This window comes from Pezoporus flaviventris, unplaced genomic scaffold, assembly GCF_033815535.1.
Source record: "Pezoporus flaviventris isolate CSIRO_AGI_PZ_B2104156 unplaced genomic scaffold, CSIRO_AGI_Pfla_v1 ptg000016l, whole genome shotgun sequence".
NCBI lineage: Eukaryota > Metazoa > Chordata > Aves > Psittaciformes > Psittacidae > Pezoporus > Pezoporus flaviventris.
Window position 1 is genome coordinate 5,873,921 of NW_026892564.1, and position 144,179 is coordinate 6,018,099.

Consider the following 144,179-nt stretch of genomic DNA (forward strand, 5'->3'; position numbering starts at 1 on the left):
CCCTATAGGCCCCCTTCAGCTACTGGAAGGCTGCTATGAGCTCTCCCTGCAGCCTCCAAGCTGAACAACCCCAGCTTTCTTAGCCTGTCTTCATATGGGAGGTACTTCAGGCCCCTTATTTTCCTTATGACCCTCTTCTGGACTTGATGTTAGATGGATAGATATTAAAGCAAAATGAATTTTGGCAAATATTTGATGTAATGTGTTGTCTACACCTTGAACAAAAGTGAATTGTGTCCAGAAAAAAAAAAAAAAAAAAAAATTAGAACAATGCTTTTCTGTACATTAGATAATAAAAGGTGCTTTAATGTATATTAATAAGAATTTGTGAGTGACCATATAAAAATTTAATGTTTTCCTAGGGTGTATAAATAACTCAATGATAAATTTTTTCTATTAGGTTAGCATTCTTTGAAATTTTTGACAAAATTCTTTAAGACAACACAGATATCGTGAATCATAATTACAATGGACATAAGTCATTAATTTCCAACAGTGAAAATACTATCGGAACACATTAAAAAACTGATAAAAGAGTTGTGAATATAGTACGTATTTAGTTATTTTAAGCAAATTTTTACCTTTAATTTTGCTGGGTTGTACTTTTAATAGGAGATCTATTTCCTCCCTTAGAAAATTTATATGAAAAGAAACCTCACTCTTCTCCATGCTTTGGTTTAGTTTATTTACGTTCATATGCTGAAATGAAACTTTAATTTGCAACATCTTATGGCTGAATCCAATCTTGTACAACTCTTGACTTTGGTGGAATTACACACAGAAAGGTTGAAGAAGTGAGATATAGTTGGTTTCTTTGACTTGCCTGTTACTACCTTTCTTATTGACAATATAGGACAGTTCCTTTGAACCTTACTGCATTTATCTTCCTATGGAAGGAATTGGAAGGCCCAAACCTCCAAAAAGGTGTGCTCACTCATGCTCATTCCACTAATGACCCACAGACAGGCAACTTTTTTTTCAGGTAACACTACTAAATAAAGCAGTCACAAGAAAAGTGGCACCTCCCAGGCTGTTATCAGTCAGAAACAGATGGAAAAAATGAGACTGTGATGCAAAACATACTAAACTGTAGAGTTTTGGTGTATGTTTTCTCCCAGGTTCATTCAGTTGATTTGATTGTTTCATCCAGCATTTATGGATTATCCTTCAGGCTAAAAGCTTTTAAGGACACAGACTTTCTCACCAATTATTTTCATACAGTGTCTAGCACAATGAGACCCAGACTTGTTTCTAGGTGGTAACAAAATGTAAACAAATGGTAAATACAGATAATAGTGATTTAGAAGTAGTAACTACAAGCTGTCCTAACATGCATGCATGTATAGGAGTGAAACGAGTAAGCACTGAATTAGACCTATATTCATCTTCTGATGTGTCTGCTGACATGTCTGGTGTTTATTTTTTAGTATATCTCTATGATCTTTTGCAAACCAACATGAATGGGCATTGCCTGACTCCAAGCAAGTCAGGTGCAAGCCTGCACTGACATGGAAGCCACGTAGCTGGGGATCTGGCTCACAACCTGCCTGTTTGGGCAGAGATTACTGTCATCTGCCTCCAAGAGAAGTGAGGGAAACTCTTGAACTGCTTTGAGGCAGAGCATTTGCTGCTCCTTCTTGGGTCTGCAAGGGCTTACTTGTACTTGACACGATAAGATCAGGTGGGCTGTCTGGAGGGAGCTTGTGTCTTTCCTATGGGAACTACAGAGGGGAAAAGGCAACGGTAAATGCTGATTACATACATAGAGACTAAAGAGACTGCAGTGGGCAGCAAGGAACAGACCTCAGCCCTGCCACAAAGTGCTTCCTAGGGACCAGAGCAGAGGTTGCGTTCCTCAGAAGCTTGCTGAGGGACTGAGAGCAAGGGCCGACCTTCAACAACCCAGCTGACAGAAAGAGAGGGGTGTACAACCCTTGCAGCTTTCATTTTTCAATTTTCTCTGTTTCAAAGATGGATGTCTAGCTTCAGAATGGAATTTCCATTCTCACTTTACCCAATAAACTTTCGATTTTAAAAGTTTTTAGGTCCGTGTGGGGAAATCTGAACATGTCTAAATCAAGCTTTGTTAGCCTACTAGAAAATATATTAAAAAATATAGATATAAATATTTATAAATAAAAATATAAAAAATATGACACTTTTACTAGGACTATACAAAAAGTATAAATAACAAGAGGTCAAATGTTGTAGGACAAATATCTTCTAGAGAAAGCCAGAGCCTTCAAAACCACATAGAACTGGTCAAATATGCAGTGTGTCTTGCACCTTAAATATTGTCAAGACTGTGGCTTGCGCTTGCTTGGATAAAGAAATACAAGCTTGCTCATGTGCACTTTTGCAGTGTGAAATGGTCTAAGAATGAACAGAAAAAACACTGTTTTTCCATTTACTTAGAACCTAAGTAATTAGTAATAAAAATATTTCAAAAGGACAAGAACCTGCAAGAGTGTTAATAAAATAACCCATCTTCTCTTTCTTTGCCTGAACACACATCTTAAAAGACTTTTCTTCGCAGAAAGTCCCATAAATTTGCACTGGTTTATGTAATATTCTGATGATCAATATTAATTTTATATGGATAGGGGTCAAAAAAACCTTTCGTTCTGTATAATCAAGATAAATATCTGCTGCCATTTTATAAAATGGCCTACAGTTTGTGCTCATGCTGTTTTGTGGGAAGAGCATGCTGCTTTACCACAGCCCTTTCACCACCATGTGTCTCTGAATTTCTATTTGCACTTTATGCACATGCCACCTGCAGCACGTTTGAGAGGAAGCTATGAATTGAAAAGCACTTTAGTAAAAAGATTTATTAAGCTAATGCATGGATTGCGTCATTTGCCCTTTGGACCAATGGCTATGAACAAAGAAGGGGAAATAGGACTTCACCTTCCTTGGATGCTGATATAAGTATTGGCCTGTAATTTGTAAGATTCAGTGCTTTTGACCCAGGTGATCATCAGGTGAAAACAGAGCCCAACGGAGTGGAAGTATATGGAAGAACAGACTGAGATAAGTAGTAAGGATGGATAAGTATGCACATGAGATAAACATAGCGATTCTCTTTTTTTACAATGCAACTTTAGAAATACAAGTTTCATTCTCTACCTTTTCTTTCTCAGACACAAAAGGTGAGAAATAAAGGTGTTATCAGAATTTCGTAATGAAGTTGGTATAGTTATCTGATAAAGGCACCAGATACAGTTTTCCTGTAGACAGGAAGGTGAAAAACTTAAGTGGACTGAAAAAGAATTTCCCTAGGCTGTCTGTGTGATACTGTGAACAGTATTTGCAAATTACTGTTAAAAACAGAGGGGCATTCAATATATCAGGAAACCCTGAACCGAGAATTAAAAATTATGTTGCTAGTGAGCTCCTATCAGATTTCTGTGGGCTAAAAGACCTAATTTTGGAGGGTCAGGCAGCAATATTCTTGCATAAGAAGTGCAGCACAAATCTATTTCATTTTGCTCTTGATGAGAAGCCAAGACCACCAGGTTGTCTATACAACCTGGAAAACCTTTGTGCCAGTGAAGCACCAAAACGAACTTAGCCCCTGCAGTTCTGACATGTCTGCTAAATGGAAAACGAAAGATTAACAGAAAAGTTTCCAGAGTCAGTATACCTCTCATATGTCTCTTTTTGCTCTAGCTTCTTCTTCATAAAGGTTTGTTTCTCAGTCATAGCTCAGCTCCTCTGCATAAATGCATTATAACCCATGCTTCAGTCAGATGACCAACAGAAATGTAAATGTAGCATTATTATTATCTGCTTTATTTTTAATTATTTTTCCCTGAGGTCTTTCAATTTAAATAATCAGAACTTGCAAATGATGGGGAGTCAGTGAAAAATGAGTATCTTCCTGAAGCCAATGCAGCAGGACAGCGTGTGGGTCAAGAGCTGAACCAGATCTTTTTAAACCTACTGCCCTCTTACAGGGAATCAGACTTTTTCAGGTATATTGTGAACTATTTATAAGAAAGTTTTTTTCATCCAAGTCTAGGGTCTTACACCCTGCTATTTATCAGCTATATGAGCACCATGAGCTTTTTTGTTTTTCTTCTCACTCTTCCTCATACTGCCTCCCCCTCCTCCCCCCACACCCCTCCTGCCATTGCTAATCAACACATAGCCCTGAAAAATTGATTTGCAGTAATGGGCAAAGTGGCAATTTTTCTGGGGCCTTTTAAAAATAAGGTATCTGTAAGGTTACTTACAGATTACTTCCATAAACTGCTTTGAGCATTAGAGAAATGAGGTTATTTTCTTAGGTACATGCATTTCTTCTAGCATTGGCACTTACAAATCAGCCAAAAAGAAATTTAGTGTGCTGCATAACAGTCAATTTTCAAAAATATGGCTGTGTTGCTACTCATTCCACAGATTCCATCAGTTTTAAGATTCTGTTATTTCTATTTAATAGAATCTCACAGCATTTTCTGCAAGATAATATGTAATAAAAATTAAAATTTATGTACGTTACCTATGGTTTCTTTTACATTCCTGTAACTTAAAAATGGCTTATAATTTCTTTACTTTACATCTTCCAGAAATAACCACATAGCAAGTGACTCATGGGAAATATTAGTAAATACGCCTGAACAAAAAGAAAGTAAACTTGATGAAATACTAGCAACATCACTGCAAAGAAATCTCAAAATTATGCTAAATCCAATCTGAGAAAAGACCTCCTGGGTGACAATCTTTATAGGTCTGATTCTCACCAGGACTTCCCAGATCTCCAAATAGGGATATTTCCTGTAGCTACAGCTGAGCTTAGTTAGTGTCACGTTCTGATAAAGGATCAAGCTGCTCCCACGTGGCAAATTTTCTGGCCCGGACTTAGGCACCTGAAGTGTCAAGATCCATAGTCAAATGAATTTATTTCCTCCTCAAGTGCAGCCTTTCTTCTGCTCCAAACACAACTGTTTTTTGCAGCCCTGTGATCCACTATCCAGATGGACCTGATAAGTAGCATCCTGAAGGAGAGAAAGGAGGTGTTCGGAGCTATTGGTGGTGGCTTCCCAGCCATCAACCATGGTTCCCTCACCAAATGAAACAGGATATAGCAGAGTGCATAGCGCCTCAAAATTTAGTTAAGAGGTAAGTCAAGGGGTATGGGCTATGATGAAGAAATCTGCATTTAAAAATGACAATTTATCACACGCTGATGTTTGCCTGGGATTTACAAGTTGACATAATCGTGTACTCATCAAAATGTACTATTCCGTGACTCAAAATGTGGCTTACTCTAGGCTTATTCTAATGTTCAGGTCAGAGCAAGTTTTGACAGTCACATAAGTCAGCTGAATGAGATGGGGAGGAATGAATGAAGAGGAAGAATACTGTAACTGTTAAACAGATAGCACCAGCACAATTATTGAACTTTACAGAGGAAAAAATATTAAATAGTGATAGCTGAATATCCAGATGAATTCAACTATAAAATAGTCTTAACAGTTAGAAAATTAGCCTTAAAGTCATATATACATATTGAAATAAGCCTCTTTAACCTGCAAGATTCTAAAATCTCTTATCTATCTGGCTGATCAGATAAAACTGCTTTTTTTGAGGGATTCCTCAGCCCCTATGAACTTGCCATTTTTTTCCAACTATTTATGTTGTTCCACAAGCTCTGGTCTAAATTGAAAAGTTATTTTAAGATAGCATGTTAATACCTTTCTCTTAAACAGGAAGCTGTAGCAAGCTGCTGTACTAAAATTTTCTTGGTAAGGGATGAAGCTAAATTCAAGAGCAACATACTGCAAGGACATGAAGTTAGTGGCAGTGTTTCTGACAAAATTGCTATCTCAGTCCTATGTATTTCAACATGAAAACAAAATTATATTGAAGTGGTAATACTGTTTATAAACATAAGTTTGGGTTGTGTTCATTCCTTTCTCTTATCAATTTTTACCTCTCAGAGCACAACTCCAAACATGGATTGATCTCAAACTAATATTTCCCACTGCCTTTCTTACTGTAGTTATTAGGGCATATGGTGTAAGTCTCAGCTACGGAAATGAAAAATAGATTCTTTGGAATGTGTCAGGCTATTCTCTGAAACCAGTGTTGACTTCTGCCTTTCTGCACCCTTTCAAGTAATGATTTAGTTTGGTTTTGTATTTTTTGGCATGCTCAATATCTGCTCATGTTTCTTTGTTTTAGTAATAGGATGCTACTGAGACATGAAACGTTCTAGAAATTACATGGCAAAGCCATCTGTAACACCTAGAATATAGAAACTATAGAGGCAGCTTGGGTTTCTAAGCATGTACAGTGAAATATTCCCTTATTTAGATTTTCAGCAGAGGTATGCAGAATAGATTATGCTTTAGACAATTAAATCTTTGGCTATGATTCTCATACCTAGACTGACTTGGTCTGTGATTGTTGGCAACTCATACTTGCTTTATGACAACAGTGAAATAAGAAGTTCTGAATATTGTTGTGACTCAAAAATATAAAACTATGTAGAAATGCTTAACAATATATATCATAATTATCTAAATTTTCTTTAAAATGCTTGAAAGGAATATATATATATACAGCATAAATGAGAATTATTCTGCTTAATATACAAGAATGTTTGTCCTTTATTACTTATTTACCTGCACATTGATCTTTCAGAGCCGTAAGTGCTTCTACCTTTGACTGATTACTTCATTTGTTTCTATCACATCTCTTGCACGGAAGCTTATAATGAATAATAGTACAAACTTTGTAATCCTACACTGAAAGATTGGAAATTATAGTGCTCGTATCAGAGATATATAAAGAGGTATATAAATGAATTTGAAGACAATACATTTCAGTGCAAAAGGGTGTTTTATTTGATGTGGAATTTTATTACTCTTAGTCAGGTATACGTTTAATACCCTAAACCTGCATCTTATATTAATTTAAACTATTAAATCTGGTGAATCTTTCTGGGCCAAGTCCTTAACCACTTTGCAACATCTTGCTAGTTTCAAGATCTCTCAAATGAGCATGAGTTATGTTTGGTCACTTTAGACTCCTCTAACACCAAATATGAATATAAAATATAATTTGACAGTTCACACGTATGTGAAACTCAAAATAAGATAATGAATGATTTTTTTAAACCAGTATGAAACTCATAATCCTTTCATAATCTGCTGATTATAGCTCTGTGCCTTCTTTTTTATCAGCAAGGGAAAGTTTATAGTATGAGAAAAAAAAAATAAATTCCACTCTACCAGGCTCAGGAACTGAAAGCAAAACTCAAAGTTGAATGGAGACTTGCAAAGAAAATATGTCAAGGAAAACTAAAGAAAATGCCTATGTTATTTCTTAGTTATCCTTTGAGGTTTCTCTTCAACTGCTTCCCTTCACTGCTAAGCAAAACTACTTGGAGTGAGTACTGGCATGTTGTAAATGTGCTATAAGTGGTGCACATAAGGTTGCATATTGATGTTTGGTTTTTGTATTTACTATCATCATCTTGGTAGGGAAATCTCTATGAGTAAGAAAAGGGATGCATGTGTGTATGAACATGTGTGTAAACAAAGAAAGAGACCACAACAGGAACCTCACTGCTGCAGGTGGCTGAGTCACAACAATTGCTCCACTCGCTTTTGGTAGGATTGCCTGCAGATATCATGCCATGGGTAACTGTGGGCTTGCTGGTGTTCACACAGATGGCTGCCTTGCCATGAATCATGGTGTAATATGCAAAACACAGTAAAGTCATAAGGAAGGTGTGATACTTACCCAATCAAAAGATGCATGCTTCGTACATGCAAAGGGTGTTTAGGTTATAAGCTTCAATTATATTTGTACATGACACATCCTTCTTCTTCCAGTGAAGACCTTTACAATTTATGAAATTCTGCTAAGTAGCAGCAATAATAACAAGGCGGACAGCATATTCATAACTTGCTATGATTGCTCTTCAGTGTTTGAAATAGTTTGAAGCATATGTCTAAAGAATATACTTCTTGATCATGAAAATCTGTTGCTAATGGAAAATTTTGTTGTTCCCTATACCTGAATGTATGTAGTAACTGTATAGCTGGGTAGTATCTTTAGTATCTTAATATGTTTCTATAAAAAGTTAAAAAGCAGCACTCCTATATTGTTAAACCACTGTCAAAACTTCAGAATGACATGGTATTTTTTCCCTAGACCTCAGATCTCACTCTCTTTAACCCCCCTAAACCTGCAAATTTAATTCTAAAATAATCTGTGGCATTGTTTCTCAACAAACACTTACTAAGCTGTCATTAGCAGAACATGCTGTATGTAACCATTTTGATTTGAACTTTCACTAAATTTCACAGATCAAGTTAGAGAAGAGGTTGAACATCAGGATAGGTCTTTGAAAAACAAACGGTATAATAAGCAGAGAAAAGAGAATGAAAGAGAAAAGAATGAGTTAGGATGAACGGGAGGAATAGGTATCCATCTGGCTTTCTGCCAGATGGAGCTGTATCAGAAACCAGTTTACTCTTGCTACCAAAATGCACAGCATTAGCCAAACTTAAACAAACCTTCAGTTATGGAAAGCAGAAGCAGCTGAACTGAATTAATTAGTTGGGAGGGAAAAAAATGTAAAGACAAAAAGCTCTTTCATCCAAGCTAAGACATGCAGAGCAACATGTGATGCTACACTGAACTTTGAACATAATGAAAAATTCCTATCAAGGTGTTAAAGGAGAAAACGAATCCAAAGCTAAATGAAATATTTAGATGCATTATGATATTTTTCATGAAAGCTTAAGATTGCTGGAGTTGATGTGAAGTATTTCACTAAATTATAGCTTTAATGAAATGCATGTTTTAGCTGACACATTTCAGTGAAAAAGTATTGAGTCCATATTACTGCTTTTATCATTGCTGATGTTTTTTCTTCTTCCTCTTTTCTCTCCTCCCTCTTTTCTTTTCTCCTCACTCTTTCTCTCCACGCTCATTAATATCTGAAAATATCTTTTATTTTGCCATCTCCATTACAGCAGGGATCATCTGGTAAAGGATTCAATTATCTCCACTTCTCGTTATCTGCATGCACAGCCATGACATGGTGGCTTTTCTCTGCCTCTGCATGGGTTTGAGTATCAGTGGGTTTTGGAGGGAAAAAATATACATACTCTGACTTAAATTTTAATATCTTTTGGCCAACAGAGACTTTCTAATTAATGCTTTTTTATTCTGTTTTCAGGCTTAATTAGGCCTGATACAAAACAACTTGTAATTGCTAATGAAGTGTAAGCTTCCCAGTTCTTACAATGGACCTTAGAACAGATGCATTTCACTTTTCTGCTTGAGGATAATTATTTAAAGAAACATTGTTTTGTGAAAATTTCTGAGTAGTTAGAATTTGCAAACTAATTTTTGCAAGCATATCTTTTGCCTGCAGATGTCCTTGTAATGAGGAAATACAGCTGTATGTTTGAAATTACCTAAGCCAAGAATCAGTTCCTTTCTCAAGTCTGCAGAAGAGAAATTCTTTTTCAGAAGTAACTTCAAAGGTTTCAAACTTCAGTTTTGTTCTATATTAGCACATCCCAAATTTTCTGAACTTTGGGTATTAAAAAAGTTCCAGCATTCAAATGTATTTCTCATATTTTACAATGCAAGAGCTATATTAAAGCTAGGTTATATTTTAAAAGGCATTGTGTCATCTTTAGATGACTTGTGAGCAAAGCATAGAATGTTTGTTGTGCTTCACATTGCATAAGCAAATAAGTGCTCTTCTCCCACATGATCTGAAAACCTGGGTGAGGTACGAGTGATTGAGTTTTAGGCTCAATACTTAAACATATTATAACATTCACACATACATTGGCTTATGATTTATAGCAACGCAAAGAACTGCATAATTTAAAAGTTTCTTAAATGGAAGGACTAACTTTTAGTATTTTTTTTTTTAGGTATCATTTTAATTCTTTCACTTCTGAGTTGGTTTATAGCCATGTCCAAGGAAGAAGGACCAGATTATTTCTGGAAAAGGAGGCAAAGTAAAGGAAGATCCTGAACAGCTGTCAATAACTTCAGGGTGCCAAAGATGTCAACTTTACAGAAACACAGGAATTGTTTACTTATCTAAGTCTATGGCCAAAGAATATAAGAACTGTTATGAGCCAGTGGTGGGCAGACTTAGGTGAGGAAGCTGACTATTTTCCTTGGAACAAGGAAGGGGACATTGTGTTTGTTATCTGCATTGCAGAATGGGTGTACCCTGGCAGAGCCCTTGTCCAGGATCTTGAACATCGCAGCTGAAAATTAAATTCTGGACCTACCTTCTGGTTATCTTGCATCTGAAGGACGATGTATCCAGTTTGTCAGTGCTTTTCTACTCCTCTAATATTTTTATTCAAAAGGTATAAGACTGGGCTTTGAGTAATATCTGGTTCATTGGTGAGTAAATGTGGGGTCATCAGGGAGATAACCTCCTTTGCCCACTGTCCATGCTTGCAAGGTCTGCCCATCCTGTTGTGGATTGCCTTACTCTGCCCAACAGGTTTGAAGCCTGAGACAGTCTGTCGTGGTCCAGGTTTTCAGCATAGATAACAGCGGCAGTAGGTTTTCCACTTCATAACTCGATGGTAAACTGACAAATAAGAGAGAAGAAAAAAATGACTGAATTATGTATTAGGAAAATATAGTATATTTGACATACAGAATGTGTCCTGCTCTCTACACTCTGAATACTGAGGTTTTTATTTAAATTAATCTTCATAAGGAAAGCAAGTTCAGAGGTTTCTGTGGTGAGATACCTGTACCCATTTTAAATACTAAATGCACCTGTTTTTAGCTTATTGGTCAATCCAGTAATTTGAACAAGTGATTGAATAATGTTTTCATTTTACGGTCATCATTGTTTCACCTGAGATGTCACAAATAGTATGTTTTCCCCTATGGGAGTACTCTCCATGCTATTATCCTAAAGTGATATATCAGCCAAAAAATTTCTTTCTCAGATAATAAAACAAAGAATGTGTAGTATCAAAAAAAGGATATGTTTTCTCAAATGTAGAAATGGTTAAAAGATAAAAAGTAATCTGTGCTCATATATTAGACAATCTGAGTAATTCTCCAGTGAGAGGAAAGCAATTTTAATGTATTTCTATAATTCAGAGGCACAGCTCTATTTCAAACTGATAAAATCATGCTTTGAAGTAACTTACGTGTTTTTGAAAATCATAGCCAAAAGCAAATACCTATTGTCAGGAGAACAGGATTATATCCCAAGAGAAATGATTGTAATCTATATACCAAAATATGCCAGAGGAATGTACAGCCTCACTGCTGGTTTCAGACAATTTTACTTCAAATTTCATCTGGCACCAATCCTCCTCCCCAGTTGCTTTCAAGAAGACTTTCTCCTGCTCCACAGAAAAAGAAATAAGTGAACAATAAAACAATAAGTGGTACAGTTTATACTTAGTCTAACAAGATGAAGAAAGTAAATAATTTCTGCATATTTGCAAGTTATGACAACATTTTAAATTTGACTTTTGTGTAGCCAGAGGTCAACATTTATGACACACAATTAGGAAGCTGGCAGGATATCATTCTCCTGATTATATATAACAGATATAATGTCATTCAATATATACCCTAGAAACTGGCATTAGCTGCTCAGTTAAGCCAGGCCAATAAAAGAAGCAAATATACAATTAAGTAGATTTTCCTCATGCTGTGTTACCATCGCTCTACTCTGTCCTGGTTTTAAGTTGCATGAGAGTACACTTGCACAGACACTGAAAGCGCATAGCATTTTACGAAGCAGGGTGAGCAAGGCACCACTTTATTCTGATGGCCTTTTTAGAAGGCACAGTCTCTCCATGACCCCGGTAGTTATGAGTAGAAATATGCTAGAGGAACACACAGAGTTCCAAATTCGATGCCACCCTGGAGTAGTTCTCTCCATTGATGATGCTACATGCCATGATTGATCTGACCATCGACTGTTACCACGTGATGCATACAGCAAATCAATATTTTGCGTAGCAACAGCACCTTGTCAGTCCTACTCTTCACAGACAAGAGTGAGTGTTGGTGGACCTGACAGATGGATATGCATATCTTTCCCTCTCTCTCCCTGTGATATATGATTTATCTGTGAGTGTGCATATATATACACACATAGATATCCATATGTGTATCTTCAAACATGGGCAGATGGAGCTCAACTAGCCTTGTATGGTCTTCCATCTAAGAGAAGGACACTCTTACAAAACCTATGACCTGAGGACTTTGCTGTCACCATCCTAGCTCGCTAGGCCGTGGCAGTTAAACCTCAGGTGTAAAGCATGGGGCCAGTTCTGCGCATGCTGCTCCTCACCTGAAAAATCCAGTGCACAGGCTGGAAGGGCTCACTCTCGTCTGTATGGACAGGTGAGGGTCGAGTAGGCAGGTGACAAGGTGCATGGGAAGCTGCAGATCCAATCTTGCATGCAGGTGGACTAGGGCATGGGTTGCTCGAGATTGCCCCAGGAGATGACAGTCCTGGTAGGACACTTCCTGATTGCCTAAGCTGCCTTTTTTCAATCAGATTTTCATATCCCGCATGCCCTTGGTCATCATGCTTGTAGTAAGCGTGGGTAAAATCCCAAATCTTTGCTCGCGAAGCCAAACCATCAATTTGCGTATGCTTTTTTAGATATAGAGAATATATACAAGCTCCAGTAAAAATATATATAATTTTATAGATGTTATCTGATAAGAACACCTACCAGCCAACAAGAGTTAACTTTTGAAGCTATTTTCATGTTAGTTCATTCTTTGTAGGATGATTGATCTGATCGCTGTAAGACTTGCAATTAAGAAGCAAGTGGTATGATGATGAATAATACAGTCCCTATCCCCTTAAGTATCCCAAATGTACAGTCATACTCTCTATTTTACCCATCATAAAACAAACAGTCTGTTTGCTAAATTAAAACACTACATACTAGATTACTGAATCATTTATTTTCAATAAACTTGAATTTGAGCCACAGGTGTTCCATTTTATATAGAAGCATTTCATAACCATATTTATTTATTTAAAGACTTAATTTCATCACATACAGTTCATAATTTTCAAAGTTGTTACATTTTAAACGCATTCGTAGAATGATAACCTTTCTTTTGCATGTACTCTCAGGATTTACCAGCCTCTCACGCTGTGAATTCAGATCTATTATGTTTCTTTTTATTTCTCCCTTTTTCTGCTAATCTGTGAAAAAACTAGCAAAATTGCTCATATCAGGCATTCTGCACATAATAGGCTGGTGTGAGGTAGCAAGAGGTCTCTTTTTCCCTCCTAGAACATAAGCTGTTTGAGTATGGGTTTCACAGTGGTGCATCCAAATTCATTTACACAATTTTTCCAAAGAACATAATAAAGTCTGCAGGAATTCTGTGATTTATAATCTTTGTATTTCTCACATCAAAAGAGATGGCACAGAAAAGTTTACATCAACTCAGATACAAGAGAGAAAATTCTAAAGAAATTAAACATAAAATCTGCTAAACCACTGTATAGAGAAAACAAGAACATCTGTTTGTGGTTGCGGTTTTGTGTTTGTTTTATTTTTTAATAAACTTTACAAATAAGCAAAGCTAAAATGGCTGAAATCACCTTTCTCTCCTCTAACCCCATTTTAGCTTTTAACTGAAAAGGCCAAGCCCTCAAGTATATACTGTACTGTAACTCTACCCAAATTTAAAGGAGCTCGTCTGGTGAATATATACAACAGATAATTTGTTCTTTAAAATACAAGGTTAAATTCTACTGGTGCAGAAAGTTATTAGGCTAAAATAGTAAGATTCAAATTATCTAAGGTTTTTAAGGCTTTGTCTTTAAACTTTTGTTTTCAACAGTTGTCTTTATGTATTAAATGTCTGTAATCTTGTTAATTAAAGTGCTTAGCAAAATATCTTGAGATAAAGAAAATAATTACAGAAATTCTGACTGAAAAATTCTCTCATTTGTGAAAATCCTCAAATGAGCACATAATTTCTATTGATGAATAAAGACTGAAACATGGCACATCACGCTTACATAATAGCGTGAACACATGTACGTGCATATTTGATTAACCGGATACCAGATTTACTAAACCAAATCACCTTCTTCAGTATAGTCCACCCTTAGCTCTTCCACTAAATGCTGAATTAAGCCCTTGCTGCTGCTTTTCCATGCCCATCATTTGTGCTGATCCTTCAGCGAGTGCTATACTCATGCATGTAGGAATCTAGCTGCCAAAATAACACAGCTCTCAAGCTGCCATTATGAAGTATGTAGCAAACCTCATCCTACAACCTTCTGGCATGTTAATGGTCTTACTTGTTTAGCAAGAAACTCTGTTATCTGTTCACTTTGTTCCAGCTTTTGACAAATTTATGAAGAGCTTTTGGAAATACATAATCCTCTGCAAAAGAGCTGGAAAAATGCTCAGTTTAATTTAGTAGCATTTATCAGTTCTACTGGTTAATATGGCTTTAACTCTGCCCTCAATCTGAATAAGCGCCACCCTAATTAAAGACTAAATTTTGATTATGCACAACCTCTTTATTTTTACAGGTAAAAGTATTTGCATAAAAATTATTTGCATGCTTTTTCAATGGGATCTCTTAGGAAATCAAGATTATTTTTTTTTTTTATAACAAACCCCATCCTTTTCATTGATTCAACAATGGCACCAGCAATACTATGTAGAAAAGGCTTGTTTTGCAGTGCCTTGTGGTCCCCATTTATCATGTCCACATAAGAACACTGCATTTTAAAGATAAGAGACCAGGAAAAACAGCTTTCTAAGTGGTGCTTTCATGTGAATCCAGCATTAATTGTCTCTTTGTATGTATTCACAATAGATTCATTACTTCGGACATACTATTTTTGTGAACAAAACATGCTTGCAAAGAAGCTGTCTGTCTAGTCATACACTTACCCTCAACAAAGATATCAAGCTTGCCAAACTTCCTCAGCCTCTAACTGCAGCTGACTTCCTCAGAGATTTTAGCTTAAAGCAAGCCTGATGCACAAAGCTCCATCCCTGGCAGTGCTCAAGGCTATGTTCGACAAAGCCTTGGGTGTCATGGTTTAGTGTGAGGTGTCCCTGCCCATGGCAGAGCGGGTGGAACTAGATGATCTTAAGGTCCTTTCCAACCCTAACTATTCTATGATTCTACAATTAAAGCGCAGCGCTCACAAATGCCTTGACTGTCTGCCTGAGGCACACATTGCTGCCATGCATGTTCCTGCTTACTTTTCTTTCTCTGGGGAGTTATTTCTTGCTAATTCATACCTGCAGCAAAAGAAAGCTTTTGTTCACACGTACTTACACATTGTCAAGGACAGGGAGACTCTGATTGTTAATTACCAGGGAAATTTTGCCACTGACTTCACTAAGCATAGTATCAATCCCTGCTGTTAGATCCCTGAACCATTTAAGACAGGCAATATCACAAGGAAAGCACATTTACAGAGAATTAAACTCACAGTCCACTCATTATTTAGTGATTTCAGCTCCAGAGCATAACATCCTATACTGCTCTCAGTAGCATCCAGGCTAAATCAACAGCTCTAGGAAAAAGAACGAGCCAGTCAAGACCACCACAAACCCCAAACCCTGGTCTTGCATGCCAGCACCTACAAATTGCACTTGCACCTCTACAAATTGCATTTAAGGCTTGCTTTTGAACCATGAGCCCTGTATAACTGAATGTCTCTCATTTTGAAACTTTTAAACTGCATCATTAGAATGACTCTTCAAAGTCCTTGGAAGAGTCACTATAATTTCAGAGAAAATGTCAATATAATTTCATAGAAAAGTCTCACCTAAGTAATATATGTTCATTAATATTATTTGTCTAACAGTAAAGAAAAAGCAAATTAGAACGCTTTATAAAGAAATCATCCTACAAGAATATTAAATATTTCATACTTTGATTTCTATATTTTACTAGTTGTGGTTTTACAACAGCCAGTGTAATTAACATTATGTGAAACACAGGGAAACTGAAAGACAAGTTAAAATGCTTGTTCAGAAGATACACAGAAAAGTGATTACACCAATAGTAATACAGAAGGTGTAAAATATTATTTTTTTTTATTAAGTAGCACCATTCAGGAGGTTAGAAGGACTAGGAATTTGCTAGAAACTGTGAAGTAGCTTTGCAAATCAGTGGTAGGAATGTAACCTCATTTCTGCCAAAATAAGAGAGGGCGGCATAGGCAGGAGGAGGAAAGCTTGTCTCAGTAGTAAAAATTAGGGAAGAGAGACAATCAATCAGGAACCAGATGAAAAGCAATGACAGAATGATACATAGGAAACATGAGAATGTCTACAAGGCAGGATGACCCTTAGACAGGAATAGAACAGATGAGAAAGAGTCTGATATTCACTACATCAAAAGAGTTGGGTCTTCGTGGTTAGAAAATAAAAATAGAGGCCTGCCCATTGAGCAGATTCAGACTCAATAAAGATTTAAGATACTGTCTGGACTGAAAAGGATTTAAATAGAGAAAAACCATTGACTGCTCTTCATGTCCGGCTAAACAGCTTCCTGATTTCCACTGAAAAACATAATAAATAGCAGACATGGGCAAAATTCATAAAAGTGGGAAGTCAGCAAACACAAGAGTGCTGCTAGTCCAGCAATTCTCTTGTCAGGAATCTGACCACAAGTGGAGTTTTAGGATTTTTGAGTGAGACAGCAAAGACTCACTTGATTATTTAAATTGGTATTTGGGGTTATAAACCCTTCAGAAGTAGAGCCTGCAGGCAGAGTGCTTTTTTTTTTTAAATCCAGATATAGATAACAAGGCTGATCAGAAGATTTAAGGGATGTCCAACTTCTGGGAGGTATTTGCAGGAAAAGGACTCTTCTGAACAGATGGAGTTGATTCTAAGCATGCAGTTAAGGCCAGGTATCTAGCATTAAAGCTGGGTCCTCAGTATTTTTATTTTTTTTTAATCTGAGACACTCAGATAATCAGTCTACTTGTATTTAGTAAAGAAAAGAAAAATTGATAAATGGAGTGGTAATGGATACAGAAAATAAAGAATAGTATTCTAGGAAAAAGAAGATACAAACTGACGAGAGTGACAAGAGCAGAAGCAGGAATGTAGGACAGAGAAATTCAGCTAGGAAACTGGATAAACTCATGAGGAAATAACTAAAGTATCTTTACACTAATGCAAAGACCTCAGAAAGTAAAATGGAAAATCTGCTGGCATAGGACACGGAAAAGAGACAATGTTAAAGATGATATGTATTATTAAAGATGTTGTTCAAAATTTTAATTAAATCACAATTGAGCATGAATAAAATACATTTTAGTTAGAAGAAATTTTGGGGTGCTGGTGGAAGGAATTATTTTTTTTTTTTTTTTGTAATAGCGGCATTGATCTACTATAAGCCTTCAGAACTAGGCACTAGCATGAAGAAAATAATACTACTCGGAAGATAAATACTGAAATCCGTGTCATACACATAGAAACTACAGACAGTTTGGAGAGGAAATACTACCATCTACAGAAAGTATTCCTGAGCAGGACATATGATAGATTTTTATTTTTTTTTAACAAATAATTAATGAAGCAAAAATAGGTCAATATTAACTTGTTTTGGGGAACACTGAAGTCATATAAGGAAAAAAGTGAGATAAAGGATGAGCTGAGTGATCACAAGATAGTTCAACAGAATAATTAGAATGGTTAAGTAATTCTGTGACTAGTGGTTTTAAAGGAGCCAGTAGTAAAAGTTAAGAAACATACTAGGGAAGTTTTTGGGCTTATACGATGAGGAAGTGAAGAATCTCCATAACTAAAATATGCAACAACTATGAAAGCTTGCTTGAGCCTTTAGCAAAATTGGTAGTGTAACTCTTGGTAGCAAAGAGAACTTCACTAATGAGAATGATTAAAACAGAGCAAACCTCAACAATAAAACTTCCATTTCTGTGTACCTGGAAAAGGTGGAGGAAGGAAAAAGCTACATTATTTCCATTCCAGAATACCAAAAGTATTATGCATGATATGTTTTAATACATTTGTAAAAATTTTCTTACCAATTTTCTAAAATTACTAACTTAAGGATTCTTTGCAAGGATTGTAATATGCCTGGAGATAAATATATTTCAGGACAAACTGTGAGACTGCTTGTTTGACTTCAATCTACCTGGACTTGTGTAAAGCTTTCGACAATGTCCCACACGACATCCTTGTCCCTAAATTGGAGCGACATCAATTTGATGGATGGACCACTCGGTGGATAAAGAACTGGCTGGATGGCCGCACACAAAGAGTTGTGGTCAATGGCTCAATGTCCGGCAGGAGACCAGTAACAAGTGGTGTCCCTCAGGGATCGGCGTTGGGACCGGTCTTATTCAACATCTTTGTCGCTGACATGGACTTGGGGATGTTGATTGATGAGAAAATGAACATGAGCAGGCAGTGTGTGCTTGCAGCCCAGAAAGCCAACCATATCCTGGGCTGCATCAAAAGGAGCGTGACCAGAAGGTCGAACGAGGTGATCCTGCCCCTCTACTCTGCTCTTGTGAGAACTCAACCTGGTGTATTGTGTGCAGTTCTGGTGTCCTCAACATAAAAAGGACATGGAACTGTTGGAACAAGTCCAGAGGAGGGCCACGAGGATGATCAGGGGACTGGAGCACCTCCTGTATGAAGACAGGCTGAGGAAGTTGGGGCTGTTCAGCCTGGAGAAGAGAAGGATGCATGGAGACCTCATAGCAGCCTTCCAGTAGCTGAAGGGGGCCTATAGGGATGCTGGGGATGGAATCTTCATTAGAGACTGTAGTGATAGGACAAGGGGTAACAGGTTAAATCTTAAACAGGGGAAGTTTAGATTGGATATAAGGAGGAAATTCTTTCCTGTTAGGGTGGTAAGCCACTGGAATAGGTTGCCCAGGGAGCCTGTGAATTCTCCATCCCTGGCAGTGTTCAAGACCAGGTTGGATGAGGCCTTGGGTGATATGATTTAGTGTGAGGTGTCCCTGCCCATGGCAGGGGGGTTGGAACTAGATGATCTTCAGGTCCTTTCCAACCCTAACTGTTCTATGATTCTATGGTTCTATGATTTTAAAATCTCCCATGGATGACTTGCAACTGAGCATCCTATGCTATTTATTCTTTGCTGTCAGAAAAATTAATTCATCATCAATTTAATCTGTAAAAGAGTCTTTTGGTGATTTCTGAAAATAAGCCTCCTTCTCTTGTCTGCATATTACATTCAGTTATTTACATAGTACTCTGATCTTCAGTAATCGAAATAATAGCCTTCACCTATTGAATTCTATCATGAAAGTATTGATTTATTTAAAAAATACAACTCCAACAACTTTCATGAAAATGTGTCATCTTGGATACAACACACCTTGAGAGGAAACTTTTTTACTCATGCACAGTTTAGAGCTTCTACAATCTTTTTCTGCTAGTATCAGTAAGTTTCAGAAATCTGAAATACTTCCCCTGGGTATGATTTTATTGATACAATTTTACAATTTTATGGTAAGCATGTCAGTCTTTTGGATTCAAATGGAGAATGCAATTTCTTAAATTCTCATAATGTCTCATATAGATGAACATAACACATGGAATCATTCCTTAGTAAGCAGTACTGTTTGTATTATTTTCAAAATCAAAATTCATACGTTTATGGCTACACTTACACTTTACATGATACTTTGAATCTATGTGGACAATATTTTCAATGCCATTTCTTCCATCCCTGAATAAAATACTTGTTTAATTTATTCTGCTGAAGAAATGGTCAAGGTACCATTCCATTAAGTATACCTAAATCTTCCAATTTAATGAGAATTGAACTTCAAATACACATTTCAAAACCTAACTAGCCAAAGCCTCATCTCAGCATTTCTGGAACTGCATTTTTTAATCTCTCCAGGTCTTGCAACGCACTTCGATTTGCCCCAGCCTGGGAAGAACAAGGTGCCTTCCTAATTATCTCCAGAAAAACAAAAACAGTATGTATGTTCAATGGAATGATTCGTGCCCCAAGGGATAAGGAAAAACCTTCTTCAGAATCCTGACCAGATACCATCTCCTAGAGAACTAAAAGCAGCCAGCATGTGCAGCAGTAACAAGCCATTGTGACTTGTCAGTGATTCTGTGCCATTCAGCTAGTGCTCCTCAACATGTTAATTATAAAAAAAAATAAAACAAAATCAGTGAAAATAAGCAACATAAGAGTACAAATGTTTTATGTAATCCTTCTATTAGTGTTGCAGACAAAGCACATCTGAATTCCATAAATAGATCATGAAAGTTTATCCAAACAACCTACATTTGAAATAATTTTTTCAGTTGGAAATGTTCATAAGTGATTTAGAATTACCAGACCATGAAGCTTTTTGGAAAATATGGAAAAAAATAGGCATGACAGCTTCTTGAAAACTGTAGTTAAGATTACAATGTATAATATGTTAAAGAGTTCGCAGTTTAGCTTTATCCAGGATCCCTTTCAGTGTTTTGTAGTTGTGGCTAATATTTGCATAGCCAATTTATTTTTTTACTTGCTGTGCATTTGCTGGGGGGGGGGGGTGGTGTCTTAGCTCCTTTATCCTTAGCCTCATTCTCAATCCACTACAAAATATTTTTTTTAAAAGTTTGTTGCCTTGAAATTTGACTTGTATACACATATATTTTTGTAGTTATTGTATCTGTTGTTTTATATTCAAGAAAAGATGTAGCTGGGTGGCTGCTAGCTTTTTACATTGCTGTCATCAACCTGATTTTGGTGATTTCTAAATTGTCAAAGATACAGAAAATAGCTCCATTATCAGAATTACATCTTCATTTTCCACATTTTCACAAGTAGCATAACAATCTTTATTAGAGATTAACTGCTAAAAAATGACTATTTATGATTGTTCTCTTTGGTTTGGATGCTAATTTAATGTATGTTTTACCTGTAATGAAATATGTGGTTCTCCGAGCATCTGTGATTTGCGTATTCTGCCAATTATCCATTTTATCATTCATTGTTTCACATTTGGAAAAATCTGTAATAGGTTTTTTTGTTCAATAGGTGAGAGAAGGGCACATTTATTCTGGCCAGATTTCTACAATAGCTCACCACTACCAGAATTTAATTTCTCATGTTCTTCTCTACTAGACTGAGGTATACTGACTTGCTAAATCAGCTGCCAGAGTTGCCTAAACATAAATATAAATATAAATATAAACAAACATATACATATACATAATGTGTATATTTAGGAGATAAAGCCTGAAGGCAAGATTTAACTTTTTGGACATTCCTCTCTCAGCATGATAAACACAGCAACGATGGGAGGAATCACATCAGCCACTGTCTTACCCTGCTGTATTCATGCAGCAAGGCCACACAAGACCATGGCTGAGAGATCATTAACATACTTTTATTATAAGCAACGGACAACTGCTACAACCACTTTTTCCTGCAATGCTTTTGCAAAGTTACAGAAATCCTATGCACTGAAATCTTCATGCAACTTCCATTAGAAAACAGAGAAAGGAGGAATATGAGATATCTTAGATACCCCTTGCCATGTGCCACTGGTATACTCATGTGATTTTTCAACTGATTTTTCATCTTATCTTGCCTAGATGTTAGTCATTTCTGTGTGCAGTTGTAGAAATGTTTTAGTCGTCTTCTCAACAGACTCCTTTACTTTACATATAACAATGAAGTTATACACAGAGTAACAGATGACCCACATTTTTGACATGGAAAAAGACGTATCTTTCGATAAAGACAGCAAAAAGTAGCAAATCTCTTACATCTATTAATATCTTAGAAAATATTTAGAGATGAAAATGTGAAAAACTGAAGAAGCATAGCCAGACTTCAAGGACTTCATCATTACTGTAAAATGTATAAGCAGCTAATGCGGCTTACAGGTTCTCACAGTACTAGACAATATGCCAGCAGATCACTTGCTATATAATCATTGCCTGATATTTCTTGAATCACAGTGGCTTCTCATCTGATCCAAGTAGCTCATCACTCATCAAAGAACAACACTGAAGTCTACAATATTTTTTGTAGATTTGGTAAGAACACTTGGGAATACAACTATTACACTTGCTTGTCCAAGGAAGTCTGCTTGTGCCATCAGGTTGTTCTACAGTGAGAAGCATTGTAGGGTCAGACTGACCTGCTGTCCTGCCTGAAATTTTCTCATTTTGAAGGATAAATTAAGTTAGATATAAACATCCAAGATTGTTCTCTCTCTTCTATGCAGCAGATCCCACTAATGCACTGAGAAATGTGATTGCAATTATTTGGACTTATTTTAATAAGCTGAAAAGCTATTCAACTGTCCAGAACTGGAGTTCCAAAGCTAGTTGAGAGTTTGGACTTGCTACTGACTACATACCTTACTTACTGAGGGTTTTTGTCTGTAGCATCTGCATGATTACTGTGCCTCAAATTGTATTTAAAATCTGTAGAAATAAAGAATTGGCGCAAAGCAGTCTTCCAGAGACTTAGGTCATAGTGGTACAGCTGTAGCAGAGTAGTTAAATAGCATAGTCGATTGTTACTGATGTAACTCAGCTTACCATCCACAATATTCTGAATCACAATACCTTAAACTAAAATTAAGTGCTGAGCTCATACAGAGACAAAGAGAGAAAATAAACAGTAGTGACAGATTCAAAAGGTGCAAGATGCAATACTATCTAATTCCACATTTAACTGGCATGTGAAAAAGTGCCATTTACATACACTGAGAATATTAACAAAATTTTAATACAAAAGGCCTATTTAACAAGAAACTGTAATTTTTTATTGAAGCACTATGCAACAGATTTGATGGAGAAGTCCAAAACACCGAAGGGTTCTGTCCTGAAAGTTCAAGCCCTGAACTATGAATCTGAGGTATGATTTTTAATCAGTAAAAAAGAAAATTCTTTATGATTGTTTCCATTCTAATTAACTGGTGTATACTGACTCATATTTACTCCTGTGTTGCTATGTGCTTCTCCACTTCATTATAATTACAAGAATGCTACTCCTAACTTTCACCTATTACTGAATGGCACACCATCAATCTAGGGAATACAAACAGTTCAGGTCAGAAGATGCTTTTAAGGAACTCAATACATTATTAAGGTTGCAGTTATTCAATAGTTAAAATAGGTATAAAAGTATTTTTATTAAGTGGCTTATTTTATATATGTTCACTTCCAGCAAAACTATGAAATAAAGTGCTCTATTTAAAATCTCTATGCAAGCGACAAAACAGTAAAACCTAGTAGAAAAGTAAAACTGGCATAACTTCTCTGTGCATTTTTTAATCTAAAGTTTTGACAAGGTAGAGGTTTTGTACCTCAGCATCTCAGCTTTGCTTTAGGATGTTTGTTGTCATGCTGGCATTTCCTGCTTTCCTTGTTTCTCTCTGTCCTCAAACCTTCTGGGTCACAAGCAGAGACACACTGAGAGTCTGATCAGCAAATGAAGCTTTCAGTGTGCATGTGTATAGGCCCATAACTCGATGTTAGAGAATGATAGCTCAATCTTGTAATAGCTAAATCACAACCCTTGAGTCCACCAGTGATTTCTTCTTTTTTTTTTTTTAAAGGCAAAAGTTACTTTTTCCATCACATTTTTGTCATTTGTACCCAGAAACAAAAGTGGAAATCCTTCTCTTTGGAAGTGGAATTGCTTTAACAGTTTTGAAGCTGAAATGTCTGCACTTTGAAGATTAAACCAATGTGAAATTTAAAGATGGTTATTTCAAATACCAATAAACCTAATTAGAAAAGATTAGAAAGGAACTGAAAGCACTGGAGTAAAAGACACAAGAGCTGCAGTAAAAATACCCCAGTCAATCTATTCTGAATGTAGATCGCTGGTTTGCAGAAAGTCTGAAGGGAAGATTGCTACTGGATGCTTATCAATGTGGTATTTTACATTGTACTTGAGGAACTGCAAATTCCTCAAGGAACTGCAAAAAGCTCTAAGTGACTGATGATATGTTTGATGGACATTAAAAGTTGCATGATACCTTTCCTTTGTTAAAATTAGAGGCAGCAAATAATCGAGAACACAATTACAGATATATGCTCATCAATAACTGCATACAGAATTCGGAGAGATCCAGGAATGACCTTTTGCTGTGTCAATTAACTATGCAGTCATGTGATAACATTAGTAGTTAATTTACTAAATAAAAGTATCACTCATAATCTGCCAATAGAAAGCATAAATTCTTCCTCTCATTAGTACTTACTAGAAAAGAAGTTTAGTTCACAATTGGAAACTTACACAAGATAAGCTCATTTTAACTGAGTTCCAAATCATATTCAGTCACTATGTGCAAAATCTGTCATTTACAGGACCATTTTTACATATAACTGAAATGCATTGTGGAAATTATTATTTAAGTCTACTATTGATGAGAAAATCACCATACTATGTTAAAATGCTTTCGATAATGTAGCAGAAATACAAAAATAAGTTTGCATCACAGCTTTCTCAGTGAAATATGAAAGAAATGTAGGCAGACTAACTTCGTAACTCTGAAGAAGAATTGCTCCATGATTCACGTGGTGTAAGAAAGTTATGTATTTTTATTTGGCATGTGTTGAGATTTAAGCTGCTGCGATAATTATTCACAGCATGATCATTAAAACCGTTCACTCAGTTCCATCGCTCCTACTTCCATCAAAGCTAACATGCCTTTCCTGCCTCCCTGACGCCCCTTTGAACAGCTGATTTCCTCTTCTACAAGCCGTTCCCTCTAGCCAGGATCCATCTGCCTTTTTCAGTTATAGAAAAATGCCAGTAAAAGAAAAAAGCCGGTAGAAGGGCACGGGACAGACTTCATGACAGGAAGTTTAGGGGAGCCGTTTACGCGAAACAGCATCTACACGAGGTTGCAGCAGCAGCCAAGGTATGGCTCACAAGACTTGTGCCCCATCACCACGGGTATTGGTCGGTGCTCTCCATCCTCCTCTCAGTTTCTCTCCACCCCTTCACTCTCCAGGATGGCCCCCACCACCACGCCGCCGGCAGCGCACAGCCCACGTGCGCTGCACACGGAGCCCGGGGACACGGTGACTGCCACGCGTCCCGGCGGCGGGAGGGGAGGGAAGGAGGAAAGGAGGGAGGGAAGGAGGTGGCTGGGTAGGGGGCACCCGCAGCGTCGTAGCGCGGCCGCCGGGCTTTTGGCGCGGCGACGGCCCTGCCATCACCCTCTTTCTATCGCTACCGCCTCTGCGTCTTCCCCGCCCGCAGGCGATGCTGCCACTGCTGCAGCCGGGGGGAGGGAGCGCTCCTCCCTGCGTCAGGAGGTGCGGCTCCCCGGGCCCGGCGCTGCCCTCCCCTTTCCTCCCTCTCTTGCCCCCCCCCCCCCCCCCCCCCCCCCCGCCGCCGCCGCTTTTTATGTCTGTCTTTAAACGCCGTCGCAGCGAGGGTTGGACACATGTCCCTGCTGCCGCCTGCCCGTCTCTGAGCCCTGTACCCTCACGGCCCCGCTCGCTGCTCCGTGCCCCGGGGGGTACCCGGGCCCCCCCTTCTTTCCTTCGTTCCCACAGCTGGCGCCCGGCGACCCCCGCGGGCAGAGGTAAGCGAGGAGAGCCTGGTGGCCGCCGCGACCCGCGCTTCCCCAGCACGGCTGTGCTGCGGGAACAGCACCGCCGGCCCTCCGCCTCCCGTGTGTCACCGGGGGGGAAGGGGCAGTATGGGCCGGGCGCGTGGGGTCCCTTTCTGTCCGGTGTCCGCTGCTTTCCTGAGGGGTGGCTTTCCCAGCTCCCCCACGGGAGGCTGCCTTCGCCCCGGCAAGGAGACAGCGGCCCGTGTTAGACAATAGCGAGTGCCCCGTGGTAGCTGCCCATGTGTTAACCAACTCGGCGGTAGGTTAAAAGGATGTACGGGGCTGCTTTTATAATAATTAGAATTACTGAGGGGAGGCAGGGAACTTGCATCCTGTTGGTACCGCGAGTGACATAAGATTCATTCATCTCCCGCGTGTTGGGTGAGGCACCTTGGATGTACGGGAAACTCGTGTTTCGGGGGAGCGCCGCTTTCATGCTCCTCCTAGCGCGGAGGGCTCGGGGCTTGCTGGGAGTAGGGCTCGGCAGGGCGCTCCTCTAGATGAGGGAGCGGGAGTACCGCCAGTCATGCCGGGAGGGGTCCGCGGGCTCCGTGTGCCAGGGAGGAGGGAGCCGCAGCTGGGCGAGGGCTGCGGTAACCGTGTCCGAGGGTTGGGCGGAGGAGCAGAAGGTGGGCGAGGGAGACCTGCGACCCCTCGGCACTACCTTGTTGCTCCGGGGACTGGGAGCCGCCCGGCGGTGACTGCCGGTGTCTCCCCTCTCGCCGCCGTCACCTCCCTTCCCGTCCCCTCCTTTCCCTCCGCCACTGCATCACTCAGCAGCCCCGTTGGGCTGTTAGTTGGTGCACCCTGGTGTCAGCCATGTTTGGGTGGGTATGGTAATGAGGACCTGCTCTGAACCTTTGTGCGTCTTGGATTTTTCTGGTCAGGATTTAAATGTTTCCAGAGCTCTGTGTACTACGGCTTATCCGCGGGGTTGATTGACACCTACAGTTTTCTCCCAGTGATTCTTATCCTCTTTCAGTTTTCTTACTAATTGTTCTTATTTGCCATGCCCATATTGGCAGGTATTGCACAGATTTTGCTAGTATTAAAGTGAACTAGAATTTCTTTGGAAGGCTCTGCTTTTGTTGTGAAAGTAAATGAGATGATTGAAATACGTCTGTATAGTCACACTGATCTGCCACATGAGAGGTTGCCACTGGAATACTTTCGTTTAAGTGAATTGCACTTCGTTTTATTTGTAAAAGATGTAGTCAAGACTTCATCCTCATCAGCCATTTTATTTTCTGTATGGTATTGCTACATAAAAAGCTCATTGCTGTAGTATTGATTTCTAAGAGAAGCCTAATAATTTTTAAGTAGCATGTCACCATCAGTGTGTCAGTGTGACATGCTATAGGACAGGGATCCAAATCTCGTTTTCCCCCTCCAAGGAAAAGTGTAAATGAATCTGATGTCACGTACATGTGCACTGGTTGTATCATGCAGACAGCTTACTCCATTTGATTAAAAAATCATGGCAACATACTTTTTTCCCTTCTGTTTAGTAGCGTGTTTCCTGTTATCATCAGCTCATTAAAAAGCAAACTTTAAAAAATACCTAGGAAAGATTGCCTAATTTTGTCTTAGTTAATCTACAAGATCTCGTGGTTTACACATAGACCATGTTAAGATAACAGTAGCATTACAGCCTGTGTTCAGTGCGTATCAGACACTTCCTTTGAGCTCAGCTCTGCACTTCAAGCACAAAAAATTTCATTGATGTTGATCTGTGCATGAAAATCCAAACCATTTCATAGCTGTTCAGATGTACCACCAGCAGTGAAACTGAGTAAGTGAAATTGCTAAGACATCTTGAAATGAGTTTTGCAGCATAAGCCGATTCCTTTTGACCTTTAGTATCTTGTCATTCTTACAGTTTTCTTTTTTCTTACAGGCAAGCAAGCAAAAAAGTAATGGTGCAGATGAGAACCATATAGATTGAACAACTCTCTTTGCTGTATATTGCAAAAGCCTGTACGCACATGACTTAAAATGCCGAAGTTCTCAGAAAAGAAAAAAGCCCTACAGGTTATTCAGAAACAGAGTCTACTAATAACAGCTATGCCTTTTGGCATAAATGCATTGTTAAGATATATTGGAGTAGCTGCTGCTCGTGTGGTATGGAATTACATCACTTGAGAAGTATTAGTGGTAGGAATCTTTTGTGGAAGGCAGATTTTTTTTGTTGTTTTTTTCTTTCTGAAATTCTCATGTATGCAACCCGAAGCGTTCACATCAAGGGCACGTTCACCTGTGTTCCCTGCTACTTTCCATTGTGCTGTTTCACTCATATCAAGGAATAATGCTCAAAAGAGAAAGTATCTGTTGATTTTTGAAAGAACATTTTTGCTCATGTAGTTTATAGATTGTCATGGCAATGGATTGTAGAAAATGGAAATGCCAGTAGCAGCTTTTCCATGTGACTTTAAAGATCTCTGAATTCTTGTTAACAGAATAACTTTGACAGGTGGCAGCTTAAAACTTAAGCAACTCCATTCTTTATTGAGATTTGATTCAAAATAACCTTGCTGTTACACAGGAAATGTTCTTGAATAATTTAGGAAAAAGGTTATCATTGGTAAATAATAACTGAGCACTATTCTACTGAAGATCTGATGCACAAAACCTGACATGCCCATACAAAGTAGTGTGAAAGAGTAGTGGTAACTCCCAGAACAGTTGCTTTAGGTAATGGCAGTAACTGGGCTGAGCTTCCCAGAAGCCTTCACTGAAATAGATATCTTCATTTTTATCCTTCACTCTTAAGACTAAGGGTTCTGTATTTTTTTGTATAGGAGAAATGCAAGAAAAGTTGCATAATACAGTGTAGAACAATGCCTTGAGTCATGGTGCCAGTAGCCTGTTTTCCACTGCAGGAAAATATTTTTCTGCTGCTGGCAAGTGATACTATTTTTCATATTTCAAGTGCAGAAATGGTGCTGCAGTGCTAATGAGTCAGCATGCTCTTCTTAAGCCGAAATGGAGAAGGGATGGGAAAATGTAATAGGACATTTACAGTGTTGGATTTTCTACAGCGGAATTGGTATTAATAATTTTCTTTTTAAAGATGTAGGATTTACTGTAACATAACTTGGAGGCATGATTTATATAATGAAATAATCATCTTTGAGGGGGATTTGTCTATGAACAGTTCAGCTTCTTTGCTTATGTATAAAAACCAGACAACAAAGTAATCACATAAATTCTTTGCAAGGACAAGTTGATTTACTTAGTGATCCAAAACACACAGGTCGGAGAATTGAAGTCTCAGGGCAACTATGTATCTGGTAATGTCTAATGTTCAGTACTTGATTTGCAGCTTAAATAACTTCACTATTTAATTAAATATTTAATATGGTTTTATAGTCTCTTATTTCTTAGAAGTGTGATAAGATTTTAAAATACATTTGTGGTGCTGTTGTATTTTGTGGTGAACTTACTTAGAAAATTGAGATTTTGTTTCAAGTTGCCAGCAGTTTGAACTTGACCAATCAAGTATTGTCAGTATTGCTGAGATTACTTCATCAGCTTCAGCTGAAGGTGTGGTACCTACTGAATTTATTCTTTCAATAAAGTACATGTAAGAAAAGACCAGAGAATAAGTCATGCCTTTTCTCCATCTGAATAAGAAATTACAGTTAGCACATCATGTAAGTCTGTGAAGTATTTCAGAGAGGTTGATTTATGAGAAGAAAATACTAAGAAACCTGTGAAAGCAGGTGAGAAACTACAGTAAGGCCAGTAAAGTCTTTAAAGATTACATGTAATGAAAAGAAAAAATTAAGACTGATGATCTCTAGGTTGTAACATTCCGTTGGGCCAGTGATATGGAAGAAGTCACACAAGTTGCTAAAATCAAATCTACCACCAATGAACAAGTCTGAGAAAGAAATTTTAACTATTTTTGACAAATAATTCTGTTTGTCTTACAACAGTAGGAAGTATTTTCCTGTAACTAAAATTTAAGGAGACTAATCTGGGAGAGAAACTGTCAGCATTTGAGACTGTGCAGGGCCTAGATGTAAGACAAAACCAGGAAAAACATTTTGTAGGAACTGAGAACAAATTTCCCAGGCATATGAAACAGGTGCAGTGTCACTGAAGTCTGTACAACTACTACCTCTGCTTGAAGGAGGTGTGAATTTAGTCTTGTCTCTCTTGTTTTGCTATAGTCTAAATGATTTAAATGTATAGTGACACCAGAATCAAAACCATTCATTTTTTCTAATGGTTTCAAGTCTCTTGTAGCTGTTACTGTTTTACAGTGTAGTGTAGTATGTGTAACATGCATTAGCATGTCTCTGATAACATCACTGAAGAATGCAGATAAATGTGAGTTGCATTGCATAGAATATAATTATCTTGCATTATGATTGAGTTAAGTACCTATTGAATAGATATCTGTTACTGACAGGCTCTATTAAACTAGCCAGGGCAAAATGCCAGATCATGTAGTCCATGCGGAAGAGCAGCATAATGGCTGCTTCAGTAGACAGGTAAAGGTGGGCTTGACTAGGCAAAAAAGCTATGGTACATATTCTTGTTTCTGCCAAAGAACACACTGGTGCATTGCAGCAGTAATTCAGTCTGTGCTATGAGTACTCTTACAAAGTGTAACTCTTGCTGAAATAGTCGTCTTACACAGGTTTCCCCCAATGGTAGCCATTCTTCACAATCACAGTACTCCCACGAAACCTAGTTTTCTCCTGCAGTCTTCTTTCTTTCTCATTTAGATATGATGGCCATTAGCATCCTGCCTGCACCAGTTGCCTGATTCCTTTATGCAGACTCTCAGTAGTCCTTTTGGTGTTCCTTTTTCTGTATTGGTTGTTTCCATTATGCTTTCTCTATGCCTACCTCATGGACTTGTATTTGAGATGCATTTCATAGGCTTCCTTCAAGGTGAAAAAGCTCATCTTCTTCACTTCTGCATATAATTCTCATCCAGTGATTTCATAGGGACTGAAACCTTTGTCATGAATATCAGTCAGGATCTTTTACAAACATATGCCATGGTGAGAATCCTGACTTTTAGTTCTGTGTCCTGTGCTGACTCATACTAGTTTCTTCACTGGAAGTCTTGGAGATTTTGTGAACTGGAGTGCAAGATGTAAGCTTGTGGGACCGGACTGGTAAGCTGTGCTATCACAGTCTACCCTCAAAGCGGAGATCATAGTACTGTGAACTGACTGTAGTTTCATACTGCATTTTGTTATCCCCACAGCAGCGTGCTGCTATGTTAACTGCTCCATCAGAGAAGAGCGCAGAGGTCTGAAGAACAGGATGTTAATCTTTTTCTCCCTTTAACGGCAGACATTGAATTTAAAAAGGTATCAATTCTCTGTTTGTTTTTTTTTTCTATTTTTTTTTTAATGATGTTACACTAGCCTTCTAGAAAGTTATTTTCTGCCTGGATATTTTTCCCCCTTCTTTCGTTTCTTTCCCTTCCAGTTCATGCTGAAGATTTAAATAATTTTTGATCAAAGATGTGAGGATTACTTGTAATGCATTACAATTTGAAGCTGCCGAATTGTTGCATTTTGATCAGATGTAAAAATGAGATAATGAAAGAAATAAGTACAGTCTTAGAAAAGAATGGAGGGTTTATAATGAAAGTTTTAAAAAGGAACACAATGTAAAAATAATTGTGGTTTAATTTATGTCAGAAAATCATTGCTGAAAGTTCTTTAATAGTTATATCAGTTGTTGCAATAGTATTATGGGATGTTTTAAACATGAAATTGCTTTACAAATGGCTTTTTATAGAGACTTGTGCTGTGATTGCAAGAACATGGGGTGGTTGTACTCATTATACTTACAAATTTGTAAGCGAGTTTTTTTTTTTTTTTTCACCTATTTTTTCATACATGTGAAATTCTCCAGCCTCGTAACTTTTAATTGTTTACTGGTGCTACACAGTTGGGAGAACGAGAAGTAGAATGTTCATCTAGTAAGTGTCTCTATATTGGCATGCAGATGTGTCTAGTAGAAATGCATTGAAGAGGATCCCGACATAAGATTACCAGTGTAATGGTGAAGAGGAGCAGGCAGTGTTGAGCAGCACTAGTACGACTCTCTTACTAGACATTACATATAAGAAAGACTGTGAGAAAATGGCATGCAGTAAATTTTTTCACTGTGTCTTTTGGTGCTCTGCCCGTTGAAGTCCCTTTGAGTCTTACTGCAAATGTTTGCAGTTTGGTCAGTGAGGGCTTTACAGGTCTTATCTCCCTGTGCCAGCATTTCTGAATGTGGGAATGATGCTGACGTAAAAGTTCTAGAGCAAGCCCAGATCTCCCAGGGAGCTAATTTGGGACTGAATTCCCTGTCACAAGGGATTATTACTTAATTTGCTAATAATGTGGTAGTCTAATGAGGTTATGTTGCTTGTGCATGCTAATGCAGTCTTGATTCTTCTTTTGTAGAAGAAAATAACAAAATTCCCACTGAATTCTGAGAAAGCTTGGGTCTGCAGTTTGCTCGATGTGTCAAAAAAAAGACTCACTGATTTATATTTCAGTATGAGAAATAGAGATTTAAACATATCCAGGACAGTGCTAGTAAGACATAAAAATGTAGCTGAGTTGTTTGGTTGTTTCCAGAAGTGTGTTCATGCTAACTTAGATTATTGATTACTGTTAGCTCAGCGACAGAATAATTTTCTAAATGTTCTTCTAAATGAACCATGTACCCATGTACTGTTCTGCGGTTTCCATTCTGTTAAATTCCATCAAACAATACAGACACTTGTCAGGTCACTTTAAGATTTTTTTTTTTTTTTTTTTTTAAGAGGATTTTATATAAGAAAAGGGATTCCATCATTCTTTGTTCATTTCACTTGTGGAAAATTCCAGAGAAATGTTATATTCTTAAGTAAATGTGATTATAAAAAGTTCCTTTCAGTGTTTTCACCTGACATGACATCATTTGAAGTTATGAAAAAGATGAGTGAAGCTGCCTGGAAACCAGATTAAATCAATTGATCAAATTCCACTATCTGATCTAAGATAGGAAAAAAAAGCAAACCTACCCAAAACCAAAACAATGCCCCAGCCTCTAAAGAGCTTTAATAAGGCTAAGTTATATTTGGACATGTTATTTTTAATCCAAGGTGGTGTAATAGAATATTACTATTTTAAAATACATGACAAAATTTAGTATTTGGAGTTTAAAATGATCTCAGGAATGACTGAGTCTGATAGTGACTTCATTAGTTCATCAGTAAATATGGTGGTTTGTTATGTAGATTTTTAATGGTATTTAGGAGGAATATCTCATAGTGCTGTACTGATGCACAAGGCTGTTTAGAAGGTAGCTAGTAGTGGAACTACCCGAAAGGTCTGTGTAGCAGAATTTGGCTTGTTACTGTCTAATTGCTATTCAGCGCTAATGAAGAGCTTCAGTTCTGTACTGGACCAGATCGAAATGATTTGGGGACCTAAACCAGCATTTTATGGGTTGAAGGGCTGAAGTTCAATACTGTGTTATTAAACAAACAAAAAAAAAAGAACTTGTTCAGCTAAGCTCGTATTTAGCTGAACTATGCTGGTGAATAACTTTACAACTTTACAAGGTATGTCCCTATACTGGTGAGATTACACCTTGAATACTGTGTTCAGTTGTGGGCCCTTCACTACAAAAAAGACACTAAGGTGCTGGAGCATGTCCAAAGAAGAGCAACAAAGCTGGTGAAGGGTCTAGAGCACAGGTCTTACGAGGAGTGGATGAGAGAACTGGGGTTGTTTAGTCCAGAGAAGTCTCAGGGGGGACCTTACCACTTTCTACAACTACCTGAAAGGAGGTTGTAGCAAGGTGGGGTATGGGCTCTTCTCCCCAGCAACAAGTGATAGGACAAGAGGTAACACTTTCAAGGGATTGTTTTAGATTGCATATTAGGAAAAATTTCTTCACTGAAAGGGTTTTCAAACTGCCCAGGGAAGTGGTCAAGTCGCCATCCCTGGAAGTATTTAAAAGACATGTAGACATGGCACTGAGGGACGTGGTTTAAAAGTGGACTTGGCAGTGTTAGTTTAGCAGTTGGACTTGATGATCTTAAGGGTCTTTTCCAACCGAAATGATTCTATGACTATTCAGTCTTCACTTGGGAGCATCCCTGCCTAGATGCTCAGGCGGAGTAGTTTGGCATCTGCCTTCAGTGAGGGTTTGATTTCGATCAAAGCAAGAGGCTTCTGTGGTGTCTTAGAATGTATTCTGGGAGTGCTTATCATGGAATGGCAGAGTCCTTGCACAAACTAGCTGGGACCATGCTTTGAGCATTTGAACCTGAGGTGTCCGGTGAGGTAGGACTCATTTGGTTTGGTACTGACTCCTTTAGTATAGAGAACAAGTTGTTAAATCTGTCAGTCAGAGACCACCTGTGGATTTGTGATGTATCATCTTGAAGGGCTGTCCTGCATCCTTGATGCAGTTTGTACAGTGACACATAGTTAGAAAACCGGTGCTGGAAGAGCCAAGCACCAATGTGCTGAGCATGGCTCCCACATTTTCTCAAGCCCTGCAAGTATTGCAATCTATACAGTAATAGTGCTATGGGTAACATCCTGCTTAATGGAAGATTAATGAAAGGGATGTTAATACTATTCTGTGCTAGGAATAAAAGTACCAAGCCCAGTCTATTCTGAAGTGTACTAATGCAATGTTTAATGCATGACAGGACAGAATGATGCAATTTCTGTTGGAATTGACTCATCTGTTAGAGCTCCAGATGCTGCCCTGCAAGCTACTGTGTCTAAGATAATTAATACAGATAAGACCTTTTAAACATTTTATTAAATACTGGTAGGTGCCTTGTGCCTTTTCTACTGAAAGTATATTTTGCCTATTACAGTTAGAGCAGGATTTCAGACCTGCAGACAAATACTTGTGTAGTTTCACTTATACAGCCGTTACATTATTACAGAGAGAAAACTGTTTCATTTTAACGTACTCCCTGAACTTATTAGTAATTACTGGAACTGAGAGCTGCTCTGATTTGCATCAGGGGAACAAAAGGAAAAGACAAGTTTCAAATGTGACTGAAAGTAGTAGCTGAAGCACCAGATGCTGCGGCTTATAGTCCCAAAGCTCTATTAGAACTGCTTAAATGCTTCAACTTAGTGTATTATTAGTGTTTGCATTCTGGTTCTACCTGCATATTTCAGTCACAGCTAAGAGCTACTGAACCATACATGAACTATAAGAGGGTGTAGTCCTCTGAAGAGTTTACAACCCAAAAGACAAAACAGAGGCCTAAATAGACACTGATTTAGCCTAGATATACAGGATATGGTTTTAGGATTTCTCCACTGTCTCAACAACTCTTTTTCTCCATTATACTGTTCTGTGTATAGCTCATACACTTAATTTTTTTTTAAAGAACTGGTATCAGTCAAAACAAAGCCTGGTACTAGTTCCTCAGGTGTCAGAAGGAAGGTTTATAGGACCATGAACCTTTCCAGTGACAGTGGTGAGCATGAAGCAGAGCAGAAACTGGTAGGCTCTACTGTGCGTAAAACATTTGGGCTGACTGCCAGAACTGGAGTTGCTGAGAAGAGGCAGTAACAGGAGGGAGTGAGACATGAGGAGGGAGTGAGACGTGAGAAGGCAGTGACGGGAGCCTAGGGAATGAAGGAAAGGAGGTTACAGTGGAGTTCAGTAGGCAACTGGACTGATGTTCAACTTCCAAATCCTTAGAAACTGTTGAAAAATTTAATGGTTGTGTCAGCCATGAGGCTAGTGATAGTACTTGCAGTGACAGAGGTTTTACTTCTGTGTTGTGCAGTCTCACCTTCATAAGGTGTGGGTTGGGTTCCAGTGACTTGAAGTCTTTCTTCTGGTCTGTGATTGAAGCAGCTGTAAGGTGCTTGATCTCTCAGTTATTTTACTAACAGTCCAGTAATACCTTGCAGTTCTCAGCTATGTGTGAGTTCATCAGAACATGATACAGCCTTAGTGCTAAGGACCAGATGTTGCAGCAAAAGCTGAAAGGTCTCCTGTATCCTGGAGTAATTTCCGATGTTCATCAGTTAGCAGTTCTTGATTAGACTCCTTGTGTATTCCCTCTTCAGGGTTTTCATGAAATTTAACACGTAATCTAAATCCCTTTTAAGACTCTTAGCTGTGCAGATGGCTTTGCACATACTAGTTTTATGCCATGTGATTAGTGAGGAATTTCTTGAAAAACATTCCTCCCCAAAATCTTAGGGTTACCTTCAGTGTGGCAGCTGCAAGCAAGTTTGTGTGTCTTTTTAAATTATTCATTGTGTTAAAGACAATACGTATTCAAATGCAGGCTTTTTTTGTGTCTGTACATACACAATTGAAACAGCAGGCTTTTAAAACTGGTTTGGTTACAGCTTTTCAGATGTTTCAGATATGTTTATTTCCTATTTCTAAGAAACTAACTAAAGCATCAAACTTCATACATGATGAACATCTCTCCTTTGAAAATATGTTGGTGATTATATTTTCCTTGAAGAATACAGGAAAACAAGTCACCCTTTGAAGCACTAGATGCATCCTATATATAAAAATTTTGATTGCTGCATGACTTTCTGAAGTGGTCTGAAAAACTTAATCTGTTTTGTTTAAAATACATTTTTAATAGATTGAAGTACAGCTGTTAAATCAGGAAGTAATGAAATTGGGCTACTAATTTTTCTATAAAATGCATACACAGTTACGCCTGATAAAAACAATCTTGTTATGTTGTCAAAATATGAAAAATTAGCTTATCAGTATTGAAGGTATAAAAAACAAAACCAAAACTCTCAGAAAGTGAATGAAATGTATTCTACATAAATATTTAAGTACAGTGAACTTAATTTCTACAATTTGGAAATGAGTTAACATCCCTTTCTTTTTTACCTCTTTCAGATAATTGGGATAAGCACCAAAGTGTATGATTTGTAAATAAGTTTCTTCTCATTAATCCTTCTTTATTTTTTATTTTTTTTCACAGGTACTTTCAGTAGAACAAACTTTCAGGAAGCGAAGTCCTTAACTCTTGATTCCCTGGTATCAAGGACTCATCAGGCACCGTCTTCAGCCTATTGCTTCAGTATTCTTGGCCAAGCAGAGGGAGAGCTTTCTTCAGCTCTTGTCCATCTGTCTCAGCTGAACCTGACTTCCTTGCTGATTTTCTCTTTATTACAAATGCCTAAGAACAGCAAGGTAGTGAAAAGAGAACTAGATGATGAGGTCATTGAGTCAGTTAAGGACCTTCTCTCTAATGAAGACTCTTCAGATGATCCCTTTAAGAAGAGTGAACTTATGGTTGATGATCAGGAAGAAAAAGATGTTGACGTTGAAGAAGGTTCAGATGTAGAAGATGAAAGACCTGCTTGGAACAGCAAACTCCAATATATTCTGGCACAAGTTGGATTTTCCGTGGGATTAGGGAATGTGTGGCGATTCCCATATCTGTGTCAGAAAAATGGTGGAGGTAAGTCTTGTGATAGCTGGCCATATCTAAATGATAAAGCTAACCTATCTGGTTTCATGATTAGCAGAGGTTTCAACAACAAAACCTGCTACATCATGTCAGGTTTTTCCTTTAATTTCTACCAGAAGCTATGAAGAGACACCCATATTCTCTTTACGTAGTGAGATACATCTGTTAAAGTAAGTAGCAGATTAAGATTCAATTTACACATTTTAGGGAATAAAGCTCTTGGTATGACTTTAGTGGTCAAACTAGTGTCTAAGCAAAACGCGTATTTACAGAGAGGTTGCATTATTTAGGACCTGGCTATTGTTCTGCTGAAGTGTTCTTCGTAGTACTTGGACAATAAATCAGGGCATTATATCTGCATCCACTTCAAAGACTAAAGCAGCATTCAGTCTTCAGTATTGAGCAGTACTAAGCTTCACACCTTTACTTTTTAATTGCTTTTAATTGTTTTTAGCTCCTAGGCCACTTGATCATGATTTATTTCCTGCAGGAACGACAAAATACTGTAGGAGTGAAAAGGTTTTATTTACTGATAATGAAGAATTTAAATCATTACCTTAAGAGAATGCAGGTGTTTTGTGTTGTTTTATAGCTAACTATTTTCCTAAACAGCAAGTTACCTTTCACTTAGAACATTAACATCAAGCTGTTTGGTTGTTAGCTGTCCACCTGTGGTCTTGAATGTAGTATGAAGTATGAGGCTGGAGACCTCCCTTCCTCTGAATACAGGATTAGTGTTTTATCCTATGCTGTACTGTACACTGCTATATTACATTAATGCACATCCTGTTGTAGCAATTTACTTGTCTGAATTCAAACCAAACTTGTCACTCTCTATGGTACAAAAAGTGAATCTGTACCACAGAATAGAAAATACCGAACAAGATTTTACTCATGCTGGATTTTAAAAATTGGATGACAAAACTGATGTGATTGAAGAATATAGAAATAAGCCTAGAATATGATCAGAGTACAATTCTTTTATTTTCTCTCAGAGAGTTCAAGCTGTAAAAATGAAGGTTATACTTTGAAATATTCCATCTCCAGGATATACTTTGAAATATTCCATCTCCAGGATGAAATTATTATAGAATTCTTTTATATCTCGTTATTGTAAGATTTTTTTTTTTTTTAATTCTCATTTAACTTCCTTTTTTTCAACTTTATTCTGGAGAGAAAGCAATTACATGGTTGATTTAATGATTCCTGTGGAATCTGAAATTTTCTTCATCTGTAACTGTAACATTAACTGAGAAAACTTGTTATATGTAGTTTCTCAAAACCCATAGCTTTTCAGTTGATGGCAATCTCATATATTCTACTAGACACAGTATAGAATTAATCAAGTATTACTGCTATTTGAAGAAAATAATACATATGCTAATAATTTTAAACCAAACTGGTTCATAGTTAAAGGTGTAGCTATTAAAATGTTATAATTTCATCCTAAGTATGGATGTCAGGATGTAATCTCAAGGATAATGCACTAAAGCAGTTTGTTCTGTGTAGTGGCGTCCGTTTTGAAAGTTTGTGTTTGATGTAGTTAGTTCCTAAATTTGCAAGACCACTGGATTGTCTTTCAAACCAACATTAAAGATCCATTGGTATATTCCTTAGGCTGTTGGATTCATGCCATCAGGAGCTTTTTAAAGTTACTCTGCCAGCAAGTGTTAATTTAATTCAGATAAAATTTAAATGCATTTAGTTAATAATTTCACATTTTGGGAAAAACAAAACCAAAAAAAACCCACCAACCTTCAGACATTATTGCACTTCATTAATCAAACTTGGAAAAAAAAAACCAAAACCTTCATTTCAGATTGGCATTAAACGTTTTCCCCTGTGTTGTGATTGCAGGAACTTGAATGTGGAGTCTGTGGAGAAATAATGTTTTCTACACATTGCTGAGCCAAGGATATATTTGGCTTTAACAGTATTTTTTCCCCATTTTAGTGAATTGCAACCTTCAGAACAGCAGAGAAAAGCAAGTGATCATTAGAGCTAAAGCTTTCTTGGTGTTCAAGTTAACCTTAATGCAAGATGGTGAGGGTGACACAAAATGTTGAAACATAAAGTACATTGGTGCCTGTATATGTGTCTGCAGATGGAGAGATAATTCTCACAAGTAAAAGAATAGGAGGAGAGAAAAAGGAAGGAGGGAAAAATTCAAATGCATGGTGAGAAAATCTGTATCTACATTTTATATGAGGTTCCAGTTTTTTGCTACATGTTTAATTCTAGGTAAAAGAGTGGTTTTATGCAACCCATTCTAAGTGTCAGTGTCAGAACTGCTCTGTAGTCTTCTGCTGAGAGTGCATTACTATAAATACCTGTTGGAGTCTCCATTATAAGGTAAACAGCCTTTCTGTGGATTTTCATCAGAGATGTTTCACTGAAACATGGCTAGGTTTTGTCCAAGCATTTTTCATTTTCTTCCCTACATTTAATGAAGTTATATCTGGCAAATACTGTCAGGCAAGGGGAGTATAATAAAAAGTGGTAAACCACTAAAAATACTTAAAATTTAAACCAAAAAAATCTAAACCCATAGTTACTCATTAGTTTCCTTCACAAGTTTCTTTGAACATTTAGTGTTCCAAAGCCACCAGTAAAGGAGGAGGCAAATCATAACCACATAGTAGTCTTCAGTTTTATCTTTTTAAGAAAAAAACCAAACCCAACCTTTTGTATGCAGAAGAACAAAACAAAAGAAGCACAGAAAGATACAGCCAAGTTAGCCCAATTAGATATATATTATAAGAGGATTTTGCGGGGAAAACACTGGGTGTTTACTGCCCTGTTTTCTAGAGAGATTAGGTTTGGTTTTGGCTGTGGCCTGTGGTATGCCAGCATTCCTGACTTCAGAGCTCTGTACTGCGTCAGTAAGTTATTTGTGATACCATATTTAAAAGTAACTTGTGTGTCGCTACACTCACTGATGCTTAGCCATCCATAGGTATTTTTCCAATCAGTGTTTCTGGGTCTGGTCTGCACCACCAAAATCAGTTTATTTCTTGTGATCGTTTAACAGTTTTCTCCTGTTGTTTTCATGCATATAAACTTGTAAATATTTAGAGTAATACCTGTTGGGGTTTTGTTAGTGCTCAACTAAGATACGACTAGAGTGGGTAGCTCTTTGCTGGCTTTCACACATGGCTGAAGGAGACTGAGCACTTCAGGGTGCTCATTTTCTAGACTTGTAATGAGACAGAGGGCCCAAAGGAGTTTGTAGCCTTTGTGAATGAGGGTCTGAAGGTGTTCAGTAAAATTTTGAGGAACTGATCATAGATCTTTGCCTACTTCACCTCTGTCCTCACCACGTCCTCCTTACCTCTGGTAAGCAATGCCGAGTTCTCATCTGTCACTTAAGGTACCTATTGTACTAATTTTCAGTGTGTTACAGCTGAAAAAAAGCTGTTTATTCCTTGATTACTCAAGAAGGTTATTTGCACTGGACCTGGGTATTCTCTAACTTAGCTTTAGAAGTTTTTATATTTATAATTTTTTATACTATACAGTTTATTTATAATTCCTTTACTATATGAAGACAAATATGTATGTTTGTTCAGATAGACACAGTTCCTATATAACAATTTCAGGACCCATGTTAGCATGCAGTAGGTTCAGAGCTGCCTCAGCTTCCTATGAAAATAAACCACTCAGGTGTACCCAGTCTTGCCATAAGGCTAATAAATAGTGACAGACTAGACCTATATTTGCCTGCTGCTTATAGCTATCACCTGGTGAGTAGCTTGCATACCTTGTGCTTTTTTTCAAAGAGCTATTTAAAGTTTATTCGATTTTGTTATCATTTCCCTTTAGGATTAGCAGAAAAAAAATGGTACTTTCACATATTAAAAGGAACAAAAGCAAACAACATTATCTGTTCTGCTAGATTAGGTGATATTTAAGTGTTATTATGAAGACAAGTGAACATAGTTACCCAAGAGGTGCTTCTAGTGTTGTGTATTATAAGAGGATTTACTTGGAGTGTACAAAGTACTGCACACCAAATTGTGTTGCATTTTGATGAGCGTTAGCTTAATTTTCCTGATTTTGGTAGTTTTTTTATTCATTTTGGGGTCAGTCTTTTTAATATCTCTGTGATGTAAAATCTGAAAAGAATAGTAAAAATGATAAACAGATAAAAGTTACGAGCAGCATAGTGAAATCTGTAGCAGAGTATCTTGCCAGTATGTTTTGGAGGTAGACATGTAGAGTCATGCCATGAGTCTTTACATTTAAGTATTCTGTATTTTATACCAAAATGTCAGCAGATTGAATTGTTAAGTTCTGTGGTCCAGCAGCTGTTGCTGGGAACTGCTGAGAAAATCATAGAATCATAGAATAGTTAGGGTTGGAAAGGACCTTAAGATCATCTAGTTCCAACCCCCCTGCCGTGGGCAGGGACACCTTACGCTAAATCATATCACCCAAGGCCTTGTCCAACCTGGCCTTGAACACTGCCAGGGATGGAGCATTCACAGGCTCCCTGGGCAACCTATTCCAGTGGCTTACCACCCTAACAGGAAAGAATTTCCTCCTTATATCCAATCTAAACTTCCCCTGTTTAAGTTTTAACCTGTTACCCCTTGTCCTATCACTACAGTCTCTAATGAAGAGTCCCTCCCCAGCATCCCTATAGGCCCCCTTCAGCTACTGGAAGGCTGCTATGAGGTCTGCCCGCAGCCTTCTCTTCTCCAGGCTGAACAGCCCTAACTTCCTCAGCCTATCTTCATACAGGAGGTGCTCCAGTCCCCTGATCATCCTTGTGGCCCTTCTCTGGACTTGTTCCAACAGTTCCATGTCCTTTTTATGTTGAGGACACCAGAACTGCACACAGTACTCCAGGTGAGGTCTCACAAGAGCAGAGTAGAGGGGCAGGATCACCTCGTTCGACCTTCTGGTCACGCTCCTTTTGATGCAGCCCAGGATATGGTTGGCTTTCTGGGCTGCAAGCACACACTGCCTGCTCATGTTCATTTTCTCATCAACCAACACCTCCAAGTCCTTCTCCGCAGGGCTGCTCTGAATCTCTTTTCTGCCCAACCTGTAGCTGTGCCTGGGATTGCTCCGACCCAGGTGTAGGACCTTGCACTTGGCATGGTTAAACCTCATGAGGTTGGCATCAGCCCACCTCACAAGCATGTCAAGGTCCCTCTGGATGGCATTCCTTCCCTCCAGCGTATCAACCGAACCACGCAGCTTGGTGTCATCGACAAATTTGCTGAGGGTGCACTCAATCCCACTGTCCATGTCAGCAACAAAGATGTTAAACAAGACCGGTCCCAACACTGATCCCTGAGGGACACCACTCATTACTGGTCTCCAGCTGGACATTGAGCCATTGACCACAACTCTCTGCGTGCGGCAATCCAGCCAGTTCTTTATCCATCGAGTGGTCCATCCATCAAATTGATGTCTCTCCAATGTAGAGACAAGGATGTTGTGTGGGACAGTGTCGAACGCTTTACACAAGTCCAGGTAGATGACATCAACTGCTCTACCCCGTCCATCAGTTCTGTAGCCCCATCATAGAAGGCCACCAAATTGGTCAGGCAGGATTTCCCCTTAGTGAAGCCATGCTGGCTGTCACCAAGCACCTTGTTGTTTGTCATGTGCCTTAGCATGCCTTCCAGGAGAATCTCCTCCAAGATTTTGCCAGGCACAGAGGTGAGACTGACTGGTCTGTAACTCCCTGGGTCATCCATTTTCCCCTTCTTGAAAATGGGGGTTCTATTTCCCTTTTTCCAGTCATCGGGAACTTCACCTGACTGCCATGATCTCTCAAATACAATGGCCAGCGGCTTCGCAACTTCATTCACCAGCTCCTTCAGGACCCACGGATGGATCTCATGGACTTGTGCACATTCAGATTTTTAAGATGGTCTCGAACCAGTTCCTCTCCTACAGTGGGCCTAAGGTCTTCATTCTCACAGTCCCTGCATCTGCCTTCCAAGACTTGGGTGGTTTGTTCAGAGCCTTTGCCAGTGAAGACCGAGGCAAAGAAGTCATTCAGAACCTCAGCCTTCTCCAAATCCTGTGTAGCCAGTTCTCCAGAGAGCTTCCTGAGGGGGCCTACATTCTCCCTAGCCTTTTATTTGCTATGTACCTGTAGAATCCCTTCCTGTTATCTTCAATACCTCTAGCTAAGTTTAATTCTAACAGGACCTTAGCTTTCTTAACCTGGTCCCTTGCTTCCTGGACAACATCCCCGTACTCTTCCCAGGCCACCTGTCCTTGCTTCCACTTATTATAAGCCTCTTTTTTTCCTTCAGATTTTCCTCAGGAGCTCCTTATCCATCCAAGGAGGTCTCCTGGCCCTCCTGCTGCACTTATATAAACTCTAAATACTGGGTAGTCATTACGAGCTGCAGTCTGATTGTCTAATACAAGCAAAATGGGAGCAAAGCAGATATTACCTAGTATTCCCAACACTGAGTATGAGTTCAGTGGCTTAATTATTTAGCTTTTGATCAGTAATTCATGATCAGTGTCTTGAATTCACTGATGACTTCAGTACTATTTTGTGAGCTCAGACTTAAACTGTATGATCAGACTCAAAATTCATTTGTACTTCAGTGTGCTGAAAATGTCTTTTTTTATTGTAATTCTTCATTAAAGCTTATTAGCTAAGGTCATTTTCATCCTTTAAGCACAGTTTTGTAAATAGGCATACCTGAACTTACTTATATCATGAAAGACTACTGACAGGAAGACTGTCCAATCAGTAAGATAAACTGCAAACCTACAGATAAAACATAAAACCTTTTATCAGATTTTCCTGATAAAAAACAATTTGTAATTTGTAATGGTAAATATTTTCACTTACAGGAGTTTAGTAGACTGTAAATATCAAAAATCAAAGCAGTGCTGTGTACAGTATTAACATTCACCAGTTCCTGCAATCTTTTTTATCTTTATTATTCATTCTAGTGAAGAAGGATGAGGATTTATTGGTGGTTTTTTTTTGTCCTTATGACGCTGAGATAAGTTTTCTAATATCAAAGCCGTTGTTTAAGGCAAAAATATGAAAAAAAGTGACTTTACAGTAGAGTAATTTTGAATATATAGAAGGGGAAATCTGGGGATCCTGAACTGCACAAAATTGTAATATTCAGAAGGCTGCATAGCGGGTAGATGTAGCAGATGATATAACTAATTGTAGGGTGCTGTTCAAGGCCACCATGTATAGTTTATTGTTCTTATTCAAATAAAAATTATCCAATATTCTAACTCCAAGGACACATGTTTTCATGCGCTAGCAACTTAGAGTCATACTGATCTGTTTCCATAGTGATTCTGGTCTGTGATGAGGTGAAGATGTCTTACAGTTCTTTGATGTCTAGCTTCAAGAGAAGGCTGAAAGAAAATACTTGTCTAGAGATGCAGTGGTTTCATGTTATTTATAGGGCGTAGAAGCCCTTTGCAGCTGCGATACACCACTGTATAATCCACCAGTGTCCAAAGTGTATTGCACTGAAACTCATAGGTACACTATTTTCCATTATGTCCCACTTTTGGGGAGGGGCACAAGAACAAAAGGGACTTCAGCAGGTTGGATTGATGAGAAGACCAGTGCTTCAGGTGCTCTGCACAAGGCCTGCAGTATACAGGTGAACTCTGCTGGCTATACACACTGAATATAGGATTGTGTCATATGTAATGTGACATGGATTTAACACCACATTTCTGTAAATCATTTAGTTAAATCTGACTGATTAATCTTGCAACTTACATTGATACTGCACTATAAAACACCCACGTCAGCCCAGTCTTTAAATACGTGTTTAACTTTGCAGCCTTGTGATCAAGGTTGTGGACTGGGACACTGAAGAGGTGGGTTCAGTTCCTGCTCTAGTACAGTCATCCAGTGGGATACAGGGTAAGTCATTTAGGGCGCAGTTATTTTCAGCTGTTTAGGCTTGTCTGTGCACAGCTGTGAACACCTGTCTAATTAAGACCTCAGGTATCATTCACAGTAGTGTTACATGATGAAGAAACTATATACTGTTGGCTTTCAGTTAATTGTATGACCAAATTTTTAAAGCTTGTAATGCCAAAGCTTCTCATTTGCAATGCGAGTAAACTGTACTTCTGTCTTGCAGGAATTTTGAGGGAATGTAGATGATAAATCAGGGGTGTTTAATGGTATTATTTGTCTTGTACATTCTTAGACAGGTGGTCACCCTCATTTTAGAATGTGGTTGTCACTCTATTCCTATTTCCTTACATTTGTTCCCTTCTGTCTCTTGTCACACTTTTCAGAGTAGACAGTAAGTCCTTTGCATTCTTTCTGTTTAGTGCACATAAGATGATACACAAAACACCAAAATACTGGACGGGAATGTATAGTTGCTACCTCAGTAGACATAGCAGTGAGTAGGTAGACCATGATGTTTGGCTCTATGAGGGGTGTACTGTAACCTCAAAACAGGTATATTGTTCAGAGCCTGGCACAGGTTTTGACCAAATGCTGCTCAATGTCAGTGATATCGTATTATCATGTCATGAAAATAAAGCACAAGGAGATATTCCATTCTTATAATAGCCTGTAGACTGTGAGGTAAATAAGATCAATATTATTTGTCTGGTCCAGCAGTGGGTTTCTTCAGGTTTTATTTACTCCGTCTTTTTTTTCCTACTATTCTTAGACTTGAGACTGTAGTTACTCCATGCTTAGGATCTTTGCAAGATCTTTATAGCAGAAGGTGATGTCCAGTTTTTCTGTAGCGAGTGGACCCACACAGGAGTGGAAAGTACCAGAAAATCTGCAGTCTCCTGCACAGCTTAGGAAAATTCAACTCTTCTAAAATAAACTATCCCATGAGATAAGTTACCTACTAAGGATATGCAAATGACAGTGTATTCTGACTCCAAAAAAAAAGGCCCTAGAAAGTTGACGCTGGATGAAGAAACTTGAAGTAAAACTTAGCTGGAGTTGAAGATGAATCCCAAGGTTTCTGAAATTTGCTCGGATTCTCTCTCATTGCAGAGATGAACAGATTGATTATACAACTTAATAGCTCTGAGTCTAAGCTCCTGAGGTCTTTAGGTCTTTGCTTTGTAGCTTGCTCTGACATGCTGCAGTATGCATCTCTCAGGTGCTTTTCTTTAACCTTACAATGGTTGCAATCAAAAGTCCTAAGCCTTTAGAGTTTGTTGGGCAGCACAGTACTCTTATGTTGCAGCATAAGAGCCAGGCTTTTGAAAATTAGATGCCACGTTGCTGATTGGTGATGGCTGAATGTTTTGTTAGCTCTAGTGTTAAATACTCTGCAACACTAAGGAGTAAGTCAGGCTCTGAACTTTTCAGTGTGCTTAGTGTATGGATATATTTGCTTCGTATTAGTTTCACTGAAATAAATGAAGATATGTGCTTAAGTTAGTATTGTATCACCACTTCCTAGGAATAAAATGTTGAAAAAAGGTGTTACAAATATGTACAAAGGTGAAATAACAGTTGTGTTTTGTTTTTTTTTTTTTGAGCATTTTTGAGTAATGTGAGATCTGGACCTACAATACTCCATTTAATTTCCACCTCATGTTCCTAATCTCTTTCTGGAGCCTGGTAGAAATGGGCTGATGTAGTGTTTTGCTTAGCTGGGTATAATCACTCTTTGTATATTGTGAAATCCTCTTTCTGAGCATCTGAAGTGCACATGGAGAAATCAACAGGTGATCTTTTAAAACTGTTTTAAGATTGGATGTAATTCAGAATGTTATGTGCACAGTATTTTCTGTATTTCTTTTATAAATTAAGTCTTGCTGCTGTGTTAGATGTCAAGGTGTTGAGTGTTTTAAGAGATGTCGATTCAGCTCCTGATTGCCTCACTGTGTATCTTAAAAGTTTGATTAATTGTCTAGAATTTCACACAAGTGAACAACTAGCTTAGATAATAATTAACTTTCAGTAGGGTTTGCCTCACAATGTTACAGTGCTTTGGAAATTTGCTGTCTCTGGGTTTTTCCTATCTTAGAAGATGTATGGCCAATTACATCAGTTAAAATTACTCTTTGCATGTGATCAGAAAAGCTTTGTGGACACTAATTCAAGCTTGAAGCTGTTAGGTTTCACATTTGTTGTGTCAAGTTCTGACTCTTCTTCAGTCACTCTGACTCTTTATTCCTTTCATAGGTGCCTATCTTGTGCCATACTTAATCTTGCTACTGATAATAGGGATTCCACTCTTTTTCTTGGAGCTTGCTGTTGGGCAGAGGATCCGCCGAGGGAGTATTGGTGTATGGAATTACATCAGCCCCAAACTTGGAGGAATTGGATTTGCAAGCTGTGTAGTAAGTTATTAACATTAATTGTGTGGTTTGTTAGACTTTGTTTTGCTGCAGGGAAAGGCTACTGATCTGTAGTTGAGCATCAAGGTCAGTTTACAATGTTTTGGGAGATCTTAAAATATTAAAAAGTGTTGATATAGATGTGTCTGTAAAACCACTTAACATGTATTTTGTGATTCTTTTGAAATAAGGAACTAGGAAACAAAGTAGTCTTCTGGAGAAAAAAAGCCTGTAAAAGTATAGGAGTTACGTGATAAATACAGAGAAGAGCGAAAATTTTGGCAAGTTCTTTAATTGGGAAAGACATTCAGTTCTTTTTCTGACTTAATTAAAATTAGGTTCAGTGGCTGATGTGCTGAAATATGCAGAAGTTCAGTTGGGATTTTTTTCTTATTTTTTTAATTTGCAAATGTAGTTGCACGTACTAACTTTTTTATCTGTCTTTTTTTATAGGTGTGTTTCTTTGTGGCTCTGTACTACAATGTCATTATTGGATGGAGTCTGTTTTACTTTTCCCAGTCTTTTCAGCATCCATTACCGTGGGACCAATGTCCTTTAGTTAAAAATACATCTCGTACCTGTAAGTCTATATTAATGTTCTTAAGAATTCAAACCAAATGGAGAAATTCCACCCCCCCCCCCCCCAACAATTCAAAAAGATACTTGTTGGAAAAGAGTGTTGCATGCAAAGCTGGTTTTGCATCTTAATGCAGTGTCACATTATTATACTTAGAAAAAATGCAACAAAACCCCGTAATTTAAGATAAATATTTTGAAAAGAACATCACCGTCAACGGCATTTTAAAGAGTAATGAAATAAGGAGAGTGCTGCTTAGTGTGTTACAGGGATAAAAAAAGTTCTGATTACTTTTTTCCTGATGTTCAGACTGCTTTTTATGCTTACTTGCTGAAAAACAAAGGTGGAAGGATATTTCTACACTTCAATTGGTAGGATACTTCCTGGTGTTTCATTACTAACAAAGCAGAAAATTGAAAACTGTAAACATTAATAAAACTCATGTGATAAAAGTATTGTTTGCTTTGTAAACCAGTAGAATTGAAATAATTGGTCATTGGTTTGTCACTATAATGTGATAGTCTTACATGGACGTATTATGCAATAGCATTAGAAGTTCTTTATCCCTTGGTTTTGGTTATCTCGTAACAAGTTACACACTTTGAACACTTTGCATTACCCTTGCTATTGAAATACAAAATGCTTATTTTAATTTCTTTTTATTTCAGGTTGCTGGTTTTTTTTTTTTTTCAATTACCTCTGATTTATTTGTTTGGGGCTTGTTTTACTGATTTAATAAAGTACATAATCAGGGACATTTAAAAAGTTCTATGACGTTTTTATAGTGTCTTTGCCTAAGTTCCTTGCTTCAGTTGCTTGAAATAATTCGTATTTCTGAATATTGGCACACAGGTAGCCAGAGTTCCACAAGCTGTTGTCTATTAGTTGAGCCACAGTGATTGTTCATGTATTCTTACCCTGTTTAAATAATAAGGTACAGTGTGTCAGACTAACTTCAGCAGAGGTCGTCTTAACTATGCTTACACCAAGAAAAGTATTACATAAGATAATTTCCTATAATTTTTGACAGTTTATTTCAGTGAGGATCTGAAATTTGTGTTAGGTTTTCTTCAAATGAGTGTATCTTTCCCTTCTTTTCATTAATTGCCTTGACTCAGGATAATTAAAAAAAACCCACTTCTGGAATGCACGTAGAAACTTTCATTTAACATTCCTGTGTAGAAGCCATTTTTTCTTTTTCTCATCACTTCGAGATGATCATAGAATCATAGAATAGTTAGGGTTGGAAAGGACCTTAAGATCATCTAGTTCCAACCCCCCCTGCCATGTGCAAGGACACCTCCCGCTAAACCATGCCACCCAAGGCTCTGTCCAACCTGGCCTTGAACACCGCCAGGGATGGAGCATTCACAGCTTCCCTGGGCAACCCATTCCAGTGCCTCACCACCCTAACAGGAAAGAATTTCCTTCTTATATCCAATCTAAACTTCCCCTGTTTAAGTTTTAACCCGTTACTCCTTGTCCTATCACTACAGTCTCTAATGAAGAGTCCATCCCCAGCATCCCTATAGGCCCCCTTCAGCTACTGGAAGGCTGCTATGAGGTCTGCCCGCAGCCTTCTCTTCTCCAGGCTGAACAGCCCTAACTTCCTCAGCCTATCTTCATACAGGAGGTGCTCCAGTCCCCTGATCATCCTCACAGCCCTTCTCTGGACTTGTTCCAACAGTTCCATGTCCTTTTTATGTCGAGGACACCAGAACTGCACACAGTACTCCAGGTGAGGTCTCACAAGAGCAGAGTAGAGGGGCAGGATCACCTCGTTTGACCTTCTGGTTACACTCCTTTTGATGCAGCCCAGGATATGGTTGGCTTTCTGGGCTGCGAGCACACACTGCCTGCTCATGTTCATTTTCTCATCGACCAACACCTCCAAGTCCTTCTCCGCAGGGCTGCTCTGAATCTCTTCTCTGCCCAACCTGTAGCTGTGCCTGGGATTGCTCTGACCCAGGTGTAGGACCTTGCACTTGGCATGGTTAAACTTCATGAGGTTGGCATTAGCCCACCTCACAAGCATGTCGAGGTCCCTCTGGATGGCATTCCTTCCCTCCAGCGTTATCAACCGAACCACACAGCTTGGTGTCATCGACAAACTTGCTGAGGGTGCACTCAATTCCACTGTCCATGTCAGTGACAAAGATGTTCCACAAGATTGTTCATAACTCCGATCCCTGAGAGACACCACTCGTTACTGGTCTCCAGCTGGACATTGAGCCATTGACCACAACTCTTTGTGTGCGGCCATCCAGCCAGTTCTTTATCCATCGAGTGGTCCACCTACCAAATTGATGTCTCTCCAATGTAGAGACAAGGATGTTGTGTGGGACAGTGTTGAACACTTTGCACGTGTCCAGGTAGATGACATCAACTGCTCTACCCCTGTCCAACAGTTCTGTAGCCCCATCATAGAAGGCCACCAAATTGGTCAGGCAGGATTTCCCCTTAGTGAAGCCATGCTGGCTGTCACCAAGCACCTTGTTGTTTGTCATGTGCCTTAGCATGCCTTCCAGGAGAATCTCCTCCAAGATTTTGCCAGGCACAGAGGTGAGACTGACTGGTCTGTAAGTCCCCAGGTCATCCATTTTCCCCTTCTTGAAAATGGGGGTTATATTTCCCTTTTTCCAGTCGTCAGGAACTTCACCTGACTGCCAAGATTTCTCAAATACTATGGCCAGCGGCTTCACAACTTCATTCCCCAGCTCCTTCAGGACCCACGGATGGATTTCATCAGGACCCATGGACTTGTGCACATTCAGATTTTTAAGATGGTCTCGAACCAGTTCCTCTCCTACAGTGGGCACAAGGTCTTCATTCTCACAGTCCCTGCATCTGCCTTCCAAGACTTGGGTGGTTTGTTCAGAGCCTTTGCCAGTGAAGACCGAAGTCATTCAGAACCTCAGCCTTGTCCAAATCCTGTGTAGCCAGTTCTCCTGAGAGCTTCCTGAGGGGGCCTGCATTCTCCCTAGTCTGTTTTTTATTTGCTATGTACCTGTAGAATCCCTTCCTGTTATCTTTAATACCTCTAGCTAAGTTTAATTCTAACTGAGCCTTAGCTTTTCTAACCTGGTCCCTAGCTTCTCGGACAACATCCCTGTACTCTTCCCAGGCCACCTGTCCTTGCTTCCACTTATTATAAGCCTTTTTTTTCATTTGAATCTTCCTCAGGAGCTCCTTATCCATCCAAGGAGGTCTCCTGGCCCTCCTGCTGCATTTCCTTCTAGTTGGGATGCAACACTCCTGAGCTTGTAGCAGGTGATCCTTGAATATCAACCAAGAAATGATGATGATTTCGTTGATTGATTTTTTATTTGATTTTATTTGTTTTTGATTTGATTCATTGATGATGATTTTATTGTTTCTAATAGTAGTTAATTGCTTGCTGATTTGAGTGTCATATCAAAGCAGACACAAGCAAGAATTTGTTTTCCATATATTTTCAAAATGGTGTTCAATTTTAGAGAGATGCATTTCATAGTTTACATCACAGTATCATATGTAGGTAATGTCATAAAGAGAATGCATGTCTTCATCTGGGCCTGCCTACTATTTAGTAATTAAGTGAAAAATAAATTCTGCCTCGCACTTGTCTTGACCATATGCAAATAAATAACTTATCCGAAAAGTGTGTTTTAGAAAGGTCTAACCAGAACCTTTCACCATCAGCAGTCACTTTCTCTTTTAGACAACATTTTAAGACACTTTTAGTTTAGTTTTTCGGAAATGATGGTGACACAATTGCAGATATTAAGAATTGGTATAACACTGTTATGAAATGTTGGGAAAATACTTTTGTCCTGAGTCCCATTATTTACTTGCTAACATTTCTTGACAGTTGTGGAGCCAGAGTGTGAAAAGAGTTCTGCAACCACTTATTACTGGTACAGAGAAGCACTGAATATTTCCAGCTCTCTGTCAGAAAGCGGGGGTTTAAACTGGAAGATGACTATCTGCTTGCTGGCTGCCTGGGTCATGGTATGCCTAGCCATGATCAAAGGAATTCAGTCCTCAGGAAAAGTGAGTATACTGTTTACCTAAATGATAGTGTTTTACTTTGAAACGTTTCATGACATTTTTGTTCACCATATGCTCTGTTTACTCTCTCCTGAAATCTGTAGGAGCAGGTTAGAAGCTGTGACTCACCCTAGTATAATCTCAGGTAGAAGAATGTTGGTAGTTGAGCATTAAAACTGTAGTAATTTTAGTGGGAATTATATTAATTTACTGGGAGTTGAGATCTCAAGAATAATTTTCTGTTCCCGTCAGCATAACTGTTATTCATAACATAATGTGCAGCATAAGTCTGTGTGCTTCTAAATGTCTACGAATTAGGTTCCCATGTATACTCACATTATGTTTGCATTGCACCCAGATCCTCAAAAGGCCTTGCCATTTTTGTTACTGTCATTGGTATACATGCTTCTGTCATTAGCACAGCTGCTTTTCAGGATTCTGGATTGTTTCTTTTGTCTAATGACTGCCATCCCTTTGTATCTGAGTACACCACCCTGTCTTTCCTTTCTATGCAGCCAGCTGGATTGGCTAGTGAGTGTTTTGCTAGCTCTGTTGATCTCTGTGGGATTCTAAATGAAAAGTAATCTATTTCAATAGCAAAACTTTTTGCTATTAAAAAGTTTGGTACTGAGGTGGAAAATTCTGTGACCTCTTTAGTGTATTTTAATTAAAGAACTAGCAAGTTTAACGAGAGAATTATTTTACTGTAAAGTACAGAATAGATTTGCTTTTCAGTGATGGAGAATGAAAGATTGTACTTGATTACTTTTATTTTTTTGCTGTTTTGGCATTGAGTGTTGCTTAGTGGTTCTAATCCATTGGTTATATACTTCCATTGACTTTTGTCTCCTGAAGACAAAAAGAATTTCTCTTTGTGCTCTACAGCTTTACTATACCATGTTCTTGAATCAAAGTGCATTTGTAAAGTGAAACATTTCTGAAACAATCTACTTCTGTCCTTGTCATCATCTTACTCAATTCGCACTGAATTTCCCTGAAAGCCCAGCTGTTTTCAGTTAGTCAACACAATGACAACTGTATTGTTTTAGTAGAGAATTTATTTTACAGTTGAGATTTTGCTTTCTTCTGCAGAGACAAAGGGAATAGGAAGTTCCCCTACATGTTCTGTAGCACCATATGATTATCAATTCAGTCGTATATCAAAGAGATACTGAATAGTGAATGAAGCTATTGAAAATAAAGTGCATGGCTGTCATGTTAAATTTCTTCTTAATGTCTTTCAGATCATGTATTTTAGTTCCCTTTTTCCTTATGTGGTACTTTTATGCTTTCTGATCAGAGGACTGCTCCTTAATGGGTCAGTGGATGGAATTCGTCACATGTTCACACCTAAGGTGCGTGCGTGCTTAATTTCTGTTTGCAATGTATGCAGTGGCAATTTGACCATTTATGAATGCTCTCATTTAAGCTTATTGTCTTCATAGAACATTTAGCCATATTTCTGTTAAATGAGATAACAAGCCCTGAGGTCCAAAGGCTCTGTCACAGACGCCTGTGTAGAGTTACCTTCTTTAGGTGAAAGGTTCCCAGAGTTAGATGCTTTTACAAAGCTAATGACTGAAAGTGCTGTTTACAGGATTCAGGATGTTCAGAGAGGTCCAAATACTGAAAAGAGAAGTGAATCTTAAATCTTGCCATTCGATAGGATTGAAATGCCTAGTTCTGGGATGTCACAGTGAAATGCCTTACCTTGAACGCTGTCATGGCTTTAGTAAATTAACTGACACCTTCTGAAAGAGGACAGGTTTGTTCCTTTTTAGAAATAAATTAATTCTGTTTGCATAGTAGCCCAAAGTACAGAGGAATTATCTTTAATACTAAAATAGTCTAACTACTCACCACTCAGCTTTCCTTATTGTGTTCTTTATGGTTGTCATGTCATGCTGAGATAGCAGCAGGTCTAAACATTTTTTTATTTTTAATTTTTTTTTTTTTTTTGACTGTCAACATTTTAACTGGGAGTGTGTATTACAGAGCTTTAGATTTTATAACTACGGAGGTTAGAAAGGCTTTTGCAAATCATTGTTTAGCCTGAAGATCTAAATTATGCTGGCCCACACCCATCTCAAGTGCTTGTAACCATATGCAGACTACGGGAACAGTGCATTTGAGTAGTCAGAGTCATACTCAGCAATGCATAATGCTGGGCTTCATACTGTATTATGAAATGAACTTCCCAACAAGTCCACTTCATAATACAGTTAAGCAGGACAGGAGTGATATTTTAAAAACAAAAGCCAAATAATAGGCTTATTAAAATCAATGCACATAGTGGCTAATGCCAGATGACAGGTTGTTGGCAGTTGTATCGATCCCAGGTGTTTTGAGTCTCTGGAGAACTGTCATAAAAATGACTTTTGTTAGCTATGACGCTGTTATTTCTTGCATTGTGATACATAGTCATAGTCATGGTAGATGGACCACTCACTGTCACGGCTTTAGAGTTGTGGTTCTTCAGGAGCTTGCAGGCTGCTTTGGCAAATCCTGGAAATCAGAGGAACAGATAAATGTAATGCTTACTGACAAAGTCTGTAGCAGAGATGGAGAGATGGAATACAGGCCTCTCGAAGTTATAATTCAGTTTCTTGACCACATTTTTAGTCCATTCTTTAACTAGAGAAGTGTCACTAAATACTGAAGGAAACACTGAAACACCCCTTGAATACCAACACCTCTTCACTGTTTCATCTTTCATAAGTCAGACCTAAAAGAAATTGCAGCTGATGCTTACTTTAAAAGTTATATTTTAACTTAGTTACACAGTTGTTCCAAGTTTTAGTTCCTTCTGCTGGTTTCCAGTTCTGTATCTCAAGTTGTGGTTTAAATTTGAGGTTAGGAGACCTGTATGTCACATACAGTATATGTGCATATAAACCTTCAAAAGTATTTTCATTATAATGTCTGATTGTTTCTGTACTTGGGCCCAGATTTGGGGCCCAGATTTGGGGCCCAGATTTGGGGCCCAGATTCATATGAAACTACCTAAGGGAATTTAGACTCCCATACTTGTTTCCATTCACTCCATAGTGCTAACAGTTTCTCTGGGGAGGAAGGCTGTAAAAAGGATTGCTAAACTTATCCAAATTGAAAATTACACAGTCAGATAGACATGAGAGGGGAGAGGAAAACATCTTCTTAGCCTTGATTAGTTCAGTTTTGCAACCACATTTAGACCACCAACAACCACAACATACTCCCACAGAAGAGTTGTGTTAGCACAGCAGAGGGCTAGCACACATTGGTGCAGGTGTGAGAGCACAGGGCTTATGAAGAGGGTGAGAATTTCTCTGTTTGGTGTGGTTGATGAATAAAGGATAAAATCTAAATAATAACCTTAATGAAAAACCTAAAGAAAGGTACATGTAAAGCCCACTGAAGTCAACTGCTGTAATGAAACTGCAGTAGGAGTGAATGAAATTTAAATACAAAGCCCCCAAAATTTCACTGAAAAAATCTTATATAGCAAATCAATTACAAATTTATTTTGAAATGCTAGACAATGTGTGTCTGAGAGCATACTGACTTTGATGGTGCTGAATTACCCATACCAGAAAGCGAAAAGTGTTTTGATACTTAATCCAGTTACAGATTTGGCAAAAAATAAAAGAATATTCCTTGAACTCCCTCTAGTGGAAAAGCTCCAGCATGACTGTGATACAGACAGCTATAACTATGTGCAATAGCTACTTGTGCATTGTAATTAAAATGAAAATTGTGAGTCTGGAACAAGTTTATTGTCATAAACACTGTCCCCCTCCCCGAATATACTGTATTTTAGCTATATATAAATAAATAAAGCAGGTACCTTCTGCCTATTTATAATAAATGATATATCTTTATGGGGAACTGGAAAATTTTTCAAAACGTTATAATAACAGAATTTTTTTTTTTTTTTCCTTCAAGTAAGGTAAGACAGACAGTCTAACAGTGCTGGCATCTATGCTCATGGTTTCTGGTTTTACTGTTTTCAGTAAGCCTAGGGTTTGAGTGTTTGTTTTTTTTTTAAATTACATGTGCAAACGTAAGGCCTTTCACTGTTAAAGGGAGGCCCTGAATCAACTTCAGAAAATTTAATGTATAAATTTCACATATAATTCTTTTTATGATTCAGTATCTAAGAGAATCTGAGATAGACAGACTTACAGCTTTGTTGTAAGATGACTTATAACTTTGTAACAAAGATATTTCTTGAAGTACAATCATCTGAATGAACAATACAGTTTTTTTGATAAACGCTTAAGTGTCCCTCAAATACCTGACCCATTTAATTTAGGGTAAGTTCAAGGCATCTGGCTTAAGGAAGACTTGACTCGTGAGCTATAGAGATTGTGGTGGACAATGTTTACTTCATCTGTTGCATTTTGCTTTACATATTTGCATGTGTAGAATCCCATATAAGCATGTGTATCTCATGTTCACCATTTTTTTTTCTTTTGACAAGTAACAATAAAGCAACTTTCAGCATACTTAATGCATTTATGAGGGTTGATCATCTCAAAATACACTGTAATTCTAACAACTCTCAATACATACACTGTTAAAAAAAGGACAATAAATACTGCAAAATTAAAATATAACTTCTATCTTATTTCTCAGTATAGCTGCTTTTTGGATTATCATATATCTCAAGCAGTGTCTCATTATTGGGAACACAGTATATAGCACGTTTCTCTTTAAGGATTGTATCATATAAAATTAAGAGAATTTCTAGCCCATAAGTTCACTGAACTTTAGGTGTCACATTCAGCTTTCATTCTATCATAATGAAAATACATTTGTAGTTCAGTATTAGTGTTTTATGATGTAGATTGTCTTCCTGTTGTTATTTTTTTTTGTTTTTCTGTTATCTATTTCTGTTGTAATAGAAATGCATTTTATAGCTGACATATATTATATCTAATTTCAAACAGCTTGAAATAATGCTGGAGCCCAAGGTCTGGAGAGAAGCTGCTACTCAGGTGTTCTTTGCCTTAGGGCTTGGATTTGGTGGAGTCATTGCCTTTTCAAGCTACAACAAGAGAGACAACAACTGCCATTTTGATGCTGTACTGGTGTCCTTCATCAATTTTTTCACTTCTGTGCTGGCAACTTTGGTGGTGTTTGCAGTTCTGGGCTTCAAAGCCAATATCATAAATGAAAAATGTGTTATCCAGTATGAATTTTTTTTTTTTATTTATATTTCATGTATGAATTAACATAGGTCATTGAGTTTGATTTCTCTGTTTTATTATGTTTTACAGAAATTCAGACAAGATTTTAAAACTTTTAAAAATGGGCAATCTGAGCCAGGATATGATCCCACATCATATCAATTTCTCAAGCATTACAGCAGAAGATTACAATTTAGTTTATGACATTATTCAGAAAGTTAAAGAAGAAGAGTTTGATTCTCTTGGTCTGAAATCTTGTCAAATTGAAGATGAACTTAACAAGGTGAGAGTAATAAGCGAGTCTTGAATACAGAGATGATGAGCAGATGAATATTTGTAAGTCTGTGTAAGTATACTTCACAGTTTGTTTCAGACTATCAGTACAGTGTACCTGTGAGAAGTACACCTATAGAGATCCATATGAAAACACGGTTTTGTGCAGAGTTACATTCTAGCTCACCTAAGGACTTTTGGGTCAGATGTCCTAATATAGCCTTCACTGATTTATAATGTATTTTGATCCTTATATTGCTCTCCTCAGGAAGTGATAAGTTTTTAAAGTTCTGTTCTTTAGAAGAGTAGAGCATGAGAATTTTTCCAAAGACTGAACAGAGGTGTACAGTGTCATACTTTGATGTCTTCCAATGTTAAGATACAATCATTAAACATAAATACGGTTTCATTAGAAAGTAAAAAAGTTATTATTTACTTATTAGATAATTGTTTAATGAATATCATCCTGGTTTAAAATCTTTACTGTAAGCCAGATCTGTAAATTTTCTAGCTTTTTCAGGGGGACTTCCAGTTACAAGCATAGACCTCTATATGGTTGTGCCAGCGTCTGAAGCTAAAACGTAAAATCAGTGACTTAGACATTAAAAGTTTCTGTACTATTCCTGCCATTTAAATTTGAAAGAAATAATTATAGAAATGAACTCCTTTATATACTTAGTGGAGAAAATTCTGTATTTTGTAGCAGTCCTGTATAATAATAGCTGTTATGCAAAATTATTAATGAAAGAGAGATAGAAGTTCCAGCTGGACACAAGAGGGAAATTTTTTTCACAATGAGAACAATCAGTCTTTGCAGTAATCTTCTCTGGGAAGTGGTGCATTGCCTAGCACTGAACATTTCTATGACTGAGCAGAACAGGGTGCTGGAACATCTTGTTTAGACTATGCTTTTGCCAGGAAAGGTTGCACCAGATTATTCTTGAGGTCCCTTCCAACCTGGTATTCCATGATCCTCTGAAAGAAATGTGTTGCTAATATCATTCAATTTACAGATTCTCAGCCAAATCCAATGTTTCAGTAAATCCAGTATTAATTAAGTTTGAAGGTTTGGAAGAATTGCATATTTGATGTCTACCTTTAAGTTTTAATCAATGACGTTGTATGAACAGGAAGTCAGACTATCGTACTACAAAAAAAAAAAAAAAGAAAAAAAAAAGAAAAGAAATACTGTCCATGAATAGTAATGGGGATTTTTCTTACTGACAGGCGGTTCAAGGAACTGGTTTAGCTTTTATTGCCTTCACAGAAGCAATGGCCCACTTCCCTGCTTCTCCATTCTGGTCAGTCATGTTCTTCCTCATGTTAGTAAATTTGGGACTTGGAAGTATGTTTGGAACCATTGAAGGCATCATCACACCTATTGTTGATACCTTCAAAGTCAGGAAAGAAATTCTTACTGGTGAGTTGCACAAACTTTCTTTTCTCACTAGAGAGTTAAGGTAAGGGGTTTTTTTTTGATCATACGATCATTTCTTGTTTTTTGACATGAGAGTTTTCAGTGCTGACATTTTACAAAGCAGTAAATCATTGTATTCCAGACTTAAACAAAATGTGTAGTTGTTTGGGGTTTTTCATTTAAATGCCTAAAGTTATTTGAGGTGTAGCCTGTTTATATAGCTCTGATCTTGTAGCAATTTCTCTTTTTGAGGTAGAAGGGCAGCATAAAATGTGAAAGTTAAGTTTCGGAAAATCTGCATGACATCTGCAAAGGACTTGGTATGTTATGCACAAATTTTGTGACAGAAAGGATAGAAAAATAAAAATACAATAAGCTGCTTAACCATCATCTAACTCTGTGAAGGAAATAATAATATATTTTCTAAGAGTTAACCCTGGATGCGGCAGAGCATTGCTCTTTCCTGGCTGCTTTCCTTACCTTTTCCTTACCTTATATTAATAAGATTTAACAGAAAACTTTTTTTCTTTTGCTTTGCTAGGGGAAAATTCTTCTGAAAAATCAGATGATTTATCTTTAGGAAGTTCTAACCTATTGAGCAGTTGTTTACTTGGTTTTCTTTGTTTGTTTTATCAGCTCTTTAATTCTTACTGAATAACCAGTGTGACATTTAGAAACTAGCTGTTCTTTCTAATTTTATATGCAAGTACTATGATATATAGCCATTACTCTGGCGTAAAGGAGTATTTTACAATAATTCCTTGTAACTGCATTTGAGAGAGAAACCTTTTAAGATAAAGGTATATTAAAGAACTGCTTTTCTCTTGTAATTTTTTTGAGTGGTATGCATGCATGATTTTTGCTGAACTCAGTTATACTCAAAGGATTATAACTCTATATAGTGTTTATATAATTAACTTATAAAACTAAAGTGCCTGGGTTATACTTCATGCAGTATTGGTAGGATTTAATAAGGATTATGCCTGCACTAGAGTTTGTGCTTACAACCCACATATTCAATTTTTACAGAATTGTGAGCACATCTGCAGTTTTTTGCACTGTGGTTCCAGTTCAGTTCCTCTTGAGCTGAGGGAAACAAACTCATAAGCTAAAAGATTTTTTGCATTCAAGTATTTCCAAATCAGATTCATTTCCTCAGTCTCCAAGGCAGCTATACTTGAAAGCCCACTAGTCCCGCTGACCGTTTCCTGAGACTGTCTGTGCCAAGGATGCACGGAGCCTCTGAACAAGTCAATGTGGGGTACTTTTCCCACTCATTCCCAGTCAAGCTGATTTCAGCCTCCAGTACTGTCAGCTGTTGGGATCCTCCTGTCACTCCAGAAATACAAATGGGTTCTACCTCTTGATAGCTTGATGGCATCAGGGTACACTGTGCACCAGTGTCTACTAGAGCCTTATATTATACTCCTGTGGGACTCATGTGCCGAGCCATCTGCTCTACACACTCCAGTAAACCCAACTGTCCCTAGCTTCCACCTGGCTGGAGGCAAGGCCCTTTTAGTGCTGGTTATAGAATTCTGCACTCACTTCTTGTGAAAGTGGATTAGAATTCCTTTCTATACAGTCAGGAGTCCTTCCACTGTGTCTGCAGCACTGCTCACTGGAGACTGAAGCAGCAATTTTCCTGGAAGAACATCCATTTGTGATTGTTTTTCCTTGCAGTTCATGTAGCTGTGACTCTAGGGCTGAGGTAGATTTTCCATCTCTCTTCCTCATGTCCACATGGGTTGTGTGCATTGGACTTCATCTGAATCTGTGAATGACTGTGTGTCACTTGCCTGGGTGACAGATAACATCTACCTTCAAGGGATACCTTTTCTTCACACTTGACAGGAGACTCCCAGAGGCTGAGAACTTGTGTCCCTTTTCCAATTGCCTTGTTCAATACCCCTTTCCCTAGAAAGTGATCCCATCTGCTTGGCTTCCCTGTCCTCTAATTCCAAACTTCCAGCCCCATTATCCCAGCACCAGAGCAGCTAGGTGTTAATATGTTCACCTGGATGACAGCTGAAATCTTTTCATATATTGAATTGGTTGCCCCTAAACAAAAAAAAAAAGGGGCAGGAATTTTGTTGCTTAGTGTAAAAATGCACTTAGACTGATCTTAATGGAACTTCATTCTGTAAGTAATTAGGGGAAGTATGTTCAGCCTTTATACTTTTTAGAATTACAGTCCTAAACTTTTTAACTTTTTAGCTTTTTTTTTTCACTTTTTCACTTCTAAGTTATTTTCAATTCTGAATTCCAAAAAGTCATTTGTTGACCAAGTAACATGATGTATGATGTTTAGCTTGCCAATTCTGTGTATTTTAGCCTTGCATTCACATTAAGTTGAATGTTTAATGAGAAATAGTCACTTGATTAATCTCTGCTGCGTAATCAGTATTGCTGCAATATGGTAATTCCAGGAATTCTAGTTTAACAGCTTTTCTGTTATGTAGGGAGTAGGTAGGATTCCTAGTATTCTTATAATTGAGACCCCAGCCCCCCCCTAAAAAAAGGCAAAACATTTCAAACTTTGATTATATTAAATATAATGAAATAATGAGTTAAAGTATATCTTTGCTGTTTAGAGCTCTCCTATTTCCTCTTGTGGAACTTCATTTTAATTACAGCTCACATTTCTGTCCTTTATTCCAGTCATCTGCTGCTTGGTAGCATTTTTTATTGGCCTGATCTTTGTGCAGCGCTCTGGAAATTATTTTGTGATGATGTTTGATGACTACTCAGCTACTCTGCCCCTGCTTATTGTGGTCATTTTGGAGAATATTGCAGTCACCAGAATTTATGGAATAAACAAGTAAGTGAAGGAAATGTATCTTCCTGTACATACCAACAGTATTCATTACAATAGCAATTACTATTTAAAGCGTGAAGTATTTGCTCTGTATGCATAGATACAATTAAGCAGAAAGTGGGTCAATCTGGATGTGACTGAAAACAGGTTTGAAGCAAGATATACTGCATTTCACATAGTGAAACCCAAAGAGCAATTGCAACAGATACAAAGAGAGGAGAGTACAGAAAAAGAAGCAAAAGAAGAGAGTTAGAAAGGCGGCTGGATATGCAAGTATGAGGAATTTATGTAGAAATAAGACAGCAAGGGTCATAACAATTAACTGTTCTTTGCATTAGTTGTGAGAGGAAATAGAGAAAACTATAGGAAAAGACAGCATCAAAACTTACTTGGAAGCAGCCTGGTTGACAGTGAAGTTAAGTGAGTTTCTATCAGTGAAGGCTGAAGAGAAATGACCATCAAGTCCTTCTAATTTTTTACACTTTAAGACTGCAATCACCAGAATGCGTTCACTTAGCGAGATTGATATGTGCCATGCTTAAGGAGTAGAAGAGTTTGTATGACAAAATAACACATACAATCCACAGATAAAACAGAGTATACTATACTAGGTGCTGAAGTAATTTACACATCTGTGATTCCTTTGCATGCACAAAGGGTGCACAGAATGGGTGGGTTTTCATTTGACGTTTTGCTTGCGCAATCTGAGTAATCAGCCAGTCACTCACCATAATGAAATAAACTATATTAAGAAAATTCAACTTAATGGTTTCCAGACATTGTTTCTGGTCTGTGCAAGTAGTGCTGTGTCTGCTTACTTGTTAAAGGAGAATTCCCACTTGGGCCACATGTATGACGCTATGATTGATCACATAAACGTGAAAACACCATGTAGATGTTTTTGCACATGCAAATGAAAGATAAAGCGGAAGATCAGGTCGGTAATGTCCAGTCAAGTAGAGTTCCACTGTGAAGATAGACATGCCAAAAAAGTTTACCTGTGAGGAAGTTGATGTTAAGGAATAGCTGAAATACGGTAATATTTTGCTTCTGAATCAGAGCACAGTTGATTCATGTTTTCAGAAAGGGTTCTGACAGGATAAAGTGAAAAGTTAATAGCCAATTTTCTTATTCATAATGGCCTCCTGAATCTCCCTCTGGAGTATTCCTAATACTTTTTCTGATGTATATTTCTCCAGAATATCCTTCTTCAGGAACCCAGCATTCTTGCTTGCAAAAATTGCCAGAATCAACAGCTTCAGGTTGTCATCAGCTGTGATAGCGCCGAGGGGTCCTCCTTGTAGATGAGGATCCATACATATTTTTCCTCTGTCTTTGATCAGATAGGAAAAAAGTAACACATTGCATCCAAAGGGATTACAGCCAAAGAATAGGCAATATCCTTCCTGTAGCCAAGAAGGAAAATCTTCTATGCTGGAATGAGTGCTAAAGGAGCTTGGTAGCTTTTAAAAGAGGATAAGTAGGATGGAGATGGTGAAAAACTTAAAGTGAAGATAATAGATTTATGCTCAACTGGATGAAGTACTGGAGATTCCAGAAAGGAGAGGCTATCTATAGTGGAGCACAATACATTTGTAAATTTCAGCTTCTTCTTAACAATATGCTTCATTGCAGTGTAAGCAAGGGATAGAACAGTCCACACTATGCAGTTCAAAAACATTTTTGAGTTTATATGACAGTAGCTTCACATGTGTAACTGCTTTGAAAACATTTGTTTCTATGAGAGCTTTTTTTGAGAGGCACATTTCAGAAGGGAGTGGGATCAGAAGGGAGTTAAAACAGAATTAATGCTTGAGCACACTCCAAAAGAATTAATTCTAAAAATAGTCTCTCTTTTTCTACTGGCTCTGGAACCATGTACTCCTCTGTCAAGAGTATAAAAATAGGAGTTTTGTTCATATCATAACTTGCAATTTTGAGGCACAGGGAGACAGATTTAAAACTTCACAAAGTTTTATTTCAGCACTTACATGATGCAAACCATACCTTATGCATAAAATTATTTTTTACACTGCACCAACATGTGGGTTCAATATTAATTTTGCGGAATCTGTAAGATGTGCTGGTTTTATATGTCCTCAGAAGTAATGACACATGCCTTAGTAAATAACCCAGTAGACAATGTTAGAAGGTGTAAAAAACAATCTTCTAAAAGGAAGGTGAGTTTAAATATCTTTCCAGCACAGTCCAACAAGCACTTTACTAAATCACTGCACTGTGTAGCAAATCCACCTGTTCATTTGTTCTGAACTAGAGATATAAAGTAGGTTTTTTTCAGCCTATTAAGTAATCTAAACTGCAGCCTTTTCTATACATGCAGTTTTTCAGGGTCGGTTCCCTCAAATTCATTGCTATGTATCAATTATAGTACTTAAAATTTCAGTATTTCAGTGCACGCACTAACAATAAGCTTTTATTCCCTTCACAGGTTTATGGAGGATCTGAAGGATATGCTTGGGTTTTCTCCAAGCCAGTATTATTACTACATGTGGAAGTATGTTTCACCTTTAGTATTGTTGTGTTTGTTGGTAGCTAGTGTTGTCCAAATGGGATTAAGTCCTCCTGGCTACAATGCTTGGATTGAAGATAAGGTATGTATCTAACAGTTGCTATAGAATCATAGAATAGTTAGGGTTGGACAGGACTTTAAGATCATCTAGTTCCAACCCCCCTGCCATGGGCAGGGACACCTCACACTAAACCGTGTCACCCAAGGCTATCATAGTGATCATATCTGAAGTATTTCAGAAATACATAAAAAGACAAAAGAATTGCAATTAGAAATTCATAATCAGTATAAATAATGACATGTTTGTTTTTATCTCAAGTAATATTAATGTAAAACCAGCCATTTTTTAAATTTTAGAGTAGTTCTGCTTTAAAATACAACTACTTGCCATGAACCTTCATGGTTTTTGTGACTTTTTTAGTTTGTTGATGCATGTTGGAGAAATTCTTAAAGTTGGGAGAAGTTACTCACTTCCCTTAAATCTTATTTTCCTAGAGAAAATCAGTTGGAACTTGATCTTAAGGGCCTTTCCAGCCCTAACTATTCTATGATTCTATGATTCTATGGAAATAGTTGGGCGATAACACTAAATAAATAATTTCAGATGGCATATTTATTTTTTAATGTGAAATTAAATACTATGATTTAGCCATGTAATAAATTTTCCCCTTTGGGAATGCATATCACATTGTAGGTAACAGCTGCATTAAAATCTGTTTCTGATAGGAGTGTTTGATTTGTACAAAACTTGTCTGTGTGAATAGTAAAGTAAGTGCTGCATGTTGGCTCCAGAAAGAAATTCAGTCGAAGTAACTCCTAAGAGTTCTACTAGCATTTAGGCTCAACAGCCCTCAGCTCTTTCTACAGGCTTGTCATACAAAACACAGGGAGGGAAAAATACCAGAGAAATGAATCTTGGGGACTCTTCTGAATGGACAACTGTCTGAATTAGCTGTGGTGAGATTGCAGCAAAGACAGGTAAAGTATAAATGCAAGAGGTTGGCTTTACAATAGGTAGACATCTGCTTTTAATGAGACAACCACTGCTACTTTCTCAGGATTCTTAGAAAAATGTTCTTATTTATGTTTTATTCTTGCCCTCAAAAATTAGAAAGAGAATGACCTTAGAATAACAAATAGAATATTCCTTTCCATGTGTATAAAATCAAGCAAACTGAATTTGTTGGCCAGTGAGTCATGGTATGGGGTGCAGTCACTGCCCCAGTAAGTGTGTTTGTTATAGTTTGCATTAAATTTATAAGAAGTGGAACAATTCCACAGAGTCATCTGGGACTGTCCCTGTCTAGACTAGCTGCTGGCCTACAAGGACTTCTTTTCCAGGCACAGTAACAAATTCCACTGCACACTTGTCTGTCCTGAACATCCTTTAAAGAATTGGAGAGCAGCTGCAGACAAATGCACCAGAAAGGCTATTGTGAAAATTTTTGTTTACTGCTGGAGTACTCTGAGCATCTCAGAAACTGTGGGACGGTGTTCAGGTCCTACTGACTGGCAAAAAGATGGCAATCCTACATCTCCATTTGAGACCTGTAATGATGCCCACATTGTGGCATTGTGACAGGAAGATGAAAATGGCACACCTCAGTGAGGACTGCAGGTTTGCTCTTTTTCAGTGAAGACTTATTCTTTGTTTTTCTCTTGGATTCCTCAGGCCATGGAAGAGTTCCGCAGCTATCCAACATGGGGAATGATTGTCTGTATATCCCTGATGGTGTTGGCCATACTGCCAGTCCCAATAGTCTTCATGGTGCGCCGTTGCAACCTTATTGATGACAGCTCTGGTAGTTTGGCATCTGTATCCTACAAAAGAGGCCGGATAATAAAGGAACCTGTTAACCTGGAGGGAGATAATACAAGTCTGATTCATGGGAAGAGTCCAAGTGAAGTGCCGTCTCCAAATTTTGGCAAAACCATATATCGAAAACAGACAGGTTCACCAACTCTAGATACTGCTCCAAATGGACGTTATGGTATTGGATACCTGATGGCTGATATGCCTGATATGCCGGAGTCTGATTTGTAACTGTGGAAAAAAAGATGCTGTTAATTTCTTTTCTCTCACTGATCATGGCTCTCCTACGAGAAGTGGTCAGCTTCAATTAGTAGGGTGCGATCTCAGGTGCTCCACAGCGACAGTCTTTAAAATGTCATGACTCTATGTACAGGTTGAGAAAACTGGCTTTGGATTAATCCTCTGGGGTTTTGTTTGCACTGAAGGGAACACATTCGAAATCAGTGGTAGCCTACATCTGCCAGTATAGCCAAGGATTTAATTCATTTCTAAATTTAAAGCTTTCTATCTCCAAAGCCCAGGTGTCACTCAAATGGGAAACTATTTGTGTGATAATATCAGTGAAAATCCTTTTTTTTTTCTGCTTTTAGGTTAACTCCCCAGTATTAAAAGTGAACTCCAAAGTAGTTCACCGAATCCATGTTTGTGTAAACACTTGTATACTTTATGTAGATATGCTGTACTTATTTTGTTAGCACTGATAATTACTTAGGCTATTAGCTGAGTCAAAAACAAACCTGCAAACTATTTTCTTATGTAATAGCTGTATAGAGCAGTAGGATTAGATAATCAAGTAGACTTACAGGAAGGTGAGGAAAGATTCCCTGTTCACTGGGGACTGCATAAACTGCGTCTGTATACTTTGTGTAAAATACTTGCTTTTTCAGTGTGAAAACAATGTTAGAGTGAGTCACTCCAAGAATCTTAAGGATTGTGCAGATTCTGCATTTTTTTCTATGCTGTGTGCCTAAAAAAGACCTTCTTGATATTTATTGTGGTTACAAAATTACATATATATTATATTTATATAATATACTTGTAATGTATATATGTATATTATTCTGTACGTAATCATTTCAAAAGTTGAAGCAAGATGGCTTTTATAATTAGTTTCCTTCAGTTTTGCTTCTGTTTTATGCAGGTAATTTTTTTCAGTCGGTAATTGTTGAGAACTGTATGGCATTACATTTTAACCTATGAATAAAGAGATTGACAAGGTGTTTCTCTGTGATTTCCTAATATGCTTATTATAACACAGCCTGCTTTTCCCTCAGCTAGGCTGTCTGAAAGAATAACATTTACCACCTGAGTAGAGATGCTAAAAGAACCTGAAAACAAAAAATCCTACATCAGTCATCTTAATAAACTGTTAGACAAGGACTTTTACTGTGAATATAGTAGTTGATGTTGCACTGTAAACTGGCATGATGCTCTGGAAGCTAGTACCTGATTTATTCCTTACCTTAAGGATTTTTAAAGTTAGGCATAAGTCCTGACTTCACTACCTCTAGTAAGCTAAGGGCATAACCTAGCTACATTGTCCCAGCATCAGACAAAGAACCAAATTAATTTGAGGTAAATGTAAGTTTCAGAAGCTGTGTGCTTCAAGAGCACAGTTTTGAGTGCGTCAAGTGTAGAAAAGCTATGACAAACAAATGAAAACTACGGAAATCTTAAAACACCTTAGCAACTTGATAAAATTCCTTAGGGATAACTTGGTTTGGGAGGATAATCCCAAATCCTTTTTCATTTCTACCTGGAGCTTTTCACATAATTCCAATCAACACGAAGTTGCACTAGTAGCATTAGCTGAGAAACAGCTATATTTGATTATCAGGCTCATCTTACAGTAGTTAGAAGTTGTGCACATAAAATAGGGTTACAAGGAGCCCTCTAAAATGCATGTATTAGAACATACAGTAGAGATGGCATAATTTAAGCAGGTTGCTCATTCATAATTTATCAATTGTCAATACTAGTATGTGTATAATGGATAGCTATTATAGACACAGAGCAAGCATGTACAAAATATTCCTGCTATAGCAGAGCAGCTGCAGGTTTCCACCACCATATCGCATCAGGCTTCTAGAGTAAGTGACTGCTCAGGGTAGTTGTCATGCATCCCCTCTGTGCCCAGTACACAAAGTGCCGAAATCTGTTGTTACAGACTAGTTGCCTGTAGTGACATCTGCTTTTAGTAATAGAGACGCTAGATTTAAATGTGAATTGATAGCCAAATTGCTGCTGCTGCACAAGACCTGTTAGAACATGAGCAAAAGCTTACTATCAAAGTGCAATAGGCTACTTTGTTTTAAAGAATCATGCAGGGGACTAATGCTACTTAAGCAGACAACTAAAGTTCATTCTGCTATGGAATAAATATGTCTTGTTTCTGCCCTTTTGCCTGTCTCCTTCAACTAATGAGTATTTAGATTTTGCACCCATTTAAACTATTGCTTCTTAAATCAATTGCTTCCTAATAGCCAATTAGCATGTATCACCTCAGCTTTATAGAAATTTTCAGTCTTGATGTATGTCAGAATGTATACCCTGTCTACCACCAGATGTTTGATTCTTTGTTTGATCTTACCATGATTGAACAACCTGAAGTGCAGAAGTTCTTTAACCGGGTTTAGTCTGATGGGCTAAAAATGAAGGCACTGTCTGTCTTTCGTAAAGAAGCAGGACTGGTCAAAAAAAAGTAGCTAGATGAGGTTTAAAAACATCAGAAATAATTACTATAAAGTGTAACATCCAGGCCCTTAGATATTAATGAAAGAACTGCTGAAGCAAAGTATGAAATTGTATGTAGAGTTGCTGGTGAAACTAAGGGAATTCCCACTGCTTTTACACTTCAACTTTGGGAGCAAGTTGCTACTTGCTGTCTTTATGAACAAAAAGAAAGAGCAGGAGAGAGGTTTCAGATATTTATCTAAAAAGCCAGAATGTCTATGGTGTGTCAGTCATAACCACAATTAATTTATCCTCTTCTTTTTAAGGAAAAGATCATTGCAAAAGGCAGTCATGCTTAAAGAAAGTTTTATTTGTGTCTTACACAATCAGAAATAGCCTAAGAACAGACTCATTCATGTGGAAAGTGAAAATAGATTTCCAATATAATTTATTGCAGAAGGCTTAAGGTGTCTGAAACCAGTATTCTTTGTCAGATCTGATTTCCCCAGAGATAACACAATTAGTAAGCATCAGTATGGCACAAATGGAGGCCATTTCATTACCTCCATATTCTTCAATGAAGGTTCTTGAATGCCGTGACATATATTCAGGACAGTTACCACAGAGTCTTGTTGCCCGTTCTTAGTCTTTTATGATGTATCAAAATCTTATCAATACTGTATTGGGTTTGCATGGCAAGGTTTTGGCAGCAAGGGGAACTAAAGGGTTGCTAGGAGCTTCCTTGGTGCCTGACAGAGCCAATGCCAGCTGACTCCACGATGGACCCGCTGCTGCGCAAAGCTGAGCCCAACAGCAACACTGGTAGCAGCTCTGGGATAACACATTTAGGGAGTAAAAGAAACCTGCACAACGGCAATTACAGCAGGAGTGACCATATGTGAAAGTAACACCTCTGAAGACTCCATGTCTCCCTGCAGCCCATGGAGGTCCATGGTGGAGCAGATCTCCACCTGCAGTCCACAGAGGACACCATACAGAAGCAGGGCAATGCCTGAAGGAAGCTGTGACTCTGTGGGGATCCTGTGCTGGAGCAGGCCCCTGGCAGGACCTGTGGCCCCATGGAGAGAGGAGCCCACACTGGAGCAGGTTTGCTGCAGGACTGGTGAGCCCATGGGGACCCAGGCTGGAGCAGTCTTTTCCTGAAGGTCTGCACTTCATGGAAGGGGCCCATGATGGAGCAGTGTGTGAAGAACTGCAGCCTGTGGGAAGGGCTCTCTCCCCTGGGAGAAACCCCAAGCTGGAGCCGGGAAAGAGTGTGAGGAGTCCTCCCCTGAGGAGGAAGGAGTGGCAGACATGTGTGATGAATTGACCACGATACACATTCCCCGTTCCCCTGAGCTGTTCTGGGGTGAGGAGGTAGAAAAATCAGGAATGAAATTAAGCCCAGGAGGGAGGGAAGGAGTGGTTGGGGCAGGTGTTTCAAGATTTGTTTTTCTCTAATTATCCTACTCTGATTTGATTTGCAATAAATTAAACAAACTTACTTCCCTGAGTTGAGTCTGTTTTGCCTATGATAGTAATTCATGAATTACGCATCCTTGACCCAGGAGCATTTTGTTGTACATTCCCCTTGCTGCCAATTGAGGGGTGTGATAGAGCAGTTTTAGTGAACATTTGGCATCGAGCCACAGTCAATTCACCACAAATAGCTTACAGAGTATCATGCAGAGAATTAAAAAGAGAAAAGAGAAAAAAAAGATAAGAATAAGATAAAAAAAAAGGGAAGAAAAAGTTGAACAATCATAACCCTATTTCCAGGGATCAGCAGGCACATGCTAGCTGATGAATCCTCGTGCTGGCATAATGTTCACACTAGGAAGGAATCAGTTATGTTTGTGATAGCAGTAGCAGACAAAAGAAGGATGTGTTTGCAAAAGGTTTTAGATACTCTGAAGATACTAAAACATAATTGATGACCATGAAAGACAAACGTGCAGTGTTCAGCTGAGATGCAGTGTATTCAAAAAAAAAAAAAAAAAGCTTTTTACTGCTGCAACATCTTTGAGGAATTAGCAGAAATGTAGTTATGACAGTTTTTTTAAATGCAGCATACTTAACATAAACATTTAAATGCCTAGTTAGATGCTGTGATTTGAGGAAGAAATCAGAAATACGAGATGTGATTTACTTCCTTTGCCACTGGATGGTGCTCATATTTCATGTGTATTGGTAAAATGGCATGTTCAGGAGTTTTTAAAAGGGGAGAATGCTGTACTTTTATTCTTTACCAAGACAGAGGAATCTTCAGAGAGATCATAGCCTTATTAAAACCCAGAACTTTACTAATTTGTTGTACCTTCAGGTGTTTTAATAGATAGTTGATTATTTTATATCCAAGAAACAAAGAGGCTCTGAATCTTCAATGCTTGTAAAAGCAGCAACACACTGTCAGTATCCCAGTGCCAAGTAGTACACTTTTGGGTCTTGGAAGCAAGCAGCAGCTTCTTGATTCAATATTTTGAAATCAATAATTTTCTAACATGCTTTTGTTTTTCAAATATCCTATTTCTTGCTATTCTCATTTCATAAATTAGACAGTTAATTAGTTGGCAAATTAATTAGTGGAATAAGGAAATCTTAAAATATAGTATTACTATTAACACTAATAATATTAAAGAGTTCAACACTTCTCACTGCCATCATCAGTAAATGCTGAAGGTTGCAACGAATTAGAGTTGTAGATGAGAACTGACGGTCAGCAAGAAGCACTGAAAATGGACAGCAGCTCAAGGAGCAACTGAAGCTTGCAACTTTGCTTCTGAGGAAAGAAACTACTGTGATATCTGGTAGTGTTTTAAAAGTAGTACAGGTACTAAAACATGTCTTGGGCAGCTGTTTAACCCTCTTGATAAAGAAAATGGAAAGCATTTCTCACTAGCTCTGACAGAACCACTGTGCCTTTCGTCTGTATTGTATTCATCACAACTTAGTACTAAATAAGTGAAAAATATTAACTAAGACACTCTTCTCAAGTCAGTGTCAATACATTTCTCTGTTGTCGTTTTGTTTTTTTTTTTCCGACATATTACACAGGATGGTAATGAGAGCTCCTATGCCATAGTCCTTAAATTATGGTGTTAAGATAAAGAATTTATTCAGTGAAAAAAAAAAACCAACAAACCAGATTTAGACATTCTCCTTATTTATTCAGTCCCATATCCTTTTCTGCTTTTAAGATGTTTCTTGGATGTCTCATGTCTAATCCAAACTCAACAGGTGGAAAATGAAGAATGTGTTTTCAAACACTAGAAATTCAAAGATAAGAGATACTCTCTTAACTAAAAGCAGAGTTGATTAGAAAACAGAAAAATTATACGAAAAAATAAATTTGCTTCAAAGCAAGAATAATTAGTTTCAGATTTTTTTACTCAAGCAAGAAGTGCAGACGTGAAGGAAGAGTCAGGTTTGCAAACTAAAGAATGAGAAATTAGGAAAAATGTTAAGAGAGTCATGAAAGGGGGTGGAACTGAAATGGAGCTCATTAAAAGAAGGAAGAAAAAAATACTGAGGAAATAAGACTCAATGAATGGCAAAGCATAAATTAAAAAGATAAAAAGATATGGGGGGAAAAAAAGGACGTCAGTAAGAAAACAGATTTTGGTGGCTACATGAAGTATGATATAATCAAGCCTTTAGAAGAAACAGTCTACAGTTAGATGTAGCTGTTAAAGAGAGGTATGAAGATAGGCTGAAAAAGTTGGGACTGTTTAGCCAGGAGAAGAGAAGGCTGCAGGCAGACCTCATAGCAGCCTTCCAGTATCTGAAAGGGGAGTATAGGGATGCTGGGGATAGACTCTTCTTTAGGGACTGTAGTGACAGGACAAGGGGCAATAGTTGAAACTTAAACAGGGGAAGTTTAGATTGGATATAAGGAAGAAGTTCTTTACTGTTAGGGTGCTGAGGCTCTGGAATGGGTTGCCCAGGGAGGTTGTGAATGCTCCATCCCTGGCAGCGTCCAAGGCCAGGTTGGACAGAGCCTTGGGTGAGAGGTTTTAATGTGAGGTGTCCCTGCCCATGGCAGAGGGATTGGAACTAGATGATCTTAAGGTCCTTTCCAACCCTAACTATTCTGTGGTTCTTATTCTATGAATCAAAGGTGGTTGAAGTTTTGTTAGTATAGGAGGAGTGGGAGAGAAAAGGACCGAATCAGGGCAAGGGAATGTTGGGCTCAGAAGAAAGACTTGGGCTGTGTCAAAATCAATTTCCCTTTAAGTACTCAAGTGCCTTTGATGTACTGAAAAGTCTGGTTATTTTTCATAAAGCATTGTGAAATGTTCTGGAGAAAGATGTTAAAGAAATGCAGCCTTCCAAAATTATTTTATTTTAGCTGTCTGATTTAAAGACAAAACTATCAGGGTGAAATAGCATGCAAATTTTTTTTTTTTTTTTTTGAAGGTGCTGGATAGTGTTGAACAAGGCCCTGTAAGCATAGGCCAAGCCCCAGCACGTTGCCGTGATTTGTCCATCTCTGGTATGGCCAGAATGACCACACACCTCATTTAAGTGTTTTACTAATTCTTCTGGATTTTGCAGTTGTTCGGTAGTGAAATTCCAAAGTACTGGAGGGGCCCACTGACCTAGATACTTGCCCATACTATCCCACACACCCTGCCACTCATGGCTGTCCAGCCTCTGGGAAAATCTCTCGGTCCTCCTACATTGTCGTTTGACCCCAGACAAGACCCAAACCTGACTCTGCTTAACTCTTGAAATCAGTAGTGGGCAAAATACACTCTGTATGCGTGTTAGCATGGTGATTCCCATCACCATCAGCAAACAAGTCTCAACAGCATTAAAATGCCATTCAAAAAATTCAAAACTCTCAAATGTAAATGGTCTGGGGGGACGACTGGGAGGGTAAAAGTATGTCTCCTTCACAGGTTGAGCACCTGAGAAGGAGAAAAAAGATGTGTAATTGCTAAGCACCTCCATCATATACCTCCCAAAGTATAAAGGTGGTGACCACACTGGGAACATAAGCCAGATCAGTTTCATGATCAATGATTCTATTGTATTACAAGTCATTACCATAAAGTACAATGGGACAAAAACCTTAGCCCAAGCCCCACACTTGAAAAACACTAATACAGCAAATACCGGATGGACGTAAGATACGATATACTGAAACTGTGAGATCAAGAGGAACAACCTTGAGAGCCAATAAATCAGCATTGTGATGAGTGACTACCAATCCAGTCAGATCTGTTCTTATCTCAACCCCTCGTGCCCCACGTTGGGCGCCAAAAAGAACTGTCGTGGTTTAAACCCAGTCAGGTAACTTGTTCACTCACTCCCAGTGAGTGGTGCCGAGCTGACAACAATCAAGGTCCGTGTCCCACCCCCACCGGGGTTCTCCCCCACTCCCGGAGGAACGGGGAGGAGGATCGAAAGAGTGCAACTCCCATGGGTTGAGACAAGAACAATCCAGCAACCAATGTACACAAATCACCACCGCTACTATCAGCTACAACAATGATAAGGGAAAATAACAAGGGAAGAGAATACGATACCACCGGCCAAGAAAACGAGTTCCACCCGGAAGCCCATGCCCTTCCGGGTAACTCCCAGTCACCCCCCACCCCAGCCATGACGTGCTGTGGTATGGAATACCTCCTTGGCTAACCTGGGTCAGGCGCCCCATCTCTGCTTCCTCCTGGCTTCCCCTCCTCCCTGGCAGAGCATGAGCCTCACAAAGTCCTTGGTCAGGGTAAACATCACTTAGCAACAACTGAAAACATGACTGCTACTGCTGAACCCAGGACATTGTGCCATGGATTTAAGTTTTAAGGAGAAAAGTAGTTACTTAAAAGCACAGAAAACTCAATGTATGAGGATGTGAGGTTACAAAAAATGAGAGATTGTGACTAACAGCTCAGAGTCAGAATCTCTGTGTTGCTGTGATTTAACATTGTAATAAATCTCCTGAGCACTTCCCTAGCGTCAATAGTCCCAGCCGTTACTTACAGACTTGAAATTAGCCAAAACCTCAAAGCACCTAAATGATATACATTTTACTGCCTGGTCCCTGGAATGAAAACTAGATACCCAGCCTCCCATATGCAATGCATCTGGACAGTCAAGTGTTCCAAAATTATGAATCTATAAATGGGCGACATTTGATGTGGGACTCAAGTGTGACAGAACCCCTTGTTCTCAAAAAAGAAAATCTGAGGCACTCTGGAGAAATCAGGCAGGTGAGACATTAATATCTGTGGGTCTTTACGGAAACTGAGCATTCAGCTCTGTTCAAGTAAAAAATAGTTTGAGTAAAATAAGTGTTTAATAACATGGATGTCATATTTAATGAAGATGTCATGAATGTTCTGCTTGCCCCTAGGCAGCAAAACTGTAAAATATAAACTGGTTATCTGACTTAAAAATACTGAGTAGCTTGCAAACATGTGGTAAGCAGTATATGTACACATTACCTACACCTCTACATAAACGTACGGCTACAATTCAGCTGGCTTTCTGAGAGAAGAGAAAAATAAGGATGGAACAGGAGGCACTTAAGGATCTGTCTACTCCTGAAGAAGATTTATTTCCAAATGAATTCAAGATTATTCTATAAAGAGTCTTAAAAGTGGTAAATGGCTGAAAGTAAGTAAGGTCACTACATAAAGAAAGAACTTTTGAATTAGAGAAATAAGAGGCTTCTTGAGAAAAATTTTGAAATTTAAAACCTTCCCCAGGCCTCAGGTCCTCTAGGGTCAGTTTAACAAGGCCTCCATAGATCTCATAGATATCCCAGTGCAAGGTCAAGCTCTCGTATGTCTTAATTCACACATTGTTATAAGCTTCCTTTTGATTTTGATTCCTCTCTGCTGCCCCAGGATTTCTCAGATGGTTCCCATTTTCACCACAGGCTGCACAAACAGCTGCGCTGTCACAATGGATGTGGTGGTGTGGAGGCAGGAAGGAAGGGCTGGGAGTGGAAATTGCTTAAACCTGCACTGCCACCCAAGAAAGAAACATGGAATTTTGCTTTCAGCCTCAAAAATACCAAGTTTTTTCTATGAAAATGTTGTTATGAACAACTAAACAGTAGCAAAAAAATCCACAGTCTGTCTCTTAAAGATTTTACTTAATTTACTGTTGACAGGTAGCTGAAAATTATCCAACACATGGCGTAGAGATATGTGGCTACATAGACATATAAAAAATGCTAGTGACACTAAATCATGACTTTATCACAATCACTGAAAAAAAAAAAAAAGAATAATTAACTGAATTGTAATTCTTAAATTTCTTTCCATAGCTTTTTCCTTTTGTTTTCAGAGATAACTTTTCCTAGCCCTCTATAGCTGTCTTTTTCCCCGTTAACACAATTACCAGCTTTCAGGATTCACTTAAGAGTTTGGTGAAGTACCTGGAATTTGCAGAATCAGCTTAACAGCATTTATCACACACATAGAAATTACATTGTAACTATCTGCATCAGGTTTCTTAATTGCATTTGCAGTTTGAATGCAGAGAAGCTGAGTCTGTATCGCTGTGCTGCAAAGAAAACACTTGTGCCAACACTGCATGGGTCAGAAGTTGTCTGGGCCAGATCACACTCTGTGTACACATGCTCTGTATTAGCTGTGTAAAGGACCCAGGGATTTAATTCCTGTTCTCTGAAACTCTTCAAACCATTCTTAGGTGAAGCACCTGTTGTGGAATGTTCTGCTATAAAACCCAACTGAACAAATCTAGCAATCCTGGGAGGAGGAGGGTGTTTTTTCATCTTCCTACTCTGGCTCCTGCCCACTTTGGCATTCATCAGACCTTCACACACAGATGTAATTTGTTAGGCAAGCAAAATGCTTCAGTTTTTATTTCAGTTTGTTTTTTATTGTGAATTAAACTGATTTATCACAGGATGAAGTCAGGACAAGCAGAGACGCAGGAGGGAGGAGGTGACTTTGCAGTTAGGAAAGGAATAGACAGCTGCAGTGGGATGGACCTCTCTTTTGGTAGTAATGAAATTATTATATCTGCTCAATCATGCAACATTAGCCAAAAGTGGAGGTGTATGACTGGATAATCTGAATTTTGGCCTAACAGGAGCAATCCTCAGATCCGCTATATCATTAAAACCCCCATATTATGTGTACATGAACTTTCTCGGTATGTGTTACTAATTGAATTCATAAAGCACATTCTTATTAAAGCAAGTTAATAATATTCTAGAACAAATTGTGAGGAAAATGTTAATGTCTTATCATGTCTTTGATGTGAATATAATAATTTGCCATTCCCTTAGTTTTTACCTTTTCTTGATTGCTGCTGAGAATTGACTCAGTGCTTTCCCTGCCTTGATGTATGCTTCATTGTGCTGTTGACTTCTCACCATCACACCCATAACACTGAATGGCTAATTTTATTTTACAGAATATCATTACTTAGCTATGGGAACCCATTTCTTCAGAGGCAATACAAACGTGTCTAAGTCAGATCTGAAATTTGACTTCTAGCATGTTTACAGACATATATGAGGTTTTGAGTGCTGTCTGGGCAAAATACTTCAGAAGCTCAGCAGGTGGTGTAACAGATTTTAGGAGTATGCCTAGAAATGAAAAAAAAAAAATACATAATGAAAATTAAACACTTCAGTGTCCTTGCTGCCTCTATGAATAATTATTTGTATGCCATAAAACACGTAGAAAATCTAATTTCAAGACACAACATCAGGAACAAAAACAGAAGAGTTTGCAGCTTCAGGAACAGATACTGCACAGAAGGTTAAGCCTTTTCTCATCATAGGGTGAAGCAGCTCCCCATGAATGTTGTCTTTGTAAAGTATGCAAACAGCCAGAAACGCACTGAGCTCATGATAGGGTGATTACTTTAGACAACAAGATGTCCTATGCTAATGAAGCTAAAAAGTACTTAACTAAGCATTGAGGTGACTGGACAATGTCAGCCAATAAAAGGGGAGTTATGGAGTGATGTTGTGGAAAAGAAAATGCAGAGGAAAAAATGATGTTCAGACATTGATATCACAATAATACAGACCTAAAAATGCTTTAATTTGGTTACTAAAGAGAATAAAGAAATAATCCACTGTTTCTAGCTTTTGTGAACATCAGGAATGAAGGGTATTTTATAAGTATTGCTTGATTGGAGCAAGAAAACAACAACAGACAGGGCAAAAATATGTTTGTGCTCTGCCTTTGTTCCCTCACATATGGTACATATATGATGCATAGTGCATGCTTCTGCACCCTCTTCATCAAAATGCAGCCTCGCAGGGGACAAACAGATCTGTACAGCTGTTTATTCATTCAGCTAGCACATCCCAGGACCATGGCTAGGGTATAAACTCCACTATGGAAAGCAGAGTAAACCAGAAATACCCCCCAACACACACATGCACAGAGATTAGCCCCCCATCTGCTCTACTAATAAAGGATTGTAGTTTACAGTTTGAAATCTGGCCTAGCAGACAGTGGTATAGGGAAAGGGATACAGTAGGAGATACCAGCTGTTCCCTCAAGAGAGTGTTTTAGCAAGGGGAAATGAGTACTCAGTGTTAGTGAGACTTGGATGTGATTCTTTAATGAGAATAGAACAAAACACAAGGAAACCTCATCCACTCTCAGACATTTTGAACATTCTTAAGATTGCTTTTTCTGACAGAAGCATCACTCTGACCCTGCAACCTACATCTCTCTAACCCCAGAAGATTTATGACAATTGTTGAAACACGGAGAGAAATGCAAAAGCAACAAAATGAGGTATTAAATGCTTTTTATTCCTGTCCGCTTTCCTTTTTTTAACAAAGTACAGGAGTAAACTCCTCCCAAATTGAGAAAATAAGTCCTCTGATCATTTTTTTTTATTGTTTGTATAATGTTAAGAAGGTGAGTCAGGTGGTGTATAATAAACCAAACAAGCTAGCCCCTCATTTTGTTAACTGCAGGTCTTAAAGGGGAAATATGATATTTTATGTTCCTTATATGCTATGATAAGGAAAGTCTTGCAAGTAGAACAGAAAGATTTGAGCTTTAAACTTCTGTTTACTTTAATGGGTGTCATGCAGCTTAACCCTGTGAAAATGCGTCCCTGTGCAACCGTTAAGGATAAAGATCTTAATTGTTGAATCTTTCATGTGCTACACATTCTGGCTCAAATGTCACACATTTGAGCTAAATCATGCACTATGTGCAGTATGTTTTTCATTTTCAATGCTCTGGGCCCAAATTTAGGTTGACAGTCTAGACTCAAACTGATATAGCTGCATCACCTGTGTTGGAAAGAATTCATCTATGCTGGCAAATGTTTCCTTCCTGCATGGAGGACTCACTGATAGGTGCTATTAAGACTGAATTATTCTATTTGTAAAAAAGCTTTTGCCAAGAATATATGTGATATTGGAAAGAAGAAGAGTATGACTTGTAGGTGGCTGTATATGTTATATTTCCCCTCTTTTTTCCTCGTTTTTTTTTTTTTTTTCAATAGATAGGAATAGAAACAGGTTTGGGAATTGATTCCAGTGAGGCCAGATTGTTACCAGAGCTGTGAGACTGTCATTCTTGTTATGAGTAACATTTGGTATGTTATAAAAACTTACAAGCCAGCATGGATGAGGATTTTTCTAATGCAGTTATAACTGTCTGACTTCCATGAGATACACCTCCTTCCCAGGAAGTACACTAGTCCTGGAAAGGTTCAGGTACCAGCCTACAAGAGGCAGGGCACTGTTAGGAATAAGGGTTGGGAGACCTGCTGGAAACAGTGCAGTGCAAAGGGGTTGCACAACCTACAAAGGACTTTCCTACAAAAGACTTTCCTGTTTCCTGGAGTTATGACAACAGTGATTCTTCAACAGTTTAAGCCTGGGAGACTGAAAGAATAGTTTAGATTATTTTAGCTCCTTTCCAGAACTGTGAGGCCTGTGACGTACTTTTCTTATTATTTTTTATTTTTTTTCATTTTTAACTTTAAATGTGTACTTGCACAAAGCTTTCATGAAATAACATCTGGGATCTTCATTTTGCAGGGAAGACAAAGACTAGAAAGATCACAAGTGAAGTCTATGACAGATCTAAAGATCAAATCACACTCACTTGAAAGGAGAAGGAACTGACACTTCCCTTATAAAGTCAAAGAAACAAATGTATCCTTACTTGAAAACATACTGCTGGTATTAGCAGATGCTGAATACTGGTGCAATTTCACATGGCTAGTGCAGAGCTGGGTACCACTGCTGGCCAATGTGTTTACCTTAGGTTTTCTTCTGTGCTTGTTCTGTAGCTTTTTTGAACTAACAGAAAGGTAAGGCAGCTATCTAGTATAATTGAGGATTTTAACTACCCTTTACCCTATTGCTTTTCTTTTTAAGGTGGAAAAAATTAATTGGGGCTTTTTGTTTTAAAAGTAGAAAATTCAAATGTCTCATAGGCATTTCTTTCAGGTGCTGCCATGAGTAGCACCTGAATGTCATTTTGGAGAATGAGACCATGTGGCAGCAGATGCTGTATGGACAAGGTACATGAAGAGCTGTGACATAAGGTGAATAAACGTCCAGACAGCTGAGCACCAAGAATGTCATGACAGGTACACAATACAAGCTTCAAGCCTGTTTTGCAGATGCAACAGGTATCTACATTTGCCACATATAAGTGACAGGAGAGAATTTCTTAAGGTCCCAATACAGAATCATGCATCAGGGAATAACAATTCTAAATGTAACTTTGACATAGATTTATTGTGTGATATTGTTTAATTTCTCTTTCTTCATATCTGTTATTTTCTCCATAAAGTATGAAAAATGTTGCAATCCATATCTTAGCATTCTTAGAACAATAATCTTTTTGTTCATACATTGAAGACTGTCAATATAGTGCAATGGGTATTCTTTTTCTACCTAATAAAAGTTTTCTATTTTTAGGTATAAGTTTCTTCTCAAGGAGGCATAAGGAACTCTAGCTGCACTCAAGTTAAGGTAAGTTATACCAGATCAGAAGTGAGAGGTATTTCACAGTCAGACCTGGGCAGCTCCGCAGGCAGTAGACATTCCATTGATTTTTTGTCTCCACAGAAAACATTCACCACTATCTAACTTAGCCAAAAAATAGACTTTTCATAGCCTGGGATATCATGTAATACTCAGGTTGTTTATATCTTAAGCCAAATATACTGTGGACAACTTGGAGAGATAAACATATGCTCTTTCTAAAGGGAACTGGCATTGTAATTTTGTAATTTGGTGTATATTTAATTCCACATTCCTTTTTTAATTAGGCCATGTCTGTTCATGCCAAAAATCCTTTTTGTAAGGGCAGGAGTCATTGATGCTATGTTCCAATTTTCTACCAATATTACCAGCAATATATACTACTATAGGAGTGGAATAGTTCAACCATGAATCCTGTCATTATAATAAAAATAATAACCTTATCTGCAGAATTTATGCCCCTTCATAGGCAGAAGGAAATTCAGGCAAACTTTAAGCCTTCAGTTAAAAGTTTGCTCATAGATTCAAACCAGAGTAGTAAAATACCTGTAGAGATTAACAGATTTGTTAACAAAAGTACATTTTAATTTCTTGTGAGTCTTTCATTGTATCCTGCTAAAATGCTTCTGGTGCAAAGATTTCCTGATAAAAGCACTGATTCCAATCCATACAACACATCTGGTGAAACACTGCATAGCTCTTAGGAAATAGATTAATGGAGACAGAAATACAGATTGGTACAGAGATAGGTAGATCACTCAATCCCCTTAAAAAACATTCCTCTCAATGACAAAAATGCCTCAGAGCTGTCTATGACACTGATCTGTTTTCTCCATTATGGCAGTATAAAGCACTATATTCTGGGCTGTGTGTATACCCATTTCATTCTCTCACGTGTAATCAAAAGTGTGCATCCAGCCCATTCAGTACAGTGTAGTGCATAATATTTCAGTTTTATGGAAACAGACTTGAGGTGATCAAGAATAAAGTGGGTTAGACAGAATGACACATAATGCTGCCCCATACAGAAGAGGAACATGAAAAAGCATCCATCAAGGACAATAGATGGAGCTCTTCTCAAACAGTTTAGCACCATAATTTGGCACACTTACTCCAAGTTTGATTCAATATCCCATAAAGTGAGGAGAATACAGGCAAGGCTGTTTCAGAACACTACAGAACAAAAAGACAGGCTTACATGCAGGTTTCAAGGAGGGTTTGGGATTTTGTAATAATTTTGAAAAGATGACAAGCTGAAGTTGGTAGTTGCCTAAAATTCTTTGTGGAAAAAAGATGCTCATTTTTTCCAGCTTGTGCTGGTAAAAACCACTCCAAGGAACAGGGTGAGAATGTCACATTTTGCAACCTTGTACTAAGTCCTAATCTTAGTCATAGTGGAAGGTATATCTATCTTTTTTAGAAAAACTATACCATGTGTAGACTGATGCAAATGATTTTTGGTGGCTTTTGTATTCAGGGAAATAGTACCCCTATAGTTAATGTACATGCAGATGTTGAGACCTTGGTTGGAGTAGCTCTTCTCAAACAACTGCAGCCCATATCAGGCCTGATTTTCTGATTAAGACTATAATATCAAGGGAAACTGTGAGTACCCAGCTCCTCACAAAATTAAAGCAGTTGTTTTCTCCCCAGTGCTATGGCTAATAGTCATATTTAGACTCTGGCAGGTTATATAGTCATAAAAATTAGGCTATTTTTGGCAGCAGGGATGTTCTAATGCTCATGGGAATGAGGTGTTTTGTTGATAGTTTTCCTCAGCCCCCTACAGAAACTGCCGGTGACGGGTAGGTCAGCCAATTGGAGACACTTGCCAGAGCTGTGGATTTCATGAGGCTAAATTTCATTTGAAAGTACATTTTCCCTGTCCTCATAAAATGTGTTTGCTCTTCAGAATGATTTCATTCTAACTGATAGGCTTGGACTTCAAATAAAAGTATCAGTGCATTAGTAATACCCCTGCAGATAACTTTTCAAATGACCACCCACACAAAGTAACAGGAGTCTGAAGTCAAGACTCAAATTCATCATGAACCACAGAAGATATTGCAGGTTGCCATTTCTGCTGCCTGTGCATTTTAATAGTTTCTTTGGATCACACTTCTGAGCTTTGGAAAGATCCAACTCGTGGACACAAAAAAGACACAGTACAGTATAGTCATGTAGCTGCTGAAAGTGAACAGTACTGCTAGCCAAATAAGTTAAGCAGGGAAAAAAATATTATATGTAGTGCCATGGTTTGTCATTCTGTCTGGTAACAAGAGACTGGAGAAACCCCTCAAAACACACTAAAGAACCCCCACCAGTTATCAAGAGAGCTTAAATTTCTTTACTTCATGTACAGAAAATAAATTTTATTTTAACGTTTGAAGGACGACATGTTTCTAAATGTGAACACCACTCTCACCTTGAGAGAGGTGCAGCTGTTTATTTCAATCCACAAGCAAAAAGCGATTTCATTCTCTCTGCTTCTGTAAAGAAATACATACTTACTAGCTAGTCATATTTTGCTATGAGCAGAACTCAATTTTTCTAGATTGACTGTGTGTTCTGTTTTGCAACTTTTACAGGGAAATAGCTTTTTGATTTTGTGGAGAGAGATGAATGATTTGACATAAAAAAGGTCTGTTCTGTTTTTATACTTGGAAAATACTTTTTATCCTCATGTACAACAGGAGCCAAATAATAACTCGTTTGAAGCAAGCCAATTCACTGCTTTGTATTTTCATATAGCCACCCAATGAGAATCCTAGCATATCTTCTTACATTTCACAGGTAGCGGCATACTTTCCCCCCATGACTCCCACATAGTCAAGACTTCTTTTTTTCTTTTTTTGCAAAGCAAAAAAGATATTGGAAATCAGCTGGAACAGACTGCCCAGAGAAGTTGTGGATGCCACATCCCTGGAAGTGTTCAAGGCCACGTTGAATGGGGCTTTGAGCAACCTGGTCTAGTGGAAGCTGTCTCTGCTCATGGCAAAAGGGGTTGGAACTGTATGATCTTTAAGGTCCCTTCCAACCTAATTCATTCTATGATTGATTCTATGATATATAATATGAATGTTAAAAGATTTCATGATGATGCATGAATCTGTTTGGCAATCATATTTTACAGATTATTGTCTAGAAGTGGGTTATGATATTGGCACGTCATCTGTTGCCACTCTACAAGGAAACCACCAGCTCCACTTGTTCAAAGTAATCCGTATACGCTAACGGATGTAGGGATGGGGGTTTGCTGCTGTGTTAGTTGAGAGGCAGAACTGATGAGCTCCACAAGAAGGAAGATAATCGAGTGATACTTATTGTAAAATAACACCAGACTGCCTGTATTTGAGTCTACATTGCTATGGTTTGACACAATGCTTTTTCCCTGCAGCCAAAGAGAAAATGAAAAAAGGGTTAAGGTTGCTGAACCCATGCATCTTAGTTCAGTACAGCGAGAGATACTGATCAGTATCCAGCTCTGTGTAGTCTTAAAAAAACATCCAAAATCCATTTAACAAAGGTTCTAGGAACATTTAAGCTATCATCCTCAATTCTGAGACAGGAGAACAGTTCCAGGAAACCTCTATTCCAGTGTGGAGGTGAAAAATGAGCTGCCTGTAAATGTCATCCAGAAAAGGAGGGACCACATTTGGATAGACCAGGTAAGCTGCTAAATGCCTAGGGGGAAGACAGGGAGAGGAAAAACTGAACCAGCACTTTCTGAAAATGGGCTCGATACCAGTTAACTTGTGCTATATGTGACTCCCAAATCTGAACAGCTCCCATGAACTAGGAAAAAATCCCATTTTTATTTGTCAGACTAGGAACTACATAGTAGGAGGTCAAAGGAAAGATTCAGTAAAACTTCAGATGCAGCTTTTCCACAAGACACAACGCCCTTAAAAGAAAGGGGAACCATATGGATCAACTTGGTCAGCCCTGTGACAGATGAGCAGCATGCAGCTCTCGTGTGCACAGGTGCTATGTGAAAAGTTTGGCCTTCCTCTGGCAGCTTTCCTTGCTACTCCTACTGTGCAAAAGCAAGCTTTGAGGGAAGTAGAACAAAACTGTTGACAATAAATCCTACATTTAAATTGAAGTACAGTAAGAACCACATGGTAGTATATGGAACAATATCTAATCAATCATTAATCACTCTTTCTGGAGCAGAACATTATTGTTAATAACAGCATATATTTACTCTGGTTTAACATGTAGACTGGAAAGCAAGAAACGATTTGCATGGTGGCAGCCTTAACAGTCTGTTAGTGTTATTTGCTTAACTGTAAATCTGCCTCAAGTTTATACACCTTATTTTTGCTGTTTTCTGCAGCTGTTGTCAGCAACCACATTAAAGTCAGCTTCTTGTTGGCTAAAAGGTCAAGGAGGAATCCTGCACTAGCTACTTAGAACTGGACACATTTATGAGTAATTTCTTCTATATCTACTCTAACTGTTCTGTAAACATCTCCAAAAAACAGCGCAACTTTCAGTGTGAATGGAGATCTTTGTCTATCTAGAGTCATAAAAAATGATCTGGGATTATATATGTAATACAGTTGGTGACAATCATGTGGCTTCACCCTTTCTTAGAGCTGTTTCTCAGTAAATCCCACTTGACGTATGAAAATTGAAGAGAACCAAAATCTGGACATGCTGAAATGCTAGTGATCCTACTTTGAAACCAGGTTTGTGTGTGAGTAATTATAAACTAAAAATGGGTTGATGATTATCCTGAACTATCTTAAATTCACTTTCCTTGCCATCTGTACCCATTTACACAATATACATATTTATACAATGTACATATTTGTATGTTTAGTACCCTTAGAACAGCTTTCCAATACCTAAAGGGGGCCTACAAGAAATCTGGAGAGGAACTTTTTACAAGGGCATGTAGTGACAGAACAAGGGGTAATGGCTTTAAGCTGAAAAAGGATAGATTTAGATTAGATATCAGGAAGAAATTCTTCACTATGAGGGTGGTGAGACACTGGAACAAGTTGCCCAGAGAACTGAATGCCCTATCCGTGGCAGTATTCAAGGCCAGGTTGGATGGGGTTTTGAGCAACCTGGTCTAGTGTAATGTGTCCCTGCCAATGGCAGAGGGGTTGGAAAGGGATGATCTTTAAGGTCCCCAACCTTAACCTTTATGTAATTCTATGTTTTACTAAAATGTTACCATTCAGACATGTAATGTACATAATTAAATTCAAATATATAAAAAAAAATTCTTGCACCTGTGGAATTGTTGATTTCCTCCAGAATCTTTCCAGTTTGTCTTATAAGGTAACACCCAGAATAAGATACATTAAAAGGAAATCTCTTGTCTTGCACAGAATCCACACATTTTTTTTTTATGCAGATTTTTGTGTTTATTAAAGGAATCTGCATTTGCCTTTTTCACTTCTGCAAGCACCTCACTGTAAATTTATGTCCAGCTTTCCTCGGTCTTCTTAGCAATTGCTTTTCCAGTATATCACTTACATTTACTATCCCTCTTAAGAAGCGTAGATTTCAATTCTACAAGAAATCATCATAGCTTGACCTGCTTGCAGACTCTGTAGGCTTTAGCAAGTGATGTATGCCATGTACATCTGAACTAGAGAATTTATGTAGAAAATTATCTAGCCTTTATTTAAAGTCTGCAGTTGATAGAGAATTCACTGCTCACTAGGAAAGCTATTTTAACAGTTAGCTACTCTGTCATAAAAAATGCATTCCTCAGTATTTGTTTGAATGTCTTACATTAGCTTTCAGCCATCGCATACTGTGAAGTTTCTGCTTGTCAGATTAAAAATCCTTGTGCTTTATGATATTTATTCCACACTTACCTACAAAATGTAATAAAATCATCTTTATTTTTCTCTTGAATGAACACCAGATGTGGACATCATCATCAAATAATGATTTCACAAATGCCATGCTGAGAAAAGCAATATGAAATCACAGTATCTATACTTGCACCTTCCAATCCTTATGTTCTGCTTACACGTAAGAGATTCACGTGGCATTCTCCAAAATTGCATTTGCCAGAAGGCAATTTTAGCTGACTATCCTTCAGCTGACTGTCTCAGTATCCTTTCCTTAGTCACCACTTTTAAAGAATTTTCCTCCTGACTGTGTAGCTTATGGAATCTGGTTTTATCTGCACAGACTTTGCACAGATATGTATCACCATGGATATCTAAAAACTAATTTTCCATTATTCAATACTGCAGTGTGTTTACCTTGGCTGGTTGCCAGGTGCCCACCCAGCCACTCTCTCCATCCTGCTCCTCAGCAGTACAAGACAACAAAAAAGGATGAAATAACACATGGGCTGAGTGAGGGTTGATATAAGAACAGTATAATAACTAAAGTATAATATGAAGCTACTACTACTACCACAATATTAATAATGATAAGAAAAATGACAAGGGGAGAGAATACAGTTACTCACTACCCACTGACTGATATCCAGCCCAACCCATGCAGTGATCTGGGCCTTCCAGGTAACTCCTCCCAGTTTTATACTGGGCATGAAGTGAGGTGGTATGGAATACCCCTTTTGCTAGTTTGGGTCATGTGTTCTGTCTCTACTTCCTCCTGGCTTACAATGCCCCTCCTCCCTGGCAGAGCATGGGAAACTGAAAAGTCTTTGATCAGGATAAGCATTACTTAGCAACAACTAACACATCGGTGTGTTATCAGCATTGTTCTCAGACTAAAGTTAAAAACCCAGCACTGTGCCAGCTACTAAGAAGGAGAAAAAAATAACTGTTTGTCCTGGGTTCAGCAGTAGCTGTCATTTTTCTCCTTTTTAGTAGCTGGTGCAGTGCTGTGGTCTCGACTTTTGGCCTGGGAACAGTGCTGATAATACCGATGGTTTTAGTTGCTGCTCAGTAATGTTTACTCTGACCAAGGACTTTCTGAGTCTCATGCTCTGCCAGGGAGGAGGGGAAGCCGAGAGGAAGCAGAGACAGGACACCTGACCCAAACTGACCAAAGAGGTATTCCATACCGCAGCACATCATGCCCAGGAGGTAAAACTGCAGGCAGTTACCCAGAAGGGTTAGATCACTGTTCTGGTTGGGCTAGGTATCGGTTGGCGGGTGGTGAGCGATTGTATTCTCTTCCCTTGTTATTTCCCTTGTCGTTATTATTACTGGTGGTAGCAGTAGTGGTTTTGTGTTATACCTTAGTTACTGGGCTGTCCTTATCTCAGCCCATGGGAGTTACATTCTTTCGATTCTCCTTCCTATCCCTCTGGGAGTGGGGGGGAGGAAGGGGGGGGAGTGAGTGAATAGCTGCTTGGTTTCTGAGTGACAGGCTGGGCTTAAACCACGACAGTTCTTTTTGGCGCCCCAACATGGGGCACAAAGGGTTGAGATAACAACAGATCTGACTGGAATGTGTCTAATCGTATTTGTGATAATCATTTATTGTTTTGGATTAATAGTCACTCATCACAATGCTGATTTATTGGCCCTCAGAGTTGTTGCTCTTGATCTCACAGTTCCAGCATGTCGTACCTTATCATTATTATTTCCCTAATAATGTGGTTTGTAGTGGCTTGTGTTATACCTTAGTTACTGGACTGTTTTTATCTCAAACCGTGGGAGTTGCATTCTTTCGATTCTCCTCCCTATCCCTCTGGGAGCAGGGTGAGGAAGGGAGGGGAGTCAGCAAACAGCTGCATGATTTCTTAGTGACAGGCTGGGCTTAAACCACAACACTGTTGCAGCTGCAACCAGGACAGTAGGATAGCAAAAACTAAACCAAAACTAAACACACCTTCCCACCAACAGCCCTTCTTTCCAGGTGCAACTTCTCTCCTGACTCCCCTACCTTGTCCACTGAATAGTGCCAGGAAATGGGATTGCAGTCAGTTCATAACACTTCAGGTCTGCTGCTCCTTCCTCGTCATGGTCTTCCGCTGATCCTTCCTCTTCCTGGTCTTCCACTGCTCCATTGCAGAGTCCCTTCTATGGGATACCGTCCTTCATGAAGGACTGTAAAAGGTTGTACTTGATGATCTTAAAGGTCTTTCCCAAACTAGCTGATCCTACGATTCTGTGAACTTCTTTAACATGCATCTTTCCCGTAAGGTGCAGCTCCTCCAGAACTGTTCCAGTGTGCATGTCCCACAGGCAGCAGCTTCTACCAGGAGCATGCTTCTGCATGGGCTCTCCACAGGCTCCAACTTTCTTCAGGTCACATCCAGCTGCTGCGGCATTAGGTTCTCCAAAGGACCTGGGCACCTGCATCCCATACATCCACCCTTCTCCTCTGTAAAACGCGTATTTAAGAGTTAACAATAAAATACACATTCATCCCGCAACCTGCAAAACTTCATCTACATCAATAAAAAGAGCTCCCTATGTTAAGCTATCTTCACTGCACTGACAAAGGTGGACAACTTACACACACTCCACTCCTCAACCCTTCACATTTTAACAAAGTATTCCTGCCAAATATTCCACTTTTCAGCAATGTCCACGCCAAGGTTTGCTTGTTACCTCTCCAAATTACTGTCCTTACTTACAACTCCAGGTTTTACCTTGGTGAAGCTGCTGTGCTTGGAGCTGGAGTAGCTGCGCTGACTGTTGCTTTGCCCTCAGATCCACCGACATTCTTTTCCTTTTGAAGGTGCTGGATAGTGTTGAACAAGGCCCTGTAAGCATAAGCCAAGCCCCAGCACGTTGCCATGATTTGTCCATCTCTGGTATGGCCAGAATGACCATACACCTCATTTAAGTGCTTTACTAATTCTTCTGGATTTTGCAGTTGTTCGGTGGTGAAATTCAAAGTACTGGAGAGGTCCACTGACCTAGATACTTGCCCATACTATCCCACACACCCTGCCACTCATGACTGTCCATCCATCTCTTGGTCCTCCTATGTTGTCGTTTGACCCCAAACAAGACCCAAACCTGACTCTGCTTAACTCTTGAAATCAGTTGTGAGCAAAATACACTCTGTACGTGTGCCAACATGGTGATCCCCATCACGATCAGCAAACAATTCTCAACAGTAGTAAAAGGCCATTCAAAAACTTCAAAACTCTCAAATGTAAATGGTCTGGGGGGACGACTGGGAGGGTAAAAGGATGTCTCCTTCACATGTTGACCACCCGAGAAGGAGAAAGAAGATGTGTAATTGCTAAGCACTTCTATTATGTACCTCCCAAAGTATAAAGGTGGTGACCACACTGGGAACATAAGCCAGATCAGTTTCATGATCAATGATTCTATTGTATTTCAAGTCATTACCATAAAGTACAATGGGACAAAAACCTTAGCCCAAGCCCCACACTTGAAAAACACTAATACAGCAAATACCGGATGGAAGTAAGGCACGATATACTGAAACTGTGAGATCAAGAGGAACAACCTTGAGAGCCAATAAATCAGCATTGTGACGAGTGACTATTAATCTGGACAGATCTGTTATTATCTCAACCCTTCGGGCCCCACGTTGGGCACCAAAAGAACTGTCGTGGTTTAAACCCTAGCCAGACAGCTTGTTCACTCACTCCCAGTGAGTGGTGCTGGGCTGAGAGCAGTCGAGGGCCCCCTTTCCCCGGGGGCTCTCAACTTCCCTGCTCCCGAAGGGATGGGGAGGAGGATGGAAAAAGTGCAACTCCCATGGGTTGAGACAAGAACAGTCCAGCAACCAAAGTACAACACAAATCACCACCGCTACCACCAACGACAACAGTGATAAGAGAAAATAACAAAGGAAGAGAATATGATACCGCCTGCCGAGAAACGAGTCCAACCCAGAAGACCCTGTGTTCTTCCGGGTAACTCCCAGTTACTCCCCACCCCAGGCATGACGTGCTGTGGTATGGAATACCTCTTTGGCTAGCTTGGGTCAGGTGTCCTGTCTCTGCTTCCTCCCAGCTTCCCCTCCTCCCTGGTAGAGCATGAGCCTCACAAAGTCCTTGGTCAGGGTAAACATCACTTAGCAACAACTGAAAACATCAGTATTATCAGCACTGTTCCCAGGCTGAAAGTCAAAACACAGTGCTGCATCAGCTACCAAGAAGGAGAAAAATTGACTGCTACTGCTAAACCCAGGACAAGACCCCATGTATGGCACCAGACAGGACTGTGTGAGTTAAGCTGACCTCTTCTCACAGCAGCTGTCCCTGCAGCCCCCTGCTGCCAAAACCCAGCCATGTGAACCCAATACAAACACCTTTTCTTTTTTTTTGTATCATCTACCAATTTGTAATGAAGAACAATTTTATGGTCTTTTCTCATTTCACTGATAAACATAATAATATCATAAATATTAACTAGATTCATTTGTATCCTTTTTTTAAAATTTTTAACCATCCTCCCAGCTTAATGACAAATGCATTTATATCTGCTCATTTTTCCTAGAAAATAAATGTATTTAAAACTTCCAAGTAACATGCCAGTTTTGTGACAAACAGGAGTTAATCATCTTTATAGAACTTCAATACCTTTTTTAATAAAACTTTGATAGTTTTCTCTCAGTTTTGCCTGTGACAACCCTATGAGGTCAGCCTCATGATCCATGAAGGATTTACAGTCCCAGTTAGGGTCTCTGAAGTTTATATTTTCCAACAAAATGAAAGAGTATAATTTTTCTCCATCATGAGTCTTTGTTCCATCTGAATTGCAGAAAATAGGAAAAAAGTTGTCTCTTGGTATGAAAATGTTAGCCAAATTGTCAGGCAACTTTCTTTTCTCCAAGTCTGTTGTTCATTGCCAGCCTAGAATATGGTACTGTATATTTAAGGATACAGTCGTAAAGAAGAGCATCCTTTCTGTTTTGTTTCTAAGAAGTTAGAAAATGTTTCCATAGTATGGAGAGTAGCTATCATTTGTTTCATGTCAGCTTAGGTAATCTTTCCTATTTAAGGATATCTACTCAGGTAACTGCTTGTTCCGTACGTTTCAGCATTTTCAAAGGAAACACATGTTCACTGTTATTGTCATCAGAATAAGTTTCAATAGAATCTTAAAAACCTTGGGGTTGCTTCTATAATCATAACCAAAGTTAATACTCTTTGACATAAAATACTCTATTATTCCAATAGTGAGAAATACAATATTAATAAGATTTTATGTCTTGAAAGACTCTCTCACACACATACTGTAAATGTGGATCAAAATAACTTCATACTGTATTCATAAAAGTATTTTTTTAAAAAAATGAAGTTGGCATGGTATATTAATTTTAGAACTGTTGTTTTTCCTTAATTCTGATCTATTATAACCTGTAAGTGACACTAAAAACAAGAAGCTATTGTAGAGATACTTAATAAAGGCAGTAGATTCAGGGCAATAATATGAATAATAAAAAAGTCAGTAATAAATTTAAATCTTTAAAAATAGAATAAGTAAAACTATCTGAAACACACTTTGGCAGCCTCATTTTGCCAGGCTCATGCTGAAGTTTCTTATTTTTCACTGGTTTCAAACTGAAGCTAATGGTTTAAGTGAAAAGAAAGGGCATAAGGGCATTTAAGTGCAGATGCATACCTCTAAGTCTTTGATGATGCGTTAAAAGTCTAATCTTCTTTCACGGGAACCTTCAGAAAGGTATGCAAACTTCAGAGCTCTCTGTGGATTACTGAGTACAGAAGAAGAACAGGCTCCCACCTCAGGTAGGCTAATTTTTTATGTACTGCTACATAAAATAAAGGTGAACTTGATCCTGCCTATTTGGTCAGTTAAGAAACGATCTAAGTTAAATAGCAGCTTTCCTGCATTTTCAGGAACGTTGCTAAAGCTTTGTATCCTTCCACTCAAGAATTATAATAATCTTATCCTTTGGTATAAAAATACCTGCAAATGAAACTTCAACTCCTGTATCCAGGGGTAGTTTGCTATTTGACAGGCTCAGTCCAGGTGGCTGCTCTGAGGAGATGAAAATTAAAGACATAGGGCGTAATTATACAGTTAGGCTTAAGTAGAGTATTGTCTCAGCCTGTTTCAGGGTATATGCTAGCCAATAGCAATTAAAAGAGAAATCTGTGTTTTCAACATGAATTCCTTTAACTTTTATGCCGGAAAAGTGTAAGGAAAAAAAAAAAAGTCTCAAAAGACAACATTCCTTTTCATGGCAAAAAAAAAAAAAAGGGTTTTCTCATTTGTCATATTTATAATGAAGGTCTGAACTCTTCCACTGGGGCAGGTTTTAGAAATGAACAGACTCTAGAGTCTTTCAGCTTTTCATGCTATATTATTTTTGCACTCTGAATTAAATTCTAATGTTATTTACATGGGGGGTTATATTTTAGTTACCAGTATTAATTTTTATTCTTAATTTCTTTCCAGTTTTTAAGTCTTTAGATTTTTTTTGGTAATAATATTTCCAACCACTTTTAATTATGTTTCCAGTTATAACTACACATAATTTGACTTAGGTCAACATTCTTTTACATTTCAGATTCTTTTGAAGGATCTTTAGTTCTGAAGCAAATCTGCCTCTTTTTATTTCCTCCTTCCCTTGTAAATTCTCCTCAATTTATGCTAGCCAGCCTGGTTCTGATTTATGTTTCATTTATTTACATTTCGTTATTTTCACCTTTTAAACTTTTTTAGCTCTGTGATTTCTCATTTTCCAATTCTTTTGAACTGCTTGGAAGTACTTCCCCCACACCTATAAAAAAATTTGGTTTTTTTTTTTATTGCATTGCTTTTTTACCCCATGCTGGAAGAAGTTTTCCTTCAAACAGTTTTTGTTGTTTTCTTTTTTTCTGTTGTTGTGAACACACCTTGTTATGTTTTTCAGCATCTTTGCCCAGTGCTTTTGCAAACAATCAAAACTTAATGCTTTTTAAAGCAAGGCTTGAGATTTTCCTGTTGCATTTAGCACCTAAGATAGCTAGCTTTTCTGTAACTAACACTTTGAAATAGTTTAGGATTTTATTGGCATCTCATTTTAAAAAAGAAAAAAGAGAGAGAGTGGGAACATATCAGTTTCAGTCTGGCATGTTTCTTTTCACCATTTTACTGTGTTAAAAACAAAAAAGGAAATGAGAATATGTTTTGCTTTGTATTTAGATTGGCTCCAACATGGAAAGAAAAAAGGCATTGTTATGAAGGGAGAGGACTGATAATAATCATGATGGAATATTGAAAATAACATTAAAGGCAACATTTTGGCTCTAGTACGTTTCTTTTTTTTTCCTCCAAACTGTTAAAAATGAGTCAGTGAAGTATCATTGTTCTCTGTGACATTTCACACTTTTTGGGAACGGCCTCTTGACAGAGACAAAAGTCTTATCACGTATATCTGTTTTCTGAATATATTTTCTATTTCAAGACTGCATTTATTAACCATTTATGAAGTCAAATAAGCTTTTCTTCTACACATACTACAATAATATATTTCCTTTTAGATTTCAGTTTCACACCATTTGGAAAATGAATGGCTTTTAAAGTTGGACCTGGCAAAGCAATGGTGAATACTTGTGTATCATGCAACATGGGACAATGTTGAAAGGAAAGACTTCCATTTAGTTTACAGGACATAAAACTGTTCCCTACTTTTGTTATATTATAATTACACAATAACACCTGGAGCATTCAATGACTTTCACAGGAAATTCCTGTTGTCCTCTATGTTTTGTTTATTTCAGCTTCCTTTACAGTATCAGAATCTTTGGTGAAAACCAGGTGAATACTTAAATGTTTTGATCTTTCGTCTTTATTGGCATGATGAGGTTGGTACCCAGGTGTTCCCAAAGATACAGCATAAACTGAAGTTATCTTGGGTGGGTATGGCAACATGTTTTTTCCAGCCATGAGACAGAAGGGATGAATATATCTCGTTTACAAACTCATTCTGTTAATTTGTATCTTTTTTAACTTCCTGTAATACAGTTTATTGCTTTGTAGAGGATGACTCCCAGTTTGATTCCATGTTTAATTGCCTTCCCTTTTCCTGTCACAAAGCAGAGATGAAACCTGCCTCACATTACAATTTTATCAGAGGGACCTGTCTCACCACACAGTGAAATGTTTCTCAAGGTCAAAACTGGAGAGATTTTTTTTTTTCTGTGAGATTTAATATTTGTACTTCTATAAACTGAGAAACTGTTGGATTTTTGTTGTTTTTTTTTAAGAAAAAAGTAGATGTAGCTGTAATTATTACTTTTTTATGGCAGCAAAATACATGCTTAAGCTCTTGCATGGACTTTAGATACGTACATAACCTAAGACCTCAGAAATTGCTTTACATTCTAAGGTTATAGTATTTACTTTAAAGCAAGATGAAACATCAAACTGGTGTTTGTGTGCAACCAAAAATTTCATTATAATGGCTTGCTAATTCTTTTTTTCTCCTTTTTGAAGCAAGATTTTCCCTGAAGTGTTTCAGCTGCAGAGAAATAAGGAGAAAGGTTCCAAGTTTTTTTAATAACTCAGAATAGCATTGAAGTACTTGAAAACTTACTATCCTGGACATCACTGTCATTTAATACTTTCAAAACTATATTTGATGGCAGAGAAATTAATAAGTGGTTGCTCTTTTGGGTGGAAAACCTAAATCACACAGAATTTGGCTAATTATTGGTGTTAAGAAATATTTTCTATCAACATTTTTTTCAATAATAAAACTAATTTTCAATTAAGTGAAAACAAAATTTGCATATTTTCTTCAGACAATCCTTTGACCAACACCTGTGTTTGGAAAGAATGCTCACTCTTTAGCCAACACATACACAAATTTTTGAAGTTTACGGACAGAAATGTCCAAGTTTCAGTTTCCTAACATAGAAAAATCATCAGTGTTTGGGTTTTTAATTTTAACAAAATTTGCCATTAAAAAAATGTAGAGCAAAGGGGGAAATAAGCTTATGAGGCACATTCATCTTTACTTTCTAATTAACTCTAGTACTTTGCAAAAGATTGAGTTTGTAAAGGTCTACATGTAACGAAATTATACGCTGTAGACTGCCATTTGAACTTATTCAGTGTTTCAGTTGTTTTAAAATAAATCCTGAGATTTGCACATTTTTATTACTGATTCACTTTACTAGGGTTAATAAACATTTAAATTTTATTGACCTGCAGTATAATTCCCATACTGTTATTAACAATTATGCAAAATGTACATTATTCTGCTTATATACATGAGTTTTGTATTAAGAGAATGAATCATCACAAGGCAATTTATTTTCTTTAATATTGTCAGACTTACAACAATTTCAGAATAGTGAGTCTACTTCAAGAATAAGGACTTGCACAGGTCTGAGCTCAGATGCCAACATAGATACTAAATAAATAAATCAATATTTGCTTTCACACTAAGAAATATAGTTCAGAAAGTTATTTAATAACCATTCCTTGTTAAATATGCAATATAATAAAAAATACCCATACATATTTTTACTCCTGAGAGCATCTATGCAGGGTTAGGTTTTGAATAACACTAAATGAACCTTTCTATGGCTTTGCTCAGTTCTCATTCATGTACTTTTCAGAAGTGGTTGTGTAGTAAAGAGAAAAAAAATCATAACAGGTATGTAAATAGCTGTCCTCACTGCCAACACCTTCAAATATAAAGGCATCCCAAAAAACTCTTAAAAATTAAGACGGTACAAATGACTGACTAAAAAATATGTTTGAAAAAGAAATGTATGTAGTTGATCAGACCTGTAACCATTCATATCCTTCATGCTAGCTTAGGGTAATGAAATTAACATAAAATGCATAAATTCATTATATTACACAAGAAATGTAAACGAAAACTCCTTGGTTTATGTTTCAATGTGTTACATACCCACACATGTATAGGTAGATGGACAGAAAGATAAACAGAAACATAAGGCAGAGACAGTCAGTGAGGGAGTATGCTACCATCAGAGCAAGAGAGAGCTCAATGGAAAAAGGCAGTAAAAATACTAAAGAAATAAGCTGGATAACGCAAAATCGATTTTGAAGTTTATTAAGGAGTTTCAGCAGAGGTGGGAAACTAACTATAATACATTCTTGCAGAACAGTATTGCCTGCTCCTTTTACTATTGCTCTGGATTTCATCTGCACTAAAAGTTTGGAAAAAATCAGTTTTTGCCTGAGGGCAGATTCATGAGGGACAAAGTGATACAGGAAGTAGCGTTAATTTTCTTCTTTGAGGAGCATCCCATTGTGCCAGAAATGCATTAGTAGAGTTTCATATAAGAAAGGAAAAATACTATTTTGTTTATCAAAGGGACATTATTGCTACTCACTGGTGATTTATCATTTATTAAAGAGGCATAAATATCTGTTGCGTTCTGAAGAAAGCATAGCTGTTTTGCTTGTGTTATTTATTAAATGAATTTCCTAACTCAAAGAGTCAGATTCTTAAACTCTTCAAGATGCAAGTAAGTCACCATGAAAGAATTCAGCAGTGTTCTAACTCTACTGGTTTCAAGGGGGTAAAGTACCAGCACCATGAGAATATTGTCTTTGAACAGCTGTCTAAAAGCTGTCTTCAAACCACTGTACCCAATCATGCCCCACACAGGGTACAGAGGACAGCCCAGTCTTTACAGTCATTCCAAGCTTCTGTGAAAATTAAAGCACAGGTCATCCTTGCTAGTGTAATTGCTAGGTAGGAAAGCCTTCCCCAGTATCAAGTCATCTAGGCTCAATGAGTTACAGGATCAACAGTAATGAGAAAAACTGGCTCTCAAAATTACTGCTTTATAGAAGTAGATTTAGCATGAATGTGAGTTGAAAAGGTGGTTAGCCATATGATTAGGAAAGCAAGGTATTAATGTGTTTGTGGATAGAGGATGAATGCCATCACAGCTTTAGCATCAGCTGTCTTGGCAAGTTTGTGAAAGGAGATTATGTAACATCTGGTTTTGATAAGAAACATTTACACATAGGAATAATACCATGCATGGATTACAGAAGTGACAGACATGAATGCTGTTGCTGAGGGTTCAAGAGCATACCATAATAAAGGCTTTGTGGACTGGCTTTTTACAGTGAACTCCTCAAATCCAAGCAGATAAAACAACTTACACAGCATCCACCCATGACTTTTTTCAGTAGTGTCAACAAAAAGAAATAAAACCAGAAATAGCTGAGTCAATCAATTCTAGGGGATTCTTACACACTTTTCCCTCTGAGGCCTAGATACAGTATATCCAGGAAAACATCTGTGGGAACTATCGGTAGGACTACCTTGGGATCCCTCCAAAATCAGCTAGAAGACTTATTTATGAGTAATAATCTGTGGGAAGCTTAGTGGAGAAGGAACACAGGAGTGTCACAGCTGGACTTCAGCCCTGGTGAGGGTTCAGCTGACAGAGCCAGAATGTATCGTCTGTACCAGTCATAGCAAACAGGTCTACAATAGTCCCTGTGTCTGCCTTTGACCCCTTAAATTGCCCCTTCTCAGCCAGTTCCCAGTGTTTGAAACAAGCTGATTTAAGTAAACATTAACTGTTCCTTCAGCCACATACAATTAGCTTTGTGAACAAGATAAAACCATAGCAATTAGACTTTATGCAAAGCAATCTCATCTCAAATGCCATGTTCAAGTTAGCACCATTAGTCTCACATTGCGTCTACTAGGTTCACTAGAATTTGTCCGGGCTTAAGTTTAAGCTGTTTGTGCTTTCAGCTGGGAGAAATTTACATCAAAACAAACATAGGTGTTCTTTTCTACTTTTGAGGGAGACTGCATGTTTTTACTATTCCCCATATCTCGTATGAGGGTTAAAGTACACTCAGAGCATTAACATGTAGTTGACTCCTTCTTGCAAGAAGTACACTAGTTCCAGGGTTAGAAGAAGAAGATATGTATTCAAACTTGACATTGTATGCCCTACCCCTCTTACTCAGCTTCATCTATCTACTCTTCCTACTTGGTTACCTAATCATAATATGCTACTTCTTATAGATCTCCAAAGTCTTTTCATACAGAGCACTAAAGTTCACACAACTCATCCTGGGCTATCCTCCCTCTCAAGTTAATAAAAAACATCAAGGAGCCAAAGCTAAAACCTTTGAAAGAAAGGGTAAACCCAAAAATAACCGCAAAGTTAATTGAGCTGTGCTACCTAATTAATAACTGTCTGCCTTTGACTATATTTACATTTATTTGGAAGCATCCCTGCAAGAACCTATCAGGCTGGCTTCTTTGATTACAGTTTCTGGCAGCTATGCAAGGAATAGCCTCTGAATCACCTGGTTGTGGGCCACAGTGATTCATCATACCAGAACAAACTTAATAGTAAAACAAGAAAAAGATCATTTAGGAAAAAAAGTCTTCAGGTGTTACTTCAGAGGTGAAAGATTACAATTAAAATAAATATGAAGGTCTTGCTTAAATATAACAACCAGATGCCTTTTCAGTATTTTTGAGCAATGCTCCCAGAGACACCAGGAAACAGTACCTGCTTAAAAACCTCCACCAATTCTGAAGGCAAAACTTGCCAGATGCTGTGAGTGTGGGCAAGCTCTTCTAAGTTCTCCATAATCTTTTTCTCCCTTAACCTGGTTTTATGTTTGATACATGCGTGCTTCAAGATTTATATCTTTATCTCTTGGTTGCCTTCTAGATGTTAGGTTTCGGATATAAATTCATACCCCTTTGGTGAATCTGCTTTTGTGAAAAATGGTTATAGTTTAATCAGCTGTAGAGTCTATATAACTGCAAGTATTTTTTTTCTTTCTCCTGAGAGAGGGTTATAGTTTTTTTTGTTTTAAGTGCTGGCTGACTACTTCCTGCCAAGTCTGAGTAGATTAATTATACCTCAAAGCCCTATTAGAGCTGCTATTAACATGTACTAACTACTTTATGTAAATCATTTAAATACACAAATATTTAGCCATTTTGACTTTCATCTATGAAAGCTTTACTACAGAGGCTTTTGATGTTATTATCAGATGTGGTAACCAAACACTTTGTTCAGGCTACCACTGAACTGGTGTCTCCTGGATTTTCTTTCTGTTTAACCTCATGGTGTTCAACAAGACCAAGTGCAGTGTCCTGAACCTGGGTTAGGGCAAACCCCACTATCATTAGACTTGGGAATGGACTGATTGAGAGAAACCCTGCAGAGAAGGACTTGGGGATTCAGGTGGATAAGAAGTGTGGCCATCAGACTGAGAGGTATGATTCTTCCCCCCTATTCTGCTCTGGTGAGACCCTACTTGGAGTGGTGCATTCACCTCTGAGGTCCCCAGTACAAGAAGGACATGGACCTTTCAGGGTGGATCCAGAAAAGAGCTGCAAAAATGATCAGAAGACTGGAATAACTCTCCTATGAAGACGGGCTGAGAAAGTTGGGATTGTTCAGCCTGGAAAAGAGAAGGCTCTGAGAAGACCTTATTGTGGTCTTTCACTGTATAAAGGGGGCTTATAAGAAAGATGAAGTCTTTTTACCAAAGCCTGTGCAGACAGGACAACAGGTAATGGTTTTAAACTGAAAGATGGCAGATTAGGATTAAATATTAGATTTGTCTACTTGTCTTTGAGAATCTGACTACCTGATGATCAAGAGCTGCAGAAAACAAGCTAATCGTTACACCTGAAAAGAAATTGTTTTGAACCTGTGATATCCTGTCATGTTTTAAGCCCAGCCAGCAACCCAGAACCACGCAGCCACTCACTCAATCCCCCCCCCACCCCGTTCCTCTCCCCACTCCTGGAGGGATGGGTAGGAGAATTGAAAGAATGTAACTCCCATGGGCTGAGATAAGGACAGCCCAGTAACTAAGGTATAACACAAACCACTACTGCTACCAGCAGTAATAATAACGATAAGGGAAATAACAAGGGAAGAGAATACAATCGCTCACCACTCGCCAACCGATACCCAGCCCACCAGAGCAGTGATCTAACCCTTCTGGGTAACTGCCACCAGTTTTACATTCTGGGCATGACGTGCTGTGGTATGGAATACCTCTTTGGCTAGTTTGGGTCAGGTGTCCTGTCTCTGCTTCCTCCTGGCTTCCCCTCCTCCCTGGCAGAGCATGAGACTTAGAAAGTCCTTGGTCAGACTAAACATGACTGAGCAACAACTAAAAACACTGGTGTTATCAGTGCTATTCCCAGGCCAAAAGTTGAAACCACAGCACTGCACCAGCAACTAAGACTGAGAAAAATAACTGCTACTGCTGAACCCAGGACATATTCCCTTTCAGCTTTGGTTGTTCAGTTTCTACAAATACCATGCCTACATTTTTTCCTAATTTTAATAGCTGCATGTTATCACAGAGAAACTCTCTTCTATATGTTTATCATTTGTATAGCAGCAACCATTAAATGCCCACTGCAACAAAAACCACAATGATTTCTTCAGTTTTTCACAATAAGTCTCTTTATGGTGGTTTATAAAATACCTCATTTCTTATTGGAGCAAAAAAGCATTTTAGATAATTTACATCTCTTCCTTTCCCGTGTCCCCATTGTTTCTTACAGAGAAAATAGTTATCTGGAAGCCGCGTATGACTGGCTTGATTTAGCCTTTTCTAGAAGATGTAGAGATTTAGAGAGCAGACTTTGGCTTCTTCAGGAACTTGCTTAGTAAGGTTCCATGGGATATAGCCCTAGAGAGGAGGGGGGCCCAAGACTGTTGGTTGGTGTTCAAGGATCATCGACTACGAGCTCAGGAGTGTTGCATCCCAAGGAAGGAAGTGCAGGAGGAAGGCCAGGAGACCTCCTTGGATGGATAAGGAGCTGTTGAGGAAAATTTGAAGGAAAAAAGAGGCTTATAAAAGGTGGAAGGAAGGACAGGCAGCCTGGGAAGAATACAGGGATGTTGTCTGGGAAGATAAGGACCAGGTAAGAAAAGCTAAGGCCCAGTTAGAATTAAACTTGGCTAGGGATGTGAAGGATAACAGGAAGGGATTCTATAAGAACATAACAAAATAAAGACAGACTAGGGACAACATAGGCCCCTCCGGGAGCTATTTGGGAGAACTGGCTACACAGGATTTGGAGAAGGCTGAGGTTCTGAATGACTACTTAGCCTCAGTCTTCACTGGCAAAGGCTTTGACCACACCACCCAAGTCTTGGAAGGCAGATGCAGGGACCGTGAGAATGAAGACTTTGGGCCCACTGTAGGAGAGGATCTGGTTTGAGACCATCTTAAAAACCTAAACGTGCACAAGTCCATGGAACCTGATGAAATCCAACAGCATGTCCTGAAGGAGCTGGCAAATGAAGTTGCTAAGCCACTGTCCATCATATTTGAAAAAATCATGGCAGTCAGGTGAAGTTCCTCACGAATAGAAAAAGAGAAATATAACCCCCATTTTCAAGAAGGGGAAAATGGATGGCCCGGGGAACTACACACCAGTCAGTCTCACCTCCATGCCTGGCAAAATCTTGGAGCAGATTCCCCTGGAAAGCATGCTAAGGCACATGAAAAACAACAAGGTGCTTGGTGACAGCCAGCATGGCTTCACTAAGGGGAAATCCTGCCTGACCAATTTGGTGGCCTTCTATGATGGGGCTACAGAATTGATGGACAGAGGTAGAGCAGTTGACGTCATCTACCTGGACTTTGCAAAGCGTTCAACACTGTCCCACATGACATCCTCGTCTTTACATTGGAGAGACATCAATTTGACGGACCACTCGATGGATAAAGAACTGGCTGGATGGCCGCACACAAAGAGTTGTGGTCAATGGCTCAATGTCCAGCTGGAGACCAGAAATGAGTGGTGTCTCTCAGGGATAGGTGTTGGGACCGGTCTTGTTCAACATCTTTGTCGCTGACATGGACAGTGGGATTGAGTGCGCCCTCAGCAAGTTTGCCAATGACACCAAGCTGTGTGGTTCGGTTGATACGCTGGAGGGAAGGAATGCCATCCAGAGGGACCTCGACATGCTTTGAGGTGGGCTGATGCCAACCTCATGAAGTTTATCCATGCCAAGTGCAAGGTCCTATACCTGGGTCAGAGCAATCCCAGGCACAGCTACAGGTTGGGCAGAGAAGAAATTCAGAGCAGCCCTGCAGAGAAGGACTTGGGAGTGTTGGTCCATGAGAAAATGAACATGAGCTGGCTTCAGTGTGCGCTTGCAGCCCAGAAAGGCAACCGTATCGTGGGCTGCATCAAAAGGAGTGTGACCAGCAGGTCGAAGGAGGTGATCCTGCCCCTCTACTCTGCTCTCATGAGACCCCACTTGGAGCATTGTGTGCAGTTGTGATGTCCTCAACATAAAAAGGACATGGAACTGTTGGAACAAGTCCAGAGAAGGGCCACGAGGATGATCAGGGGACTGGAGCCCCTCCCGTATGTACATATGCTGAGAAAGTTGGGGCTACACAGCATGAAGAAGAGAACGCCGCATGGAGACCTCATAGCAGCCTTCCAGTATGTGAAAGGGGGCTACTGGGATGCTGGAGATGGACTCTTCATTAGGGACTGTAGTGACAGGACAAGGGGTAATGGGTTAAAACTTAAACAGGGGAAGTTTAGATTGGATGTAAGGAAGAAATTATTTACTGTTAGGGTGGTGAGGCACTGGAATGGGTTGCCCAGGGAGGTTGTCAATGCTCCATCCCTGGGGGTTTTGAAGTCCTGGTTGGACGAAGCCTTGGGTGACATGGTTTAGTGGGAGGTGTCCCTGCCCATAGCAGGGGTATTGGAACTAGATGATCTTAAGGTCCTTTCCAGCCCTAACTATTCTATGATTCTATGATTCTATGTGAATATTAAAGGTGGTCAGTGATGCATCTAGGCTATATTGTGTGAACTTTCAAGCATTTATGAAGCCCTAGAGGGTGATAACAGGGAATCTGCAGCTTTGTAACCTTCTATCCTCTTATTTTTCTTATCCACAAACAAAGACAATGCTTTCTTCCTCAGGATAGATGAAATAAAACCTCTCTTTGCTGGTCTTGAACAGCTATTCTCCCAGTAGAGTATAACCTCTGTTTTGCTTAGTTTCAGTTCTTTTAGAACTAAGATAAAATGTACACACACTTTTTTTCAGTGAGCTGCAATGCCGAAATAATAGAAGATAGAAAATGCTAAAATCAGTTCAGGACAAGATGTTTACCAAAGCCAATTCAGAGCAAAAACATGTAATTGTAAAAGCAATTAAGTTATGTTTGACCAAACCACTATCTGAAGATATACCATCTCCTTGATTGAGAAAAATAGAAGCAATCCTTTGCAATTTTAGAGTAAAGAACATAAAAAAAAAAGTTCTTGTAAAAAGTCTTCTTTAACATCAATGTTACCAGGTTGGTGGCTGGAAATATGCTTAATTATTACTCACCTGATGAAAGATAAAAGCTAATTATTGAAAAATTATCTGTATTATGTGTTTGGGAATATATTTACAGCAATATAAATATATATTTCTTTTCTTTGATGAACCAGAAAGTCTTATAACTCTGACAGTGTACTTCATTGTTGTTCTACATTGTATTTCTTATATCTTAAAGAAGATGGTACTTCTGAGAGTCTAGTTATTTCCTTGCTCTACAGAAAATCTTTTTTGGACAACAGACAAACCACCTTATACATGGAGTCAAGAACTTGCTGCTTGACAAATAATATAGTGATAGTCTAATCCCAATTAAAAAAACAACAACAAAAATTATTACTCTAGTCTATTTGCAATGGGATATACTTACAGTTAGTAATACCGTTAAGGCTGAGGTTAAAGCTGAGGTCCATAAACATCTGAGTATCTTCTATGGAGGTTACAGTGAGTTGTCCACATATTTTGTTCTTTCCTAGGAAGACTATGATGTTGCTGGGGATTTCTTCTCCCTTGGTCTTGGATCTGCTTAGGTGTATTTTTATGTTTCATAACATAGTGTGATCACATGCTCTTTCTTCACTGATTCATAGGTAAATTTTTACTGTCTTCACCCTTTAGTTATTATTTTAAGATGCACAATAGCCTCCCTCAATCCCAATTACCATAAAGATATTGTCTGTTATTGACTTACTGCTTAGGTTTATTAGACTTTTACCATGGTATTCATAAGGCTAAGCTAAAACAAGATAAACAGTAACAATTGATCACTAGACACTTACCAAAATTAGCTCAGGCCAAGACAAGTCCAGATAAATTCAGACCCCATACCCACAAGAGACCTGTCATGTCATTGACATTTTATTAATGGTTTTGGCTGGGATAGAGTTAATTTTCTTCTCAGTGGCTGGTACAGTGCTGTGTTTTGGATCTAGAATGAGAATAATTCTGATAACACATAGATGTTTTAGTTATTGCTAAACAGTGCTTACACCAAGTCAAAAATTTTTCAGCTTCGCATACCACCCCACCACCAGCAAGGAGGCTGGGGTGGCACAAGAAGCTGGGAGGAGACACAGCCAGGAGAGCTGACCCCAGCTAATCAAGGGGATATTCTATATTATATGGCATCATATAAACTGGGGGGAAAGCTGGTGGGGGATCATTGCTCAGGAAATGGTTGGGCATTGGTCAGCGGGTACAGAGCAATTGCATTGTGCATCACTTATTTAGTATATTCTAATTCTTTAAGTAATTTTTCCCCTTCCTTTTCTGTTCTATTAAATTGTCTTTATCTCAACCTACAAATTTTACTTCTTTACCCCCATTCTCTCTCCCATCCCATTGCATGAATTGCATGAATCAGAATCACAGAAAGGTTAGGGTTGAAAGGGACCTTAAAGATCACCCAGTTCCAACCCCCCTGCCATGGGACACCTCCCACTACACAAGGCTGCTCAAGGCCATCTCCAAACTGGCCTTGAACACTGCCAGGGATAGAGCATTTACCATTTCTTTGGGCAACCTGTTCCAGTGCCTCACCACCCCCACAGCGAAGAACCTCTTCCTTATATCTAACCTGACTTTCCCCTGTTTAAGTTTTGAACCCATTGCCCCTTGTCCTATCCCTGTAGTCTCTGGTGAAGAGTCCTTCTCCAGTACCCTTGTTGCCCCCCTTCAGATACTGGAAGGCTGTTATGAGATCTCCATGCAGCCTTCTCTTCTCCAGGCTTAACAGTCTCAATTTTCTTAGCCTGTATTTGTATGGGAAGTACTCTAGACTCTTTATCATCCTTGTGGCTGTGTGGTGTTTAACTGCCTGGCAGCTTAAACCGCCACACTAGTTGAAAGAGAAATAATTTCCTTATCTACAACCTTTTTGTAAAGATATTATAACCATGAGATGTCTAAAAATCTACGCGCTTGCTACATAGGAAAAGAAAGGTTTATCAAAAGGTTAATTTATCAATTTCTTTTTCCATATGATGAAAAGTTAAGCTAAGCCTCTAATTTAGGAGCTACTTCCAGGCACAGATATTGATTCAATCCCATTGACTGATGCTGTCAAATAGCTGTGTGGGTGTACGAGCCTGAAGAGCTTCCTTTATTAATGTCAGTATCTCTTTGTGTACTTTTAAACTTAAATTTCAGTCTGTCCCTCTCTAGGCTTAATGGTAGAAATGTAGTCAGTTAATGCACTAAATGACTCAGTAAATTCTGCTTTTCAAATAAAAAAAACAAGAATGACCGAATGAAGACAAAGAACACTGCTATTTATCACGTTTGTACTAGGACCCTATAATTTTCCTAAAATGAAGGTGCAGGCAACTTTGCCTGATGTGTACTGCAACTAGAGTGCAGATATAACTCTCAATATTCCTGAGAGATGATTTGAGAAAATTATACTTGAAGTATTTTTCACACTATTTTATGGGAAGATTACAGCAATTATTGTTCCTGATTCTGAGTTTCCACATTTTTGGAAGATGGTGTTTTTAGCAACATCAAGTCTGTTTGTTTTTACTGTTGCTGCTGTAAGCTGAAAGCAAGTCAAGTCCTATTTTCTTTACATTTTTTTCCAGCAACGTCTTTAGTTCCCAGGATTGATGGAAGTCACATAGCCATTTTTTACTCTTTCCAAATTCTTTTAAAAATAATCTGTGCCTAGAAAGTTAGAATTGTGATGAAACAGGTTGGAAGGGAATTTAACTGCAGTCTGGATGGGTTCAAACTGTTGTTTAACATTCCAATAAATAGTATGTATTTCCTTAAGTATATACCATACAGAGACAGGTTAGTGTTTTATATAAGCTAAAGGCTCTGCCTTATCCAACTTAGTTTCTGTAAAGAAAGTATTTAACACAATGATAGACTGAACTTTAATGCTTCCTTAATTCAAATATTATGTCTAATCCGACTTTCTTAACAACTACAAAGTAAATACATTGAAAAGGGCTCAAAAGTGCCACTTAAACAGGGTAAGTTTAGATTGGATATAAGGAAGAAGTTCTTTACTGTAAGGGTGATGAGGCACTGGAATGGGTTGCCCAGGGAAGTTGCGAATGCTCCATCCCTGGCGGTGTTCAAAGCCAGTTTGGACAGAGCCTTGGGTGAGATGGCTTAGTGTGAGGTGTACCTCCACATGGCAAGGGGTTGGAACTAGAAGATCTTAAGGTCCTTTCCAACTCTAACTATTCTATGATTCTATGTCCTAAGAGAAGAGAATTTCTCTGTATACAGTTAGTTAGATCAAATAACTCAAGGACTACATATGTACCAACCTGTTCACTGGTTATGGTGTAGGCAGTAGACACACACTTCTTGACCTAGTGCTCACCAACAGGGAAGGGCTCCTTGGAAATGTAATGCTCCAGGGCAGCCTTGGATGCAGCGATCATGACATGGTCAAATTCGAGATCCTCAGGACAGTGAGAAGAGCGTGCAGCAAGCTCACAGCCCTGGACTTCAAGAGAACAGACTATGGCATCTTCAGGAACCTGCTTAGTAAGGTTCCATGGGATTTAGCCCTAGCGAGCAGGGGGGCCCAAGAGTGGGTATTCAAGGATTGGTATTCAAGGATCACCTGCTACAAGCTCAGGTTGCATCCCAACTGGAAGGAAGTGCAGAAGGAGGGCCAGGAGACCTCCTTGGATGGATAAGGAGCTGCTGAGGAAAATCTGGGAAAAAAGAGGCTTATAAAAGGTGGAAGGAAGGACAGGCGGCCTGGGAAAAATATAGGGATGTTGTCTGGGAAGCTAGGGACAAGGTAAGACAAGCTAAGACCCAGTTAGAATTAAATTTGGCTAGGGATGTGAAGGATAACAGGAAGGGATCATATGATATTAAGGGTGGTGAGGCACTGGAATGGGTTGCTCAGAGAGGTTGTGAATGCTCCACCCCTGGCAGTGTTCAAGGCCAGGTTGGACGAAGCCTTGGGTGACATGGTTTAGTGTGAGGTGTCCCTGCCCATGGCAGGGGGATTGGAACTAGGTGATCTTAAGGTCCTTTCCAACCCTAACTATTCTATGATTCTATGATTCTGTAATCTGATGAACAGTTCAGATTAGTAAATGCTGTTACCTCGATAAGTAGCATAGCTCCTGCAGTTGCAGTGGTGCACTTCACATCTAGAAAAAAGTTGTCCTTAAGCATGGTAATTTTCCACAGAATAAGGTATATTATATTTACAATAAAATATCAGGAGCTTTGTGAAATGTATTATGACCATTTTGGAAATACTCAGGGAAGACCCTGCTAGTTTAAGCCATTCCAGGTTGATTTTTTTTTTATTATTTTTTATTTTTTTTAATGACAGATTTCATGCGTCTTTGGGTTTTGTGGGTAAACAACATCCATCATACTTTAGCAAGGGAGTCACTCTATTGACCAGATACTTATATCTGGTAATTAAATTTAATTGTTTAATTGTCCTGGGAGCTATATACCTCATCTGTGAAAAATTCACCTTCATGACAAGCAGGATTTAAACATTTAATGTAAGCAAAGTATCATCTGTGCCTTGGTGTGCTCCTGTGCAGTTTTCAGGAAAGGTAAAACAAATGTGACATTACTTGGAACATTTTAGAACTTTTAAGAAAAAAGGTTATAGAATTACAGAAGCAGTGGCAAATATTTAAATTGTTTCTAATCCTAATGTTAAATGAGAGTGAATGAATTTAAATTTTTATTCCACTGGACATTTCAAATATTTCACAATATGTTCTTATTATCCTATATTAGGACAAGAGACATTTCTGAACACAAAAAAAAAAAAATAAAATTTTGCAAGGTCAATATATTTCATTTCTGTTTACTGAAATGATCTAAGAAAACATAGACATGATAAAGAATGTGAAACCTTATGGGTTCATAGTATTGAATTTTTGAGTTTTATTTCCTGTTTTCTGTGAACTAGGCTATCTTCCTAGACTGTATGTTCCATACTACATTATGCAGAGAGCTAAGTCATTAGAGAGATGGGATCAGAGTCAAAACCCAGACACTATAATGTAAAAAAATATAAAGCACTGTCATAAAATGTTTTTGTTCATTCAGGAAAAAGTCAGACCAGTAGAAGTAGGAAAAGACTAAATCAACACCAACAAAAATAATTTTAGCTTTTCTGACACAAAATATTTCTTTTACAAAACAGAGATACTAGCACATTCAAAATATTCAATTTAGATAAAAAACATGTCAGTCAAGAGATTGGATCAGTGGGTTTCCAACCAGTTCCAAGTGTAGCAGCAGCTTTTCTTGCACCTGGGAAGTCTCAATTTGTGGAGGCAGCTTATGCCTTGGAGCAACATGGCTACTGCCCTGCACAGTCCAGTACCTTCGGCTGGTGGAAAGTACATGTCTAATACCCAAGCTGGTTTACTTTGGGCTATTTGCTATCTGTATGTAATGTTTCACTATAGTATGTGCAGGCATACCATTGCCTAGTAAATCTTTGTAATTAATCTGATCCCTTTTCTTTGGGACCAGCCTGAAACCATACTTTGTTCCAAGATCCTTTTGATTAGTTTTCCGTATGAGAGCTTATGGCAAAATTACACTTGCAAAGTTCAAGCCTTATGAATATTTCTCTTTTTAGAACAGATTCTAATCAATGATCATTCTACTTTTGCTTCACTGCTATGCAAAGTTAGTCATGATTAGAGCACAAAAATCCTAGTATAGATTATCTTTTTTTTTGTTTTTGAAGAGTAAGGCATCTACTGGTAAAGGAAAATTGATCAAAAAATGTAACTCAGACTTGTAAATCCAGTCTCTGGTGTCGTATAGCCAGGTCCTGAACCAAAACCAGAAAATCAATACAAAGTCTCCCATTGAATGTGATGAGCTTGGAAGTCCAATCGTAAATGAAGTGTGTGTTCTGAGTCTCATTTAAGGGAAACATGCTTTTACTGCATCTTGCGCAATAAAAATGTTTGCCAGTACAATTTTTTTAATCTTAGAAAATAGAGATATTGGTATGTATTCTGCAATCCTAAAGCAGAAGTTTAGACACCTAGTTTCAAACTAAGTAAAAAAATAGATTATAAAATGCCATTCTAATATTTGAAATAAGTGTATTTGACTTAATGTCTGTGCACAGTTGGCTGTCTGTCTCAGTTTCCAAATATTCAGTGACAAACACGGTATTAAGGAGAAGATACTACTGATAGTCTTAGTCTCTAAATTTTCAGAACTTCTTATGGAAAAGTCAGCAAATGTCATATTTGTAACATTTGTATATTTCAGATAAGTAACTGAAAACAGTTGTGTATTTTCAAAATTCCTACTTATAAACAAACTCATGATTATAAAGAATGACATTTCAGTAACACAGAAAAACAGCTCAAGCCCAATGTATGTCTTTTAGGATTCAATTCATAGTTTTAATACAATGCAAAATGATTCCCTCTGTATGCCCTGATTGTGATGTAGAAAAACATTTGAAGTTTTAATGTGTGGCATCTGAATAAACCAAGACATTCAACTGATTTTGCGTGGATTCTGCTGTTTTACAAGTTAGTGTAAGTGCAAAAATCCCTTGCATTCATGAGGAAGTTCAGTTTTGTTGGGAAAGAAAAATTGAGTGACGTTCACTTGAGAAACGCTTAGCTCTACCCATGTTCAAAATAAACAGCCTCTCTCCCCATGTAGGCTAGAAGGTGTGTCAGTTCTCTGTAGGTAATTATATTTCTATAACATTTGTGCTAAATCACTATATTCATATACTGGGACAAAAGGTCATCTAGGATAAAGCAACAAGATAAATTTTTATTCATTAAGCACTGGTCCAGGAAGTTCTATTGTCACAAAAGAGATTAACATAGTTGCTTTTGTGGCCAAATTGAAACATCCTTCCTCAAATGACCATGCTAAAATTCCTTGGAAATTCATGTATTTGCCAGTGGAGAATCATCTTGGAATTAATAAAATGTTACGAACTTCTTTCTTCCTTCTGCTGTTGTCCTTCGTTATGTGACCTTATAAGTGTCTATAAATATATAAAGGGGGAGTGTCACGAGGATGGAGCCAGGCTCTACTCAGTGGCAAACAATGATAGGACAAGGGGTAATGGGTACAAACTGGAACACAAGAGGTTCCACTTAAACTTGAGAAGAAACTTCTTCTCAGTGAGGGTGACAGAACACTGGAACAGGCTTCCCAGGGAGGTTGTGGAGTCTCCTTCCCTGGAGACATTCAAAACCCGCCTGGACACATTCCTGTGTAACATTATCTAGGTGTACCTGCTCTGGCAGGGGGATTGGACTAGATGATCTTTCGAGGTCCCTTCCAATCTCTAGCATACTGTGATACTGTGTGATACACTTCCTTATGTTGTTGAGATATATATACATGGTATCATGTTGTGCATTAGATTTTCAGGTCTTGTTCCCAGTTAAGTTCTTTGATATTCCAAGAAGAAAAAAACTTAGACATAAATTTATATGTAGCTTTACATATGTAATTACAGCACATACAGAATATCTGAGTCTCATTTTGTCTTTCTGCTAGGTGATATAAAATGCCTGAGGCCATGCAGGCTAGATAAGATCCTGGGGTAGAACCTACATACAACATACCATACCTTTTTACAGATTAAAAACCAAGCCTGTTTCCACTCAGAAGAACATGCAGAACTTCTCTCGTTTTAGTAACATCAGCATAAGAGCTATGTCATGAAATGTTATGTTTTTGCCTCTAGTCAGTGTATAATCTGAGCCAAGAAGCTCCCTAAAGAATTGCACAATTGCTTCAGAAATTTGTCTGTTTACAAAAATTTTGCATGGCCAACTAATATTGGCACACATCTATCTAGCAATCAAAACTTACTTCTAGGCTTAAGCAAAAAAAACCTTTCAAGACTGTGACCGCTGGAAATACATTATAGCAACATCATTCTTCAGAATGAGATCATGCAATTAGTATTATTACTTTCCTGTTAACAAGGAATCATAATTTTAATGAGACCTTTAAAGGATGGTCTAGTCTTGCCTCTCATCTTACAATGGGGTCTACTAGAAAAGCACAAGGACTGAGATTCTTTTGACCTGATTATTGCAGTTCCTAGGAGATGAATGATGGTCCATGGCCAATAACTAGACTATATGCTCTGCAAAAACAGAGCAAATAGGTTGTCTAGCATGATAGTGATTGTGATTGACGCAAACGTGTGTGTATGAAAGGTCTTGAAAGGGGACAAGAGACACTAAATACGTATCAAGAGACAAGCAGGGAGATGGTAAGGAAATCTTGGTTGGCCTGGCCAAAGACCAAGTATAAGGAGCAAGAACTTATACCAAGCTAATAATTTTCAGATATTTTCTATTTGTACAAAAGAAAGGTTTTAAAGAGAAATCTGAAGGGGAAATTGGGTCAGTTTTACGAATATTTACAGTAAATTACTCCCAAGAACAACAAGCAGCATATATATATGTTTAAACAGTGACGGAAATGAATTTTAATGGCAGGATGAAGGAAGATATTAATTTACTAAAACTAAAAAAAGGCAGCGGCAAGAGTAAAAGAGTTATGTCTCATTTTAGTGATGAAGGCCAGTAAAATATACTGGAGGCCATAAAGAGGGTGAGGACGGTGACTGGATCTACTGAGAAGAGTGATATGAATTATGGAAGTTAGCAAAATGATCTCTTACCAAAGCAATCAGCCTTGACATTAGGAAGACAGCAGATTCTGAAATATCAAAATGTTAAAGAAACACTGAAGCATGTTCCTATGATGTATGCAGTTCTTTTCAGAATCATATAATGGAAGAGCAAGGAGGCTCATCTGAGATTTGTGCATGTGGTATATTGGCTGTGCTGTCTGCTCACCTTCTGTACTGTGCCGGATCCCACAGAGCTCAATTTTCAATGACGTATAAGTGTCACTGTTGGAATGCACACAAGCACCAGACTATAGCACAATTTTATATTTGGAATTATGTGCAAAACCTGCTTCAAAACCGCAGTCTCTGTTCCAGTAAATACTTGATATATTTAAGCAGGGACTTTTAAGAAGGGACTGGAACCAAGTCTTTCTTCTTGATCTTAATATTTTATTACCCCCCCCCCCCCCCTTATTGCAAAACACCTACTTCACACATCTGAGCACTGCCCAAATCCTCTGAGAGGATCTGAATCTAGGCCAGAAACCTGAGGCAATGTTTCTGAAGTTAGAGGGATATTTGCCCAATAACACAAGAGCTGTAGGCCCCTTTGTACCTTCTCAGGTCTTGGATTTTGTAAACAGAAAGGCATTAGAGGGGATGGTTTGCAAGGACAGCTTGATTAGAAGGTGATAAGCTAGGAAACATCAACATGGCATTAGGAAGATTTTTGGGGGAGGGGGGTGATAAGAAGAAGATTATGGCTGTCCAGAGAATATGAAAACCCATAATAAATACTGCATGAAAATTTAAGATAGCTAGCTGGGAGAGAGAACTGGCCTGGAACTGCTTGTCTCTTTAGTCATAATATTATCCTGAATCATGTTGTAATCAATAAATGATGAAAGACAGTCTGAAAAATTCTACCAGGCCACCAAAGCTAGATGCCTTTTCTGTAGTCCAGTTTACTCAGTCTCATGGATGAGCCTGATGTCTCATGGACAAGGCTGGTGTCTCATGGACGAGTCAGGGAAAGTAAGGAGACCCCAGGTAGTTCCCCTAAAGAAGTAAGGGCTGTACACAGGCAAGAAGTCAGAAATATTAACAACACCAAAAGGGCTGCACAGAGATATATGTTGGAAAAGGAAGCCACAACCAACTATAACAAAATGTAAAAGGATGAAATGTAAAAACCTTGTTTAAATAATTTCAAACTTAAAAATATAAAAATGGTGAACTTTATGTTATTTCCTTCATGATGGTAATTTTGCATATTTTGACTAATATTTTTTTTTAAATCCTATATAGGGTAAAGATACAAAAGCCTTTGTTCCTAGAACTATTTTTTCATGTTTATATTTTGTAACAAAATGTTATAGAATTTTTTGAAATTTCTAAAAGACATATTTCCTGAGACTTTTACTGAAATATGTACTATTGCACTATCTCATTTGTTTTACATTAAAGTTTAATATACTTTATAAACTATTAGTTTAAATCTAGTATCTTAACTAGTACTATTCCATACTATAGGAGTGGAAAAAATCCAGTCATTCAGTTTTGTAACAAGTTCAGCTTTTTGCTTTCAGAGGGAGAATCGTTACTAGGGTACCATTGCTACCATCATTGCTAGAAGGAATTAGCCTTCAGTTCCTCATTTCCCATTCAGAATTTTACAAAAGCCTGCGTATTTTAGCTGAACCTTATGAGTGTAGCCTCGGTAGATTACTAACCTGGAGATTCTACTTGACAAGAACTTCCCCTTTTTACGTTGTCAAAGGTACCCAGAAATAATACCAATGTATTCTATGAGTCTAAAGATGAGCAGTAGAGATGATCAGCCACAAAGAAATGTTAGATTTAACAAGCTAATTAAGTTTCTTTGTGTCAAACACAATTAGAGCAAGTTTTATGGGAAAATACAGTTTGCTGCTAATTCTTGGAATTTCCAAACTTTTTAATTGCAGTAGATTTTATTGTATTTTTTTTTTTTGAGATTACTTTTAATTCTTTTTCCTTTTCTTATTTTCTTTGAATTTTGTAGAAAGCAGGAAATGTAAACTGATGATATAAAATTGTCGTAAAATTGTTATGTTTATATATTAAATGGTATTCAAGTAGGTTGATACTTCAATAAAGACACCTGTTACTAATTTATTATTCTCTTTTCCTACAAAAGGATTATTTTTTTCTCCCTTTTCAAATATGAATGAAACATTGTAGGGTAGATTTTAAAGATAATATAAGAAACTTAAATCTTAATATAATATAGAATAGATAATATAAGAAACTTAATAATTTCTGAGCTTTTCTTATTATCTAGCTAGTAGGATCCTCCCAGGGGTGACTCAGAAACAAAGCGGTGCTATTAATAGTAGCCACTATTTAGTGGCTACCATTTTGCCATGGTATGACATCAACATGTACTAGTGAGTGCTATTGCAGACAAAGTATTAGGTTCTGTAGATGGAGACGAAGTAAAGTTTGTATTTCTTTCTTAAGCATAGTGAAGCCCATACAGAAACGCATTTTTTACAGAAGTTTCCCGCCTTCTTTTCCTTTAATGAAATTAATGAAACTCCTGGAAGTTTGTTCAGTGATCAGCCTCTAGTAACTTTTGGTGACTTGTAACTCCTTGGGTAAGTTCTTGTAGGTTTTTTGATTCTTGTAAGATTGCAGTGCATGGTCTCCCATATCATCCATCTCAAAAATGGTGAAATAGGAACTGGATAAGTAGGTATAAAGCAGGTAAAAATTACCTGAGTTCCTGGGCTCAGAAGGTTGTGAAGTTTGCAAAGTCCAACTGGGGTCTGGTTGACAATGACATCTCTCAGGGGTTGATACTGGAGCAATATTGCTAAATGGGTGTGTTAACAACTTGAATAATGAGAAATAACATTCTCAGCAAGTTCATGGATGATAACAAACCCTGGAGGGCACCGCAGTTAACAGAAAGACCTCAACAAGTTGGTGAAATGGGCTGACAGACACTTCATGACAATCAACAAGAGATGTATGAAGTCCTGCACCTGGGATAGAGTAACACCATGTAGCAGCACAAGCTGGGATCTGGCTGTGGAGATAGGAGATCTGCAGAAAATACTTGGTGGTACTGCCAAACAAGTTGAACATGAGCCAGCAATGTACCCTTGTGGCAGAGGTCAACAGACTCCAGGCCTCAACTGGTAGGCATGCAGCCAGCAGGCTGAGACATGATACTTCCGTCTATTCATCACTTGCAAGACATATCTGAAGGACTGTATCCAGTCTGGGCTTCTCCAGTACAAGAAAGATATTGACAAACTGGAGCAATTTCAAGAGGGGCACCCAGATGGCTAGAGGGCTGGAGAACACAGCTGAGAGTGTTCTCCACTGGGGGCTGAGGAGAGGGGCTGAGAGTGGGGCTTGCTCAGTCTGAGGAGGAAGAGATTCAGGGGAATCTGTTGCAATATTTGACTACATAATGCAGCATATGCAGAAGATGGAGCTATTCTAAATAATAAGCTTTCCTTCACTTCTTTCCCTTTCCCTTTCCCTTTCCCTTCCCCTTTCCTTTTCTCTTTCTTTTTCCATTTCTATTTTCATTACCTTTTCCCTTTCTTTCCTTCTTCTCTTCTTTCCTTCCCCTTCACTTTCTTTCCCTTTTTACTATAGGCAGCATATAACACTGTGGGATCCAAGATCTGAGCTTGCTAGCTATTCAGTAATAGAAATAACAATGAATTCTTATGACTAGTTCTATCCAAAATAAACAATGTTTAACACACACTAACTGCAACTTCTGTCAAGTTCTTGGATTGTCAGAGCAGCTAAATGGTAAAACCAAAATCAAGTAATAACAAACAAATGGATATGAATTATTTAGGATCTCATATTTATAGCAGAAGAAGATTTTAAAACAGATTTGTGTAATTAATGCCTTACCACATGGCTTAGTTTCATTAACTCTGCTGAAAAGAATGCAGCAGCTCACAGCATTTGTGGTCAGGTTTTAAATTCCCTTATACGTTTACTGAACCCTGTAATCAGCACTGAAGTAATGGTGTATCAAATGGAATCTAATGTGAGTTGCATTTTGAACTTGTGGATGGCTCTCTAATTATATTCTCTGCAATTATTGCAATAAGCATGAATTTTGTTTTCAAAAGAGAGAAAAGTAGGATTTTTGGGAGCAGCTGCAAAGTGACCTGATAAACAACTTAAAAAATGAAGTGATTTTTACTTTATGATGCAACATCACTAAAGGTTTGAATATATATATATACATTTCAAAAAGTGAAACTTTTAGGAAGGGATTTATTAATTTTGCAGGAAATCTTAGAAGTGACCTGATCAGCTTGAATCATTTGATGGAGACAAGGTATCTGTTGGAAAGTGAATAATCCATCCCTCCAGGTTGTCAGAGAAGTTATAATTGGTTGTATTATAAAGATATTTCTTGGAGAAGGAATGCGTGTGGTTGCATCAAATTTTGTCTCATCAGCATTCATTGCTATAGAAAAAATATAGATTGTTTTTTGCAGTTTCTTGCAGACTTGCACAATGTAACCAAAGAATAACCAACGTACAGCACTTAATTCATCATACGATTTTTCTTAGATAAAGTAGATGAAATGAACAGGTGAAAACTGTGCATTCCTTTTTATTTTCCTTCAAAGGTGATAAGTAATCCTTCATGGCAATTTCCAACACATTGTGTCTCATCTGCACTAAGATCAGCTCTCCAAAAGCACACCATATGCTCAAGTGTTTTGCTGTCTGAACAAAACTGCCTCTGACCAGTACTGGGGCAGAAATTCTTCAGCTTTTTAGTTTTATCTAGAATTTTCACACAGCTATCTGCTTTTCAGAACTGGTATGTAACACTGAACACATAGAAATGTGTTTGCGTTTTTTTGTTGTGGGGTTTTATTGGCTTTTTTTTCCCCATTCATGTTGTAAAATAAGTTTCCAGTGAATTGCACACCACCATTTGTCTTTGAGAAGAATTGTAAAAACTTACTGTAAGGCTGTCTGAAGTTTCAAATCACAGCATCCCTAGTGGGCAGAGTTAATCAGGAATTTAATGAAACAGTGCTCATTTCTTTCTGTCCTACGTTTGATGTTAAGGGGAAACAGAACCCTAAGAATACCCAAGGAAAATAATTTTTGAGTGGAAAACATAACTTTTCAAAGATAAGATGTATTCATTTCCAATTTTGAGTTGTAGTTTATGGTTATGGTAGGAAGATTTCCTGACTTCTTATATAAATCATCCATCCTCATACTTTATTCTTGACTGCCTTTGTGAGCCATTACATCTCTTTTCAAATCTAAAGTCTTTACCCAGCATTAGGTTAAAATATATTTTCTATGTTATGCAGATGATAATATCATTCCACTGGTCTCAACAACTGTAACAATGAGGTTAATAAAACAAGATGAACTTCACAGTTCATCACCACAGTTATATTAAAATACCTTTTTGCTCTTGGGAAATGTGTTTTCTATGAAACTCTTAACTTAGCAGCAAAATAGACCTAAAATGACATTTCTAATTCACCAGAATCTCCTTTCTCACCAAGGAAGCAGCTGTTCTGTCAATGTGACTTAAATGGCTGCATCTGACTGGTGACACATTTCTGCTGGGAAATATTCACAGTGATTACATGTTTATCTTGTAGCACATTACTATTAGACAGCACCTCACCCTCCTCCCTGTATCAAGGAACAGATAGAACAAAATTTATTCAGTAGGTTGAAGAGTGGTAAAAATTATATGGAAAATTAAAGAAACTAACCACCTGACTTAATCAGACAAAAATGAGGAATCATTATGTACTGGAGACTGTTGGACAGGTTGACTTATAATGATTCAGACCAGCAGAAAGTTGCACATGCTTAGGTGAAGCAGATCCTAACTCTGATATATATAGATAAATACTGATGTGTATTTCCTTTTCTTGGTGTTAAGAAGTTAGAGAAGAAGAAAACAGGGGTTGAAATGCTGACTGCACCTGCAGGCTGGTTTTCTTTTTGTGTTATTTTAGTCTTACCAAAGTGGTGATGAAAATTCCTTTGTCTTCACATTGAGTAAAACAAAAGGCAAAAATTTCTGTTAATACCAATTTGTGAATTTCAGAGATGGCTGTTTCCTAGCACTCACAGAGACATTTGTGTGACTGTCTCCATCTAAAAGTTGGAGATCCAGATTGTGCAATCACATTTTAGGGCAGATTCTGACACCCCTTTTCTTCCAGAACGTTTCAATAGCAAATCACTGGATGCAAGACTGAATGTAAGCTAAAGACGCCACTAATTTTGTAATTACACATCGTCATACAGCTAATTCAGCATGTATTTAGTAATAAAATTTAGTACAAAAAATATCGCCGCGAGTAAACAACTCTGAGACTCTTAGGAATATTAATTTTTTGGTAAATAACATTAACTCCTAAAACAAAGTATAAGTAACTTCATTTAAGATGTGAAATACTTTTAAAAACTACAGTTTTTCATCTTACAATGCACACCAACAGCAGCAGTAAGAAGGTTAATACATGAGAAATGCTATTTACCCATAAGCAGTCAGATATGCAAATTACGTGAAGACCACATCATACATTTTCACAGGGATTTAAATGTGTGTGATTAAAGCAGTTTATGATAAGTACAGCATAAAACTTGGCTCTTATATGGCTTTCATGATTAAAGCAGTGCAGCAAACCCTATGATTTTTACTATGACTAATTTCCAGGAAAAGCAGAACACTGAAGAAATACAGAATTCTGCAGTGGTTGCTTTTCTCTATCAAGTAGTAATAACAAAATAATGTACAGTTAGAGTTCTGTAAATTAAAGCACTGCATCACCTGAGATGGTATGGAGGCACAAGTATAGCCTCATTCTCTGTGTAAAAAACTGCAGAAACTTTGTAGCTCAAAAAATAGTGGCAAAAGCAGTTGGTGATAGGTGAGAGTGGAGCGAAGGACCTTCCAATGCAAATGGTTCACACGGGTTTTAGTAAGAAATGAAATTACCTCATACAGAAACTATCAGGAAAAAAAACGGGTTGTTACAAGAAGGATCAAATTTTCATCTAGATGAAACGGTTATTTCCACACAGGTCACTAGGTGTCTGCTAAATTGCAACACTGATGTTTAGATTCATACATTTTGTGTGTTCCAGTTCCAGGAGGCCACAGTAGGTAGCAGCATAGAGCTGGATAGTTAGCACTAAGGTGAGCATACTCATTTCCCCACTGTAGTAGGACACTAAACAAGGAGATGAGAACGTTTGCCCCAAAATAAGTCATGAACATTGAAATTAACAGGAAAATCATGTAAGTATTCAGAAGAAAAATGTGCGCTTACCAGACTGAAGACAAAGCCAAGGTAGTTCTCCAGAAGAAAAATGCTTTTTATAAATAAGCAGCAAAAAGGGTCCGCAACATCTTCCCAAGGAAACTATGGATCTAAGCCCACAAGAAGCCAAACCAAATGTCTGGTGCTGGTGAATTCTGAAAATAAAGGTGCTGCCTATGATGACTTTCAACACACAAACAAGCAATGCTGCCAGGCAGGTGTTGCTTTTGACCCCTGCATTTTGAGTTCCTGTAAGGAAGAGCAATCCTACACTTCATTGCAACTTACCTTTTTTTTACATTTTGCCCCATAAGCATTGCATGTGGAACCATTAGATATAATTTTCACAGCATTTGAAAACTTGTCCTGATGAAACATACTCTAATGCTGGTGGCCTTTTGGAATTTTCAAGCAGTCTTAGCCAAGCTCATCAAGCAGTTAAAGTTTTCAAGAATTCAATTTTTTCTTCAGTGTTTTTAACCTTGCATCATTTACAGAGCAGGGGTTACTTACAGAACTGCTGTGCAGTTAAAACATTGTCACTGAAAATTCAGAAGAAAGTATAAAGATCATGTTAAAAACCCTGAAGATGAACTCCAGTATAAACGGCTGCGTATGAAAACAATTGGAAACATAAATGTACTAGCAAAGTGTGCATAGCCAAGTGTGTGCTAATAAAAACTTATTGCTGGTTTTGCTACATGTCCCTGCCACTCTTGGGAGAAAAAAAATGCAAACACCTTTGATGCCTCTGCATAAAAAGCAGTTTTTAAACCTAACCTTTGGTTTTTGCTACCTCTTCTTGGTGACATATTGCACAGAGTATTTACCTTGAGCTAGATATGATTTAACAGACGACATCCATTTTATATATCTTATTGCCATACTCTGTCTTTCTTCCATGTTACTAGCCTTCAGTACAATCCAATTGACTTTACTGTGAGAAAGGGTAGGATTTATCCTTGACTGTGCCAGCAAAATGTATCTCAAAACTAACAAATCAGGTTTTGCTCATTTCTCCGAAACCTGTGGTTAAAAAAATATTTGCTCATACAACTCTTTTTAAAGTACATCTCTTCACAGTTACCCATGAAATTATCCACTGTTTAAACCAGATGCTGGGTGACTGGAATAAAATTTCTCTCCCTTATGTCTTTCATTTCTGGTTGCTGATGCATCCCTTGCTGTGGTGAATTCTCAGACAAATTTACCCTAAGAAGAAATTTATATTTTCGTGTAACTTTACTCCACATCAGTTAACTGTTTCTTTTCTTTTCCTGAGGAATGGTACATTATGCCTAGACATAACATGTGTCTAACATTTATGTATAGACATAAATTCATTCAGCTTAGTAGGGACCTCTGGAAGTTGTTTGGTCCTACCTTTTGCTCAAGGCAGGATCAATTTAGTCTAGGTTGCTCAAGGCTCAGAGCAGTCAGTAATGGTCTTCTGAAATTAAATATTGTCGAAATGTTTCTGGTAAGATAGAAAATCAGTTCATATGAGGAAATTTACTGCACTTTCTAGCTGCCTTTTGCATTACAAATGGTTATTTGTTGTTATAGTTTTGGGTAAAGGCCTACACATTAAGTTTTGAGAGAGTCCATTAAATCGCAAGAGCCTTTGTCAGTAGTCCAACAGACCTTATCTTGATGGATTCAGGAAAAAAAAATAATCAGAAGAGATTATATGACAGTGTTTGGCTTGCTGTGATAAGTTCAGGTTGTTACTAACACTGTCTCCAGCAATTGTACTCGGGGTTACCTTTGACAGACAAAAGGGGACACTTTGTGCTTTGTATAAAAGCTTGAAAATCAGATGCTAACAGATAATAAGTCTGGAAAAAGTTGGGTAAGATATCAGTTTAACTAGGAATAAAGGATGAAAGTCCAGAATGCTACATGCAAAAGCAGTTAAAAGGTTGCACTCATCTCTGCTGAATGTGATTGACTATTGGACGCAGAGATCTGACATTCAAGCTTTCATATACAGCACCTGTGACCTGTTCCATTAATATTTCACCTAAGGTAAAAGAATATCTCATTAAAGGAGACCTTATCTCAGACAGAACTGCCTTGAAAGCTGCTGTCTCCTTGAAATACTGACTGTGGTAGGGCAGGGGAAGATGAAGAGTAAGCAAAGAGAAGGGGACACCAAGCAATGACTCTAAGGTACAAGAGGCAACAAAGGAACCCTACAGTGACTGCCATCAGGAATATGTTCTTTCAGGCAAAGATGGAGGTGTGGATAGGGGTTGTGTAGTATCTGCTGTATCTTGATAGGAATCTTGTTCAGGATATTATTTCCAGTCCATCATTCCTGTCTTGCTGTTTAGGCGAAAAAGGTATTAATGAATACCGCATTTTTTTACCACAAATATGAAAATTCTTAGTCAAAGTTTAAAATTTAACTGTATTTCTTTAGATGTTTATTTTCTTTACAGCTTAGCACATCAAAAAATTATGAAAATATTTGGGTTTTATTCATTGTAAAGCACAATACTTCCCAAGAAGACCTCAAAAAATTAACTTTATAATCTGAACATACTCAGTAGATTTTGCAATTTAAACAGTGAAGAATTCATGAAAACCTATCTTTGATTTTCACGTGTGGAACTTTGTCCTTTTGTGATTGCTCTTCTAAGTATATAAATACACTTCTAAATACATAAATCGCTAAAATTATATGGAGATTTGGGAAAAAAAAAAAGCAAGGGCTAAAGAAGACTAGAAAGCCATGATAACCTTTGGCTAAATTGTATTGATGGTAATCTTCAAATAAAAAGGAAACATGAAAAAGTGTGGGTTTCTTCAATATATTGTAAATGTGGTAGTGAGCCAAATAAAATAAATTACTAATTCTTAGCAAACCCCTACGGATGGCTGCATGCCTTCACAGATACTATGCTCTTCTGAAATGTAATGAGTAGCTCTAAGGAATATAGCTAAACATAAGTAAATAAAAGTAAGTAAGCATAATTCACATTGTCTGTCACCACAGGTATTTGCATAGATAAACTCTGCTTTGTCTGCGAAAGCGACCATGCCAAATCTTTACTACATTTTGCTCTTCAATATTTGATTAGAAGACTGAATGTCTTAAAATATTAATTAAACTAGTATTTTCTACTGACATCTTCTAAAATATATAGCATTAGTATTCATGTTTGGATTGTCTTGTAAGCATCTTTATAATTTGATTTAGATTTCCTTGTAAAGTTGACTCTTCACAGGATTTTGTTTACCTTTTGTCATTTCATCATCTCCTGGAGAAAATGAAAATTCAGTGAGTTGTGAAAACATTCATGTTTATCAAGCTTTAGGAAAAAAAAAAGGCTTATTCTTGGACAACTGAAAAAAAAAGGGAAAAAAGAAGGTTAAATAGGTTACTTGCATACTACTTTTGTATATGCACAGTCATGAAAGCCTTCTTTGAACTTAAGCACAGTTCATTCTGTAAAGGGTGACACTACAGTATGTGTTAAACCTCAGGATACAAACTGTATACATGAACATTATAAAATCTTTTCTTGGCTAATAACAGCTAGTTAGGAATGGCGCCGATGGATTGATGGGCACACAGTAGAAGATCCAACGGGTTTAATTTCTGGTCTTGCTTGCCTAGTAAACACTGAAAATTATTTCATCCATTTCTCATTCATCAGAGAGAAAAACTCTACCTAATACAAATAAGGCAAGCAAAACCACGTTTCTAACAATGTGCTGCAGCCCTAGCTTTGGGCTTTTCTATTATTCTATAAAAATGTCAAACCTAGTTGAAGAAAAATACCCAAAGAAACCAACAGTGAACCCAAACTCTGTTTCCTATATGTTTGTTAGTAAGTTTACTAGGGTCAGTTCATCTCAGTTATAAAAGAGCAAAGAATAGTAAATGTTACTTGGGATTTGTTTCAAAACTGGACAGAATATACGCTAAAAAAAGTAGTATGATACTACAGAAATCTTTCAGCTACACACATTTCAAAATATTCTTAAAATGTTCCTTTTTTTTTTTTTTCAGAAACATAAAACCTCATCTCATAGCATACACCCCTGCAGCTAGTACCAAAAGAATGATCTTTTGGTATTTCCATTGTTCAGTAAACCTCCGCTGTCAAGGTTGTATAGCTTATTTGTAAAGAACAGCCCTAGGCTTCAGCATGACACAATGGAAGAATAAATTTGTGAACAATTTGATTTTACCTGAGTAAAGAATACCAAATTATAGAGTTTCAAGTAAGAGCTTAAAAATTCTAGTTTCTTGTTGTATATATTAAAATAATCAAACTTTCTCAAACAACATCTTGCAGTCTGCTTGGTTACAATTGGCTCTGTTATGACCTTAAAACACAAGTTCTTCAGTTGCAGCCACATTAACATAAGCATTTATTTTCTGCAGTGTTTTCTTCCTCCATTTTCCTTCATTTCTTCCTTTCCTTTGAATTGTTTCTTATCTTTTTCTCATTAAAAATTTTTTCTTCTCCTTTTCGGATAACATCACTGCAAGTCTGTGACAAGTAGGAAAGCAAAACAAGGTAGTTATCTTCTCCATTGTCTGTCTGAGAGATGAAGTGCTTTCAGTAGTTAAGACTGTATGAAAAATGGGTGAAAGTCAGATTGCCTTACTCTGCTTTTTTTTTTCCTAGCACTGTAGCCCCATCTGGCAAACAGAGACAGCTCCACTTGTAAGACTTTTGAAGAGGCTGACAGCCTCAATAAAACCCAAACCCGGGCCTGGATGATGGCTGTGGCAGAGATCAAGAATATACTGAAGAAAAATGTGAGGTCATTGAAGACAGTTATGGAACAAAGAAATTTAACGAACTTGCATTTTGAAAAATAACAGACTTTTGGTGGGGAGGAATTGGAGTAGAGTGGTAAAGAATCAGATTTTTTTATTTCACAAATATTTCCATTATTTTTTCTTGTTCCTAATCAAACCAGAAACATTTAAAAAGTCCTTCAAAGCAAGTTAAAACCCCCAAAAGGTCCATGTCTATCAAATCAACACATTTTTGTCACACATTTGATACTGGTGTTATGATTTTAAACTCCATTTTAGGCTTGCAGATGAATTTCATTTTGAAAAGTTATATCACTGCAGAAAAAGTAATACATATCATTTATAAAATCTGAAGTGATGAAACTTACACTATTTCTGCAAGTAAAGTCTGAAATATTTCTTAAAATTTCTATCCTGACTTACTATACTTGTGTCAGTAGAACTGAAGAGATCTTTAGATGACAATTTTGTAATTCAGTATACAAAACTAGTATTTTTCTCACCTGGATTGAATCACACATGAAAATAGAAGGGAAATATTCCCGTACATGGATTTAATAATGAGTTTATGCACCTTTCCTTGAGTCAATGCAAACAGAAGTGAGTTGCTGATATGATAGACTAGGAGCTACTAGAGCAAACACTCCCTTTTTTTGCAACTTCCTTTAAACACCTCCACCATTACACAGATTTCTTTTCCCTGCCTTGCCTCTCGTGCAAATATATCTGCTTTCACTAACATAGAAATAACCATATGTGTCAAACCATATGTCACATTTTTGAAATGAACAAATGGCCAAGATTAATAGTAAAAAATGACTTTGTGGTTTAAGTACATAAATTTAGAAATTAAATGACAGGAAAAGCAGTAACATTTCAGTTTCTGCCATTTCTTTTTTTTAAATTGTTTTTAACTCTGTTGCAAAACATGACATCAAAATGCCTGTAACCCTGAAGTATATGTTTCTAACAAAACCTGAAATATAGAAATAAAAATGTCAGTGAAGAAATAAATCTGATTTATGTGCCAACCAAAATATCCAGTCTTTAGCAGCCCTATGCACTGGGGGACCTCAGGTGTGCCTCACAGTTCCTGAGGTGGGAGTATGACTTTTCTATGACCTGACTGCACATCAAGTTAAGATTGAGGTACCTGCCCTTCTTTATCATATCTGAGTTTTCATGGGAGTAAAATCAGGCTGTGTGGGCTAGAAATCGGATGTGCCCTGTTTCAACAGGTGCTCTGATCTGAATAATCTGAAGCACAGGGTGGCTAAGCATGTCTGACCAAACCTGTCACATAACACATACTCATTGATTGCTTTGCCTTAAATCCTATTAGTATGATCTGAAAAACTGACTAAATTACATTTTACAAATTTGAACAGAAATGGAACATTGTAGCCCCTGCATCGCAAATAGCTGCATTATGCCAGTTAGGCATACTTCATAGTAATGCAAGATCATGCTATATGAGGATAGTTATCAAAGACCTAACAGTAACTTTCAGTTTTTATTCTGATGTCCCTGCTCATTGCAGGGGGGTTGGACTAGATGGTCTTTGAAAGTCCCTTCCAACCTTAACTATTCTATGATTCTACAAAATTTACAGAGCACAGGAGAGGTGTTTAGCTCAAAAAGTTACAAATATATTGCTCCATTTACCCCATGTGCCATGTTCTAATATATCTAATCCACTTTCTCCTTATATTGGATAATGACTTCAGAAACACTTTGACAGAGGTAAGATTTAAGAATCCGTATGCCTTTGCACAATAACGTAAGTGAAAGACATGCTTACGCAAGAAGGTCTGGCAGAGGAGAATTCAGACATTCCATAAGTAAGAAACTACTTTCTTTAGGACAAAACAAATTTTGAAGTATCCTTTCTTCCTTCACTGACTTTGTAGTGATGGACAATAGTTAAGTACTTCATCAATGTTTTTTGCACACCTACCTGTGCAGTAAAGAAGTAATAGCTGCTACATATAAGAAAGCAAATCAAAGTAGGCCACAAAGAACATCTGAAGATGTTTAACATTCTCTTTTATTTTCCCTGGCAACAGACACAAACTATAACCTAGCTTTTAAGATCCAAGCTGGGATTTTTATAAGCAAAAGCATATTGAAGATTTCTTTATTTGCTTCTTTGTTTTTTTCTTTTTGGAAATACCCAACATCTCCTTAGCTACTTTTTTTTAAATTTATTTTTATTGTGTTTTTCAAAGGTATCACCTTTAAAACTGATTTGTTAATCTGGTTTACTCCTGGCTACCCAAATGATTCTGTCAATACTCACAGTTCTAAAGTGTGCTTCTAAATTGAGATATTGCATGCCAAATTTCAGCCCACAGGAAACCCTCTGTTGAATTTTAACATCAGATTGCATTGATACAGTTAAGCTTGGAACAGTACTATGAATGTTGATACCATACTCTACTTGGAGGTTGTTTGAGACTAAAATTTTTCATGTACGATGGTGCAAGTTTCTATGTGTGGAAGTCCTGGGGAATCTTATGGGAAGAGATTGCAGAACTGAGATTATGGTACATGATGTAAAGATTCCTTAGGGATGAAGAAAATATGGCTATTATATTTTACTGAAATACAACTTGCATAATGTATTACAACTCCCCATATAGAATAAAAACTTCAGTACTGAATTATTTGTTATTTTCAGGATAGAGGAATGAGAAGGGAAGACAGCTGGGCAGAGGAAATTAAAAAAAGATGTGGTAATGTTCCTGAACCAGGCAAGGAGAAATACACAGCTGCCAACATATATGGAATCAGAATGTTGCTGGCAAAACAGAACATCATGCAAATTGCAGTATAAGTTTAATTGAGCATTTTTTTAAGGTACCCTACACACTGAAAAAAGTACCAAAATAAAGCCCTTGTTTTATTTTTTTTAAATAATTTCTACCTTTAGTTCTATTTTGTCACAGGTATTTTTTTTACTTTTAACTGACATAATAACATCCTTAACTCTATTCATGTTTGTATAAAATTTTCTGGGTGTTTCTCAATGTTCATTTATATCAAACTAATAACTCTCTGGCTGTTCTCAAACCATGGTGCCTTCAGTGCCATCTGCTTCAGTCATACTTTTCAGCCTTTGATTTTTTTTTTACATGATGATTTAGTTTGGGCCTAACCCCAGTTTTTTAAACTAAATTAACTGTCTGGTGTAATTAAAGAGGAGTTAAACTACTAGGGTACAGCTGAAATAGTCAACCATCTGCTGTATTTTTTGGTTCCTAAGCAGGGTAGAAGATCATTTGCAGATTTTCCACGGCAGTTAGTTATATAAAACAGGAAACAAAAAACATTTTTACAAATGTTCATGCCTCTTTCAAAGAGTTCTCCAAAACTCTTCCTGGTGTAATATTGACTAAATGAAACATAAACTTCTTTAGTAATGATTAGGACAGCTGGTGTGCCATGACCATATCCTGTCACACTGATATTGTCCCTCTTCCAATTCCAGATGACCCTTCTGCAGCTTGGTTGAAGACTCTGCTCAGAGACTCTGCTTAGGTTCAAAACCATTTAAGGAACCTGAAGGAGCACACACCCATGGGACGTGATGAGATGCCTCTATGGGTCATGAGGGAACTGACAGATGAAATGGCTAAGCCACTCTCTATCATATCTGAGAAGTTGTGGCAGGGTGGTGAAATTCCCACTAACTAGAAAAGGGGAAATATAAGCTCCATTTTTAAAAAGGGGAAAAAAGAAGACCTGGGGAACTACAGACCAGCCAGTCTCAATGTGATCCAGCAAGGTGCGTTTACAACCCAGAAAGCCAACTGTATGCTGAGCTGTATTAAAAGAAGCATGTCCAGCAGGTTGAGGGAGGTGATCCTGCCCCTCTACTCTGCTTTCATAATAATTATTACCTGAAGCAGTGCATTAAGTTCTAGGGCTCCCAGCATCTGAAAGACGTGGACCTGTTGGGTCAAGTCCAGAGAAGGGCTATGAAGGTGGGCTGGAGCACTTCTCCTGTGAAGAGAGGCTGAAAGAGCTGGGCTTAGTCAGCCTGGAGAAGGTTTCATGGTGACCTTATAGCAGTCTTACAGTACCTAAAGGGGGCCTACAAGAAAACTGGAGAAGGACTTTTTACAGATAGTGATTGGACAAGGAAAAATGGCTTTAAACTGTAAGAGTTAGATGAGATATAAGGAAGAATTTATTTGCTGTGAGGGTGGTGAGACACTGGAACAGGTTGCTCAGAGAAGACTGGGCTGTCTCATCCCTGGAAGTGTTCAAGGTCAGTTTAGATGGGGCTTTAAGAAACCTGGTCTGATGGAAGGTATCCCTGACCATGGCAGAAGGATTGGAACCAGATGATCTTTAAGATCCCTTCCAACCCAAACCATTCTATGCTTCTATGATTCTGTAATGCGCTGTGCATCTCTGGAGACTTGATAAATGTTTTGAAAACTTCTGCTTACCATAGTGAAACACATATAAGAGCCTGAAGAAGTATGGGTTGGACTGAAAGGAGGTAAGTTTTTCCTTGTCTTATAACCTAGGGATAAAATTTTCAATCAATGGAAGATTATATTATTCACTAAGAATATTTTTGACAGCAAGTGGTTTGACAGCCACAAGAACCAAGACTTCTGGCCCACACTTCTTATGTGCTGTAAAAAGAAAAAAAGATACTGTTTTTTTATAAAACATACCAAATTATTTGTTTTGAACTTTTAGATCAGGGTTGTCTAAACTCTTCCATTAGCACTAAGGTTCTGAATGGGCTAGGAAAGGAGAAGGAAACACTGTAAGTCTCCGTACTCTATAGAGCTGTTTAGTGGGCAGGTGGGCTCTAGTGTAAATCACTAATCTCCTCCCAAGGTAACAGGAATAAAAGCCATAATTCTTACACTTTTAGTTCAACAAAACAGCCCAATTTTGTTGAAAGCAAGATTTAACTGCCAAAGCTGTATTGCATGGGGCTTTGAAGCTTCACATCATAGTTTAGCTTGTTGGCAGTCATAGTCTTAGTATGATTCCAGGTTAGGTAATGGCATCTCAGGTAACATTTTCCTGGAACACTCCTAGCACTGCATGCTTTTCATGAAATATGCTTCAAACTCTCACAGGTAATGGGCATCTAGCTTAATAATGCATTATCAGGAAATATCTTGATATGGTACTTAATATGTTCGTTCATAAGCTGCTTGCTTTCCTTGCCTCTGCCAGACATGACATAGAAGCATAGAATCGTAGAACATTTAGGGTTGAAAAGGACCTTAAGATCATCAAGACAAACACTAGCCAACCGAGCCAGAGAACAGAGAGCTGTTTACCCTTTTTTCTGTCTGGACCCTCTTCTAATTTTGTACAAAGTCTCATGACATTCCAACTTGAAGAGTGATAAGATGGGGGAAGACTCTGAAGCAGAAAAGGAGAGGTCTGAGCGACAAAGTGTTGCTGTCTCCTGCTTTCATAATAACCCCATATTTGAAAAATGGAGGGACATTCTTGTTTGGGTTTCTGCCTCTGTGGCTCAGCCAATTTAAAGATGGATCCATCTAGCAAGCCTCCATGCCATCTGCTGGGTTACTTACAATAGTGAGTTAGATGCACAGCTACAATCTGCCTCTTAAGAAGAGAGACCCCAATCCTCATTTTTTAGATGAGTCTTTAAGGACTAAACTATTACTTAGAAAGGTACTCAAATGTATCACTTTTTCCTGTTTAGATAATTTATAAAAATTGTAGCCTACATCACACTGCTAAGTGTAACTTTCTGGATATAAATCACTATCGTTCATTATTATTTTTCTTGTTTTCAGGAAAAAAGGCCATAAATAAATGCTCACCCATATCAGCCACTGTATGAAATTATTTACCTAGGTCAGTGTTTAGAGGATCAGCAACTAAATTATTATTAAATCTGATAAATATCTTCTAAAATGACAGACTCTACCAGAAGAGTTAAGTACAATTATTTCAAGTTGCTTTGCATACATCCTAGCTGTTTTCTTTCCCTGAATAAATGAGTAATTAAAACTTGACTTTTTGTTTGCTATTACACAGAGGGAAAAAAAAAATCTAATTACTTTCAAAATTAGTTAGGGAGATAATTACAGATTACTCAGTACAGCAAACAGTGATAAATTCAAAATAATTTTGACAGCATGATCAAAAGTCGTGTCTCTAATGACAAAGATTTCTTTTGCAAGAAAAAGCTACAGTTTTTTGGAATGGAAAGAATATTTATGACACATAATATGTTTGAAAAGTAAATGAAATAAGTGTTTTATAAATCAGTAGTGATAAATATGCAAGCACAACAGATACAGACATTCATCACACCAATGTGAGAGACATTTTTATGTATTAAATAAATAGTCTGATTTATAATACTTATATTCAAAATTATTTAAAGTCATTTACTTTTAATACAGTGTATATGCATTTTATCTTAGATCCAAGTAAAAATATTGGACAAAATATGTGAACAGCTATGGAAGATCTTTAAAAGTTCTCAGACAAGGTACTTTATATGGGGACAAATTTAAAGAGGGATTTAAGATTTCCTTTAACAGGGCTTGAAGTTTCTTTTTAACTCTGGAATGTGATGTAAGAGGTTAGAGCCTGGAAGCTTGACATTTGGTTATTTTATTTCAAGTTTTTCCATTCCTCCATCTGCCAGAGGGAGAGGAAAAAACTTCTATTTCTTCTGTCTTCTTGCAGCCTTTCTGTAATCACAGAAATCTTTCTTTCTTTTTTTTTTAAGATTTTTTTTCCAGGCCCTCTGTTGTAATTTGGAAACTTGTATTTCAAATCAAATGAGTTATAAACCCTGTCAGCTTACTGAATGAAAAGGCAAATCTGTTATTTATATATGTAATGTACCATTTTTAACTCCCTGAGCAATGAAAAAAAAGAAAGTTCTCAGGTTTTTGTTCACAATATTTTTACATTCTTAAACTGTCCGTCTATCAGTGTGAAACATTCTGTCAAGTACAAAAAAATCAGAATACATTTACTTAAGCTGGCAATAACTTAACATTATAAATGAGAATCTGGGGAACAATGTAGTACAGGGTCACCTTCTATCAGAGGTTGACTGTGCCATAATGTGAAACAAGTTCCCTTTTCCATTAAGATAAAGGTGTAAGTTTCATAACAGTTGAGTTATGAAATTTCAACCCAAACAAGATTTTGAGTTTTAAAACTAGAGATATTTATTATAATTTGTAATAAAAAGCACATTGCCACTTGAAGTTTTCTTGAATGTTTATTTTGGAAAATTAAGAGATAGCTACTGATCTTACTCATCTGTGGATATTTTTAAGTAGAAATGAGACAGAAAACTGAGTTAAGAAGGAAATTATAAGGAAGAAATACCTTCTGTGGTAAAGAACATCAAGAAAATAGGCACAAAACTTCATATAGATAAATATCAGCTAATAATACTTTAAATGTTATTTGATATTTTGGGAAACAAATAAAATGTTGCAAACAGAAAGCTCATAGTGACTTCTACTGAAATCAAGTCAATATTAAGTCAAGTCCAAAACAATCCAATCCAGTGTGTCTGCAAGAGGTATATATCTGATTTCAGGAAACTGGGAAACAGATTCATAATTGAATAAGGGAAAATGTCTTCAAATTCCCAGCGGAGTTTGTTTGGTTTACCTGTTTAATCATGAAGGACCTACAATTTTAATACACTCTACAATTTTAATATATTTACTAAGTGGATGATCTCCCATTACCTTGGTTTGTGAGATATGTTTGGCCATTTGTGCCCACTTGGGTGCTTTCGATTAAATATACATAATTAAAAACTCCTACCAGATTTCAAATTTTCACCTTCACATTTTATTGAAAGAACAGGTAAGTAGAAATTTATGATTTATTGTCTTTGCGTATTCACTCTTCTTATTAGCTGCTATCTTATTCCTCATGTCTTATTCATTTCTGCTCTGAATTAAATTCAGCAGTTTCTGTTTTCTTAATCATCAGTAATTACTGTTGCCTCTTCCTAACACTTTCTGTTTCTATTGTCTCCAAAGACACAGGGTTAAAAACAAATCATAATTATTTTTTTCATAGCATAAAACAAATCCAATAGAAATAGATGTAAGTTATTGCATTATGCAAAGATGCATGTATTGATTAGTCAAAGACTGATCTCAAATAAGATGCTGAAGGGAAAAAAAAAGCAATGAGCAAAATTTGATGAAAATTGGGTAAACATAAAAAAGAAAGGTCTAATAGAAAAAAAAAAACAAAACAAACCAAAAGAAAACAGAAATTGCCATAGTAGATCTACATTAGAGAATCTAAGCAAATACAGCAATGGAAGCATTTGAGCTGTGGCAGTACTGAGCTACATGAGTGTTTTGATTCTCCTCAGTAGATCAGGCTTGGAAGCTGAAGGACAGGATAGGACAACCTTCTTCTCTTCTGTGCAACAAACCCCCAATAACCCAGTCTATCCCTCCTTCCTATACCAAAGCAGTGTTCCTGTCACATGGAAAACTCTTAAGCTTACTACCTTGTATGGATATCTTTGAATTCGGAGGAGTAGGGAATATTCTAGAAGTTTTTCTTTGTCTTAAGTGTAGAAAGAAAGTGCTACACAAATGAAGGTTTGTTATTCAGAACTGATTTACTGACAGAAGCACAATAATAATCTCAATTTAAAGGCAAGCACATCATCTTTGCACATTAAGCAACATAAAAGATCACTTCATTTTGTTAGGAAATATCACACAGTTTTCAATTCTGTAGATTTTTGTGGTTGTCTCCATTATTAGCAACAAGGATAACAACTCTTGGTACTTTTCCTGTTAAAAAGCTACCACATTTAAGCAGCCCTGAGGAGAAGGACTTGGGGGTGCTGGCTGACAAAAATTTCGACACGACCCAGCAATGTGTGCTGTGAAATAATTAGAAATTAGACTTATATTTAAAATGTAGCATTGCTCATACATAAAAGGAAAACAGACTTTCAGGGGAAGATGCAACTGAACCTGGAATGCCAGGAATGTGCGCTTCACAACAGTTCCTGGGGCAGCCTTGATGGAGGATGGAGCAGAGGGGAGATTCCATGGCCACACTCTGTCCTAACACCATCAGAGATGGGTACTAGGTGGTACTAGAAACTGATAGGCTGCCTAAGCCAACAGTCTGCCATCTTTTGACAGAGTGCTGTCCTTTGTGCGAGCTTTGCTTCATTATAAAGCATTTTAGCACATTATAATACAAAACCACACCTCCACCTCTAATGCTACCTGCCTCCAAAGTGTGACCACCCCTCTTTGAGCATGCTCTTTGAATTCTTTGCGGTATATACCTTTAAAAGTGAAGCGAGAGAATTTTACACCAATAATAATAAAGGTATGTATGACTCAAGTCACTCAAGCTCCACTCTGAAGGTGAAAAATAGTATAAAATGGCCCAACAAAGGGGCAATATTAAGGAAGACATCATCATGGATGAGTAGAGGAAAATTTCATCAGCAGATTACCCTTGACTCCTGGGACCGGTTGACGGGCTGGACCTTTCTTCCCCGCCCCCCCCCAGCGATGCCTTTGGATAAGACTTGCACTGCATTAAGTACTTCCCCAGGAAGATCAGGAAACTCTATATATAGTTACTTTTCATCTTTTACTTTTGTATTTTAAAGCCAGACTGTGTTATTCCTAACTTTATTGCGTTTTTGTATAACCAATTATTTGCATGTGTTTTTGCAGACCGTGTATCTATCACCGGCAATCCGTAAGAACCTGTATCCGTTGTTTTAATAAACTGCATTGCTTAAGTAGCTAATTGTAATAGTTTTCTCATTGAACACAACCAAATTCTTCAGTGTGGCTGTATCAGTTCATGAGCATGATTAGACTGAAGGTGCAGTGTGCTATTAGTGCATCCGGAACTGTGATTGTTCAATATATTGAACGTATCCGGATTTACAGTGGTAAATAGGGTATCACTCAGAATCTAAGCCTAGCTGCACCCAGCCCCTCTAATATCTGAAGGCAATCTGGAATGCAAGGGGATTTATTTTCAGCGAAATTGTCTTGCCTTTTAACACAACATGTGTTCACAGCCCAGAAAACCAACTGTATCCTGGGCTGCATCAAAGGGAGTGTGACCAGCAGGTCGAAGGAGGTGATCCCGCCCCTCTACTCTGCTCTCACAAGACCCCACTTGGATCATGGCGTACAGTTCTGGTGCCCTCAACATAAAAAGGACATGGAAATGTTGGAACAAGTCCAGAGGAGGGCCACAAGGATGATCAGGGGACTGGAGCACCTCCTGTATGAAGACAGGCTGAGAAAGTTGGGGCTGTTCAGCCTGGAGAAGAGAAGGCTGCGTGGAGACCTCATAGCAGCCTTCCAGTATCTGACGGGGGCCTACAAGGATGCTGAAGAGGGACTCTTCAGTAGGGACTGTAGTGATAGGACAAGAGGTAATGGGTTAAAACTTAAAAAGGGGAAGTTTAGATTGCATATAAGGAAGAAACTCTTTCCTGTTAATGGTGGTGAGGCACTGGAATGGGTTGCCCAGGGAAGCTGTGAATTCTCCATCCCTGGTGGTGTTCAAGGCCAGGTTGGACAGAGCCTTGGGTGGCATGGTTTAGTGTGAGGTGTCCCTGCCCATGGCAGGGGGATTGGAACTAGATGATCTGAAGGTCCTTTCCAACCCTAACTGTTCTATGATTCTATGTGAATATCAAAGGTGGTCAGTGATGTATCTAGGCTATGTTGTGTGAACTGTCAAGCATGTATGATGTCCCAGAGGGTGATAACATGCAATCTGCAGCTTTGTAAAGGGGGCTTACAGGAATAATGGAGAAAGACTTTTTTCAAGGGCATACAGTGATGGGGCATAGGGGAATGGTTTTAATTTATAACGGGGAAGATTTAGATTAGATTTTAGGAAGAAATTCTTCACTATGTGAGTGGCAAGGCACTGGAACAGGCTGCCCAGTGAAGCTGTGGCTGCCCAGTCCCTGGTAGTGTTCAAGGGCAGTTTGGATGGGTCTATGAGCAATGTGGTCTAGTTGAAGGTATCCCTGTCCATGGCAGGTGGGTTGGAACTAGATGATTTTTAAGATCCCTTCCAACTCAAACCATTTTACAATTCTATGACAGTCAAGATGTACTGGTTAGGACCATTTCTACCATGGTTGTCAGTGTAGTACTTTAGGCAAACTATAATTTTTCTGTCTGGTTTAGAGGAGAGGAAATTCTCATATATTTTTGCCTTTGAAATGTTGCTTTTGTAAATGACATTTCCTGGCAATGTTGCTGTATTGTATATGTCCCAGTATGCCACAATTCCCCCACAAATTACATTTGTACATTTCTACAGTTCAGAAACTTGCTACAGTCTTATGTAATGAATTTAACCCCAAATCCAGATTACTTAATATACTGGTTGTTTGAAAGGATTAATGTACATGAGGAAAAACCTGTAGCACTCAGTTCTATCCCATCTTGATTTTTATAATATAATCAGGCATCTGTATAGCTGCAACAACTTTTTATGTTCAGACTCTGTAGCAGTTTCTGGTAGATTTTCCCCTCAGTAAAAATGGCTGGCATCATTTAATAACATCTTTGTCTACTAACACAAAAAGAGAAGTTTTGTTGCTTGATCATTATGTTAATCAAGGACAATGTCCTGTATATTCATCTTGCAATAGTAGAATGAATTAAATCTCACTAAATTAATTAAATAAAAATAATTAAATTAATAAACTGTTAGATTTATTAATGAAATTAAATGAAAATAATTAAAATTAAATTAGAGCAATATGTTAGTATTATTGGTCTTTATTAGAAGGGATTGCAGTCTCTGGGATCAATAGCATATACTATGATATATCATAATCAATATCAATATTGTCTCATAGATGTTGCTGCCTAGAAGATATGGAGAAGATACTTATGTATGGGAGAAGATTCTCAAGAAACCTCATATAATTAGTTCTTTGGGATGTTTTCCACTTCTGTGTCCAGACGCAATGAATGGCATTTGTGGCCTCTTTTGAATTTAATTTCAAAGAGCATACACACACCCACTGCTTTTGGGGAAGATTTTCCAGACTTCCTTTGTGTGTTTAACTTCTGTTACAGAAAGTCATTGATGACTATTATTATAGAAACCTTACTCCCATTGCCTGTCCTCACTCATCCCTTAGCATTTTGACTTTTTGACTAGAAGACACAAAAGATCTTCTGTTTCCCCATGAAGCATGTTATTGTGATATATCAGCCAGTCTACCTCCTTCTTTTTCCTGGACAACCTAATAAGTACTTCATAGACTCATAGAATCATAGAACAGTTAGGGTTGGAAAGGACCTTAAGATCATCTAGTTCCAACCCCCCTGCCATGGGCTGGGACACCTAACGCTAAATCATATCACCCAAGGCCTCATCCAACCTGGTCTTGAACACCACCAGGGATGGAGCATTCACAACCTCCCTGGGCAACCCATTCCAGCGCCTCACCACCCTAACAGGAAAGAATTTCCTCCTTATATCCAATCTAAACTTCCTCTGCTTAAGTTTTAACCCGTTAGCCCTTGTCCTATCACTACAGTCTCTAATGAAGAGTCCCTCTCCAGCATCCCTGTAGGCCCCCTTCAGATACTGGAAGGCTGCTATGAGGTCTCCACGCAGCCTTCTCTTCTCCAGGCTGAACAGCCCCAACTCCCTTTCATGAGCTCCTCCTACACATAAATAAATAGGGAGACAACCAGAGTGCGCATAGTATAATTTATCTAAGCAGCATAATGTTTTTTTGTGTCTGCCAGATAGTCCATAGAAGTTTGGCAATAATCTAGAAGTTGCACAAGAAGTGAAGGCACCTCTTGCATCAAGAGGATTCATTTGGGGAAAAATGAGCTGATGTTACTACCTTTGCTGAACCCAGGACACCATATTGCTGTAACTAAGTTTCTTTTAAAATATGAGTACTTAGTGTGTTCAGGCACTTGAGAAGCCAACTGTCATAGGAATAGTTAGTCCTTGATTTATTAGAAGTGTCGCCAAAATGGGTACCTTCAGGGGGACTCCAAAAGGATGCCTCCACGAGGACACTCACCTCCGACAGACTACTGGGGGACACTCTGTTGTGATACTATGAACCCTGAAGGACTCCCACCACTGACAATGACAGATCCCAGGGCCACCACTGGGTACTGGTGGTGACTCTCTCTCTCTGCACCCTGAATCCTTGCTTCATTTTCTATCTTTTTTCCAATCTGTCCTATCACTATCCTCTTTATTACAATAATTTCCTTTTTTTTTTATAATTGTCTTTTCGTAATTTGTAATTGACTTACTTATTGATTGCTGTACTTGACCTCATTTGTGTCTTAATTTCAATCTTAGGATCACAAACTGAAACAGGGTCTGGCACCTGGGGTTTTCTTCAATCGGACCCTGACACCTAGCAGGCTGTATATTTGCTTGGAAGTCAGAAAAAAATTCCACTTCAAGGATTAAAAGGTTAAACTGGTATAATGAAGTCTTCTTACTGCCAGCTTCTCCTATTTATGGTCATTGGTACTGCATGAAGTGTCTAAGTAATTCAGCTAGAGTTGAATAAAATTCAACCCATTTTTCATAGAGTAAAGAGATTGTCCATTATGTTTCCATACCAGTTTAAAAGCTTTTCTTGTGAACAATTTCAGCAGAAGCTTTGACTCCTGTTTATGAACTCCACAGCACAGAACTGCCTTTGTGAAATGCTGAGGTCTGGTGTGGAAATGGAATCTACTGCTAGGTTTTACACACTAAAAAATTGTCATGCTGCGCCATTTCTTTGAAAACGGCTTGGTTTAGCTATGAAAGAATTTTAAAAAAGAATTAAATTTTTTGTTGTTTTTCTTTTTTTTTCATAGCTTATGCAATGAATCAGAACAGGATGTGAAGGCTTAGCTAGACACGACTTTGAGACTCAGATGAGATTTTTTAAATCTGATTGAGCTGCTGGCTAGTTTGTTAGTGTAATTCATTTCAGCTAAGCATGTTCAAAATACAGCATCTTTGTGCTGAGAATTGGTAATATGAGAATGCTTTTATTACTTTCGAAGTTCAAGACATCGTATGGAAAGAACTATATTTCAGAAATTAAATATAAAAACAATACTCCTAGAAGTTAGTTGGAGCATATAGATCATGAGATCACACTGGTATAGCGTAAGTAGAACACATAAAATGCTATATTTCTGAAAAAGTAATTTCGAGTATTCATGAGTTGTATCTGGTAAATATGAATCAAGCATGTCCAGTTGAGAGTCTATGTACTTTATATGAAATATTATAACAGCACTAAAAGTGTTGTGAACATAATTGAAGTCATTTAACATGGCTAGAATGTGTAGAATAAACAAAAGAGTATTATAATAAATTTTAGGAAACCTGTGGCAAGGTGCTTTTTCATTCTATTAAATAGAGCAGAATTCCTTTAAGAATTTTAGTATATTTGGGTACAATTTTCTGTATTTAATGTTCCATCTGAAAGGATGGACTAAATAGGTCAGTAAAGCAACATTTCAAAGTTGCAAATGGCTGGCTGGTTGGCTGCAGAGAAGTTAAATGGGCCCAAAGCTGGAGGTGGAAACTGATCATCAGCTGTAGTTGGAGAGAAATGAAATGTCCTCAGAGCACACACTAGGGCTTGGGTCAGTCTCATGGTACAGTCACTTTATGTACCAGAAGATCAGAAAGTCAATTCATGTTCAGAATTTGGTGAAGAAATTCCTGATCTGTACAGTTCCATCTTGAACAAAGGGAGAGAATGATAGCCCAGAGCTGCAGCAAGGCTTGAATCTGAAGCTTACATGAATAAGGATGTCAAGATTATTTTCTCAAGGTATATTCTGCCTCTTAATCTTTTATAAAAAATATTAGTATTTGGGGACTTCTGTACATCAGCCTAAATTAATGCTTCCTTCTTATAAATAGCCGTATGAAAAAAAATGACAACTACCCCAAAGTAGGTGTAATGCTGCTTCCTTAATAGATATTATTCATGCTCATTTTAAATATATTTATCTCTAGAGCTGTTAACTATGATTTACTGGAAATATTTGAATTCTGACAGTTAAGATAGGGAAAATAATTCATAGCTTTTATTTTATGTGAAATACTTGCAGCAAAAAGCATTTTGTCTTGTGAGCATATGTGGTTATTGCTGCTATGGTTTTGTGTAAGTAAATTATATTTCAATGACAGTCTGACCCATGAAGCTGTGGTATGTTTCAGAAAAATCAGAATTCAAGTTTTTATCAAGTTCCTACCCAACCAAATGTACCTCAAAGCAAAATTTAAAAGATTAAGCAATAAAATTTTAGTTCACCACAAGCAAACAACTTACAATTAAATATATTGAATTAACAAGACAAAAAAGAAGTCCCTGCTTGGAAAACAACTTGAATGATGATATACAATCAGGCAAAAAATATTCAAATTAACCACAACTAATTCACAGAAGAACTAAATTCTTCTCGAATATGCCTGGCTAATTGCTGAAAATATATTGTGTGCTTGTGCTATTCTAACAATCATACACAACTTGATTTCTGTTGGATGGGATATTTGCACTGTAGAGGAAAAATATTTCTTGAAGGGCAGGGTGCCAGATATGATTAAGAAAAAAATCAGGCTTAAGTTTTCTTAAGAAACTATAAGCATTCCGTTAGTGAATTTAGTATAGTACACCTGTCAGAACTTGTATATCCAAAAGATCGTTTTTCCTGTTCAGCATATTATGTGTGTAAGGGCTTTTGTAGCTAATTTAACTCACCTGTCCAAATATATTCTGGAGGAATCAAAAAATCCCTCATTATCAATATTTACAGAAAATATATAAAAACCCTGAATATACCTTGTCACCATAAGGAGGATTCTAGCTGTGATTTCTTTTGCCATGCCATCAGTGCTTTTTTAACTGTCTTACCTTAGTGGTTTTAACTTGAGGAAACATCACTATCACAACTCTGGGCCATGGCTCATTTCAGTAGTTTGTAAGAGAGATCAGGGATGCCACCAAGAGAACGGTGCCTGGTGATCATGACAGAGAGATTGCCATACATAGGTGAGGGACTTTAATATCATGAAATTAGCCTGCTTGGTGTGATTGCCTTATACTGAGAGGAACAACTTTTGTGACAGGCATAGGGACAACCATGGGTGTATGCAGAGAAAACAGCAGGCAATTACAAAATCCTCTCACCTGGTTTGGCAGGCTGGAAGAAGGTCAGGGAGATACAACCTGGGAGGACCTGAGATGGCAGAGGACGGGGTGTGAAAGAAAAATGAAAAGGGTGATACAGGTGGGAGGAAAATACTGAAGAGGGGATGGCAGCTTGCCGATTTATTAATCCCATATAATTAACCATCAATCAGTGAACTATACATTCAGAATCAATATTGACAATACAAAAGGTAAATCCCAATATTAAGATTCTTACAAAATGTTACTATAGACTCAAATATCTCTAAGTACTATTCAGGAATTAATCCCAAATACTTCTCATACATCCACATTCACACATTTACATTCGCTCCCTGGCCCCTTCAGATCACCAGCATACACCCTGTTCCCTGAGCGTGCAAGATCACTGTGTACGCATATCTCTTGTGTGTGCTCCAGTGTGCTGAGTACATGTTCATGTGGGGGTGTCCCAGTGTTATGCATACCTGCGCATCTCCCTCCAGTCTGCTGATCTATGCACTGGTGAGGTGCTCCATGCACCCCTTGTGTCACACACACCCCCCCAAGGTGTGCCTCCCTATTAGTTGCACTTGGTACAGCCAGTTTGTTAGCTGGAGTGCTAAGGCTCATGCATGGTGTCCAGCAGGGGAAAGTGCTCATGTCCCCACAGAGGTGCATGGACAGTGCAAAAACTGGCTATGCCAAATCTCATTTTGTTTGTTTCTCTTTCCCCTCCAAGGTCTCTAGCCACTCTTACAAATTTTCACATTTCTTTTATGCTGCTTGATAAGCTGACATATTCGTTTCTGAAGCTGCTTTGTAACCCCCTGGCTCCTACAGAGCAGCTCCCTTCTCTCATGTCTGTCACCCAGCTCTCAGCCTAGTCAGTCTGCACCTGGGGCTACAAGCACTGTAGAGATCACCTGCCCTGCAGTCTAGGTCGGAGACAGTCCTACAAGAAGACCTATAGGACACTAAGGTGATTTTCAAAACAGTGAACAAATTTTGACTGAAAAGTAGATGTGAAAAGCATCAAGGTATAAAAAGGAACTTAGTTTCTCAGAGAGCAAAATTATATTTTGATTACCTAGATGCCTGGTTGGCAATGCAGGTGCAATGCAGCAAATCTTTCATAAAAATCAAAGCATGAAGACAAAGACATTTCACAGGAATACCACAATGTGTTTGCTGCCAAGATGTGTTAAAATGAAAAATCCCACACCTGTACAGGTGAAAATTGAGTATCAAACATGCCATAGCTGCTGAAGTTCAAAGTCTGTTACTGGAACAATAACAAAGACTGTAAGAATTTTTTCATAGAAAAATAATAAATAAATAGTAGAATAAACCTAAGAATTGAGGGTAAAGAAGCAGTCAAACAAACATGGTAAAAATATACTGAAAAGTGCACAGGCAAGATACTTCAAATTCACTCAGCATGACCCAGCAGTGTGCACTTGCAGCCCAGAAAGCTAACTGTATGCTGAGCTGCATCAAAAGAAGTGTGACCAGCAGGTTGAGAGAAGTGGTTCTGCCCCTGTTTTCTGCTCTCATGAGACTCTACCTGGAGAACTGTACTCAGCTCTGGGGCCCCAACACTGGAAGGATATGCGCCTGCTTGAGCAAGTCCTGCTTAGGGCCAAGAAGATGCTGAGAGGGCTGGAGCACCTCTCTTATGAAGACAAGCTGAGAGAGTTGGACTCGTTCAGCCTGGAAAAGAGAAGGCTTCATGGAGACCTCATAGCAGCCTTCCAGTAAATAAAAGGGGGCCTACAGCAAACCGAAGAGCTAGATGATCTTTAAGGTCCCTTCCAATCCAAATAGTTCTACGATTTTGTGATCCTGTGAAACATCATGAGAGAATTTTGAATTAGTTGTTATTTTATTCTTACATTTACTTCTTTATAATATTTGAATACAGTCTTAAAACTGTTTCATGTTAGTGTTTCAGTTGGGGAAAGCATAAGCTATTGCACAATCACCCAATTATTATGAAGCTTCTAATGGCATTGCTGGAGTTTATGGTTATAAGCGAGAAGGATGGTCCAAGACTTTGAAAAAGGATCTCTTTAAATGAGACTTATGTTTCAGAATAGTCTTGAGGAAAAAAGCTGAAATATACCAACAGTCTCCGAGAAAGAAATATGTTTGCATAACATATCTAAAAATGAACATGTCCAATTTCAGTTTTGAAATGGGTAATATTTAATTTTAATATTCTTTTTTGGAAATGAAAAAAAGATGATCTGAGCCTGACTGAGTTATAATTGCTTTGATCTTATAAACCACAGATTTTATCTTATGCATAACAAAGATCCTATTGTGAATATTTAGGACTCTACTGAGAAAAGAGCTTTAAGCCTAGTATGACATTTCTGTACAGTAAGCTTTTCTGGTTCCCTCTTTAAATCAGAAGCAGTTGCCTACCAATGGCAAATGAATAAAACAACAAAGGGTAATTTTGATATACAAATAAGAATTCAAGTACTGCATGCAAAAATGCAAAAGATCATGTCAGCTCTCCTGAGTAGTGTAAAGATAATACTGTTTTCTGTTATAAACTGAGTTTATTTCTAGCTACATAGAAAATTCTCTAGGAAGGGTTTTTACACAATGTTCAGTAAATTCAGCATTTTATTGAATCGTTATTCAGCTGTATTCTGAAATACAGTCAAGAAAGGTAGATAGTTTAAGACAAAAATTTATGATTCCTACCAGACACAGTTAAGGGATCTCTATAAGAAATGTCAGATATAAGGGAACAGAATCAAAGTAGTTAAGACAGGAAGACTCTCATGGAAGGTTTCACAACCTATATTGTTATAAAACTGGGTATATGCTTATGTCTGTATAATTAAGGGTAATACACCTCAGGCATATCTCCAAACTACTGTTTTGAGGAAGCTGTGTGACTTTCAGAATTCTGATGCATGCACTGTTACATAACCATGGCAAAAATATAACGATTACACCTTCTACTACCATTTTCAATATTAGAGTAGCAGTCAATTGTCTTAGAAAATGACCAGTTATTGTTACTATTGTGTCCATAGCAAAACTTAGTCATGCATGTCATTGGAAAGTATTTTCTACATTTTGCAAGCTTGATATCAAAACTTTTTGCAAACTACAGATACATGTTTTCATTCCCACTTATATCAATATTGCTAAATTTTAAGGAGCTAATATTTCATCCTTAGAGACACTGATGTTCACTGAAATGTTTTTGGGTTGTAAACACTACAAGACCAGTGTCTTGCACAGTCTTCAGAATTGATGACCTGATCTGCAGTTCTAAAATATGAAAATGGAATTTTCAGTCTTTGCAGTCTAATTTCTATCCAGGACACTGGAACAGATTGCCCAGACAAGCTGTGGATATCCCATCCCTAGAAGTGCTCAAGGTCAGGCTGGTTTGTCCATGCCCATGGCA

The 144,179-nt window shown here is 38.0% G+C and overlaps 1 protein-coding gene across 1 annotated transcript; it reads left to right on the top strand.

Moving 5' to 3' along the window:
- The first annotated feature begins 25,528 nt into the window (after positions 1-25,528).
- On the top strand, positions 25,529-67,201 carry SLC6A15 (solute carrier family 6 member 15). Its single transcript, XM_061454671.1, has 12 exons — positions 25,529-25,573; positions 36,567-37,049; positions 47,197-47,354; positions 47,805-47,931; positions 51,779-51,960; positions 53,202-53,312; positions 56,889-57,130; positions 57,219-57,411; positions 58,629-58,821; positions 61,480-61,639; positions 64,086-64,248; positions 65,839-67,201. Exons 2-12 carry the CDS (start codon positions 36,761-36,763, stop codon positions 66,208-66,210), a joined length of 2,190 nt encoding a protein of 729 aa, XP_061310655.1. The 5' UTR covers positions 25,529-25,573; positions 36,567-36,760; the 3' UTR covers positions 66,211-67,201.
- Positions 67,202-144,179: the final 76,978 nt, after the last annotated feature.

What these genes read in the sequence shown, in the direction of transcription:
- SLC6A15 (XM_061454671.1), top strand. Translation starts at nt 36,761, where the DNA reads ATGCCTAAGAACAGCAAGGTAGTGAAAAGAGAACTAGATGATGAGGTC. An exon ending in TAAAAATACATCTCGTACCT is followed by an intron (nt 47,932 to 51,778) that starts GTAAGTCTATAT and finishes ATTTCTTGACAG; the next exon opens with TTGTGGAGCCAGAGTGTGAA. An exon ending in ATGCTTGGATTGAAGATAAG is followed by an intron (nt 64,249 to 65,838) that starts GTATGTATCTAA and finishes TGGATTCCTCAG; the next exon opens with GCCATGGAAGAGTTCCGCAG.